Source organism: Microplitis mediator, chromosome 4 (genome assembly GCF_029852145.1).
Source record: "Microplitis mediator isolate UGA2020A chromosome 4, iyMicMedi2.1, whole genome shotgun sequence".
Taxonomy (NCBI): Eukaryota; Metazoa; Arthropoda; class Insecta; order Hymenoptera; family Braconidae; genus Microplitis; species Microplitis mediator.
The window spans coordinates 7,152,155-7,296,333 of record NC_079972.1 but is presented as its reverse complement, the minus strand read 5'-3'; the positions used below and the strand labels follow the sequence as shown (position 1 = coordinate 7,296,333).

Here is a 144,179-nt window from a genome sequence, read left to right as displayed (position 1 = left end):
GCCCAGAGTCCAGCAGAATTTCCACCGAGTTTTTTTCACATCATCTACCTCCCCTAGATAATTAAAACGTTAATGATCATGAATTCTACGAGGTTAATAATAATAAATTTTTTTTAATTAAATTTATTCGTTTCCTGGAAGCCTGGGCCAGGTCTGGCAAACAAGCATGGACCAGGTCTGGTAACCAAGCATGGGCCAGGTCAGGCAACCAGGCTTGGCCCGAGATTATCATTCCAGGCTTCTACCAAGGCTGGGCCAAGACTGGCTTACAAGCCTGGCCCAAGGTTCAACAAAGTTGGGCAAAGTCTGGGCCAAGCCTGGGCCCGTGGTACTTTCCTCTCTGGGTTCTAATATAAAAGTAATCTTTTTTCTGACAAATGCATTCTAAATTTAATATCTAGAGAATAATCTCTTCAATAAAACAAGACCCAATTCAAATTTCTGTTAAATGAATGATCTGTCAAATTAAACAAATGGATGACAAAAATGTGGAAAAATAAAATCTCAATCATGCCTAATTCCGTATTATATTTGAGTCTATCAATTGTAAGTCTCCGTAAGCCCTTTCGATTGCCACCAAAAATGTTCAAATCGGTTGATTCGTTCCAATGATATCGTCGGACAAAAATTATTTTTTTTCAGTGCAGGTATGTTTCACCGACCTAACAGACTTTTGAACTCGAAGAGCTCAAAAATTTACAAGTAATAATGTTTTTAAGCTCAGGGAGGAGTTAAGGGCTGGCCAGAGAATTATGCGATTTTTAGATTTTTTTTATGAAATCGATTTTTATGGAGATTGATGGGGCGTAAAGACTGTCAGTATTCCCGTTCTTTAGCCAATAGACCTACAGACCCTCGCAGATTTGAATCACGGTGGAAACACCGTGGAAGTGTAAACACCGTGGATCCACTGTGGTTACACGGTAGGTTTGTTCCATTTCACCACCGGGTATACACAGTGTATCCACTGTGATTACGCGGTGTATCCACTGTGATAACGCGGTGTATCCACCGTGATTCCACGGTGGCTTGACCACTGTGTATAAACGGTGTATCCACCGTGATTCCTCGGTGGCTTGACCACTGTGTATAAACGGTGTTCCCATTGTGATTACGCGGTGTATCCACCGTGATTCCACGGTGGCTTTGTGCTATTTCACCACCGTGGTTCTACGGTGTATCCACCGCGTAATCACAGTGGAAACACCGTGTATACACGGTGGTAAAGCCACCGTGGAATCACGGTGGATACACCGCGTAATCACAGTGGTAAAATGGAACAAACCCACCGTGTTTCCACCGTGATTCAAATCTGCGAGGGGACTTGAACTTTAAATGAATATTTATTTACGAAACACGGAAATCAATAAGCTAATTTTTTTCTACAGATTTCCCGAGTCGAAAAAAAATCCTAATTATGACTTAAAATTTAAGTCAAAATCCTTCAAATTTCACCTATGTTAATTTTTTTAGTCAGTGTAAAATTTCCATAACACTTGACTTAGATTTGACTTTTTCTGGCTAAGTTAGGATCGATTTAAGACAGAATAAGTCACGTTTAAGTCAAAACTGGTTCAGTTTGACTCTATTTCTTTTAGATTTAAGACAAAAAAAGTCACATTCAAGTCAGAATTGCGTCGATTTAAATACATTTTACTTAGATTTAAGTTAAAAAAAGTCACATTCAAGTCAGAATTGCGTCGATTTTAATACATTTTACTTAGATTTAAGTTAAAAAAAGTAACATTAAAGTCAGAATAAAACAAAATTAGACAGTTACAACGCAATTTTAAAAAATACTTACAATTAGTAACATATAATTAAAGATAGTAATAATTATTCGAGGTGTTTATGGCTTAGAATATTTTCGATTATTATTAAATGGTATATTGTTTATATAAAAAAATTATAAAGAAACATTAAAAAATAATTCTTCTTATGTAGCATTTAAATACTTGAATGAAAAACGTTCTGGTCTTCTGCATTCTTTTATAAAAATTATTGATAAAATATGCGATTGTCAAAAAATTAGTAATTGTAAGTGCCTTGGCCATCATTTTGCAATAATAACTCTTCTGCAAACAAAACCTTTCAAAGAGCCTGTCAGACTTCTCCAACTATCACACTTATATGAATTCATTGTAACTGAAAATGTATTTGCGATTCCTGTCGAAAATTTACTATCGGTATGTTTTTATATTAATACAGGTAATAAAACGTTTATTGCAGATTTGGTTAATCAATATGAAAATGAATGATATTGTAAACAAGAGCTTATACAAATTCTTCAGGAACAGAATAAAAAAAAATCATTGCAATAAAAATTTTTTTAATAGTAATTTTAATTTAATCAGAAATAATTTTTAAAAAATTTGCCATAATTAAAATTGAGTTTTAATTATTTTAGATTAGTTTAATTAATAAATAAGTATAAAAACCACATTCGATTTGACTTAATTTTTAAGTTAAAATTGAGTCAAAAATAGAACCAGATTTCGAATCGATAACAAGTTGTTTTTTTAAGACAAAATAAGTCAAATTTAAGTCAATGAAATAATTTAAGCCAAAAAAGTTAAATTAAGGGAAACTAAACAATTTAAGTCAAAAAAAAGTCTAATTTAAGTCAAAAAAGTTAAAATGTGGAATACAGTTGTCGGCATATCGACGACTTCAAAGAAAATTAAGTTAAATCAAGTCAAATTTAAGATTTTTTTTTGACCCGGGTTATTTTTACAGCGATTTGTGAGGGCGTCAAAAATGTAACTTTGCCTGATTTTGGGAAAAAAAGATATACACAGTCATTTAACATATCGAAAGGCTCGGCGAAACGGGCTGATAACAGCTAGTAAAAAATATTACGCTAATGAGAATCATGAGGCCGATTAATGATGTCTTTTCAGAGTTATCATGTTTACAAAGATTCATATGCGAAAGCTGACAGAACTGGTTACTTGGATTAAAATAATTTGTTTTAAATCAATAAAATAATAAATCGTTTCAAAATTAAATTCAAATTGTTTGTTAATAAATTCTTTCTTTGAAAATATGAAGTGTTAGTGAAGCACCCTAAACGTTTTCGGAATTGAGGTGGGCAATATTTTTCCCTTATAGGAAGTAACAACAGGCCCAAGCTTAGCCAAGGCTTGGCGCAAGACTTATTAACTCTGGGGTAAGCTTGAAATCCAAGATTGACCCAAGTCTGTCTAAGCATCAAAATGATAACACCGAGCCAAGCTTGAGTGACAGTGTTGTGCTAAGACTGTTGCTAAATAAGCACCTATACTTATTAAAAATAAGTAAAAAAATAATATTAGTAGACATGTGTGTGATGGTAACCTATGGGAGTAAATTTGTACACAAAAAAATCAGGTAGATCGATGAAACTAATTTTTTTTGCATTTGCTCGGTCTCGGAATCGGTCCTTCATGGCTGCTAGGCAAGTGTCTTATCCACTAGGCTGTTACGCTATTCACAGAAGCCAGAGGTTTTTAGGTACCATTTGTTATTTAGACTGGTAAACCAAGGCTTGTCACTTGAGTAATGGCTGAACCTTGTCCCAAGACTGGCAAACCAAGGCTTGTCAATTAAATGTCTGTTGAATCTTGGCCCAACAAACCAAGGTTTGTCACTTGCGTATTGGCTGAACCTTGTCCCAAGACTAGCAAGCCAAGGCTTGTCACTTGAGTAATAGCTGAACCTTGTTCCAAGACTGACAAACCAAGACTTGTCACTTGAGTATTGGCTGAATCTTGGCCCAAGACCGGAAAACCAAGGCTTATCAATTAAATGTCTGTTGAATGTTGGCCCAAGACTGGCGAACCGAGGCTCGTCACTTGAACTTTGGTCGGATCTCGGACCAACCTAGGGAGGCCGAGCCTCGGTAGCCCAGTATTGTGCCAAAACCGGCCCCGTTGTCAATATTTTTTTTTCCTACAAGGGATATATCACAATTTTAATCGTAATTAATAAAAAAAAACTATTTAAATGATTTAGATTCAATTTGAACACGATGGAACGTATTTGAATTTTTTTAAATGAATTTACTTTTCGGAACTGAAAAGCAGCGCCTCCCGGTGGGCGAATTAAGATCGTATGGATACAGTTTTTTTGTGATATAATTTTTTTACGATAGAGATGTTCCAAAGCAGAATTTTTATTTGATCGAAAAATTTTTTATGGACTCAAGTACAATACGAAATTAGGCATGATTGAGATTTTATTTTTCCACATTTTTGTTATATATTTGTTTAATTTGATGGATCATTTGTTTAACAGAAATTTAAATTGGGTCTTGTTTTATTATAGAGATTATCCTCTAGATATTAAATTTAGAATGCATTTCTCAGAAAAAAGATTACTTTTATACTAGAAGTATCTTTTATTTAAATATTTTTTATTAGAGATGTTGCGAAAGAGATGTCCTAAAATAGAAAAGTTCATCAAGCCGAGGGCAACACAATCCGGGACGAATTAATGTCGTCGATTGTAAGTAATTTTTACTCTAAACTGCAGAGTAAAATATTTCAGTAGTCTCTGTTAATCTTCGGTTAATATCGGCTTCAATTAAATGTCTTTTATTTTACTCGCGACAACTTACATGTTACGCACACAAACGTAGGCTTGGAAATAAAGACGATCTCTGTATCTCTCTATAACTTAATATTTATTTTGAAATTAAAAAAAATTTTGTATCTTTTCTTTTTCAACACAATAAGAATAATTTTTTTTTTTATTATTTTTCAAAATACTTATTTTAAGTCATATTCTAAGGCAATTAGATGGTTTTTAGATTTTTTATGAAAATTTCAGCCTATTAATTGTAATTTTTATTGTAATTCAATATAAATTTTATAAATTGAATGATCGACTTTTTATCATAACCTACGAGTAAAAATTGAATTAGAGAGAATTTATTTAGACAGCCGCTAGGTGTAATTTTTACTTGTAATTGTGAGTAAAAATTAATCTGATTGAATTTTACTCACTGAAAGAGTAAAATTTCGTAATTCGAAAGTAAAAAGTCGTAATGGCCCAAGATTACTCGATTTAGAGTAATTTTTAGAATAAATAACATGGCAATATTCATACGAAAATTCTTTCCGTGTATACAATTAGATAGAATTATGTACGATTGTATACAATTGGATCGGGCCATTTTTTCTATCCAATTTATATATAATTTTATACAATTGTATAAAATCTTTTTTCATCAGGACTGTAAAAAATTATGAATGAACACAAATTTTATTTCAATCCGAATTCTCTCCACTACTCACAGTTCCTGAGTTTAAAAGAAAATCATTCCTCATATGTAGTAAATAATGGGTTTTTATTCAGCGGAATAATTTCAGAGTAACATAGATTTTATCTCAATACGCATCCACTCCGATCGTGAGTTTCAATATTACAATAATATAAACTCTCCTGCGGAGTGTACTTCACTTTGACTGATTTAAATAAATGAAAAAATCATTCACCCTGGATTTAATCCATATTCACTTCGCAATTTTTTTACAGTGTAGGTACTTAATCGGAAGCATAATGAAATTTAATGGGTAACTTAAATTAGCATCATCAATTTTAAAAATAATATTTATATATCTTTATATTATTAATAAAGCTGCATACATTTAAAGATTAAAATATTTTTGTTCGCTTATTATGATTTGAATTTATGAATAAAATGTGTAAAAACTATCGATATGTCAGCAATATATTGTTTAACAATGAAAGCCGTAACAGTTATAGGGATACAATTAGATTTCATATGTATGATTCATATTTTTTCTTTTAAATCTAGTTATATAAGTAAATATATTATCTTACTCCATTGTATCATATTTAACTTTTTTCACCTTAAAATATCGCCATCCAGCGTAACCTGTAATAGTTAAAAGTACAGCAGCAGCAAGAGTTGACCCAACAGCTACTGGTGCAGTTTCATCTCTACCAGCACGTGCACTTAACAGTTTACATGAAAATTCAGCAGCAAACTCGTTATTTTTGAATTTAAATGGCTGCAATTTCATATCTCTGTAATTATAATATTCAAATTAATTGTTACTGATTTACTTAAATAATGATATAAAAAATAAATAGCAATCTTAATATCTTAATAAATACAAACCTTAATAAAAGAACAGCATTATTTTTACCATCACTTAAGGGAATGCTAACTTCTTCCTCACAAACATATGACTTTCCAACTGGTGTTGGGAAAAGAGTTGGACTATGTTTTTGTCCAGTGCTAAGTCTAATTGTTTTATCTAAGAAATGAAAAAAAAAAACAATAATTAAAAAAATTTATTCATTACTCTCATAAAAATTAATAAAAGAAAAAAAAATTGAATCCTTACTTGGCTGATCAATATGTTGGAAATGGCGATCACTAGAATTATAAGTCAACTCAATTTTATCAACGTACCATCTTTCACCACCGGGTGTCTGAAAAAACAAATAAAAATGGTATCAGTTATAACAAAAAAATATACATAAAATTAAACTATTATAAGTATTGTAAAATAAATTTACTTTAGCAAAACTCCAAGATAAGACAAAAGCTTTCCATTTAAGCGACATTGTAACAAAGTTTTCACTATCACAATTTCCTGTAACAGTAGCATCTTTGGGAACATATATATTAGCTTCTTGTTCTTCACCAAGTTTCGTGCGAAATTTAACAGTAATAAGTGCATCAACTTGTAAAAGAATACAAGCTTGTCCATTAGATCCATCTAATCGATAAAGTGGTTCATTACCATCAAATGTTCTGGGAGTAGTCGTAGTTCTTATTGTTGTTTTTGCTGTTGTTGTAGTAGTAGTGGTCGTTGTTTCAACACTAGTCGTTTTAATATTACCAGCTATTTGCTATAATAATTAATGAAATAAAATAATTATTGATGCTAACACTTATAAGAGTATATTATAGGTCATTAATTATACATAATTATTATAGCAATACAATTAATGTGCACGAAAAACAAAATATTAAAAATAGTAAAAAGTGTCATTTATTATCAATAACAAATATTATAATATATTTAATGCAAAGTAGTTTACTAAAATTTGTAGATTCACAATTACTACTATCAATTATTCTAAAAACTAAAAGAATGTCATTGCTTTTAGTTATAAATTTATAACTTAGTAGTAAACGCTTACAAATTCATGATATAAATCAATTAAATATATGATATTTAATAAAATGACAAATTGGTGTCCCAGATACTAACTTTTCTGCAATAAGAATTAAATTGTTTCCAATTTTTTTATTATTTATTGAAAATTAATATCAAATTTCATTTACTCATTAAAGAGAATTAATTTATAATATGCACCAATCAAATAATAAGTATTATCTATTAATTTAATACCAAATTATAAATTTTGTTTCCTCATAAGTTTTAAATTTTGATATAAACGTTTAACATTTATTGATAAATTATGCTCCTGGTTCAAAATCAGTATATAAATTAGACTGTTTCATATTTTCGAAAAATCGAAAGGGTATGTTAAAATATGTTGACAGTTAAGATATGAGCTCTTAATATTGATATTTAGAGGCGGCTGTTTATAATTTTCGGTTTTTCATTTAGTAACATGGTAAAAAATACATAACTTCCGAAAAAATCAAGATACAGAAAATTTTTTTTTCAAACATTTTGTAGCAAATTTACCGATCTACAAAAATGGTCTTTTATGATTTTTGCATAAATTCAACCATTCACAAGATAACCGACGTCAAAGTTTGATACAATTCGAAGAACTTGTTTTTGCTCGTTCTGAATTTTATACCATGTCGACTAATGAGAATTCAGGAATTCTTAGTACAGTTTTTTGTAGGAAATTGAGTGCTCTACAAAAAAAAGTCTCTTATCATTTTTTGATAAATCCATCTGTTCGGAAGTTATTGGAGCATGAATTCAAGTTAGAGTAAATTTTGAGATCTTTTTACTTTTCCGGCGAAACTATCGGACTTATTATAAAATGTCATAGGATATTTTTTGTAGACAATTTTATTTTCTAGAAATTATCATTGATAATTTCTAGTTTTTTGAAATTCTGCATTGTTTTCTAGTTATTTCCATTTTAATGCCAAGCTCTTAAAATCGATAAAATTATTTTTTTTTCGGTGCTTGGCAATAAAATGGAAATAACTAGAATATATATATATGATCAGATCTGATTATATATAAGTCTATAAGGGCCATTCCATGTCAAATCACCGAGGTTTTGACCTGACCCCCTTCGATTTCGCTGAAACTTTTTTATCATTTTTTATCCTACCAAAGACATTTTTCTGAATTTTTTCTGATTTTTTTACCCAACCCAAAAAAAGTTACGAATTTTTGAAAAAAACCGCTCTTTTTTTTTTAAATTGCTAGAACTTTCTCACAAATTAACCTTTCGGCACATTCTTTTCTTCAAAATTTGTGTTTTTAAATGTAGTTTTTAGAAAAAAATACGAAAAATTTTTCGGAAGTCACGATATATAAAATATTTCAGTTTTTTCAATAAAACCGTCATTTTTTCGAAGTCCGAAACCTTCGATTCTCAATTTTTTTGTCTCAAAAAAAACTTCAACCAAGACAGTATTTAACCCCGCTATTCCCATTTTGTGCCGACTTCCCTAGTAGAAATGTTCAATTTTTTACTCGATTAAGTCTAGTATCTGGCTAGCGTTCATATCTAGTAACTGGCCAGCAATCTTATCCAGTAACTGGCTAGTGAAACTAGGTAAAAACTGGAAGTTGCGCCACCTATAACTGAATCGTAAACATTGGTCACACTGATGTTCTACTTATACTAGTGTATGTGTATGTTTATTTTTTCACTTTAACCTGTAAGTTGAATAATATTTAGTAAACATCAAGAAACAATACAAATAATTAACAAAAAATAAAAATTGTGTCTTTCAAAATAATAATAATCGGTAATATATTTTAAAAAATGGATGAAGTTAAAAAAACCATTTAAATATAGTGGAAACCTAAACATGCAAACCTCTCAATAAGACAATTTATAGATAAATTGAGAAAAATATAGATAGCCCGAACTGGGAATCGAACCCAGACCAATTCGGTAACGCGCCGAGTGCTCTACCAGTTGAGCTATCCGGCCCTATACTATATTCCGTTCAATTTGATCTATAACTTATTGAGCGACACCGTCCTTCTTACGGTAATACACCATTTAAATATAGTGGAAACCTAAACATGCAAACCTCTCAATAAGACAATTTATAGATAAACTGAGAAAAACATCGATAGCCCGAACTGAGAATCGAACCTAGACCACGTCGGTATCGCGCCGAGTGCTCTACCAGTTGAGATATCCGATACTATACTATATTCCGTTCAATTTGATCTAAAATTGTCTATAAGGATATTTATATTTATCTGAAATTATCTATAAATTGTCTTATTGAGAAAGTTAATTGTAGGTTTAGGTTTCACTATATTTGAAAATTGGGATTTTCTTCCAAAAAAATCAATCCTTGCCCCTAATACATTTTACGGTTGTTTTTGTCCAATTTTATTCAACTTCTGAGCTTTTAAAAGCAATACAAAAAAAATTCAGCGCAAAGTCATAAAAAATAAGCCAAATTCAGAAATTTTTTTATTTTCAAGCGAAAAAAAAAAATATAAAGAAAAGTCGGCACAAAATAGGAATAGCGGGCTTATATACTGTCTTGGTTGAAGTTTTTTTTTAGACAAAAAAATTAAGAATCGACGGTTACGGACTTCGAAAAAATGACGGTTTTATTGAAAAAAATGAAATATTTCATATATCGTGACTTCCAAAAAATTTTTTGTATTTTTTTCTGAAAACTACATTTAAAAACACAAATTTAAAAAAAAAAAAGTGCCGAAAGATTAATTTTTGAGAAAGTTATAGCAATTTAAAAAATCTGGGCGTCGGTTGACCCTGCGGGCCAGCCCCAAAACTTCCCGCTGTTTTCGAGCTCAAGGAGCTTAAAAACATCACTGTGAATATATTTTCGAGCTCTTCGAGCTCGAAAATGCTATTATGGAATCATGTTTTTATGAGCTTTTCAAGCTCTAACAAGTTACGTTTGATGCTAGAGTTTCAAAAGTTAAGAATCGAAAATCATTAATGAAGAAGCGGCTTTCAAATTTTTATTCTCAATTGTGTTCTCTGAAATAAATGTACACTGTTAGAAGTATTTATTTGAGCCAAATAAGATTTATTAATAGTTAATAAATGATTTATTAAATGAGATTTATTTGAGCCAAATAAGCCATTTCTTAATAGTTAATAAATGGCTTATTTGAATAGAAAGAAATGACACATAAAGTTCAGGTTATAATTTTGAATGGAATGAGTGTGATTGTTAGTAAAAATTTATTATAAAATTTCATTTTTTTTATATCTTTTGTATAATAATTTTTATCTTCAATTAACATTAATTGTGTGTATTATTTTCTTTAAAAAAATAAAATTAAACAGTCCTATAAAATATTTGTCATAACCTTACTTAATTAACATCACGTGTCATTTCTTTCTATTCAAATAAGCCATTTATTAACTATTAAGAAATGGCTTATTTAGCCCAAATAAATCTAATTTAATAAATCATTTATTAACTATTAACAAATATTTATTTGGCTCAAATAAATACTTCTAACAGTGTATTGAGGCAGAAATCAATGTCAGCACATTATATTTTGACAATGTTAGCACATTATATTTTGATTTATCCGGAAAAAATAACATAAAATGTTATTTTTTTAACTTTTCAGCGCCGATATCTTTTGAACTAATCAACCGATTTTGACGTCTGAGGGGGCAATCGACGCGTTTTTTTTTGAATTCTAGAGCTGATTAAAATTTGAAATCGATTGGATGGGTCACTTCAAAGATAATCGAAAAAACCCGTTTTTTATCATTTCTTTCGCCAACGATATCTCTCGATCAAATTAACCGATTGAGATGGTTAAGGCGGCGATCGACGCGTTTTATCAATTTCAAGAGCTGATTAGATTTTGAAGTTGATCGTTCAAGTCGTTTCTGAGAAATCACTAAAAAACTAAAAAAAAAAATTTTTTTTTTTTCGTAATTCGCCAATATTTTCGAGTCTGCTTGATCAAATGATCTGAAATTTTCAGGAAAGTTGAGGGCCAACAAGCTCTTTCGATTGCCACCTCAACCATCCAAATCGATTCATTAGTTAAAAAGTTACAAAGAGAGTTACACACACACACACACACACACACACACACACACACACACACACACACACACACACACATACACTCGGACATCGATCTGAAAATAGTCAGAATAGCTTCCTAGGACCTCAAAACGTCGACATCTAATGAAAACTCGACTTTCGAAAATCGGGGTGAAAACAATAACTTCCCAATTTTTCGAAAATCGTCGATTTTCTTAGCGGGAAATTAAAAAAAAGAGCGGTTTGTTTAAAAAATTCGTAACTTTTTTACGGTTGGGTAAAAAAATCTGAAAAAATTCAGAAAAATGTCTTTGGTAGGATAAAAAATGATAAAAAAGTTTCAGCGAAATCGAAGGGTGTCGGGTCAAAACCTCGGTGATTTGGCATGGAATGCCCCATATATAAATAGATCTGACCAGATCTGATTATATATGAGTCTTTGTATAATTAGATATGATCATACCTGGCTGTTATAACCCCATATATAATCATACTAAAGTCTATATGTAATCAGATCTATTTATATATAAGTTTATATATAGTTAGATCTGATCATACCTGGCTATTATGACCTCATATATAATCATATATAAGTCTATACATGATTAGATCTGATCAGACATGGCTAATATAAACTTATATGTAGTTATATATGTCTGTGCATGATTAAATCTGATCAAACTTTATTGATATGAAACCTATAAATATTTAATTATGTATATAGTTCCAATAAGTATATACACTGTAAAAAAAGATTCCTGACGTCAAACCAGATTCGTTTGGCTCAAGTACTCCGTGCGTTTGGATACAGCCAAGCGCGTCGAGCGATTGAGTCTACCGCCCTCTACGTTTGACAGTATATTTTGCTTCAACTGAGAGTTTCTTGAGGGAAGGTACCAAGTCGTTTGAACTAACTCTATAGTATTTGATATAACTCAATAACTTTTTTCATTTAAAAAAAAATAGAAATTAGTTCAAGTCGTTGAAACTGTTGATACAATAATGATTTTTGTTTTATATAAAATAATTAAAAATTTCACTCAAAGTAAATTGTAAGGTGATTGAAAGTATGAATTTTCAGTTAAGTCAAAATTTTATTAAAGCAAATGAATTTTAGTGTTGAAAGTAATATTTTTGTAGATCCGTTGAAACTGTCCTTGCAATTGATTCAATAAAAAATCGAATTGTTTTAAGTTGCTGAAAAAACAGTAATCTGCATCAAGTGAATATTGCCTTTAATTATTTCATCAATAATTAATTTAAAAAAAATTTTTTTTCTTACGTTTTTTTTTATTTTTGATTTTATTTTTATTATTATTATTGTTATTACTATTATTATTATTATTTTTTTTTTTTATTAAGTATTGGGACAATTACATTATATTATTATTATTATTATTATTATTATTATTATTATATACATTACACTCAACAAATAATTCTGACATACTCAGTTTTTAGTGAAAAATTAAATAATCGTAGAATTGGTATCCGGAGGAATCGAACCCAGCACCTTACGCGCGAGAGTCAGGCGCTTTACCGCTACGCTACGGGACCAGTAGGAAAGTTTGAGTTTAGTTGTGCTTCTAGTACTTTGTTCTCGTATTGAATGGATATATACAGTTAATTGCTTATACATTGATCTAAACGTGATAAATATGTGACTCTTTTTATAAATAAATTTTTTTATTTAACCGATAATATAAAGACTTTCATTCAAATATAGTTCGATATTTTGTAACGAATACATTTATATTCTTGTCGAATATTTTTCAGTTTTAATGTGAGTGCGTCAAATTATTCCCACAACCTCGTTGGATTCTCTCTCCAAGAAACTCGTCGGTTGACACGACACGTTCGGTATTATAGGAAACTACTTTTGTTTCATTGAAACATGTGAAGTTGTCAAACTCAACGTTTCAAGAGTTTCAGTTAAATTTCTAAAAATTGAAAAGTTTGCTTCAACAATTTTTTATTTTTTAATTAAGTACATCCAAACTTTAATTAAAATATATTTTCCTATTCGTTCCTAATCAATTTCTAATAATCGAATAGAGACTTTCATTCAATAAAAATGATTTTCTTGAGACAAACTAGTTTTCGTTAGTTCAAACGAATTTGGTTTCACTGAAGAGGAAATTTGTCAAACTCTTAGGGAGTTTGATGTCAGTACCTTATTTTTTACAGTGTATATATATATTAAATAATATGACAATTCTTTAATATCAAAGTTATTAAATTTTTATTTTGTCAACTATCAATCAAACTTAAATCCCCAATGCTTAAAAAATGTTCAAAGGTTTCGGCAGCAATTTAAAAGTATAAAGTATCAATTTGATTATTTGATGTGAGTAATGCCTTAAACTTTTCTTAGCTATAAGTGTAGAACAGACTAGAAGATCAGACTACAATCCATCGATAACCAAAGTTAAGCAGCATCGGCATGGGACATTAATTGGACGGTTGACCTCGTAGTAAAATAGTAGTCAACGGATAATATTTTTTTTTTTTATTATTTAATTTTAACCGAGATTTATTTTGATAAAGACAATAAATTCTAATTAAATTACTTAATTAATAATTCACAGATATTCTAAATGAGATTCTAAAAATGACTATATTCGTTCATGCATGGTTATATATAATCATATCTGTTCATTTATAAACAGATCAAGTTATGTATGATCAGACCTGGCCAATTTTTGGATCTGATCATATATAGACAATTATGCATGATCATATATGATTAGACAAAATCTTTTTTCATCGGGTAAACCATAATTTTGAATAATATAAAAATAAAAATATTATTTATTAGACTTACCAACGATAATGGTCTGTACGTATTCAATTCAACAATCGTTTTAATTGGCCTAACAGTTGTATAAATTTCATCCATTAATTTTCTAGTAACTACTGGTGTAGACGGACCACTAAAAGCCGTAGTAAACATACACCCTGAAAAAATACAAAATTTTATGAATAATTATCACTTAAACAAAATATTAATTTTTTCAATTTATATAAAAATAAATGTAGTAGGTATTAAAAATAACTTACATAAAAGTAAAAATTCTCTGGATAAGAAAAAAAAGTAAGCCATGGTTTTTAGATTTAAATCTCTTTAAAAATATTAAATATTTGATTTAAAGAACACACTGTAATAAATTTTATTAAAAGTTAATATAATAATAATAACGTATAATAAATTTAAGTTTTAACAACTTTAATAATGTAGTTTACGAATTTAACATCTGTAAAATTGTAACTTGTACGGGTGAGCAACCCCCGTAGACGATCAATAAAGTATTCATTAGCATGCGCTAGTTTGGGCGCTTGCGTTTTACTAAAATATATAAAATCAACATCATTTTTCATTTATACTATTCTTTATTTTCTTAATATCACATTTTACAGCGTAGTTGCCAATTTTTTAAATAAATCAAGTTTATAATACTAAAAAAATTATTAAAGTTTAAAATTTTTATAAAAATGTTTTTAAGTAGGACATCAAGTTTTAACGATTTAAATTCAAACAATTTATTGGCAGTACATCTTCATCAATCAATCGATACACTTTTTTTTATATAAATAACATATAATTAAAAATATATTTATTGCTAAAATTGTATTTGAGATTGAAAAAAAATTTTTCTTTAAATAATGTCATTGAAAAATTGACAATTCTAAATGTTATTCACACTTTTTTTTACTTTACTAAAAATGGCAGACTCGGAAATTTTTTAACTTCCCGCTAAGAAAATTGTAAATTTTCACAAATTCGGGAAGTTATTGGTTTCGGTCCGATTTACGAAAATCGAATTTTCATCAGATGTCGACGTTTTGAGGTCCTAGGAAGCTATTCTGACTAATTTCACGATGATGTCCGAGTGTATGTATGTATGTATGTATGTACGTACGTATGTACGTATGTAAATACCTGTATCTATTCGACGCGGCTTGTCAATATCTTGAAGTTGTAAGAAAATTGAGCTTGATCGGTAGGGCTCGTTCAGAGATATTCCTAAAATAAAATTTTTTCAAAAGTGTTTTTTTTGTTCGAGAGAAACCGTTGTCAAAAGAATTAAAAAAAAATTTTATTTTTTTATTTTTTTTGAAATATCTCAAAAATGACTCGATAAATCGAATTCAAAATTCGATCAGCTTTAGAACTTGATAAAACATTTCGATTACCACCTCAACCGTCTCAATCAGTTTGTTCGTTTGAGAGATATCGTTGGAGAAAAAATGGTAGAAAACTATTTTTTTCGGAAAGAACGACATTCAAAAGTATTTTCGAGCTCGAAAATGTATTCACGACAAAGTTTTCGAGCTCAAGGAGCTCGAAAACAGCGGGAAGTTTTAGGGCTGGCCCGCAGTGTCAACCGATAGACAGATTTTTTTTTATGAAAAAGTTGGATATTATAAAAAAAAATGTTGGAAAATCCAAAAGTGCACACCTCAAACGCTCAATTTATTTTTAATCATTACTTTTATTATTATATAATATTAATATATTTTTTTTTATTATGAACTTTTATTCAACTTACAAATTATCAATTTAATTTTTTTATTTTTATTTCTTATTTTCAGTTTAATATTTTTTTACTAACATTTTTTTCTAAATATCCCGCCTTGTTTTGTCTTAAATGTCGCTTTTTTTTTCAAACATATTGATACGCTAGCGCTGCCACCAGTAGTTGATAGAGAGAAACAATGAAAAAAATAATAACAACAGTAAAAATAGCAGCTAAATTTTTTACGAAGAATCAGTTTTCACGTTTTTTTATTAATTACACCAAAACAAAAAGGATTCAGATAGTAATTTTTGAAAGGGTTCTTGTGATCAGAAATACACAGATAATAAAAAAAAAACTAAGTCGATAAGTCTTGTTTTTCGAAAGTTATCGTGTTTAGACGAGTCCGAACACCACAATTGACGCACTGAGAGCTTCGGACTAAATCATTTTTTTTTAATTAATCACATCATTAATCAAATAAGGATTGCATTGAAAAATGTTCCTTAATAAATTTCCTTTAAAATGGTATATATCATTAACAACTTTGGTGTACTATAAAGAAAGTAGAGAGGATTTAAAGTCCGTGAAAGGGCCGAGAGTGAGAGAGTGACAGTAAAGCACACCTAACGCTTTCGCGATTGAGGTGTGCAAAAAAGTAATAAAATCTTATGTATGTTACAACTTTTTTAATTTTATAAAAATACAAAAATTTTCAATTGTCTGTTTCTTTCACTATCATCAAATTTTTATTATTGTACTCTCTAAACATGAATTAGTGAAAATAAGTGAATATTCACTAATTACAAGTGCAAACCGAACCACTTATTTCCAAAAGTGGTTCGGTTGGCACTCAGAATTAGTGAATATTCACGTATTTCACTTATTCATGTTTAGAGAGTACTAAATTTCCTTATCAGTATAGAAATACAATTAAAGCTTTGTTACTCACTAATTTTTTTAGTTCTTGATTGTTAGGTAGATTTCTTTAGAAATCGGCCTATTGCAATGGGTCTCATGATCGAATTATCAAAGAATATTTCCACCATATATCTTATTTTACCTAGTAGAGTCAAAAAATACCATCCACTCAAAAGTTTATGTATGTATGCATGTATATATATATATACATATTAGGGTGATTCAAAAAACAAACAAATTTTTTTTTTTTCTTCCAAACAGGTTCAAAAGTTTCGTTTAGATAAAAAAAGACGCCTGTGAAAATTAGAGCTCTTAATATTAATATTAACATTGTCCGCATTGCACTTTTCGATTTCCCATAAGAATAACATGGGGAAAATTTTTTTTATGTCTTCTGATTTTTATAAGTAGCTAACGATGTGTCATAGGAATAATTGGAAGGCATATTTGTGTAGAGAATTGAATGCTCTACAAAAAAAGATTTCTATCATTGTTTGCGGAATCTATTTGTTCAAAAGTTATTTGAGGTTGAATTCGAATTCATATTAAATTTTGAGTTTTTCTTACTTTTCCAGCGAAACTATCAGACCTATTACAAAATATCATTGGACCTTTTTTGTAGACAATTTTATTCCCTAGAAGTTATACTGAATAAAGTTTTTTCGAATTCCGCATTGTTTTCTAGTTATTTTCATTTTAATGTCAAGCTCTTAAAATTTATCAGAAGACTATTTTATTTATGAGCATGACATTAAAATGAAAATAACTAGAAAACAATATATATATTGGCAGGGAGTGTAGTAATATGGTGGGGACAACTGAATCGATCGCAGCGCTCGCTGTGGGCACAATTTCGTTTAATCATGCTCTCGTTGAAAATAAAGACGTGAAAATTAAGTTTAAAAATAGTTCATAATAGTTATTGTGTCGTTAATGTTTGCCTTTGCTCATCGTTTGAGTTTAAAACAATATTTTATAATTTATTGATTCAAATCCGGTTTGGATAATGATTTTCATCATTGCCTAAAAATTATTTTTTAACCCTTCGTTACTCGCGCTATACGGCGTTTCCCCGCACAACACTACTCAACCTAATAGAGTTATGGCGTGAATACGAGTGAGACACTAGAGAAAGCGCGCGTAAGGGACTGTTCATAAATTACGTAAGCACAATTTCGAGCATTTTACAACCCCCTCCCCCCATAATAAGCATTCGTAAGATTTTGAACCGATAGCCTCCACCCCCCTCTGAAATCTTACGTAAGATATACGTGAATTTAGGGTTGTAAATAAATTAAAAAATTTTTTAAATTTAATATTTAATTACTTTTTTTACAACTCTTGTGTAATTAATAATTTATTAAAATCTTTAATGCACTAAGCATTGAAACAAAAATAAATAAAATATTTAGAACAGTTTAATAAAATTTTCAATCTTAAATTTAAATTTCGGTCCATGGTGAAGCAATCCAGTCTTCAAAATTAGCTATTACTGGTATCTCATTCATTTTTTCGTCTGTACCTGGCATTTCTTCTTCATCTATAATAACATCATCTTCAGGGAGCCATTCAATGGTGTGACTACATGATTCTAAATCATGAATACACAAAATTTCTCCTGGACGTCGCGCAGGTATTTCAAATGGCCTAATTCTAGCAGACGTTCCAGCAGACAATTTACCATGACGATTACGCTTATGCAGTCGTAAATTCTTTTCAGATGCGAAATAAAGACTACATACTGAACATGTACGTTTTTCTAAAACTTTCTGCACAGATGGACAGTAAAAATCATACGGTACCTCTCGACTTTTACAAGGTATAGATATTTTCAAAGCTAAACGTACAAAGATATTACAAAATTCAGCATTTTTTGGTAGGTCATCAGTAGCAACAGCTGCTGCTAAAGAATTTTGATTCTGTTCAATTAAAATAGGTGGAGGGAAAAATCCACTTGATAATAGAGTGCCCAACCCGCTTCGGCTTTAGTCGAATAACAAGCTACGTATGCTTGAAAAAATAAATAGTGCAAATTATTGGCCATATTATTTTTTAAGAAATAGTACTCAATGACAAATTAAACAATAAGTTTGTTCAAATTACTGGCAACGAAAACAAAAGACTCGGACACTCATGTTAACTTCGCTCTTTCTGCTTTGCTTTAAAACAACTTATAACCAAACAAAGCTGTACATGTCATTTATCGATAAAATCGAATTATTAATCTAAAATCTCCGTAGAAAAGCAATTTAAGTTACCGACTACCGAAATAATAAGAAAATTTTGCTTACCTAAGATTGTCTACTAGCGCCCTCCCCCCTACGTAAGCATGCATAGAGATTCAGCTTGACCTCCCCCCCCTAATGAGCTCTTACGTAATTTATGAACAGCCCCTAACTGAAGGTTAAAAAAACATTATAAGTTAGAGTACTTTCTTAGTTACGATTCACAAGCAAATTATCATGAATTAATATAAAATTATTTACTTCAATTTTTTTAAAATACTCACTTTACTATTCTACTATTTTTTAAACTTTTATCATTGTGGTTGTCATGTATTATTTGTTTTGATTTTATCGGTTAACCTTATTCTATTCTAAAATAATAGTATTTATTATTTATTAAAATTTTTTATACATAATTTCTTTATCGAAATATATTTAATTTAATTTTTTCTATCAAAAATACAATTGCACTTTTTTATTTATATCATTATAAATTTTTATATTTTGATTTTATGACGAATTTTTATTTTTTACACTGATTTTATATATCTTTTATAATTCTCGAGCATGATTTTTTGTAACCATCAGATGTCGTTTTCGTCGCGCTCCCTGCCAATATATATATATATATATACAATATAACGCGCCTTGTCATCACAAACCTTGATCAAGTTCGAAGATGAGCCCAATTGGTCGATTAGTTTGGAAGTTGTGGGTATTTGAAATTTTTCTGATTTTCATAAAAATGAATTTTCCGGCTTTATCCTAAAATAACTTTTGAACCGAAAATGATAACTCAATTATGTAAAAAGTATCTCAAAATTTGAACGATTAGCTTTAATTTTCACTGTAATACTTAATTTTTCAAAACATCTTTTCTAACAATTTAATGATATCGAAAATTTCACAAAAAATAAAAAAAGCTTATTTTTGTAGCTTACCCTTCTAATAACTTCGGAATGATATGACATACCTCAATTCCTTGAAATATTCATGTTGTAGCTTTAAATAAGTATCTTATTTGATATAATAATCATCGTTTTTTATTATTGCACGACTCATGATGCAAAGCATCTGAGATGTGCTTTACGATCGAAAAATTTAATTCGCCTCCCTTCGGTAACTATTTCAATTATTATACCCTTATTAGTTTACGGAATTGAGATATGTTGCATACTATTTTGAAGATAATTTAATAGAGATTAGTTCCATACTTTTCAAAAATTTATTTAGTTCAATAAAAACGGAAAAAACATCAAAATAGTCTAAAAAAAATTCCTGTCCGTCAAGTATGGAACCCGTAGACACAATAACTTACAAAAAAATGCAGTAATTGAACTAAATTTTTTTTTTTAAATTCTTTAAAAGATTTGTAGATCCCCTATTGCTAATGGCTAGGTAACTCAGTGTCGTTTAATTACAATTAATAAAAGAATAAAAAGGCTGTATAACTATATCTATATATATCGATGTAAAATTAACATGGATGCCGATATATCTATACCTATACATTATACGTACATTTATTCCACCAGGGGCGCTTGCGAATTACCATCCTAGTACAGCTGTTTTTTTTTCTGCTAATTGGTAAGCCTGAATTTTTTGGGTTCAATTTTTTTATATTTACATATATTTTTTTTTGTTTTTATTATTAATCGAAATATTTTGAGTAGGTTCTTTTATAATTATAAAAAAATACTAATATAATTAAAAAAAAAAAAAAAAAAAAAAAAAAAACAACAAATTTTAAGGAAAGAAAATTTTATATATTTTAAATTTATTCGTGCTTCCTGCCATTTTTTTATTATTATTTTATTATTTCATAATAAATGAGTATCATGAGTCGTGCACTTTTGGATTTTCCAAATTTTTATTAAATAATTTTAGGTTATGCCATACCCAGTGAACACATGACCTTATTTTGACGTCATACGAAGGTCATAGCAATGTCACGACTTCTGATGTGAATTTGATGTCAATCTGACGTTCTATATGACTTTAATATGATGTAAAGCTTGTGACATCATATTGATGTAAGCATGACTCTTGTACGATGTCACAGTTATGACTTATGTATTACGTACGTTTGACATAGAATCTACATCACATTGTTATGTAGTAATAAAGTCATTATCCGTATATCATAATGACGTAATTTTAAAATCATACATTTATGTCAGTAGCAAAGTCATGGTTATACGTAATGTGGATGTCACTCTTAAATCATATCTTTACATCAGTGACAAGTCAGTATTTTACGCAATGCTGATGTAATGTCCGAGTCATAGTTTTTTATCATCTATTTATTGAAATAAAACAATCATAGAATGAATTTTCAAATATGTGTAAATGTGTAAAAATAACAACTAAACGTCGAACATTTTTGGGGTCAAAGTAATCGATCAACTCGATAATAGATCATTCAGACGTTTTAGATTAAAACATTAGCGTGAGCATAAAAAAATTAACTTTATTTGTTTAAATGATATATCGAAAATATCATTTAGGATGACAAAGAAAATGTAACAACAGTTTGAACTCTTTTGCTATTATGATTTTAAAGTTTAGTATCACAATTTTTCAATCGATTGAATTTCATACGATTTTGTGAAATTATTTAATGTTTCGCAAAATTTTATATAAGATTTTTTAAATTTCACATCACAACAAAAAATTTAAAAATTTGATGAAACTTAATGAAATTTTATACAATTATCATCGAGGTCGACAAATATTGCTTCTATAAAATTTCATATAAGTTCATGGAGTTTTTTAAATTTTGTAAAAATCCATCACGAAAACTTATTAACTCTGTCTTTTCCGGCATTTCACTCTAAATACATCAATTAAGCTCGAGATCTGAACTCTCGTGATGTGGACCAGTGAGCAACGTTCAGGACTACCAGCCAAGAGGAGCCGTGTTCGAACCCAGCAGACGCCCAGGATTTTTTCATCTTTTAACGTTATCTAATCTTGTTTCAGAATTCACAATGCATTCGCGCAGTAATAATCAAATCAAAAATTCGGTATTTCATTTTATTTTTTTCTTTTTCAAAATATTTTTTCCGAATTGATAATTTTGACATCACCCATATGTCATATTGACGTCATAGAAGGTCACACAGACATCACATTTACATCATGCATACGTCATTAGTTTTACATCATAATCTTACGTAAAAAAGTGGGAAATAATGAGTCACACCTGACTCATTCGTGACTTATATCTTACGTAAATGATGACATAGCGTAACGTCACTCTGACGTCAAATTTACGTCAATGTGTTTACTGGGATATCATTTCGAAGTTATTAGAAATAACATATAAAATTGTTTACACTACCGTAACGTATTTTTAATTCAGTACTTTATTTGTTATGAAGTTCACCAAATTTTTGTATCTAAATGAGAAATCTACCTTTCCATTCTGGGTAAGGCCGGATGGCTCTTTTTATTTTTTTTCTACATTTATCGTGTTAATGATATTATTACTTTTCAAAATAAAATTAGTGTTTTATAGTTTCTTAATCTCAAATAGAAAAATTAAAAAAGTTATTTACTTATTCCACAATAATTTATTATTGTTTTAACTATTTTATTATTTATTGAAAAAATACAAAAATTTTCAAGGATAAATGAATCTTTCATTTGAGGAACCCCATAAGTCAAGAAGACAAAATTTTTCAGGAAACACAAAAAACATTTTTTTGGAAAAACTTGACATTAAAATAATAAATAAATAATTGAATACAATAAAGTTAGGGTCACTGAAAAAGATTCCAACAAGAAAAATTTAATTTTTTAACTGAAACTACTTAGAAAAATTATTTAAAGTTGATTGACTTATGGGGTTTCTCAACCAAACGGAAAAAAAAAGTTATAAAATTATTTTTTCTTTAAATTTTTCCACTCAAATCATTTATTACACTGATAAAATTAAGTATTAAATATGTATTTGAACTCTAAAACTCAGAAATTACAAAAAATTATAATTAATTTAAACATTTTAATTAGTCATATAACAGTCAACAATAAAACAAAATTTGAAATTAATTTCCCAAAAAAAGCGCGAATTTTAAATAAAAAAAAAAAAAAAATTATTTCTGTAAAACTAAAACTGCATATATTTATTTGAGTCATTGACTTATGGGGTTTCTCAATTAAATGAAATTACTGTCACCCCGTTAATTTTTTTTTAAACGCTGATTTGATGCCTTTTGATTGATTTCTATGGAGGGACATCCAAAGAACCCAAAAATGCAAAAAACCCAATTTCGTAAAAAACATGACATGGAGTTTCTCAAATAAACGATTCAAATAAATAAAATATTAGACGAATATTTATTTATAAATTATTTTATCATCGGGTTTATAAGAAAAAAATAAATCATACCTTATATTGTTTACTAAAGCATTCTTTAAGTTTAACATAAGATTTATTTTGTCTCTAACCCTATTATCGAAAAAATTCATAATTTAAAAAATAAACGTGACATTAACATTAGATTAGAATTTTTCTCTAATAGATTGTTTAATAGTAAAAGCCCCTATACCCGTTCAGTACCATTAGTCGCTCACTTTAACTGTTTAATGTGTTTTTTATAATTTTTATAAAGACAAATTTTAACTAAAAAAATTAATATTGATAAATAATTATTTGTGAATCTAAATGTATTAAAATATAATGTATTAAAATATAATGTATTAAATTATTTTATAATAGATTATAAATTTCAATTATAGCGAAGTCTGCAAAAGAATGAGCTTTTTTTCCCACTGCTTGGCTATGTGATGAAGTCCATGAATTTGCACTAACGCGCAGGCGCAGTAATAACTTAATTGTACAAAAATGGTGGGAAAAAAGATCATTCTTTTACGAATCGAACTATAAGTGAGTGTTTTCAAAATCGCGCTCAGCCTGACATTTTTTACTTTGACGTTCATTCGTTAGATTAAATTTAGGTTACGTCAAATTTTTTAAGAATTTTGATAACTATATCTTATTAATTATATTTTTAAAATTCATGAAATTTTATATTATGAAAGAATAAAGAAATATAATTTCAAATTATTTGTCAATCAATAAACTTATCATAGTTTAATTGATATTGTCTTTGAGCGACTATAGGGCCATGTGTTGATCGAGTAATGGTACATCACAATTCACAACTTTTAGTGAGCGACTATGGGTACAATCAAGGAACCTTGCTTAAAAAATTAATAATAATTAAATATCAACATTACTCGTCAAACTAAAATTTTATTCTAATACTTAAAACTACAAAAAATAACTATAAACAAAATATGGTTTTTCATTTTATTTAACCATTTATATTGAGTAATTCAGTCTCACTCCAATGAAAAGTGAGTGGGTACAGGGGTTTTTACCTTATAAAAAAAAAAAAAAAAAAAAAATTAAATTCTATTTGCTCTATCGATAAATATTTTATTACATGCAGATGGCGCTAACAGTATCATCTTAACGCTGTTATGTATATATATATATATATATATATATATATATATATATATATATATATATATATATATATATATAAAATCCAATAAAAAAAATTCGATAGAAAACAAAGAAACTAAAAGAGAAGGAGAAAAACAGCTGGTAAGACATGAAAAATTGATAAATAAATGTGAGTGGGAATAAATGAGTGTTCTTTCTCTTTGTTGTATCTTTATATTAAAATATAAAAAAGATATCCATATATAACAAGGCCATATTCTTTATGTGTTAAGAGAAAACAACACAATTATAATTGCTATGGAAACAGAACCACGGAATTTGGTCTGACGTTTCTTGGTTTCACCGTTCCATTCCAAGGAGTCATCAGTACACAGTTGTCAGCTGTTTAGTTCAATATGGACTAATAGCAAAACATTCCCGTCAGTAAAGTGAATAGAAAACGTTCCCTCTCAAGATAATTGACTAGAAAAATATACAAAGCAACACGCGGTTTATAGCCACCAATAATAATAATTATAATAATAATAATAATAATAATAATAATAATAATAATAATAATAATAATATCAACAGTGATAATAATAAATAATTATTATTTTTATGATAACTATAAAGAAAAATATTTTTTAAATAAGTGAGATTGAATAAATATAAAAATACGTGAGTACTTTTATGCAAAGTCTAGTGCGCAACGTTGATGTATTGACGCAAGGACTAAAATACAGTATATCTGGACTCATGAACCTCGCAAATCAAACTGCCGAATCTCAGAGTGGTGCTTTCTTTGTTAATTTTAATCAGGACTGCACGTAAGTATTTTTGTTACTTTGTATTTTTTTTTTTTTTTACCGTCAATTGTCATTTGACCTTGCTAAAAATGGATATGATCTAATTCTAATAATTCTCTGTTATTGTTTGCATTTAAAGAAACTTTTTAATTTATTTTAATTCAATAAAAAATATCACTCATGTTATTTGTTATTATTATTGTAATTAAAAATGTTTATCTTGGTTTTATTCATGACATTGCAACTATGTTATTTTTTTTTTCTCTATGTATATTACAAAAGCTTGGCGTCATCTCATGTTCTTCTTGCGCGTCTTCTCTCGCGCAACTGGTACATAATACGTCGTCTAATGTATTGTTTTTATTCTATGCGTCATTCACGACCTCTCATTTACCAAATTAATTGCGTATTAATAACTAATTATTAATATGTATTGTTATAATAAACATTTATAATTAACCATTGTCAATGTAACATGTCCTGATAAATAGATTTATTTATTTATATTTACATTTACATATGTATTTAATGTCACCTGTTACTTTTATTTTATTGACACCCTTTCTAATATTTTTTTGCCCTCCATACTCATGGCAATCAGCACATTACACTTGTATTATAACTCTTACGTTATATAGTACGCATTGCCTCACACTTGCTGGTAGTCCTTGTCCACCAAATCCGTTATTATGTATGACGTGATGTTAACTCAATACCATTCTAACGTTATCATTTTAAATGCTTGTATTTTTAATTTAGATTTTATTATTATTTAAATAGTGTAACTGAATTATAATTATTCTTATTAACTACTTTTTTTATTGTTAACTACAATTGAGTTTTAAAACAATTATAATATTTGAGGTAATTTCAAAGTTGATGGGTCATTTACTCATGACAAATGATTTGATAATAAAATCTTGTTATTGAGATTAAAGGTTAAAAAATATGTTTAAAAATTAATATGACGTAGATATATAATTTTAATAAAATATTTACTTATTTACTTTTTTTTTTACAGTTCATTATCGGTTGGATCAAAAGCTGGGTACAGAATTTTTTCAGTCAATTCAGTTGATTATTTAGAAAATATATACGAAAATGGTATTTTAAAAAAACATAAATATATTACGTATTTATAAATAAACAATATATTATTTAACTTTATAAATATTATTTATTATAAATTGTTTTTTTAGACACTGACGACATATGCATTGTCGAAAGACTATTCAGCAGTAGTCTTATTGCCGTGGTCACTTATTCTTCCCCAAGAAAACTTAAAGTCTGCCATTTTAAAAAGGGAACGGAAATATGTAACTACAGTTATTCAAACACAATTTTGGCCGTAAAACTTAATAGAGCAGTAAATTTCTTACTATTTAATTTAACAATTTATGTACATATATAAATAATTTTTTAATGTTCAAAATGTGTTTGTTATTACAGAGATTAGTGGTTTGCTTGGAGGAATCTTTGTATATTCATAATATACGTGATATGAAAGTATTGCATACGATTCGTGATACTCCGCCTAATGTTGCAGGTCTTTGTATTCTCTCAATAAACAGTGAGAACTGTTACTTGGCCTATCCTGGTTCAAATACTATCGGCGAGGTTCAAATATTCGACGCCATTAATCTTGTAAAAATAATGAACTATTGTATTGTCTATGAAATTTTTGGTTATATGTTTTTTTTTTTATAAATTTATTAAATTTTTAGCAAGCCAAAACAATGATTCCAGCTCACGATAGTCCACTAGCAGCACTAGCTTTTAGTCCTAGTGGTACTAAAGTAGCTACGGCGTCGGAAAAGGGCACTGTGATTCGAGTATTTCAGGTAGACTTAAAGAAATTAATTAATTAATTATATTTTATTTTAAGGACCCTCTAGCGATAAAAATAAAAATGCAAAAAAGCGGGAAAGTTTTGCTTAGCGAATTCTTAGAATTAAAAAATTTATAGAGAATAAAACGTACATAAAAAAAAATTTTGTTTTTACTAGCAGATAAAGTCTTCTGATCTAGAATAATCGTATGGAAAGTATTTTTGATTAATTATTAAAGATCTTAGGCATTATGACAGCCGTGAACGAGATTGAACAAAGAAAAATTGAATGTAATAATTATAAAAATCCTGTTATTTATGATACAATAATGGGTAACTGATAATAATATTATCGAAGAAATGAACGAATTCGGTCTGAATTAAAACCATTCAGTCCAAAAAAAAAAATTGAACTAATGTGAGTATTGAATAAATTTGCTATTTCTTATATTATTAGTTCTTCTAAAGAGCGGGGAATTTTGTGGCTTGGATATATACTAGAGTGCTTCATTTCAGAGCAACATTTTTTTTTTTTAAGTGCTTGTGGGAAAAATCATAGTTCAACACAAAAATTTTTGCGGAAGAAAAAACATTCTATGTCGGTTACAGACCTAGCTCATCGAAAAATTCGATTTTCCCATTTAAATAACACGGGAAAAAGTTTTTTTTTAGCTTTAAGTATTGTTAACTCATTAAACAAATCAATAGATCGAATAGACTAATACTTATTTTTGTAGGAAATTGAAGGCTCTACAAAAAAGGTATCTTATCATTTTTCGATAAACCCATCTGTTCAAAAGTTATTAGAGCTCGAAGTAAAGTTGGAGATCTTTTTACTATTCCGGCGAAACTATCAGACTTATCACAAAATGTTATATGATCTTTTGTGTTGACAATTTTATTCTCTACTAATTATTATCAGTAAAGTTTTTTGAAATCCAGCATCGTTTTCTAGTTATTTCCATTTTAATGTCGAGCTCTTGAAATCTACCTGAACCACTTTTTTAAGAGCTTGAAATTAAAATGAAAATGAATAGAAAATAATGCGGCATTTGAAAAAATTTTACTGATAGTAATTTGTAGAGAATAAAATTGTCAACAAAAAAGATTCCACAACATTTTGTGATAAGACTGATAGTTTCGCCGAAAAAGTAAAAAGATCTCCAACTTTACTTCGAGCTCTAATAACTTTTGACCAGATGGATTTATCGAAAAATGATAGGAGACCTTTTTTGTAGAGCCTTCAATTTCCTACAAAAATATGTATTAGTCTATTCGATCTATTGATTTGTTTAATAAGTTAACGATACTTAAAGCTAGAAAAAAACTTTTTCCCGTGTTATTTAAATGGGAAAATCGAATTTTTCGATGAGCTAGGTCTGTAATCGGCATAGAATTTTTTTTCTTGCGCGAAAATTTTTTTTTTGTGTTGAACTATGATTTTTTCCACAAGCACTTGAAAAAAAAATGTTGCTCTGAAATGAAGCACCCTAATACACTTATCCAAAAAATTAAAGGAACAAGAAAATTTTATAAATTTTTTGGTGATTTTTGGAAGGCTGTATTTTCGTGAAAAATGGTCGTATCGAAAAAACAAAAAAAGCAAATTGAAGCTTGAAATCTCTAGTTTCAAGATCTTTCAGCAAAATATTTTTTCGAGCCACGGTTTTTGCGGAATCATGAGAAAAAGGTCGAGACAAAATTTTTCTAAATTTTTTGGTTTTGTTTTTTAGGTCTACGGGACCGGGAAAAATTTTTTCTAAAAAACGAATTCATGACTCGTTTAGGAAATTTATTCAGCTACAATTTGCTTTTTTTTGTTTCTCTGTACGACAATTTGCCGCTGAGATATCAGCCTTCAAATGAAAAAGGATCCTTTTGTCTTTAATTATTGATATCTCAGCAAGTAATGGTCACACAGTAATTTAAAGGGCAGTTTAATAAACTTGAATAAATTCCCTACAAGCTCCATTTTCGATTTTTTCAAAAAAAAAATTTTTTTCATCATTGATATCCATTTGAAAAACCCACAAAAAATGGCCATTTTCTGGTTTTTTAGTCAACTCATCGCTACTTTGCAAATATTGATAAAAAAAATAATGTTGCCAGGTAATTTTACAGCTTAATGTACCCCAAAAAACCTTGGAAATTTTCAGATTGATCCATTGAACCGTTTGTCCGGTCCGATTGCTCAAAGTTTTACAAAACAATTAAAGGAACAAGTATTGTTCCTTAATTTAAGTAATTGTTAACAAAATGAAAAAATCAATTATTTTTGGATTTTCTTTCATTTTTGCGTTAGTTATTCAGTAAATGTAAGGTAAAGAGAAAAAAAAAAAATTTCCAACAAACGAGACCAAACAAGAATTTTTTTACATTTTTTTTTTTTTACGTTCTATTCGGGGGTTTTTTTTTTTTTGTTTTTCGGAAAAAATTTTTTTTTTTTCTCTTTACCTTACATTTACTGAATAACTAACGCAAAAATGAAAGAAAATCCAAAAATAATTGATTTTTTCATTTTGTTAACAATTACTTAAATTAAGGAACAATACTTGTTCCTTTAATTGTTTTGTAAAACTTTGAGCAATCGGACCGGACAAACGGTTCAATGGATCAATCTGAAAATTTCCAAGGTTTTTTGGGGTACATTAAGCTGTAAAATTACCTGGCAACATTATTTTTTTTTATCAATATTTGCAAAGTAGCGATGAGTTGACTAAAAAACCAGAAAATGGCCATTTTTTGTGGGTTTTTCAAATGGATATCAAGGATGAAAAAAATTTTTTTTTTGAAAAAATCGAAAATGGAGCTTGTAGGGAATTTATTCAAGTTTATTAAACTGCCCTTTAAATTACTGTGTGACCATTACTTGCTGAGATATCAATAATTAAAGACAAAAGGATCCTTTTTCATTTGAAGGCTGATATCTCAGCGGCAAATTGTCGTACAGAGAAACAAAAAAAAGCAAATTGTAGCTGAATAAATTTCCTAAACGAGTCATGAATTCGTTTTTTAGAAAAAATTTTTCCCGGTCCCGTAGACCTAAAAAACAAAACCAAAAAATTTAGAAAAATTTTGTCTCGACCTTTTTCTCATGATTCCGCAAAAACCGTGGCTCGAAAAAATATTTTGCTGAAAGATCTTGAAACTAGAGATTTCAAGCTTCAATTTGCTTTTTTTGTTTTTTCGATACGACCATTTTTCACGAAAATACAGCCTTCCAAAAATCACCAAAAAATTTATAAAATTTTCTTGTTCCTTTAATTTTTTGGATAAGTGTATATACATGTAATATAACGCGCCATGTTGCGACGATAGCGGCTACATTTTTTAACGGATCTTAATGAAATTTGGCACACTTATTCTATGAACGATTAGCTTGATTAAGTTCGAAAATGAGCAAAATCGGTTAACTAGTTTAGAAATGGTGGACATTTGAAATTCCAAAAGCAACGAAAAATCCTACATTTTTGGTTTTTTTCGTAAATAACTTTTTAACGGGTATATATATCCTTATTATGTAAAAAAAACTTGATAGCCGACAGATAAAGCTATATTTTCCTTTTTTTTTTTTTGTTTTACGATGATTGTTCGACTTTTAATAAAGGTTCGATGTCACATAATTGACTTATGTGTTATGGTGATAATGCTATTGTTAATATCTTTGAAAATTTTTGATGGGTGATTATTAAATTATATATACTTATTAAAAGTGGAACAATTATCGTAAGAAATCTACTTCCATTTCGGATGCCGAATGGCCTTTTTAACTTCCCGCTAAGAAAATCGACGATTTTCGAAAAATTGGGAAGTTATTGTTTTCACCCCAATTTGCGAAAATTGAAATTTCATCAGATGTCGACGTGTTGAGGTCCTAGGAAGCTATTCTGACTATTTTCAGAATGATGTCCGAGTGTATGTATGTATGTATGTATGTATGTATGTATGTATGTATGTATGTATGTATGTATGTATGTATGTATGTATGTATGTATGTATGTATGTATGTATGTGTGTGTGTGTGTGTGTGTGTGTGTGTGTGTGTGTGTGTGTGTGTGTGTGTGTGTGCGTGCGTGTGTAAACTCTTTGTAACTTTTCAACTAATGAATCGATTTGGATGGTTAAGGTGGCAATCGAAAGAACTTGTTGGCCCTCAACTTTCCTGAAAATTTCAGATCATTTGATCAAGTAGACTCAAAAATATTGGCGATTTACGAAAAAAAAAAATTTTTTTTTTAGTTTTTTAATGATTTCTCAGAAACGACTTGAACGATCGACTTCAAAAAATCTAATCAGCTCTAGAACTTTATAAGCCGCGTCGAATGCCACCTCATCCATCTCAATCGGTTAATTTTTTCGAGAGATATCGTTGGCGGAAGAAATGATAAAAAACGGTTTTTTTCGATTATCTTTGAAGTGACTCATTCGATCAATTTCAAAATCTAATTAGCTCTAGAACTCAATAAAACGTGCCGATCGCCACCTCAAACGTCAAAATTGGTTGATTAGTTCAAAAGATATTGGCGCTGAAAAGTTAAAAAAATAACAGTTTATGTTATTTTTTCCGGATAAATCAAAATATAATGTGCTAAAATGTGTCTGAAATCATACCAACTCTTTCTCAATATAGTCTCTTTTGATCATCAGATAATGTCATATAACCTGTTCTTTAGTTTTAAACGTATTGTCAGCAAAAAATTGAAAAAACCCAGTCTTTAATGTTTTTCTCGGATATCCCATATATTATTGCTCTGACCTAAGTCAAAACTCATTCAAATCTTGATTTTGATCACTGACATTGATTTCTGCCTCAATACAATACTTCAGAGAACATAATCGAAAATAAAAATTTAAAAGCCGATTCTTCATTAATGATTTTTGATTCTTAACTTTTCAACTCTAGCATAAAACGTTACTTGTTAGATCTTGAAAAGCTCATAAAAAAATGATTGCATGTAATAGCATTTTCGAGCTCGAAAATATATTCACAGTGTTGTTTTCAAGCTCCTTGAGCTCGAAAACAGCGGGAAGTTTTGGAGCTGGCCCGCAGGGCCAACCGACGCCCAGATTTTTTTTAATTGTTTTCTATTATATACCCGTAGTAACGGCCTTTTACACTTTTTGCCTTTAAATCGCAACTGCTTTTTCCTGCTTTTCATTGTGCGGCTGTGGCCCGATTTGTGCTTATACTGTACTGCATCATTACGGTGATGCCCTACAACCTCCCTTGTGTAATGGAGGTGTAGTGGCGTAGGAAAACCACAGAGAAAACCTAGCCAGTACAGTTTCGGTTTGGGCGAAGCTCCTGTGATCGATAAAATTCCCATTTTACCGATCACTGGATCTTCATCCCGCGCCTAACGATTAGAGACCTTCGTTCGAAAATGACGTGTGGCTAAACGGTCACCCAGCCAAGTAGTGACCATGCTCGATACTACTTAACTTAGGTGATCGCCCGAGCCACGTGCGTGCCGAACGGCTGCCTCAGCCGCTCGGAATCCGCTAGGTATTTTTTTGACTTAAAAATGTGTGCGTGCATAACGTATGAAACAAAGTAAAATGATTGTTTCTTTTTCTTTTTTCAATGACGTTCGTTTCGAAAATTCACGACGGTTATAATACAGTCGAGTCGCGTTATTAGTCCGTCGACATATTTCTGTTGAAGACATTCCCCATCCATAACTATGGAAATAATCATGTACACACTCACACGCTTGTTAATTAGGGGAAGTGCGGATAAAGTGGGGATAAAGGGATTCTTATAATTATATTCCCCTACACCCCAGTAAGCGGGTTCATAACGCGACTAGACTGTACCTCAAAAATTGATGAAAAAAAAACAGTTTAATCTCGTTGTTAGACTAAGTCGGGGTGGTAGGAAAAAAAATTTTTAGTTCGGGTTCTCCCACTATCGTGCTTGACAGCGTTTTGTGTCCGAATTTCCCTACAAGACTATCGAAGTTTTGTTCTGTAAAAGAGAGATTTGTTGTATATAATTCAAAGAAATTTTGAATAACGGTTTTATTAATGTGTGCGCCTCAAAATTTTTTCGCTACACATTACTTTTTGGTTGGATACTAATTTTTTTTAACTTCCCGCTAAGAAAATTGTAAATTTTCAAAAATTCGGGACGTTATTGGTTTCGGTCTGATTTACGAAAATTGAATTTTCATCAGATGTCGACGTTTTGAGGTCCTAGGAAGCTATTTTGACTAATTTCAAGATGATGTCCGAGTGTATGTATGTATGTATGCACGTACGTACGTATGTAAATACCTGTATCTTTTGAACGGATGAACCGATTTTGAACTTTAACGTGTCATTCGACGCGGCTTGTCAATACCTTGAAGCTTTAAAAAAATTGAGCTTGATCGGTAGGGCTCGTTCAGAGATATTCCAAAAATAAAATTTTTTCAAAAATTTTTTTTTTGGAAAACTTTTAATGTGCTCGATGGATTGATTCCAAAATGGACTGGGCTCTAGAGCTTTATAAGCCGTGTCGAATGCCACCTCAACCATCAAAATCGGTTCATTCGTTCAAGAGAATCCATTGTCGAAAGAATTAAAAAAAAAAAAATTTTTTAATTTTTCTGAAATATCTCAAAATCGACTCGATAAATCAATTTCAAAATTTTATCAGCTTTAGAACTTGATAAAACGCGTCGATTGCCACCTCAACCGTCTCAATCGGTTTATTCGTTTGAGAGATATCGTTGGAGAAAAAATGGTAAAAAACGTTTTTTTTCGAAAACAGTAGCATACAAACGTATTTTCGAGCTCGAAGAGCTCGAAAATGTATTCACAATAATGTTTTCGAGCTCAAGAACCTCGAGGCTCCAAAAAAAGCGGGAAGTTTTGGGGCTGGCCCGCAGGGTCAACTGACAGACCGATTTTTTTTTGTAGATTTCATAGAAATCTATCTTTTGCATTTGTCCTCATGGTGGAATTTTCAAAGAATTTTGCCATAATCTATCATAATTCATCGAGTAGGTTCCAAAAATACCATTGGTTTAAAAGTTTGTATATATATATATATATATATATATATATATATATATATATTAGGGTGCTTTTATTTTTGCGACTATTTTTTTTTTCGCTCCCATTCCGAAATTTTGTTGGAAATACCCCCAAAAAAAATCCCTGAGAGTTTGAGCCCTTAATATTAATATTAAGTACTCGACCACAGCGTGTGAAGATTTCCCATTTAAAATACACGTAAACTTGGGTTTTTATTTTTTAAACTTATATAACTCCGCGGCATTTTATAATATCATCTCACCCAAAATCGCAATTTTCTCAGAATTAAATGCTCTACAAAAGTGCCCATTGTTGCGAAGTCGTTACTCATATAGGTGGGGTACTACGAACCGCTAAATTGAATTTTTTCATAGAATTCTCGTTTTTTCTCTCATTATCTCATAAATAACAAGACCTACAGAAAAAATGCAAACAACAACTTAATAGGAAATTTAATTTCCTACAAAAAAGGTCCTTAGCACCGAATCACTTAGATTGATATTTTTTGAAATATTAATTATTGAAGTTTACGCAGCATTGAATTCCCATAAAATGTCGAATCAAATCTTAGAAAATATTGATTTTTTATTTGACTAATATCTCAGAAAATATCAATCTGAGTGATTTGGTGCTAAGGACCTTTTTTGTAGAGAATTGAATTTCCTATAAAATTATCATTCACATTTTTTCTGTAGGTTTTGTTGTTGAGAGAAAAAACAAGAATCCTATGAAAAAATTCAGTTTAGCGGTTCGTACTACCCCACCTGTACGAGTTACGACTTCGCGACCATGGGCACTTTTGTAGAGCATTTAATTCTGAGAAAATCGCGACTTTGGTCGAGATGATATCATAAAATGCCGCGGAGTTATAGAAGTTTAAAAAATAAAAACCCAAGTTTACGTGTATTTTAAATGGGAAATCTTCACACGCTGCGGTCGAGTACTTAATATTAATATTAAGGGCTCAAACTCTCAGGGAATTTTTTTGGGGGTATTTTCAACAAAATTTCGGGATGAGAGCGAAAAAAAAAAAAAAGTCGCAAAAATAAAAGCACCCTAATATATATATATATATATATATATATATATATATATATATATATATATATATATATATATATATATATGTAATATAACGCACCATGTTGCGACGATAGCGGCCACAATTTTCAACAGATCTTAATGAAACTTGGCACACTTATTCTATGAACGATTAGCTTGATTAAGTTCGAAAATGAGCAAAATCGGTTAACTAGTTTAGAAATGGTGGACATTTGAAATTCCAAAAGCAACGAAAAATCCTACTTTTTTGGTTTTTTTCGTAAATAACTTTTTAACGGGTATATATATCCTTATTATGTAAAAAGAACTTGATAGCCGACAGATAAAGCTATATTTTCCTTTTTTTTTTTTTGTTTTACGATGATTGTTCGACTTTTAATAAGGGTTCAATGTCACATAATTGACTTATGTGTTATGGTGATAATGCTATTGTTAATATCTTTGAAAATTTTTGATGGGTGATTATTAAATTATATATACTTATTAAAAGTGGAACAATTATCGTAAGAAATCTACTTCCATTTTGGATGCCGAATGGCCTTTTTTTTTATTTTCTACTTTTATTAAATACTTCAAGTTAATCTTATAAAGAGGACTAGGCGCAAAATGTTAATGAGGCGATTGGTCGAAGGAGCGTCCCAGAAAAATTTAAACAAATTGAAGGAAGAGTCTCATAAAAATATTGGACTGTATTTTCTGTACAAATATTTAAGTTAAGACTTTATTTGGTGGCAAAAAAAATGAATAATATTTTTTTATAAAAGCTTTGTTCTATATAAATCGATTAGTTTTAAAAATTCACTAAGCAAAATTTCCTCGCTTTATGTATTTTCTATTTATCGCTCAAGGGTTCTTAATAGTAAAATATTTATTATTATATCTAAAAGGTTCATGATGGTGCAAAACTTTTTGAATTTCGTCGTGGTGTAAAAAGATGTGTATCAATAAGTAGTTTGGCATTTAGTATGGATTCAATGTTTTTATGTTGCTCTAGTAATACTGAAACTGTACACATATTCAAACTAGAAGAATCAAAAGAACCGTTAGTAATTTTGTCATCATTTATTATTAATATTATTCAAGTTTTTTTTTTTTGTTCTCTTATTAATTATGTTAAATAATTTATTTTAGTCCGAAACAAGCCCCTGATGAAGCACAGGGGTGGATGGGTTACTTAACAAAAGCCGTCTGTGCATCAGCCAATTATTTACCATCGCAAGTAACTGATGTATTTAATCAAGGTCGTGCTTTTGCGAGTGTTCATCTTCCTTTTCAAGGATTAAAAAACGTCTGTGCCATTACAACGTATGTATCAAGTTTTCATTATAAATTTTATAAAATAAGTATACTTGATATAATGACTAACTCCCATTTTTTTTTTTAGGATAGAAAAAGTATTAAGGCTGTTGGTAGCTAATGCAGACGGATATCTTTATATTTATGACCTTGATCCCGATGAAGGTGGTGATTGTACATTGTTGAAGCAACACAGGTATATAAAATTAATGTATATATGCATCAAATAATTTAATTTAATACTTTATTTAATTCAAAACGTTAAATATGTTTTGTAGATTAGATGGAAAACAAGATGAAGTGGATTGTGCCAGTGTGTCAAACACTGGTCCAGGTACTGGTGAACCAACTCCTGCTTTTGTAACTCCTGCAGCGCCAATAGTACAAAATCCAGGTAATTTAATTAAAATATTTTAATATTAATTTAAATTATTTATTTATTATAATATTTCGCATGATTTACAAACGAGAAAACTATTTATTTAAAAACTTAAACAAATAAAATATTTGGCAACAACCAATTTACTTGAAATATGTTTAAATATCTATAACTTCTGTTTAATATTTTTTTTAATGTTGAAAAAATTATACTTAATTTTAATTTAATTATAAAATTTTTTTTAACCCTTCGTCACACACACGATGAGCGCCGCGCCGCCGTGTTAAATTTCATGCAGTGTTTGCCAAGTACCCAATAAATATTTCATACATATTATTATTAGAAAATAATTACAGTAGGACCGAGTTATAAGACTAGCTCGGGGCTGTAGGGGAAAAAATTCTTAGAATTCAGATCCCCCACTATTGTGCTTAACAGCGTTGTGTTCAAACCTCGCTATAAGACTATCGCCGTTTTGCGTTTTATTTATGTATTCGGTTCAACGCTACTCTATTATACAGTAAATTTATTTTATATATAATCATAAATAAACAGAATTTTTTCGTTCTTTTCTGTTAAGTAATTCTGTGATACCACGAAATTCAAAGTATTCTTTATGAAAATACATTATGTAATCTACAATCTTTACATATGTACATTTTATCTCGATGTTAGTCGTACCGGTCGTTAGTCTTATAGCGAGGTTTCGGCGCAAAACTTTTATTGAGTTGTTAGTGAGGTAACGTTCCGAGCGAATTTTAACAAATTGAGTGGAAGAGTCGTATAACGCGTAGTCTTATAACGAGGTCTTACTGTATATTTTTTATTTATTTTACATTAAATTAAATTAAATATTTATCAAATTTCAAAAACTTTTTAATGAAAAGAATTTTTACTTAATTAATCAGAATTAATCTTGACAAAAAATTTTCTATCAAAACACTGAGAGAAAAAAATGCTTTTTTGAACTATAAAAAACATAGTTGAATGAGTCCTCCACTATTAACTGCAGTTTCGTCAACTGCTATGATATTAGTTGACAGTTACAGAAAAGTATATTTAAGGTGACTATTTAGTAGTAAATTTAACAGTTTCTTATTCAGCACTTCCAGAAGAAAATTGTTATGACAATCATACTTCTATAGTTAGCAAGCCTAATTTGATATAATTATCATCACAATATAAATATAATAACCACTATTGAGAATTTACTAGCGTACATGTTTCGCGCGCAAGCGCGCGCGTGCCGTTTTTCATATATTTATTTTACTGTGTATTTTTGTGTCGTTTGCATATATTTTTTTGCTTTCGATCAATCACGTTACGAATAGTTTGGCTTCACATATATTTCATCTAAATTTTATTATAGGATAGTTTTAGCTACTACATTAGTTTAGCACCTTCAATTATTTCAACAATGATAAATTCAAAAAATTAATTTTTTTTTTTTTTTATTCTCAATTCAAGTGAAGTATTAGGGTAATTACTGTTATTACTGCATTAACATATTAATATCATATCTGCATGCTCGCTCTTTTCTCTGAGAATTAGATTCTCGCCACTACCCTACGGAGGATTCGAACCTAACACCTAACAAACCAAACGCGAGAGAGACCGACGACAATACCGCTACGCTAAGGAACCAGTTGAAAAATTACAGTTCGACTGTTTTAAAATATTTTACAAATATTTCCGAACGAGAATATTTTTAAAGTATGTCAATATTCGTAAAAAAAGTTTTTAAAAATGTTTCTTAGAAATATTTCTAAAAAAAAAATTTTAAATAGTTTAAAAAAAAATAAATTTTAGAATGTTTGTAACTAATTTTTTTAAATTTATTTTTTGGCAATACTTTCGAGGAAATATTTTTAATCCTTTTTGCCACCTTTTTGACATAGATATATTATATAATTATTTAAAAAATATTGACAATTATATCCTGAAAATGTTTTTAAAATAGTTTGGTGTTAATAAAATACAGTTTATTTTGTACATGATAATTTTTTTTTTATAACTTTTACAAGTGACAATATTCTAATGTAAATAATTAAGTTGGATACGACATATGCAACACGGAGAATAAAATCTAATAATATTTGTTATTTTTCAAATAAGATTACTATTTCACCCAGGCAAACTTGAAGCGGTCCAAAAATACAGAAATTTTCCTTTCAATAAGTAAAAATTTTAATCGCTGAATCCTGTATATTGCAATATAATAATTTTATCTTAGTTTTCTTAATTACGAATTTGTCCTCAAACTTTCGACAATCGTTAATATATTAGGCGAATAATTTAATAATTGTTTTATTAATTACCATTTTAATGTTAATTAAAGTAACGTATCACAGTTCAATCGATCTACCTATTAATACCAACTACTGTTGGAGAAACTATTTATGCGTAGTGAAATACGGTGACTACATCATCAGAGTAGTTGCGTTGACTATTAAAAGTAGTTACAGGAACTATTGGATGATAAAACTAAAACAGTCACTAGTACATTCTTTATTTGTAGGGGTGAACTTAAAAAGTATTGTTATTATTACTGCTGAAGTATAAGTTCTGAGAAATGATGTAAAATAGTTACCATAACAAAACAAAAAATGTTAGTAATGCTTAGTTGATACTACTACTTTCAAATAGGTCCGGACACTATGATATAGTACAAGAAACTATAAATATTGGTTAAGATTACTATTTTTTCATACTCATCCCTTTCTAGCTACCACAACCATGCACTTTTCTCTCAGTGTATTAATAATTTTTATAAGAATAGTAATGACACATAAATAATCTCGAGATTAGCCGATACTTAACAATGTGTTAATTTGCTTTATATAATCATGGTGGCCACAGATTTTTGAGATTGAAGAAAATCAAACACTGTTGAAGTATATATGGGATTACTCAGGCATTTCTTGATGTCCTTTGGCAAGTTTTTCCTCTTCTGTTCCGTGTCCTTACATTCCATAAGTATGTGTTTGATCGATAAATATTTTCCACACGTACAGTTATTTGGCGGTGATTTATAGAATATGTGAGTATGACAGAGTGATTAGCTTGCCAAGTCTGGTCGCACCTAAGTATTATGGTCGAATATTAGGGCGCCACTGGAAGATGGACTCGGCCTTCCAGAACCGGATGTTAATTGTATTTATTTTATATGCTCAGGGTCGTTCGTAAATTTTATAATTTTGTGAGAGAGGAGAGGAATGGTGAACAGGCTGAAATAAATTTATTAAATGCTTTAATTCCAATTTCTTATTAATTAAGCACCTTGCTTATTATTTATTTTTCCTTAATAACAATTAATAACCTTATGACAAACTAAATGCTTATGACAAACTAAATCTCGTCCCCTGGACGTTTTCCTTATGACAAAACTAAATATCGTCCCCTGGATGTATAACTAATCTAATCTTAACATGTCCACCGGACGTTAAACCTTGAACCTTAATACACTTTTATAAAAAACCGTCCACCGGACGTTAAACCTTATTTTCCTTAAATTCTACTAATTTTAAAAAACCGTCCACAGGACGTTAACCCGCATATTCTTATTTCCTAGTGTCCACCGGACATATCCTAAACCTAACTTAATCTTTGTCCACCGGACTTACATCACAGACACAGTTTCTTTACTCTAACTTGACTCTACAAATTAATTGACTCTAATTTTAACAATACCCAATAACTTTTCCCATTTAAATTTTTACAATTCATAATTTCCAATACTCAAAATTCTCTCATACTATAATTTACTATATTTCCAATCAATTAATTTAATTTTGTTTAATGTAATTTATAAATTAATTAATTTTTGCCACTTATAAATTTCCACTCATTATTTTGACTGATTAACTTTTTCTAATTAATTTGCCACAATTCTTATTCATTTATTACTTTCAATTCCTAAATGTTTCACTGACAATTTTCACAATTAAATTTATTTCACTTTCAAAATAATCCGTTTTCTCAATTTCACTCACAATTTAATTTATCCAAACTCTAGTATCTTTTATTTAGTTTTTAGATATTTTAATTAACTTAAAATTAATTTAATAATCACGTAATGACTAGAATTTGATTTCGGGTTGACTAGAATTTTAGGCCGGTGAATTGGCGTCACACGGTTCCCGATTTTATTGACGTTGATAGAGTAAATCGATTGAATTAACGAATCTTAGAATTAATGCGGCCGACGGAATAAATTCCAGCCTGTATTAATCTTAAGATCAATTAATAAATTAATTTATAACGGCTGGAGAGCCTGGAATAAATTAATAAATTAATAGTTTTAATGACCGGATTATTTATGCGATAATTTTATTTTATTCTGGCTGTGGAGCCTTGAATAATTATTACAGAGTTTAGACCAGATATTAACGACAAATGACGCGACGGAACTTTCGAGAACACGAGATTGACCGGCTGGAGAGCCTGAACTATCCGTTTCTTTACGCGAGATCAACGGAAAGATATTAAATAATATATTATAATTAATTTGCCAGATTAACAAAATTAATCAGAGGCCTGAATTAATTATGATTTACCTCCAAATTTTATTTCAGCAGTCCTTGGAATTTTTAGGTGATGATTTGCTTCGGGCTGCTACCAATCTCTCTGGTGTTAGTTGAGTTTTCAGGTTTTCCGTTGTCCGGCTTTATTTGTCCTCGTAATTCCTTCTGTCACAATTTTATTATTTCGTTCGTAATATGATAGATAACCTTGTATTACAATGTGTTTGATCACTTTTGTCGTTCACTAACTCTTGTCTTCACTTAGGCGTCCATCGCCTTCGGTCGTCCGACTCACTCTCTCGATTTTTGGCATTTCACTTCCTTATAACTCTTCGATTTGGGTCTCTTTGATTTACCCCCGGAAAACTCATCCCTACTAAATTAATTAGTCAAAGAGAGGGACGGGTGTTCGGGTCTCACTGATTAGCGACACCCGGTGACATGTCGAATCACTCAATTTAATAAACCGAATTATAATTAGGGCCCGTTATCGACCGTGGACAAATCCAAATTTAGATCTTAATAAATAGCCATTGGAATCTATTTTACCCTGTTACATGAGAACGAGTTGAAGATGAGTGGTCGATTCTGAGTCTTGTGAGGACACATTGCAGTTTTTGATTGCAAGCTTTAAGTGTTGTTTACCACACATTTTGCCTCACACAGTGTAGATCAGAGGTTTTTTGTTCCTATATATTGTCCCACGTGTTCCATATGTACTGAATTACTAAATTTTTATATTCACCAATTGTAATCGGTTCGGTTGAATGGTGAGAATCTTCTGATGTTGCCTTTTTCGCTGCTTTATCGACTCTCTCATTTCTTGCAAGGCCCTGATGAGAGGGGATCCAGGCTAGTACTATGTCACTGACTTGTTCCCCTATCATCTAGATTTTACGTAGTAGGTTATGGATTCTAGTATTTTTGTTCATTCTATTTTTTAATGCTTCTAACGTTGATTCGGAGTCGGTGAAGATTACAGTTTTAGCTAGATTATTTTCAATTATTATATCAATGGCTTTATCTAAGTCGAAAGCTTCACTGGAGAAAATCGTAAAAGCATCAGGTAGTTTGTATAGCAATTCACGGTCATTCCAACCAACTGCACAGCCTTTATTTCCTTCCAGCATATACCCATCAGTATATATGTGGTTATAGTATTTATACTTATCTTGTAACTCACAGAATAAGTTTTTATAGATAATAGTTGGAGTATTATCCTTACCATCAGTTTCTTCTAACATGTGAAGGTCCATAGTAAAATTAAGGTCCTCCCATGGTGGTACCGGATGTATATCTTTATTGGCTCCCCAATTTTTTGAATATAATAGGGCCTTCATCCTATTTATTTTACGTTTGCATTAACAAATAAGATTATTTATGTGTGTTTTCCATGAGAGTTTAGCATCAAAAATAAGTCCTAACATTTTTATTTCATTTTTCCTTTTAATTTCAATATTATCAAGAAAAAGTTTAGTGTCTGCATTCATGTGCTTTTTAGAGCAGATCATATATTCGCTTCTAGATGCAGGTTTTAAAGCCTACTTTTTTACCGTAATCCATTAACTTTTCCAGGCCATCTTGAATAATTTTTACAATTTTACCTATTTTTCCAGGGCATGTTAACGTTGTATCATCTGCGAAACCCCTTACTCTAATTGGTTTAGGTAGAATGTAGAGTAGCTCATTTATCGCTATGAGGAATAGCGTGAAACTTAAGACTGCTCCTTGAGGAAAACCGTTTTCTGTCAATTCAGTTACTGATAGCACTCCATTAACACGCACCTGAATTGAGCGACCAGTTAAGAAGTTGAACACAAAGAATAGAGTGTGCCCTCTGAGCTCTAACCTCCATAGCATACATATTATTCTATGTGTCCATGCCATGTCGAATGCTTTTTCCAAGTCAATTGTCAATATTTTTTGAACAGTTTTGACAGAAAAAAAAAATTATCGGATTTTTTCAATAAAAAAAAAAAAAAAATAGTGAAAATTTTTCCAGCTTTGTGACAAAATTCCCGGACATTTCTCTGACTTTTCCACACGGAAAAAAAATTCACGGATTTTTTACGATTTAACTATCGTAATTTTCATTATATAGTATTGTAACGCTGGACTATAAGTTTTCAATAATAATTTTTACAATAGACTATCGTAATTGCACACCTCGAGCGCGAAGCAGAGAGGTAGTGCTCTACTGTCGTCAAATGTCAAAGCAGGGTTGTCGTTAACTTAAATCACCTTTCTTTTTATTTTATAATTTATACTACTACCAGAAAGAAAAAATCAGATACTATAGAGTAAATTATACAAGTTGTGTTAACATAAATTCTAATACAACTATCGTAAAATGAATGAGTCGGTAATGTAGAATTTCTTTAAATATAAAATAATAATTATAAGTCAATGGAGTAAAATAGATTTTCTTAAGAAAGTAGAACTTATAATTAATAAAAAAAAAATTTATCATTTGGAATTTTTTTTTTTTTAACAGTTGAATTGAGAAGGAAAATACAATCTCGAAATAAAAATAAAATATGTTGAAGTAGTAATAATAAAACATTTATTTAATACTTTTTCAAATATATTTTTTTGGTATATATACAATTTATTATTAATTATTTTAACTTTTTTCTGAGCTTTGTCCACAATTTTATTGCAGACAGTGCTTAAATTTCCAAAAAAAAAAAAACTTTTTTTTCGAAACAAAAACTTAAAAAAAAAAATTTTTTTTTTAATTTAATGACTGAGAGATCAGTAAAATCACGAAATGCAGTGACGTAAACGTGTTGAAAATTATTGGGTGTTGGTTTTGTAAATTTCCTGAAGTTATTCCAAAAAAAAAATTTTTTGAAAAAATTTTTTTTTTGAAAATTTTTTTTCGAAAAAAAAGTTTTTTCTTTTTTCGAAATTGAAGCACTGTCTGCAATAAAATTGTGGACAAAGCTCAGAAAAAATGTTTGTTTTCATCTTGTTAAAGATTATGGGCTTTTCAGAGCAAAAAACGTGATCCTTTAATTTTTTCAAAAATTTGATCGCGTGAAACAAAAAAACGGCTAGTTGGATTAATCTGGCTCTCTGCAGGGTTTTTGTGGACACATTGAACTGTAAAATGCACAGTCAACATTATCGATTTCCACAATATTTTTGTTTCAGCGCTTAATTTTCCAAAAAACCACAAAAAGCCCTTTTTTGTGGCATTTTTAAATTCATGTGACGATAGGAAAAAATTTTTTTTTTTTCGAAAAAGCAATGGCTAATCGTTGAAGGGAATTTATTCAAGTTTTTAAAACCCACCATTAACTTTCTGTGCGATCATTGGTTTCTGAGACATCGATAATCAAAGACAAAAGGATCCTTTTCCATTTGAAGACCGATATCTCGGCGAGAAGTGGACGTATCAAGGTCCATAAAAAAAGAAATTAAAGCTGAATAATGTAGGTATCCGACCCTTATAGTGGTTAAGCAAAAATAATTTTTTCCACGCCCGGAGACCAAAAATTAAAAAAATTTGAAAATTTTTTTGTCGCTGGTTTTTCTAAGATTACTCAAAAACTGCTGACGCTAAAAAATTTTAAAGTTCTAATCCAAAAAGTCGACACTTGGAGATACAATTTCTTTTTTTATTTTATTTCTTTTACGACCATTTCTCTCAAAGTTAGGGCCTGTTGAAAATCGCTCAAAAATTTGGAATTTTTTTTTGATCCTTTAATTTTTTCCATTAGTGTATACATATATTGTGACAGAGTGATTAGCTTGCCAAGTCTGGTCGCACTTAAGTATTATGGTCGAATATTAGGGCGCCACTGGAAGATGGACTCGGCCTTCCAGAACCGGATGTTAACTGTATTTATTTTATATGCTCAGGGTCGTTCGTAAATTTTATATTTTGTGAGAGAGGAGAGGAATAGTGAACAGGCTGAAATAAATTTATTTAAACTTTACTTTTAATTTTAATAACCTTAAGCACCTTGCTTATTATTTATTTTTCCTTAATGACAATTAATAATCTTATGACAAACTATGCTTATGACAAACTAAACTTATGACAAACTAAACGCGTCCCCTGGACGTTTCCACATTCCCACACACACACGTATTTTAAGCGTCTCCCGGACGTAACATACACACACTCTCTCTTTAAAAAACCGTCCACCGGACGTTAAACCTTATTTTCCTTAAATTCTACTAAATTTAAAAAACCGTCCACAGGACGTTAACCCGCATATTCTTATTTCCTAGTGTCCACCGGACATATCCTAAACCTAACTTAATCTTTGTCCACCGGACTTACATCACAGACACAGTTTCTTTACTCTAACTTGACTCTACAAATTAATTGACTCTAATTTTAACAATACCCAATAACTTTTCCCATTTAAATTTTTACAATTCATAATTTCCAATACTCAAAATTCTCTCATACTATAATTTACTATATTTCCAATCAATTAATTTATTTTTGCCACTTATAAATTTCCACTCATTATTTTCTCTGATTAAATTTTTCTAATTAATTTGCCACAATTCTTATTCATTTATTACTTTCAATTCCTAAATGTTTCACTGATAATTTTCACAATTAAATTTATTTCACTTTCAAAATAATCCGTTTTCTCAATTTTACTCACAATTTAATTAACTCAAACTCTAGTATCTTTTATTTAGTTTTTAGATATTTTAATTAACTTAAAATCAATTTAATAATCACGTAATGACTAGAATTTGATTTCGGGTTGACTAGAATTTTAGGCCGGTGAATTGGCGTCACACGGTTCCCGATTTTATTGACGTTGATAGAGTAAATCGATTGAATTAACGAATCTTAGAATTAATGCGGCCGACGGAATAAATTCCAGCCTGTATTAATCTTAAGATCAATTAATAAATTAATTTATAACGGCTGGAGAGCCTGGAATAAATTAATAAATTAATAGTTTTAATGACCGGATTATTTATGCGATAATTTTATTTTATTCTGGCTGTGGAGCCTTGAATAATTATTACAGAGTTTAGACCAGATATTAACGACAAATGACGCGACGGAACTTTCGAGAACACGAGATTGAACGGCTGGAGAGCCTGAACTATCCGTTTCTTTACGCGAGATCAACGGAAAGATATTAAATAATATATTATAATTAATTTGCCAGATTAACAAAATTAATCAGAGGCCTGAATTAATTATGATTTACCTCCAAATTTTATTTCAGCAGTCCTTGGAATTTTTAGGTGATGATTTGCTTCGGGCTGCTACCAATCTCTCTGGTGTTAGTTGAGTTTTCAGGTTTTCCGTTGTCCGGCTTTATTTGTCCTCGTAATTCCTTCTGTCACAATTTTATTATTTCGTTCGTAATATGATAGATAACCTTGTATTACAATGTGTCTGATCACTTTAGTCGTTCACTAACTCTTGTCTTCACTTGGCGTCCATCGCCTTCGGTCGTCCGACTCACTCTCTCGATTTTTGGCATTTCACTCCCTTACAACTCTTCGATTCGGGTCTCTTTGATTTACCCCCGGAAAACTCATCCCTACTAAATTAATTAGTCAAAGAGAGGGACGGATGTTCGGGTCTCACTGATTAACGACACCCGGTGACATGTCGAATCACTTAATTTACTAAACCGGGTTATAATTAGGACCCGTTATCGACCGTGGACAAATCCAAATTTAGATCTTAATAAATAGTCATTGGAATCTATTTTACCCTGTTACAATATACACTCACACAAGCATCACATCATGGTGTTGTGACAACACTTGTTTTTCATACGTAAACGCTTCGGATGGCATATACCATTTCAGAAAATTTACAATCCAACTATCGTAATTTTTGCGGCTTGTTTTGTAAAAACATAGAGGCAGTAGAAGAATAAAAGAATAAACAGTATAATTAAATCTTATTTTTCATCCTTTTACTATTTACGATAGTAACATTGTAATATTTCTTATTGAATTGATTACAACAAACTCTTAATGAAATTACGATAGTGAATAGTAAAAAATCTTTTAAAAACTGTAAATTTTCGTATCATATATTTGAACGTTACAGATAATAAAAGTACAGTCCAGGATTACGATAGTAATATTGGAATTTATCGTCGAATTTTTTTTCCGTGCAGTATATTTATAGTTCCCTCACATTTCCAGATTTTCCAGGCATGTGGCCACCATGATAAATAACACCGGCACACAAAAAAAAATAAGTTCTCTGTACTTTTGACGGGACCGATTTATTCCCATGTATTTTGACCCGCTGAATCTGAATCCGAGGTCCGTTTAACCCGTACACCCTCAGATTTTTAGAAAACTTTAAAAAACCTCAAAAAATCACAAAAATCGAACGTTTTTTAAATTTATAAATTTTTTTAACCCTAACTAAGCATGATTTTTATGTATTTCAGTCCTCCACATACTAACCTGAAGTTTATTTAAAACATTAGCCATTTAAAGTCTGAGTAAATCCCAAAAAACCCCAAAAAATTGCAAAAAAGCAAAAAAATTCTTAGTATTGTGATGAAAAAAATTTTATAGGGCTAAATAAATAATTATTTTCATGTATGTTTATCTGTCACATATAATTCTTGAACATCCATGGCTCAGACATCTCTAAAATTTCAAATAAATGGCAAAAATTCCCAAAAAATCGAAAAAAATAAAATTTGGTATAACAAAAATCAATTTTTAAATCGAAATAAATAAAAGAAATCATATTGTTCGATCTGTGATATATATATAAAAAATATTTTGGCCTAAAACATAAAAAAATTTTAATATGCTTCAAAAAATCTTTATAGAAACGTTATTTCAATATTAATTCGTTCTCCGCTTATATCTAACCCTTTTGTCCTCAAATGTCCTACATAAAGGGTTTCTCTTTCGTTTCCTCATTTCTTCGGGTAGATCTCTCTGTAGTGTCCAACAGTGATCTGCCATCATATTGACATCCCACTTACCTTGATAACGTTTTTCCATTACACTGATGTCCTGATGGAATCTTTCACCTTGCTCTTTACTATAGTCACCAAGATTTTCAGGAAAGTGTGAAAGGTGAGAATGTAAATAGTGCAATTTGGAATTCATTAAGTAACCCAAAGTATCATAGTTGTATATCAACTCTTCAACTAAATTTACGTAATTCTCACTTTTCGTATTTCCTAAAACAGATTGAACAATATGATTTCTTTTATTTATTTTGATTTAAAAATTGATTTTTGTTATACCAAATTTTATTTTTTTCGATTTTTTGGGAATTTTTGCCATTTATTTAAAATTTTAGAGATGTCTGAGCCATGGATGTTCGAGAATTATATGTGACAGATAAGGATACATGAAAATAATTATTTATTTAGCCCTATAAAATTTTTTTCATCACAATACTACACGGAAAGAAAAAAATGGGAATTTTCCCAATTTTACTTGGGGAAAATGCCTTTGTTGGCATTGTAAATTTTACCATGTCAACATGTGAATTGTAACAATGTCACATGGTAAATTTTGCTTTGTTACATTGGAATTATTCCTATATTGACAAGGTAAATTTTCCTATGTCAACATTGGAAAAATAACTATGTAATATAGGAACAATTCCAATGTAACATGGGAATTTTTACCATGTTTAGATGGGAAAAATTCCCATATCAACATTGAAAAATTCCTATATTAACATTGTTGGAATTCCTCTAATGCCATGGGAAATTCTTCAATGTCAACATGGGAAAATTTCCCATGTTAAGATGGGAAAAATTCCCATGTTAACAAAGTAGAAATTCCCATGTATATAAAAGAGAAATATTTGTAAACTGATGTTTTTTTAACGTAATTTATGAAGTAAATCAAAATAATTCAATTGAATTGATGATTATATACTGTCGGAAACACGATGTAGGGGAGCCTGGGGCACAAAGGTCCCCCTGGGGTACGAAGGCCCCCCTCAAAAATTAGGTAAAAATTTTTTTTTTCGTTTTCCGTCAAGTTATGACCTCTACAATGTTTTTATTATATTTCAGGTCAATATGTAATATGTGGGGCAAAATGGACCACTCGAAAAAAAAAATTGTGACGAAAAAATTTTTTTTTTTCCGTCAAGTTAATTTTTTCGTTACAATTTTTTTTTTTAGTGGTCTATTTTACCCCACATATCACATATTGGCCTAAAATATGATGAAATCATTATAGAGGTCATAACTTGACGGAAAATTAAAAAAAAAATTATTTCTTATAATTTTTTTTGGGGGGAGGGGGGGGGACCTTCGTGCCCCAGAAAAAAAAAATTTCTTTACGATTTTTTACAAAATTTTAATTGATTCTTCCGAAATAGACGAAAAATACATGAATTTGATGGTTAAAAGCCACAAAAAGAAAAAACCGGCTTAAGGAGGCCTTCGTGCCCCAGGCTCCCCTAATTGATTTTTACGTACTCGTTTATATTAATCGAATTTATAAAAACATTTGTTCATTCGTAGGTGCTACAAAAAAATTTTATTTAAATTACACAAAATTTTTTCGGAAACTTTGAAATTCTATTTTCGTAAATCTAAAAACCTTCACACATCCCTATTTTATCGCTTTAAAGCCTAAATGATACAAATGACCAAAATATTTGGTATTTTAGTGATTTTAGCTTCTTGTAGATTTTTTCCATGCAACATAGCAATTTTTCCCATGCCAACATGGATATTTATACTATGTTTCCATGGGAATATTTACTATGTTAACAACGGAATTTTTTCCTTGTCAACATGGGGAAAATTCCCATGTCAATATAGAAAAAATTACTCCGGAAACATGGGAAAAATTCCTATGTTGACATAGTAAAAATACCCATGTCAATTAAGGAATTTTAGCAATGTTAACAGAGGAATTTTTCCATGTCTACATGGAAATTTTTCCAATAGCAACATGGAAGATATTCCTATAATATATTGGTAAAATTCCTATAAAATATGGTTATATTCCCATTTTTCCCTAGTAAAATTTCCCATGTTGATAAAGTAAAATTTGCCATGTCAACAAGGGAATTTCGCCTAAGTAAAATTGGAAAAATTCCCATGTTTTTCTTTCCGTGTAAGAATTTTTTTGTTTTTTTGCAATTTTTTGGGGTTTTTTGGAATTTACTCAGACTTTAAATGGCTAATGTTTTAAATAAACTTCAGGTTAGTATGTGGAGGACCGAAATACATAAAAATCATGCTTAGTTAGGGTTAAAAAAATTTATAAATTAAAAAAACGGTCGATTTTTGTGTATTTTTGAGGTTTTTTAAAGTTTTCTAAAAATCTGAGGGTGTACGGGTTAAACGGACCTCGGATTCGGATTCAGCCGGTCAAAATACATGGGAATAAATCGGTGCCGTCAAAAGTACAGAGAACTTATTTTTTTTGTGTGCCGGTGTAATTATAAAAAGGGAAATTTAGAAAAAATTTATTTATAATTTTTTTAGTTTTCGCGAGTGCAAATTTTTTTCAAACTAAATTTTGATGCTAAAAAAAATTCCAAAAATTGTTAAAAGTATCGGTTAATTTTAGGATCATACAGATAATTACATTTATGGTAATTATTTAATGGAAGAGTATTTATTTAATTATTTATTATTATTTTATGTACCATTAATTTTTTATTAATCGTACAAATTGAAAAATATTATTTATTTAACTTAAATAATTATATAACTAAAATAATATTATTATAATTTAAAAATTTAAATAAATATTTTTTAATAATAACCAGTGAGCTCAGTGAGTAACAATTATAGGTTAGGTTACCTTGTTCACAGCCGTATATTAAGAGCGGGAACACGACTTGGCAACAGCGCGATTTGAATTGCGATCTGGCGCTTACACGCACCGGACGGCGCGGCGCCGCATTCACCAGATGCTTCTCAAAAATATATTATTATTAAATTTCTAAGACAACTGTATAATTATTGTTAATATTCGTCCCTCCTAGAAGGTTCAAAAAAATCATTAAAATTTTTTGAAATGTTTTTTTTTTTTTGGTAAGAACAATAAAAAACCATGAAAATGTAAAAAGTGCGGTGTCACGCTTATAGCGCGTGTGACAAAGGGTTAAATATCAACTTCTATACCACTCATGCAACTTTATTTCAAATTTATATTGCATATTCAAGTAAACACAGATGATATATTGATTAATAATATCGTCTGTTCGTGTTTATGCCACACACGCACACAGTAGGGGTGATTTTGGATCCATTAAATTATACACTAAAAAGAAAGTGTGGTTATCATAACCTCCTGAAGCATTACTAATGGTAGATAGTTGACATAAAAAAATATATCGTTAAATTGGCAATATTAGATTGCTGCATTACCTATCTTCAACTTTGAACAAAATTATCGTTAATTTCACCACACTAATGTGGTTATATTCCCCATACTTGGTACTGCTGTTTTAACGATTATTATAAAATGCTATTATAGCTATTCATATTGTTAACATAGCAATCGAAATGGTTAATATAGTAATCCGGATTATTAACATCTCAATACGTACTGTCAATATAGTAATACGTTTTACCGTAGTGACCTCTGACTTGTATTTTTTCGAAGAGATTTCCCTTCCATTACTAAATTAATCTTGTACACACTTACACGCTCGTAAAGTAGGGGAAGTGTGTGTTCCAGCGGTCTTCTGCTGAGCAGAAGTGGGGGTACAGGCATTCTTAGAATTATATTCCCCTACATCCCTGTAAGCGGGTTAGCACATTAACAGGTCTATCATAAAAATCTCTACCTTCCGACAACTGAACCATAACCAGGCCTACCACAAGTAACTGTACCACATCAACCAGTCAACGATTCTACCACTTAAGAACTCTCTCACATTCCAACTCTACTAGATTACAACCCTCCCAGTAACGAACTCGACCATAACAATCGCTACCATAAACATCTCTACCTCAATACAGATCACCCATAAAAATGCCTACCATTAGCATCTCTACCATTTACAAGCCTACCATAAATAACAACCATATTTCAACTATACCCGAATAAATCTCTACCAACAAAATACACTAGCAAAAAACATCTCTACCATTTTTTAAGCCTACCCAATAAAAACACACACTACCACATAGGAACACTATCAAAAAAGTAACTCTGTCTTTATCACACACATAGCATATGATAAGGACAGAGTTACTTTATTGATAGTGTTCCTATGTAGTAGTGTGTGTTTTTATTGGGTACGCTTAAAAAATGGTAGAGATGTTTTTTGTTAGTGTATTTTGTTGGCAGATATTTATTCGGATATAGTTAAAATATGGTTAAGTTATTTATAGTAGGCTTGTAAATGGTAGAGATGCTAATGGTAGGCATTCTTATGGGTGATCTTTATTGTGGTAGAGATATTTATGGTAGCGATTATTATGGTCGAGTTCGTTACTGGGAGGGTTGTAATCTGGTAGAGTTGGAATGTGAGAAAGTTCTTAAGTGGTAGAATTGTTGATTGGTTGAGATTTTCGCGGGTAGTGTTTGAAACTGGTATAGTTGTTGTGTGGTACAGTTACTTGTGGTAGGCCTGGATATGGTTCAGTTGTCGTAAGGTAGAGATTTTTATGGTAGACCTATTAATGTGCCAGTGGGTTCATATAGCGACTAGACTGTATATAGATAGTTGATTTAACGAAACATTTTATATTTAATATAGCAATTTAAACTTAAGGCCATTCTCAGACAGTGCCCCCTACTTTTTAAAAATTATCAATGACTTTTAATGGCAGGTATACGACCTAGCCATAAGCGACCCTACCAAAAATTAAACCTTACCCAATTGAAGTCAGCCGCATCATACCTACCTAGAAAATTCTCGCTCCAATAAAATATTCTACTATCCCAAAATCTCCACCAATGAAAAAATCTACCATGATATAATCACTACCAGAAAAAAAACACTACCAAATTGCATTTATGAATAAACTCTACCGTTTGAAATCCCTATCATCAACTTTAGAATGTATATTTTACAGATATTAAATTTATTATTAATTAATTGGGAATCGTTTAGGAAGATTTAGGAATATGACTTTATTATTTAGGACTAATTAATAAATGAATAATTAGCATTTGGGATTTTAAAACTAAAACAATTCATAACTTTCTTCCCAAATAGTTTCCTATTAACTACCGAAAAAGTCGTGTTAATTATATTTTCTAACATGTGCACTAAACGCTCAAACAATATTGAATAATTACCCTTAAATTAATTAGTACTGAGTTATAACATTATATTACTAAATGATTCCCAATCAATTCAAAAAAATTTATTGTTTGTAAATATACGTTTTAAAGTTGATGGTAGGGATTTTCAAACGGTAGAGTTTATTCATAAATGCAACTTGGTAGAGTTTTTTCTGGTAGTAATTATATCGTGGTAGAGATTTTGAGCTGGTACACGGAAAGAATTTTTTGATAAAAATTACTCTGTAATTTCGAGTAATCCTGGGCCGTTGCAAAAAATTGGTATATTTTGTTTTAAATTTAATATTTTTTGTTTAAATATTAACGTTGCTAGACTATGTATTACTCTACTACTAAGTAATTTTTTAAAAGTCTTATATTTAATCGATTATTGTGAATATCTCATCTTAATCTATTAATTTTTACTCCATGTGATTAATTTTTACTCCCCAATATACCATTCTTTTACACCCATTAACTGTTTGATGAAAAACTGCTTATAACTCGAATAAATTTTCTTATCTATGGGAGTAATTTTTACTCTAAACTGCGGGGTAATATTTCAGTAGTCTCCGTTAATCTTCGGTTAATATCGGCTTCAATTAAATGTCTTTTATTTTGCTCGCGACAACTTACATATACGCACACAAACGTAGGCTTGGAAAAAAGACGATCTCTGTATTTCTCTATAACTTAATACTTATTTTAAAATTAAAAAAAAAATTTGTATCTTTTCTTTTTCAACACAATAAGAGTAATTTTTTGTTATTATTTTTTAAAATATTTTAAGTCATATTCTAAGGCAATTAGATGGTTATTAGATTTTTTTATGGAAATTTCAGCCTATTAATTGTAATTTTTATTGTAATTCAATATAAATGTTATAAATTGAATTATCAACTTTTTATCATAACCTACGAGTAAAAATGGAATTAGAGAGAATTTATTTAGACAGCCGCTAGGTGTAATTTTTACTCGCAATTGTGAGTAAAAATTAATCTGATAGATTTTTACTCACTGAAAGAGTAAAATTTCGTAATTCGATAGTATAAAGTCGTAATGGCCCAAGATTACTCGATTCAGAGTAATTTTTAGAATAAATAACATAGCAATATTCATACGAAAATTCTTTCCGTGTAGAATATTTTATTGGAGCGGGAATTTTCTCGGTAGGTATGCCGCTGCTGACTTCAATTGGGTAGGGTTTTCTTTTTGGTAGGGTCGCTTATGGCTAGGTCGTATACCTGCCACTTTTAATTACCATAAGTGTATCAAAATTTTATCAATTGATTAAAAAAAAGTTAAAGTATGAATTGAAAAAAGGACAACGTACACAGAAAAAAAAATTATTTGGCTCAAAGAAATTTTTCTTGAGCCAAGAAACTTTTGGGGGCATGGAATGAAAACCGAGATTTTGTTAACGGAAATAAAAAAATTCCTTGGATTTTAAATCTTGAACGAAGAAAAAAAATTTTTGACTCAATATATCTTCAAAGATTGATTCAACAGTTGAGTTACTTAATTAAATAATTAAAATTTTTTGATTTAATGAATTTTGGTCCTTATTGTAATATATTTGTTACTTTAACCAAAAAATGTAAATGTTCAGTACAAGAAAGTTACAATGTTGAATAAAGTAATGCGATGTTTTGAGTCAATAAACAGTGATAACTTGAACTAAAATACAAATCTCGAACCAAGAGTACTGCGAGCTTAAGCCAAGTAAATTTTCTCTTGATTTCACGCAGAGGTTCTCCCACTCTTTTCTCACTACTCTATCTTTGTCGCTCCTGCACAAGAAATGAAAATTTTGTCCACGTTATAAGGTTAAGTAGATAAAATTTAAAAAGCAAGATAATAATAATTATTTCATAAATGTTATAATTATTTGTAAGTTTAGCAAATATTTGGGCACATATGTATTTTATTTATTATAAATTTAGCTATTTAAGGAATTTCCGAGTGAAACTATATTTGTTTTTTTTTTTTTTAATTTGAAATAAAATATTATTACATTAAGAAAACTTGATGGTTTACAAATGAAGGCTAAATTTTTTTTATTATAAATATCGAACACTTTCAAATTTTTATTATTCAATAAAGAAATATTTTTTTAGCTTAGTCTTGAATATATATAATACTGAATAGCTTTAAGTAACAGAATACATTTTAATTTCCAAATGCGATTTTTTCGATTTATAAAGTATGTTTTTATTTGATATAGGCTCTGATACATAGTATAAGTAAAAAACATCTTAAAAATAACTTAAACAGATTGAAAATAAAATATAATATTTTTGGTTTATACTTGGTTATAGTTATAATATAAATCGCAGTATAATTTTTATCTTTAGTATATCTAATTTTGTCTATAATCATATCGTTTGTTTGTGTGTCTTTTGACGTTTTTAATAAATTTTTAAATGAAGATATGGAAAAAAGTAAAACCATAAAAACATAGATTTTAACTTACGAACTAACAGACTCTATATAAAAATAATCTATTAATATATAATACTATATGCTTAATAACTAACATTTACATATTTACATTTACACAGAAAAAAAGGATTTCTTAGTGCAAGAAATTTTTATTTGTCCTAAAAAATTTTTACTTGCCTCAAGAAATTTTTCGAATTATAAATTGAAAATTTTAAATTTCTCGGAGCGAGGATAAATTTTTTTAGAGCAAGAAAAAATTTTTTGAACCAAGAAATTTTTTCTTGTCCTAAGAAAATTTTTGTTTTCAATTTATAACACAATAAATTTCTTGCACCAAAAGATCTTTTTTTCTGTGTAGGTTTCCTAAAAGGTTTATGATAACCCGTTTTTATGTTTGCTAACTTGGGGTTGGTGAGTTTACTTATTTAGCTCGCCGTTGCCGTTGTTGTCGTTTTTGTTGCTGTTGTTGTTGTTTAAATCTAGCTCGTCTCCTGAGCTCGTCCATGTGTTTGGCGTCGTTTTGGAGCCACCAGTAGTGTTTCGATAGCCTGTCCAGGCTGGATTTATCTGCATCTGATAAGGCTGTTGAATACACCAGGTTGTTGCGGCGTACGTTTTCATCAAGCGGTATTGCCTTATTGGTGCAATGCCTTTTGATGTGATGTATGGTTGGAATGTTGTTTTCATCCTGGATGAATCCGAGTTTGTCCATGTTGGTAAATACTTCAGGTGTTGAGTATTTACTTCTGGCCATTCTATGAACCTGAAACATATCTATACATTTAAGGTTTTTCAGGTAACTATTATCAATTTGATTCAAGGTACTGAAATATTTTCTGGTGAGTCTTAATGTGAAGACATCAAACCACGGGATGCCCGATAAATTATACAATGTATGATTATCAACTTGTTTTAGGTAATTTGACTCAGCAGTTCTATAGAGTCCAAGACAGTTTCTTAGGCAGGATCTTTCCAATCTCCTATATTTTTCCATTACTGAGGCACCAGTGTTCCACCATATTGGAGCTGCGTAGGCAAGAATTGGCCTTATAAGAAGTTGGTAGCAGATGATTTTGGCTTTAGCTTCAATGTTCCTATTGTAGAAAATTCTTTCATTTGCTCTGATGGCGTTTTTGGCTTTGCCTATTTGCATTTTATGATGTTCGTTCATTCTAAGTAGATAATCAAATTTAACACCTAGATATTTAACTGTATTCTTGGATGGAATTTCAATTTCTTCTCTTGTCTCTTGATGGGTCATTGTTATTTTGAAATCTTTAATTTTCTTGACAGTTTGGAATGTAATTTCATTTAGTGTTTTCCTGAAAAGAATATCTTCACTTTTATGAGGATTTATTTTTAAATTCCAATCAAGATAATATTTATTAATTGAGTCTAGGATGTTTTTGAGCGTTTTTTGTATCTCAGGTACTTTATTACTTGCAAAATAATAGATAAGATCATCAGCATATGCAATTGAGTGCAGAAATTTTTTGGTGTTGAGTCCAAAGAGATTTAGAATTTCTCTATTTTTCTTAGTGGGAAATATCTTGGCTACTTTCCACCTTATTGGATAGTATGTATGGTTGATGGCGTTGTTGAAGATTATGGTGTAATCCTTGATTATCTGTTCCGGAAGATTTTTTAAGGCGATCATTGGGATATTGTCGGTTCCGCTGGATGTTTTATTTTTTGCTTTTTTAAGCAATACTGTAGTGGTGATGAAACTATAAAAAATCTTTAGCGAATCTTGTTCCATTAAAGGATAGTGAGCTCTCATGTCATTAGAGAAAGAAGTGATTGTGACGTTGTTCTGTCTGTTAGTTTGTATAGAATTTTTTATCTCGTTGGCGTAATTGTCTGCGTTAATCTTGATTTCAGTAAGTAAATTTGTAAATCGTGGTGAATTTATTCTTTCAAATTGTTTACCTATGATGTTGAGTTTGGAGGTTTCTTTTGTGATTATGAATTGATCATCATTTAGTTCAGTTAATTCTCCAGACTGTTTGAGCTCATCAGTAAGTAGTGGACTATTCTTGTTTAATCGTAGATTTGAAATTGTAGGTGCTTCTTTGTGTCTAAAAAACTTGTTGATTGTTGGAAAGAATGTGTTGGAATCCCTGAAGTTGACGCTTTTACCTTTGGCTTCCCTTCGTCAATTGTCAGGTTTCTATTGAAAGGAATATCTAATGTGTAATTATTTAAGATAGAATTTTGGAATTTCCTCCAGTTTGCCTTTTTATAGTTGTAGGTAGGATTTGGTGGTCCGTTGAGATTAATTCCGTCGAATACAGTGCTTGTATTAATCTCAAAGGTTAAAGCTGAATGATCACTGTCATAAGGTAGAACTTTCAATTTACCTTGTTGTTTATTGAGTATTTCAATTCTAGCATCCGCTAGGCAGTAGTCAAGATAAGAGCCCGCTGATGGGAAGGTTGGTTCAGCTGCAGGGTATAAGACAGTTCTATAACATAGAGACTTGTCTTCGTACCATCGAAACATTTGTCTTCCACGACAATTGATGATATTACTTCCCCAATCAGGATGTTTGGCATTGAAGTCTCCAACCAAAATATGATAATTGTTTGGTTTTGTGAGTTTGAAATCTGTAAAAATTTGGTTAAGCTCATTAATAAATGTTTGTTTATTACTATTTGGTGCGTAAATGCTGATGAAAGTTAATATTTTATTTGACTGTGTTGTTAATTTAGCCACAGTATATTCTATTGCTTTATTGCGGTGCGAGTTCGGGTATGTGATTGCAGTGTAGGAGATCCGATTGTGAATGACAATTGCTGTACCTCCTCCATTTTTATCATTAGGGCGATCTGTTTTGATTATGTTATAGTTTCTGAAATTAAATACATTTTTAGAATTTAATTTAGTTTCTGATATCATTGCAATATCAATATTGTTGTTTTCCAAGAAAATTTCTAAGTCTGCTCTTCTTTTTGTAGCTCTGATTGAATTCACGTTTATGGCGCAAATTTTGATGATATTTTTAGTATTATTATAGATGTTTGCCATAATTATTCAAAATTATAAAGGCTTTGAATGTTTTGGGTATTCAAATCAATTTTTTTGAAAACTTCTTCAAACTGTTTGTTAATATGGGACATGATGAAGTTTTTGAAACTGTTCAATATTTCATTAAGACCTTGGAGATTTGGTTGTGAGGTTGGACCATCTTGTGCTCGTTGATCTGGGGTTGTAGTATTTGGGTGATAGCATATGAGATGTTAGGATTTACTAACCTACTGATGCTGTAAATTTTATTGGCTTTATGTTGTCTTCTTATTGATGTAGCCAATTTCTTTTGCCCATTTGCAAATTTCATGTATAGACATCCAGCATATGAAGCAGGATGTCCATGTTCACCACAGTTGGAGCATTTGGTAAGTTCCGGTTTGCTACCTTTGGCAACTGGGCAGTCTTCGTCCTTCTCGTAATTTTGAGCACATCTTACGCAGCGAGGTTCATAATTACAGTTGCTGCTTGCGTGTCCAACTTGTTGGCATCAAGCACATTGGAAAATTTTTTTTCTCCTCAGTCTTTCCCATTTGATTGGTTGGTTCAGCAGTCTTTTTTGCATTGTTTTTTTAAACTCTAATTTACTTACTTTAGTAATTATAATATCAGGTATTTGGAGGTCATTAATTGCATCTATCACATTATCAACTTCAAAACCACCACGTATTCCTTTTAATACTAGTGTCTTTGGTTTCTCGTCTCTTGGCGTAAACGTGTAGAATTCCATTTTATTTATTTTGAGTACTTCTTTAATTTTCACGAAAGTGTCTTTGGTATTAGCGTGAACGTCCACTAATGGTTCGTTGGTAAAAGTTTCTCCTACGTGTTTAATCCAGAAGGCTTGTTTGTCAACATTATTGTCGGAAAATGTTTTCAGTAGTGTTTTTATTTGTATGCCTTTAGTGTGTATTGGAGGCGGCTTGATGTTCCGTTTGGTGCTAACAGGTGGCGTTGTCTCCTGAGAGTTATCGATCGATGATCTACGTGAGCCTCTGGGTCTGGTGAAGTTGGGCTTATCGGCAGGTCTGCGGATAACTTTATCTTGGATGGGAAATGAGTCGCCATCTATAGTCATATCCTCGGAGTTTGAAATAGAATCAAATCTATTTGAAGTGCTTGTCCCGGCATTTTCATTTGAAGCAGGTTGCTTGCTATATTTTTTTGGGTGTTTAAACTCACCATCAATGGCTTCATTGTTTGTTGTTGATCTCTCTCTCGAGAGAGAGCGAGACCGAGTTAAGTTCGGCGCAGTATTTTTCCAAAGAAAGCTTCGACGCAATAGATTTGTATTGCATATTTGATCCAGTTCTTTTAAAGATTTTCGAAAATTTTTACCGTAGAGATTTTCGTCGGAAGTATTTTGAAATTTTCTTTTAGTATGCACAATTTTTGGAGAATTGTCGGCCGACTTTGCCTCGGAGTTTGTAGCTTTTTCGGCCATGGCCGGGAAGCTAGTTTTATTTTTCACTATCCACTCTGTTTTATTAATTTTGGAATAACTTAATAACAAAAGTTTATTCACTACCACTTAAAAGCTAATTTTGAATTAAATTAGTGTTACTGGTTTTGAAAAATTATTGTTTTTAATCACATATCAATCACTAACTCGCAGGAGCAAAGAGGCAATACGTGCGCTCTCTACGAATGTCAGAGCGGAACTGAATTTCCAAATGCGTGTGGTGGCCGAGTGGTCTAAAGCACATGACTTAAACCACTCTCAATCGAAGGGTCGGCGGTTCGAGTCCCATCATACTTCAAAAAAATTAAAATTCCTTCTTTACCGGAGTTGGAAAAAATGATATTTAACCCTCCCAGAGGGATAAATAAGTCGTACAGAGTTAAATAATTTTTTTAAACAGGAAGAATTATTTCTTGAAAAACCAAAAGGAAAAATACTTGGGCTGAGAATCATATCACTTTAAACCAAGAAAAAAATACTTGGGCCGAGAATCAAATCACTTTAAACTAAGAAAAAAAATACTTGAATCAATAATTGAATTATTTTAAACCAAAAAAAAAAAATACTTGTGTCAAAAATTAAATTATATTAAGCCAAGAAAAAAATACTGGAATCAAAAATCTAAATACTTTAAACCGAGTAAAAAAATACTTGAGATAAGTCCGAAATGTTTCTAAACAAAAACAAAAGTTTTTCAAGCTAAATAATTCTATTCTTGAATCAAGATAGTTATTTATTCAATAAAGAAATTAGCTTCTAAATTCAAATTTTGTTGTTATTTGAATCAAATACAAAATGTAAGCCCGATTCAAGAAAAAATATGGGAAGAACGTAAATTCCTTAGTTCAAGTAATCCTTTTTTTCTGTGCAGTAGCAATTTCATCGAGATATAGATTTAAAAAAAATTACTTACAGTTAATCTCAATTAGGAGTTACATAAATTTCAATAAAATCTTCATGTTGATTTTATAATTCGAATTTTCAAATTTTTTAAGCTAAAATTTATTCAATAAATTTTGTTTAACTCCTATTTGATAACAATTGTAAGTCATTTTTTTTAAATTCTATATTTCGGCGAAATTACTACTACGTTGTCCTTTTTTCAATTGAGGTTTTAATTTTTTTTTAATTGATTAAATTTATTTGTATACGGTTACGACAGTTGAAAGACATTGCATATTTTTAAAAAGTGGGGGACACCATCTGAGAATACCCTTAACGCAAATATAGTATATTACACACCTAGGGAAGTAAAGTAAGAAATGTCTCAGATCACATGTAATTATTGGCCGAGGCGAAGCCGAGGTCAACAAACATGTGATCTGAGGCTTTCTTATTTACTTACCGAGGAGTGTATACTCCCGGGTCGAAAAAAAATCTTAAATATGACTTAAAATTTAAGTCAAAATCCTCCGAATTTCAACTAAGTTAATTTGTTTAGTCAGTGTAAAATTTCCATAACATTTGACTTAGATTTGACTTTTTGTGGCTTAGTTAGGATCGATTTAAGATAAAATAAGTCACATTTAGGTCAAAACTGGTTCAGTTTGACTCTATTTCCTTTAGATTTAAGACAAAAAAAGTCACATTCAAATCAGAATTGCTTCGATTTAAATACACTCTACTTAGATTTAAGTTAAAAAAGTTTCATTTAAGTCAAAATTGATTTAATTGAAATATATTTTATTCAGATTTGAGACAAAAAAAGTTACATTAAGGTCAGAATAAAACAGAATTAGACCGTTACAACGCAAATTTAAAAAATGCTTATAATTAGTAAGATATAATTAATAATAGTAATAATTATTCAAGGTGTTTATGGTTTAGAATATTTTCGATTATTATTACGTGGTATATTGTTTATATCAAAAAATTATAAAGAAACATTAAAAAATAATTCTTCTTATGTAGCATTTAAATACTTGACTGAAAAACGTTTTGGTCTTCTTCATTCTTTTATAAAAATTATTGATAAAATATGCGATTGTCAAAAAATTAGTAATTGTAAGTGCCTCGGCCATCATTTTGCAATAATAACTCCTCTGCAAACAAAACCTTTCAAAGAGCCTGTCAGACTTCTCCAACTATCACACTTATATGAATTCATTGTAACTGAAAATGTATTTGCGATTCCTGTCGAAAATTTACTATCGGTATGTTTTTATATTAATACAGGTAATAAAACGTTTATTGCAGAATTGTTTAATCAATATGAAAATGAATGATATTGTAAACAAGAGGTTATACAAATTCTTCAGGAACAGAATAAAAAAAAATCATTGCAATAAAAATATTTTTAATAGTAATTTTAATTTAATCAGAAATAATTTTTAAAAAATTTGCCATAATTAAAATTGAATATTAATTTTAGATTAGTTTAATTAATAAAAAAGTATAAAAACCACATCCGATTTGACTTAATTTTTAAGTTAAAATTAAGTCAAATATAGAACTAGATTTCGAATCGGTAACCAGTTGTTTTTTTAAGACAAAATAAGTAAAATTTAAGGCAATGAAATAATTTAAGCCAAAAAAATTTAAATTAAAGGAAACTAAACAATTTAAGTCAACAAATAATTGAAATAGTTGCCGAAGTGAGGCGAAAAAATTTTTCGATCGTAAAGCACTCTCTGATGCTTCGCATCATGAGTCGTGCAAAAAGTCTAATCTAAGGCAAAAAAGTCAAGATTAAGTCAATACTAAGTCAAAAAAAGTTTAAAAAGTAAAAATGTGAAATACAGTTGTCGGCATATCGACGACTTCAAAGGAAATTAAGTTAAATCAAGTCAAATTTAAGATTTTTTTTGACCCGGGCTATTTTACTCCTCGACGGAGGCGGAAAGCGGCAACTTCGTTTTGCACAGCGGGACGAAAGTTGCACTTTCCGCCCGGAGGTAAGAAAAAGTATTGCTATTACATAAACGTTCTACGATGTTTCAAATTTGAGATGGTTACTATAACTTAATGATATTGCTCTTACAGTAGTATTTTTTTTTCTCACCTCCGGGCGGAAAGCGTCAACTTTCGTCCCGCTGTGCAAAATGAAGTTGCCGCTTTCCGCCTCCGTCGAGGAGAAAAATAGTATACACTCCTCGGGAAGTAACTAAGAAAGTCTCAGATCACATGTTTGTTGACCTCGGCTTCGCCTCGGCCAACAATTACATGTGATCTGAAACATTTCTTACTTTACTTCCCTAGGTGTGTAATATACTATTTTTTTTTTAGTGTAAGATTACAATTTATAGAATTAATTGATTTTAAAAATTATTCTATAATTTAATCTATAATTTTTATTGGATCCATCATCACTTTTCACACAAGATCTTAAGATAAAAAAAAGGCTAGAAATTATTTTAAATGCATGAATTTATCACATCGAGGGTAAATTTAAATAAGTTTTTTTTTGTGTTCAATCATTTAATTGTAAAAAAATTATAAATGCGCGTAAACCTTGGATCAATTTATTTTGAATATTGATACGTAAAAACAAAAAAAAAATGCCCAAGAATGATAAATAATAATAAGTATTATTAGTAAAGATATTAATGTATTTGTAGCAGTGCTAGGTAGTCTATCAAGTATACTATAAATTTTTTCAACAGTTTTTCCTGTAACAGCTGGCCTAGTTGTTTGCTCCTTTATTTATTATATAAATATAAATTTTAGTTTACTGTAGTATTATTTATTACTTATTGTTTTTTTTTTTTTATTATTTTTAATTGATGCATTTTCTTATAATTATTTATTTAATCCTAATGTGGATGCGTGTGTGCGCTCTCTTAACATCGATTAAATTGTATAATATAAACTATTATTTTACACTTGCCTTTATTTTCTTTCGCTTCTTTAAACCCCGCAATGAGACTGCCGAAACAATCTCGCAGTGGGGAAAGGGGAGCCCAGATAGTTAATCTTACTTGATATATTTTTTTTCTTTTTATTATCCGCTGAAGCCTGCATAAATAGCTACGCGGGTGCGTTGCGCGGCCGCTCGCCAGACTCCATGTCAGGTACTGGTATGTCCTCTATTCAAATTCATCCCCCTCGTATTTGCTATCATCTTTCAAATTAAATCAGTAATTTACATACCATTTCATATATAGAAAGAATTCAATAATGTACTTTTTTGTTTATATATTTTAGATGCATTTAATATCATTGTTATTAATTTTTAACTTAATGACAAATCATTATATATATATATATATATATATATATATATATATATATATATATATATATATATATATATATATATATATATATATATATATATACATATATATAAGGATACTTTCTGGGGAAAATTTTTTTGCTTCGCATCAAGCACAATATTGTCCTACATGTTGAAAAAAAATTCCTGCCAAATTTGATCTTTTAATTTTAGTTTTAAGTCCTTACTATTTGATTTCAAAAATTATCATTCAAAATAATATTAAATTAAATCCTTTTTTTAAAACTTTTTAATACTCAACCGCTCTTAATGACCTCGAAGAGCTAATTGTTGGAATTTGTAGGAAATCAGGAGATTTAATGTTCTTCGAAAGTGCTCATAATCTGTTTTGATTGTGTCATCGAGTTACAGATATTCTAGTAATTTAAAAAATTAAAAATTAGTAACTTCTTTTTTTATGCAAAATATTTTTTTATCAAGATTGTTAGATGACCTGTAACCCGTAAACTATGGACTTGAGTGTTTTGGCTCATAGGAATTTTTTCGAAGAGAATAAAATTTGTAGCAAAAGTCTTTTCAACATTTTTAGCGTACTTTTATGTTTACACTCAGCAAGCAAAAAAAAATCGATTTTATAGATAAATTGACTTTCGTAACTGACACAAGCAAAACAGATTGAGTTACAGTCAAGTTACTATGGAAACTTTCGAAGAACATTGAATTCCCTAAAAATTTCAACAAACAGCTCTTCGTTATCAAGATAAGCTCTTCGATTAAAAGCGGCTGAGCATTAAAAATTAAAAAAAAAAAGTTATTTTTAATACATATATTTTAAATGAAAAATATTTTAAGTCAAACAGTAAGTACTTGGAAATACAATTAAGATCACAAACTTGGCAGGAATTTTTATTTTCAACATGTAGGACAATATTTTGCTTGAAGAGTAAAGAAAAAAGACCTTTACCAGAAACAAAGCATCCTAATATATACATATAACCATTTATATGTATATCAGGGTGATTCGATTTTAACGACTATTTTTTTTTTTCACTCCCACTTGAAAATATTGTTATAGACATTGAAAAAAAAATTCCCTGCAAGTTTCAGCCCTCAATTTAAATTTTAAGTACTTAACATTCGATTTTGAAGTTTTCCCATTTAAAATACATAGGAAAGTTGGGATTTTTTTTTTAATTCTCTATAACTCAGCCGCATTTTAAGTTATCGGGTCGTCGTTTGCGGCATTTTTTAGGCAATTTGATACTCTTCAAAAGTCTCCTCAATAGTTTTACTCGGAATCTAATTGTTATTTTTACTGTATTGGTTCTGAAAATAATTTTTTTAATAATAATTTGGGTTTTTAGTTGATATTAACTAAATAATGAAATTTACAGAAAAAGTGCAGATAACGATTTTTTAGGAAATTTTATTCGCTACAAAAAAGGTCCTCTTAGTTAAGTGGCTCAAGTTCTTCGTTTACGTGATATAGGGATTTTAGTAATTTTGTAAATAAAATATATGTCAAAAAATTCCACCAAATGCTATTTCATTTCAATTTTAAATCAGTAAATAATGTTCCTTTTATTAATTTAATCCAGTCACTAAAATCAGAAGGGGCAAATTGATGAACTTCGGAAAAATTTTTGACAAATATTTTATTTACAAAATTACTAAAATCCCTATATCACGTGAACGAAGAACTTGAGCCACTTAACTAAGAGGACCTTTTTTGTAGCGAATAAAATTTCCTAAAAAATCGTTATCTGCACTTTTTCTGTAAATTTCATTATTTAGTTAATATCAACTAAAAACCCAAATTATTATTAAAAAAATTATTTTCAGAACCAATGCAGTAAAAAAAAAAATTAGAGTCCGAGTAAAACTATTGAGGAGACTTTTGAAGAGTATCAAATTGCCTAAAAAATGCCGCAAACGGCGACCCGATAACTTAAAATGCGGCTGAGTTATAGAGAATTAAAAAAAAAATCCCAACTTTCCTATGTATTTTAAATGGGAAAACTTCAAAATCGAATGTTAAGTACTTAAAATTTAAATTGAGGGCTGAAACTTGCAGGGAATTTTTTTTTCAATGTCTATAACAATATTTTCAAGTGGGAGTGAAAAAAAAAAATAGTCGTTCAAATCGAATCACCCTAATGTATATATACATAAATATAATCAAACATTTAACGGCACACACGCACAAATAAGTACAACTAATGTAGATATCTAGCACTTAATCCTTAAATCAAGTGTATCTATTTGATACAACGTGATTCGGATATTGTATTGTATTTTTTTTTTTTTTATTTATTAATTTTAGTAGCACTTTTTTATCGTCAGATTCATATCAGTATTAATTTCATTATTTATCCATAAGGCTTACGCGCATTATTTTAATTATAGAAAATAACAATAAAATATTTAAACGTACGAGTAAATATACTTCATAAATTGTTATAGGTAGGACTATGGATCTAATTGCAATTAACAAATAAATACGTAATCACTCAAAGCTGTCAAATTTATACCACATTGCATGTACTTTTTTAATTAACTAATAATTTACTAACTTTTAGTTTCCATCAACTAACTTTATTTTTAATGCACGAAACTAATAATTAAAACTCAATGTTACTAACTTTTAATAAATAAGTTCAATAATTTTTTACTACAGGTATTTTGTTTGTATTTCTTTTTAAACAATTTTCAATATTAAGGATTAAATTATTTGATTATTAATTAAAAAAAAAAAAGTTAAACCCTTCAATTTATTCATATCTTTGAAAAAATGATGATTATCAAGTTTGTAAAATATTATGTACCTGAAAATCGAAACGTTTTTCGCGCAACGAAAATGAAAAAAATTTATGTAATTTGACTATAAAGGTGACTTAAGGGGTAGTTGGGGGTGGCCTGCAATTTTCGGCTGACGTGCGAAACTTTTTAGAAATGGAGATCCAGTAGATTTATTACTTTTCATTTCTTTTTTTTATTTCCGTTCCGGAAAAAACGTTACGATCTTCAGGTACATAAAATATTACTAGTCATGAGCTTTACATTAATTAAAAAAATTTTAATAATAATGAATTTACAATAAACAACAATTGAAACTGTTAAACCATATTGGCTTTGGTATTTGACCGCTTAAATCCTTGTTTTTTTTAATATATAACTATTTTTAAATTTTATGTCTATAAGTAAAAAAAAAAATTATGTGTATTAAATTTAGAGTCTGAAAAATATCATGAGATGATAGCAGCAACAGAAAGTCCACCAAAAGGTGGAACATTTCGACTGGATGATGACACAGAATTTCCTCCAGTTACACAAAGAACAGATTGAAGGATCAAATTAATACATATCAAGTGGCAATCATCAATTCAACAGGAGTAAATTTAAAAAAAAAGAATCTGGTGATAATGTGATATAGCAAAATGGAATTTCTGATTTCGATATAATATCGTTTATTATTCTTTATTTTAAAATGAATTCATTTTAATCCAATGTTTGATTATTTTCCGATCGGTCTTTGACCAAAAACTTGTAATGAGCGTGAAAATATATAATATTCTTTGTATAGAATAAGTTTGAAAAAATATATATATAAAAAAAAAAAAAAAAAAAAAAAAAAAAAAAAAAAAAAAAAAACAATAAGTTACATTTTGTGTATCTATTAATGTATTGTTGGATTATATTTATAATAATAAATGGACTCATAATCAGCGACAGTTATTGAGGTCCACTTAAATATTGTAGCAACAATGACGCGCTTGGAAATTAATTATATTGTAAATTTTCGTCAAATAGGGCCCAAAATTTATCAATTGTTTTGTCATTATTAATGGTTAAATTTAATGTAATTATAAAAAAAATTGTATACAGAATTGACAAAAAGAAAAAAAAAGAAAAAAATTGGCTTATATTGAATAGATTAAAAATTGTATAATTTCAACATTTTTGTACTATTATTGCGTCTTATTTAGCAAATAGATTTACTTTTATATAAATACAATAAAATTTAAAATAATTAATGTAAATATATTTACGATCGCTTGTGCATTGTAATAGTATATTTTAAAATCAATAGAATAATATATATTTTAAAAAAAATTTTAATTAAATTTTTTTTTTATTTAAATATTTCAAATATTATTTCTACTAATTACCAAAATTTTTTTTTCTGAAATATAAAACCACAGCCATATAATTTTTCATATTCAACAATTTGTATTTTTAAAATAATTGTAAAACATATTTAAAAAAAAGAAAAAAAAAGTAAATTTAATACAATAGTCTTATAATAATTATTTCTTTATTTTGTAAAATCATATCCCGAAATATTAAAAAACAATTTCAGTAACGTAGTATGTATGGGTATTTAGTGAAGTTTATTTTTTCTTATTTTGAATTTAAATCTACTAGCAAATGAACAGTGAAAATCGACAGTGATGACATATCAAAAGGGTCTATCAATTATGGATTAAATTATTGTTCTTGAAGTTTAAATTTAAATATTAAGAATATTTTTCTTACTGACTTATATGTGATAATATAAAAGAGTATGTATAAAATGTTAATTCTATTTCCATTTAAAATTGTTTTTTTATTTTTTTTTATTTCGGCAATAAATGTATTCTAATTTTTTTCAAACGTATATAATAATTTATAAAAAAATGATTTAGTTAGTAATACAAATTTTTAATAATTAGGTATAAAAAGATGATCAATTATTTTATTTATGTATTTTTTTTTTTATTCTTATTTCAATTTTTTTTTGTTATGAATATGACAATTAAAAAAAAAAATTTACGTAGATAGGCCCTTTCGTAGTGCACTCACTGTAATGAAATTTAAAGATACAAAGACTTAACTATAAAGATCATCATCACCATCATCTTGGAAAGTTTGATCCCCCTGAGACGTATCTTGAGTACCTCCCGCGGCATTTTGAGGGAATCTATAATTTTTAAGTAATAAATTAACAAAAATTAATTAATATAATAATAAAATACAGTTTTAAATTTTAATTACCTAAAGTTAGTTCCAAAACCTCGAGATTGTTGCAGTGTTTGGGCAAACATTTCATATTTTCGAATGTCATTGTCAGATACAGAACGACGTGCAAACCTCATAGCTTCTTCAAAATGAGCGCGTGTGATTTCCGGTACAGGATCATCTTCATCCATCTGTCGAAAAATAATTATTAATTTAATATCGTCAATAGTGCATTAAATTAACTTTTTTAACTTTCCGTTAAGAAAATTGGAAATTTTCAAAAATTCAAGTATTTGTCAGATGTTGACGTTTTGAGATCCTAGGAAACTATTCTGATCATTTTCAGAATGATATCCGATTATCTGTATTAGGGTGTCCGTTATTTCCCAAATTAGATTTTTTTTACTTGGCCAGGATATAAATCATTTTTTTATCATCCAAAAATAATAAAAAAAAATAAAAAAGTTTATTCTAATGCCGTTTAACTCTGCCTAAGTAATGATATATTCCTATTGCACGCCTCGGAAGCGAAGCGGAGAGGTTGTGCTTTATAACCGACCTGTCAAGGTCACACGATTTCCACTCATTAAAGTGCATATATTTTTTTTCTATTACTCTTACACATTATGAAAAGCACATCAATATAAAGCTGAAACACTAATAAATAATCCTGATACTTTTTTTAATTTGTCTAATATGTATTAATATAAAAAAAAGTTCATTAAAAAAAATTTATCGTGGACGTGCATTAGTCTGTGGTTCAAAAAAACGGCGTGGTACGGATATCTCGAGAACGACTTGACGAAACTACTTAATTTTTTTTTCAAAATTTTCAGAAATAAGCAAAGAAGGTTCCTTTCGAAAATCACTACTGTAGGCCTTCTCGTTTTTTTAAAAATAAATCATTACGGTTAAAACCGGCAATCTTACATGTAAACAAACACACACTGCCGCCATTTTTCATTAGGAATGTTCTCCTTATTTATTTTTTTTTTTTACTTTTATTACCGTGTATTTACCATGGAAATTTCTATGGGAAAAGAGCGGGATATTCAATTTTATTCGAAATTTAACTTTAAAAAAAAAACATAACATGAGCTTTCGAGGCGTGCACTTTTGGATTTTCCAAATTTTTTTTATTATACAATGAGAAAAATTTTATTACTCACTTAAAAATTAGTGTACAGCAATGACTAATACGTATTGTTATAAGAAATTTACCGCTCTCTAAAAAATGTCTCTGATGTTCTTTTCGTGAATCCAACCATTTAAGAGATATTGCAGGTCAAAGTTTGATTTGTTTAAAAAAATTGGCGTTTTTGATTGAAATTTTATTACTCTCTAACACATAAACATAAAATTAAGCGCTATGAACTTTCTTGTAGGAAACTTATCGCTTTTCAAAAAAGGTTTCTTACACTTTTTTCGTAAATCCAACCATTTGAGCGATAACGAAGCTCACAGTTGATAGATTTAAAAAATAATGATTCCGAAAAAAAACTGTTATGAGCCTAAGTATACATATATCTATTTGCTGAAGAGTTATAGAATTTTATCGAAAAATATTATTTTTTAAATCTATCGACTTTGAGCTTCAATATCACTAAAATGGTTGGATTTACGAAAAAAGTGTAAGAAACCTTTTTTGAAAAGGGATAAATTTCCTACAAGAAAGTTCATAGCGCTTAATTTTATGTTTATGTGTTAGAGAGTAATAAAATTTCAATCAAAAACGCCAATTTTTTTAAACAAATCAAACTTTGACCTGCAATATCTCTTAAATGGTTGGATTCACGAAAAGAACATCAGAGACATTTTTTAGAGAGCGGTAAATTTCTTATAACAATACGTATTAGTCATTGCTGTACACTTATTTTTAAGTGAGTAATAAAATTTTTTTAATTGTAATAAAATAAGAATGTATCATTACTTAGGCAGAGTTAAACGGCATTAGAATAAACTTTTTTATTTTTTTTTTTATTAATTTTGGATCACAAAAAAATGATTTATATCCTGGCCAAGTAAAAAAATCTAATTTGAGAAATAACGGACACCCTTATCTGTATGTATGTATGTGCGCGCTCGCGCATGTTTGGGTGTGTGTGAACTTGCTCTAACTTTTTAGTTAATTAACCGATCGGAATGGTTTTTGCGGCAATTGTAAGAGATTGTTAGCCATCAACTTCCCTAACAATTTCAGATCGATCGATAATTTAGACTATAAGAAATAGAAGAAATACGAAAAAAAAAAAAATTATTTCTTTAGTACTTTTTAAATGAAATCAGTTCAAAACCTAATCAGCTCTAGAATTCAAAAAAATGCGTCGATTGCCGCCTCAACCATCTAAATCGGTTTATACGTTCGAGAGATATCGTTGGCGAAAGAAATACTAAAAATCGGTTTTTTTCAATTATCTTTGAAGTGACGAATCTGATCAATTTCTAAATATAGTCAGCTCTAAAACTCAATAAAATGCTTCGATTGCCACATTTGACGTCGAACCCGGTTGATTAGTTCAAAAGATATCAGTGTCGGAAAGTTTAAAAATAACATTTTAAGTTATTTTTCCCGGATAAATCATAATGTAATGTACTACATTGTATTGAAAATCATACCAACTCTCCGTTTTTATGGTCTCTTTCGATCACTACATACTGTAATGTAACTCGTTCTTTGGTTTAAATAGTAATATCAACAAAAACTGAAAAAATTACCATTTTTAATATTTTTCTCGAATATTTTATATATCAACGCTCTGATCTGAGTCAAAACTTATTTGAATATATATTTCGATCACTTACATTGATTTCATCCTAAATACATTTATTTTTTATTGAACATACTCTTAAATTTTAAAACTTTAACATACGACGTAACCTATTTGAGCTTAAAAAGCTAACAAAAAACAATTGCATTCAAAAGTAATTTCGAGCTCAAAGAGCTCGAAAACAGCGGGAAGTTTTGGGGCTGGCCCGCCGGGCCAATCGTTGCCCAAATTTTTTTTTTATATTTAATTATTTTAAAAATACTTACATCCATAGATGCTGATGGATTTTTCATTCGCTCTTTTTCTCTGCGTACATCGGCTTCAATGCATTGTCTAATAGCTAGTTTGCATGCACGTTGACAAATTTCAGTCAAATCAGCACCCGAAAAACCATGTGTGACTTTAGCAATGTAGGTTAAATCAACATCCTGAAATAATAAAAATTTATTTTGTAAAAAAAAAAAAAAAAAAAAGTTATTTTTAAAGTATTATTTTATTATTATTAATTTAAAAAACTTACTTTAGCTACTGGAGATTTTCGTATATTAGCTCTAAAGATGGCTTCACGTGATTTTTCATCTGGCAATGGAATATAAATCAGTTGATCAAGCCGTCCCGGACGAAGTATAGCAGGATCAATAATATCTGGACGATTTGTAGCACCAATAATAAATACATTTTTCTTAGCGCCCATACCATCCATTTCAGTTAAAATCTGATTAATAACACGATCAGCAGAACCACCACCATCACCAACAGATCCACCACGAGATTTAGCTATTGAATCTAATTCATCGAAAAATAAAACACATGGTGCAGCTGATCTAGCTTTATCAAATACATCTCTTACATTTGCTTCAGATTCTCCAAACCACATTGTCAATAATTCTGGTCCTTTTACAGAAATAAAATTAGCTTGACATTCATTAGCAATTGCTTTAGCCAATAAAGTTTTACCACAACCAGGTGGACCATAGAATAAAACACCTCGTGATGGTTGCATACCAAACTTCAAAAATTTATCTGGATGTTCAACAGGATATTGGACAAGTTCTTGCAATTCTTTTTTAACATTTTGTAAACCTCCGACATCATCCCATGTAACAGTAGGTACTTCAACAATTGTTTCACGTAAAGCACTTGGACTACTTTTAGTCATAGCATATTTAAAGTTGTCCATAGTAACTGCAAGTGAAGCTAAAACTTCAGCATCAATTTGATCATCTTCTAAATCAATTAAATCCATTTTTTCACGAATCTGTTGTAATGCTGCTTCAGAACACAATGAAGCTAAATCAGCACCAACATGTCCATGAGTTTCTGCTGCTATTTGTTCTAATTCAACATCATCAGCAAGTCTCATATTTTTAGTATGTATACGTAAAATTTCTAAACGACCAGTAGCGTCGGGAATACCAATATCAATTTCTCTATCAAAACGACCGAATCGACGTAATGCTCCGTCAATACTATTTGGTCTGTTTGTTGCAGCCATAACAATTACATGAGAACTTTGTTTCATGCCATCCATCAACGTCAATAATTGTGATACAATTCGTCTCTCAACTTCTCCATGAGTTTTTTCACGTTTAGGTGCAATAGCATCTAATTCATCAATAAAAATAATAGCTGGTGAATTTTTTTCTGCTTCTTCAAATGCTTTACGCAAGTTACTTTCAGATTCTCCAGCAAGTTTACTCATAATTTCCGGACCTATAGACATGCAAATCAATAATTTATAAAAAAAAAAAAATTAATTAATTAATTAGAAAATAGTATAAGTGTATGACAGTACCATTAATAAGGAAAAAGAATGCTCCAGTTTCATTAGCTACTGCACGAGCAATAAGAGTTTTTCCAGTACCAGGTGGTCCATATAATAAAATACCACGCGGTGGTTTTACTCCAATAGCTTTAAATAATGAAGGATGACGCAGAGGCAACTCAACCATTTCTTTTATTTGAGCAAGTTGTTTACGTACACCACCAATGTCATCGTACCCAACGGCATTTAATGCTTCTTCTTCTTCCTTTTGAAACAATAATAATATCAAATATTTGTTGAATAAATTTGATTATTGAAAAAAAAAAAAAAAAAAATATGATATTATATGTTATTTAATTTACCGCTCGTTTAATTGGATCTCCTTCACAATGAATTACAGTATCAGGAGCAACTATGCAATAAGGACTAGGATCAGTTTCAACAACTTTAAATTCTACAGCACGCATTCCTCCTCGAACAATAAAGCTATCATCTTTGTAAACCGGACGATATGCTTCCAAAAAGTACGGTTTTAAATAAACTTCGAACAAATTTCTGTAATTAAAAATTTAAAAAAATGATAAAAATAAGTCAATGTAATTTTATTTGTTCAAAATTTTCCAATAAAAATTTTTTTAAAAATTACCCAGTGAGTCCTTCAACAGTGTCATCCATTGGTAGTACATGAATTCTCTTTCCATATTTGACACTTGGACAAGGTTGTATTGAAACAACATCGCTTAAACGTACGCGTAAATTATTGCGTACAACTCTGTTCATACGAATTTTTTCATTAGGACAATTTTCATCAGACAATACAATGCAAACTGTTTCCTTGCGTCGTTTTCCTTTTAGTAATACCGTGTCACCACGGAACAATTGAAGCTCACCCATTTTAGCTTCAGATAAAGCAACCACAGAATTATCATCGCTTACGGCTTCTTCTACTAATAATCTATTAGGCTTATCTTTTTTACGCAAAATTGCAGTAGCCAAATCATCACTAAAACAAAAAAGTGTTTTACTTGGTTTAATTTTTGGCCTATTATTTAATTAAACATAAAAGATACGCGTATAAATGTAATTATGTTTATTTATTTTAAATTAATGAAAGAAAAATAATGTATATATTTATGTAGATACATTGATACAAAATATTTCATAAGATTATGATAAGTAAAAAAATGTCTTTGTCATGTTAACATTTTCTGATTAGCAATCGAAAGTAATAAAATAAAAAATAATGATCAATAAAATAATATAGCAGAATATAAATTTATAAATATTTAATTAGTTTAGTAGCGATATTTATAAATTATTTATCATAGTTATGAGCATAAAAAAATAATATTCATTTTTTATAGAATAAAAACTCTAAAAGACGACATGATGACAACGTAGAATTGAGGGGGTAAGCTGTCGCGTTTCAATCGTTACGTGCACGAATAATATTTGCCGGAGAAAATTTTAATAGTGTAAAAAACAGCTATTATTATAAAATTAATATTACAAATATTGAGTATTATATAAAAATAAAATAAATCATACCTTTTTTGATCACCCATTGTAATTTTTCAATACTCAGTTGAATAAAATATTATGAGAAATGGCGTGAGAAAAATGTTTTTAACACAGTTTAACAACTTCTCTTGACAAAATCAAACACAAGTTTAATGACACGATTCAGTATTCAGTCCAGAACAGACTAAAGCCAACGACAACCAAAACAGCAACTAAACCAACCCACCAATCACTCGATAGAAGTTTATAGTAGCATCCAGTGTTGCTCAGTGTTGAATAAAATATCGCTGCTTTGAAACTAACCACAAGTTTTCTAAAATTTATCCATTTTGAGTATAGTCGGAAATGAAATGCGATGCGAGTGCAGATATGAGGATAGCGCGAAATTTAAATATGTTTATTTAAGTGTCAACAATTATGTACAAAAATGTTTTTAAAAAACACACGCTGATCTAATTAAATATTGGATTTAAAAACTAAGCACCAGTTTTTTAATCCAATATTTAGTTAAATTATAAATTAATTTATCATCGTATCAGTGTATAATTATAAGTAGTATAAAATAAAATTTTAATTGTTGCAATCTTAACTGTATAACTTCCGTTTTCTACAGCTTTTATTCTTTACATATTTTACATTACATAGTCTTTAAGTTACGTTGCAAGCAATTTAAAGTCCCTATTTTCTTTGGGGGTAATTGTTTAGATGTGTGGCTCCACCTATTTTTGGACATAAAAAATCGAAAAATAACGATATCAACAAATTTTTTTTTTTGAAATTGTTCTTCGCTACAGCGGATTTATGGACCTGCCATCATTTATTATAGAAACTTGATATTTTAATTACTTTTTGTAGTTTTAAAGTATAAAAAAGCACTTTTTTCTGGTTTTTAATCAAAATTTTCGTGGCAAAATTTTTACGAGTCTTCAATTATTTTTTTTCGTAAAGAGAATGAAAAATAGAACGAATTCAAAAAAAAAAACATCTCAATATCATAATTAAACAATTTTTTATGAATTTGTAAAAAAAATTTTTGCTAATTATTTTACATAAAAATAATTTGTTACAAATCAATTTTTTTAATAAAATAAAAACAATGAATTTTCACGTAAAACAAATTTTTTGATAGTGTTCTTTTTTAGTAGTTTAACACACCAAAAAGTGTGAAAAATAGCGTCTTTTTTTCACTAATTTTATGTGTGTGCAATTAAGAAAATATATCAATACACAAAAAAAGTGTGAAAAATAGCGTCCTTTTTTCACTAATTTTATGTGTGTGCAATTAAGAAAATATACCAACACACAAAAAAGTGTGAAAAATAGCGTCCTTTTTCCACTAATTTTATGTGTGTGCAATTAAAAAAATATACCAACACACAAAAAAGTGTGAAAAATAGCGTCCTTTTTCCACTAATTTTATGTGTGTGCGATTAAGAAAATTAAAAACTACAAAAAAAAATCTGGGCGGCGGTTGGTCCTGCGGGCCAGTCCCAAAACTTCCCGCTGTTTTCAAGCTCCTTGAGCTCAAGGAGCTTGAAAACATCACTGTGAATATATTTTCAAGCTCGAAAATGCTATTACGTGGAATCATTTTTTTATGAGCTTTTCAAGCTCTAACAAGTTACGTTTTATGCTAGAGTTTGAAAAGTTGAGAATCGAAAATCGTTAATGAATGAGTGGTTTTTAAATTTTTATTACTGATTGTGTTCTCTGAAATAAATGTGTTGAGACAGAAATCAATGTCAGTGATCAAAATCAAGATTTGAATGAGTTTTGACTTAGGTCAGAGCAATAATATATGGAATATCCGAGAAAAACATTAAAGACTGGGTTTTTCAATTTTTTGCTGACAATATGTTTAAAACTGAGGAACAAGTTACATGACATTATCTGATGATCGGAAGAGACTATAAAGAGAAAAAGTTAGTATGATTTCAGACACATTTCAGCACATTATATTTTGATTTATCCGGAAAAAATAACATAAAACGTTATTTTTTTAACTTTTCAGCGCCGATATCTTTTGAACTAATCAACCGATTTTGACGTTTGAGGGGGCAATCGACGCGTTTTCTTGAATTCTAGAGCTGATTAAAATTTGAAATCGATCGGATGGGTCACTTCAAAGATAATCGAAAAAAACCGTTTTTTATCATTTCTTTCGCCAACGATATCTCTCGATCAAATTAACCGATTGAGATGGTTAAGGCGGCGATCGACGCGTTTTATCAATTTCTAGAGCTGATTAGATTTTGAAGTTGATCGTTCAAGTCGTTTCTGAGAAATCACTAAAAAACTAAAAAAAAAAAATTTTTTTTTTTCGTAATTCGCCAATATTTTCGAGTCTGCTTGATCAAATGATCTGAAATTTTCAGGAGAGTTGAGGGCCAACAAGCTCTTTCGACACACACACACACACACACACACACACACACACACTTGCATACATACATACACTCGGACATCATTCTTAAAATAGTCAGAATAGCTTCCTAGGACCTCAAAACGTCGACATCTGATGAAAACTCTTCGAAGATCGGGGTGAAAACAATAACTTCCCAATTTAACAAAGACTTTCGAAAATCGGGGTGAAAACAATAACTTCCCAATTTTTTGAGAATCGTCGATTTTCTTAGCAAGAAGTTAAAAATTAAAATATTGGCAGATTCAAAAATCCGCCGCGAAGAAGAACAATTAAAAAAAAAAACAGTTACCGTTATCTCCATTTTTGTAATTTTTACAACCAATAACTTTGTATTTAAAACTTTTAAAAAAATTTTTTAAAATACTATAAAAAAAAATTCAAATTATGATATTGAGGCATTTCTTTTTTTTTGAATTTGTTCTATTTTTCATTCTCTTTACGAAAAAAAATAATTGAAGACTCGTAAAAATTTTGCCACGAAAATTTTGATTAAAAACCAGAAAAAAGTGCTTTTTTTATACTTTAAAACTACAAAAAGTAATTAAAATATTGAGATTCTATAATAAATGATGGCAGATCCATAAATCCGCCGCAGAGAAGAACTATTTCAAAAAAAAAATTTGTTGATTCTTTCATTATTGTATTTTTTATGTTGAAAAATAGGTGGAGCCACACATTTAAACAATTATCTTTGGAGGTAAATATTTTTTATATCATTCTAACAAACTACCCAGATGTACTGCCCTTATAGAAAGAAACAATAGGCCCAAGCTTGGCCGAGGCTTGGCGCAAGACTTATTAACTCTGGGGAAAGCTTGAAATCCAAGCTTGGCCCAAGTCTGTCTAAGCATCGAAATGATAACACCCAGCCAAGCTTGAGTGACAGTGTTGTGCCAAGACTGCATCTTAGTATTGGCCCAATAACCAATGCCAGTATTGTGCCAAGATTGCATCTAAGTATTGGCCCAATATCGAGAGCCAGTATTGTGCCAAGACTGTTGCTAAATAAGCACCTATGCTTATTAAAAATAAATTAAAAAAAAAAAAAATATTAGTAGACATGTGCGTGATGGTAACATATGGAAATAAATTTGTACACAGAGAAATCAGGTGGATCGATGAAACTAATTTTTTTTTTGCATTTGCTGGGTCTCGAACATGATCCTTCATAACTGCTACACAAGCGTCTTATCCACTAGGCTGTTACGCTATTCACAGAAGCCAGGGGTTTTTAGGTACCATTTGTTATTTAGACTGGTAAACCAAGGCTTGTCACTTAACCCGAGTAGAATTCTGGCTAATGAAGATGAGTTTAGAGCCAGTCACTAGCTCAGCATTACTAGCTAGCAGATTTAGCTAATAACGAGCTCACCGTTGGCTAATTTTTGTTTCAAGAATATTTTTAGCTCACCGATATCTCGTGAGTGAACAATATTTATTATTTACAGATGGCGCTGTACAAGAATGAAATCTTGACTCACTAGTGCCTCACAGCTAGCTCAAAATAATTATTTATAGATGGCGTCGTTTTCAAGTCAAAAGACGACTCACCACAAGCCGATAGCTGGCCATTATCTATGATTTACAGATGGCGCTCTATAGAAATGTAACGCTGACTAATCATTACCTCACAGCTAGCTCAAAATAATTATTTATAGATGGCGTCGTTTTCAAGTCAAAAGACGACTCACCACAAGCCAATAGCTGGCCATTATCTATGATTTACAAATGGCGCTCTATAGAAATGTAACACTGACTAATCATTACCTCACAGCTGGTTCAAAATGATTATTTATAGATAGCAAAATTTTCAATTCAAAAGATGGCTAACTGTAAACTCCTGGCTGGTCACTACTTATTATTTACGGATGGTGCTATAAAAAAAAGAATTTACTGATTTGTTATTGGTTTTTATCTAGATAATACTTATTGTTCTAGACAGAAAAAAAGGATTTCTTGACGCAGAAAATTTTCACTTGTCCTAGGAAAAATTTTACATCATGAAATGAAAATGAAAATTTTCTGGGAGCGAGAAAAACCTTTTTGGAACAAAAATTTTTTTTTAATCTCACGAAATTTTACGATCCATTATTTAGAAGGTTAAATAATATTGTAACCAATTTATACTCAGCTTAATAAGCATCAACTTAGTAAATAACAATAAATCAACCTAACCTCAAATAAGTATAGACGACGCTACATAAAAATGTAACTGGAACTCACCAGTATCTCATGGTTATCCAACGAAAATTGGTTACAGATGAAGCTGTACAAAAACTGAAATTTACCTCATCAGTATCTCATAGTTATCTTGTCGCTAATAGTTACAGGTGGCGCTGCATAAAAATATAAATGTACCTCACCAGTATCTAATGGGTGTCCAGTAATTATTAGCTATAGATGGAGCTGCTTAAAAAATAAATTTCACCTCACTAGTATCTTCTAGTTGTCTAGTCACTATTAGTTACAGATAGCACTGTATAAAACATATATGGATCATCAAATTGTAGTCGATTCCAACGAGCAGTAGCAGCCCAGTGGATAACACGCGAGACTCATCACCCTGATTAAAAAAAGTGATTTAAAACGATTCGAAATAAAAAATTTTAAATACTTTTTAATGCTTTTGAATACCTTGAATACTTTTGAATCCCTCTTCTTATGGGCATTTAGCATTGCAAATCGTTTTAAATTGCTTTTTTTAATCAGGGCAACCCAAGGATCCGGGTTCAACTCCTGTCACCGACCAACTGGATATCACGATTAATGAGTTTTAATTCTACTCGGGTTGTATAATGGCTGAACCTTGTCCCACGACTGGCAAACGAATGCTTGTCACTTGAGTATTGGCTGAACCTTGTCCCAAGACTGGCAAACCAAGGCTTGTCACTTGAGTATTGGTTGAATCTTGGCCCAAGACTGGCAAACCAAGGCTTGTCACTTGAGCATTGGCTGAACCTTGTCCAAAGACTGGCAAACCAAGGCTTGTCACTTGAGTATTGGTTGAATCTTGGCCCAAGACTGGCAAACCAAGACTCGTCACTTGAACGTTGGTCGGATCTCGGACCAACCTTGGGAGGCCGAGCCTCGGTAGCCCAGTATTGTGCCAAGACTGGCCTCGTTGTCAATATTTTTTTTCCTACAAGGGCGATAGCCACCTTGTTATGTCCTCAGTGGCCTCAGGTGCCTTCACCTGTTAATTAATTAGTGAACTTGAGATCCATAAATAGGCGCGCATTTAAATTTCATTTAAAATTATATATTAATATCTTAGAACACTTATTGCGTCTTATCAATATTCAGTCAATAATTTAAATAATAAATCGTCGTGGTACATACTTATTAAATTATATATTTTTTTTATAAGAAACTTTAAATAAATAGATAAATAAATCTTTATTTTGTATTCAGAGAAAAAATATAAATACAGTTTGAGTGGTCTTGGAACGTTCCCTGTCACCCGATACTTGGAACCTAAACAAAACATACGCATACAAATCATGAATAGGCCCTTGTGTTCTATAGTTAACAGTAAATATGATTATAAACAAACACTGTCAAAAATCACCGGGGTAAGTCCAAGCGGTGTAGGTGTTAAAATCAGCGGTGTTAAATTTCAACACCGAAAGCGGTGTGAAAATAACGCCGCCGCCGCCGGTGTAAATATTCTGTACCGGTGTTAAAAAAAAATCTCCGGTGTGAAAATAACGCCGCTACCGGTGTAAATATTCTAGACCGGTGTTAAAATATTTTACTTTGTAAATATTTTTACTTACTCGATCACTATACTTGTTAATAAATGATATTCTTTATTAATTTTCATAAAGAACTGACATTTTTTGTGTTTTATAATCTTTAAAGTTAATACTCCAAGCGGACGCAGTTTATCCTGCTTTTACACCGGTATTATTCCGTTTTCACACCGGTTACCCCGCTTTTACACCGATTTTACTCCGCTTTTACACCGGTTACCCCGATTTAACACCGGTATTTTTAACACCGGTGAATTACTCCTCTTACACCGGTGTAATTTTATTTTAACACCGGGCGGAGTTAAAATGAGTCCATTTTTAACACCGCTCTTTTTACAGTGAATGCATACTCTATAAACAAATAAGAAAAGGATATATTTAATAAATAAATGTTATTTACAAATGACAACCATATCACAAGAACTCAACCTTTATTGTTAATATATATACATATTAAATAAAGAGTGACTCGTATAATAAATAAATTAATAGAAATATAGAAATATAGCAATAGAATAATTATACCCTGATTAAAAAAGTGAATTGAAAAGTATTGAAAAAGATGAGAAATGAATCCTTTCGAATACTTTCTATACGCCAAGGTATTCATTTTGACATAAAATGAATACTTTTCAATCCCAAAATAATAAAAGAATTTCTGAACTTCCGAGGAATTGAAAAAGATTCAAATGAATTGATATTTTTAATCTTTCTGAATCCTTCTCAATACCTAAATAATATCACATTTCGGGTCATGTGTGGAATTGAAAAAGATTGAAATGAATTGAAATTTTTGAATCTTTCCGAATCCTTCTCAATACCTAAATAATCCGATATTTCGATCAAGTGTGGGATTGAAAAAGATTGAAATGAATTGAAATTTTTGAATCTTTCTGAATCCTTCTCAATACCTAAATAATCCGATATTTCGATCAAGTGTGGGATTGAAAAAGATTGAAATGAATTGAAATTTTTGAATCTTTCTGAATCCTTCTCAATACCTAAATAGTCCGATATTTCGGATCAAGTGTGGGATTGAAAAAGATTGAAATGAATTGAAATTTTTGAATCTTTCTGAATCCTTCTCAATACCTAAATAATTTCACATTTCGGGTCATGAGTGGGATTGAAAAAGATTGAAATGAATTGAAATTTTTGAATTTTTCCGAATCCTTCTCAATACCTAAATTGAAATGATGAAAGATTGAATTCTTTTCAATACTTTCGAATTCCACTTTGGAATTGGAAAGTATTCAAACGATCGAAATTTCAATTCCATTCAATACTTTCCAAACCCGCCGAGGCATTGAAAAGAATTGAGATAATTTTCAATACTTTTCAATTCACTTTTTTAATCAGGGTAATGATGTTTCATGATAAATAATAATGTCAATCGTATTAAATAATTAAATATAGAATAATTAACTAAAAGATTGTATTTAAGTACAGGAAAATGGAATATAAATAATAAATGTAATAAGTAAAGTCATAGAACGAATAAATAAAGAACGTAGATGTGTAAGCTCATATCTCGTACGTGTATTAGTAAGAATTTAAATGTATAAGTATATAATTAAAAAAAACGTTAATATGTTTAAGTACATATATTGCATAAGTATGTGTGTGAGCATAAGAATGGTGGGAGAACTCGAAGAGTGGAGAGTCAGAGATCTTTTCTGCCGTCTGATGTAACTTCACTTCTCTCCGAGAACTATTGACGAGCACAACTGTTATTATTGATCAAATCTTATCTACACTTTATAATAAAACTCAGTCTTCAGATAAAAGTTATTTTATCAATTACATCTATCCTTATCCATAATTTCATTATTTCATTAAATAATAATCATAATCATCATCATCATAGTCAACAATAAATTTATCACTGTTTTCAAATTCAAAATTGGTCCCGCGTGACAACGAACTGCCCACTGTCCAGGAGGTGGCGTCAGCTCCGATCCTAGTAACCTCCCAGGACATAACAACCTTATTTCACAAGTTAATTTCAAGCTACTGCCGTATTCTAAAGCCAACTTAAGGAAAGTGTTGGAAAGCAAACAGTTACTTTCAAGTTGACAATAAATTGTCTGTAATTTAAATTCAATTTGACTACAAGTGTTACAGTCAGACAATGACGTTAAGTTAATTGAAAATTTCACTTGAAATAGACGGCAAGTTTTTCTGTCAAATTACATTCAGATGACGGCAATTGATTTGTATCAACTTGCACGCAAGTATTATCCAGGCGAGGCTTGCCAGAAACTTGTCGTTAAGTTAGCCGTAAATGTTTCACTGCAGAACTTTCTAAGCAATTATATTTAGAGTGTGGCTATCAGGGAGCATATTTACTATAGTAAATCTTACCAAGCCCTAATAGCACAGTTCGCTTCAGCAAAAGTTTACTTACAAAAGTTTCCTTGAATTTTTCGTCAAATTGTCGTCAAAAGCGGAAAAGTCCGAAGTTGACGGACATTTGACGAAAAATTCAAGGAAACTTTTGCTAAAGCAAACTGTGCTATTAGGGCAGGACTTAGTTCGGCCAAACACGCGTCGCCATAATACTGTTGTTTTGACGAAGCGAATCGAAAGTGAATGAACAATTTAAATTACAGTACACTTTCTATGTTATACTACATAATATCTACATATAAATACATGTATATAACTTTATGCTTCATTTACATAGTTGACGATAGTATAAACATCTCTCCTTTTATCAACGAGAAATCTTTTTTTTATTTTCAAGATAGTAAAATCGCCAAACGAGGAATCTTATTTTATATTAAGAAGAAGATTTAATTGTCGATGATTTTTTTGTTTTCGCCAATTGTCAACTTTATCAGTAATGGCTGGGATTAAAGGTTATATTTGGTTCATTTTTTTATGTCAAGAGATAAAAAGTTTGTGATCACTCATGTTTAATATCCCATGATGATTAACTGATAGATTTATAACATGTCAATATAAAAATTTCAAAAAATTCAGATATTTTACCTCGAATACGTATTATAACTTCGATAAATTTCATCAAATCGATTAATGTTTATCTTTACTTTAATTATTTGATACTGTAAAATATACGTTTTTAATAGACTTGTATAAAGGATTTTGAAAAAGATTATAAACATTTTGTTTTGACAAGTCACTCCTTATATATAGTTCTATGATGAAAAGTATGATTTTTGTTTGTTTTTCTGTAAGCAATAATAAGACATGATAATACACATTCTTAATCTACATAATTATTAAAAAAACATATCGTATAATATTGATATTGTATTTTTTTTTCTTTTTCATGTTCTACTCTTTGGATCTATTTGTCAATCAACAGCGTTAGTATTGAATTTTTAATACTTTTTTTTATTTCTAAGTTTCATTAAGGCCATTCTCAGACAGTGCCCCCCCCCCCACTTTTTTAAAATATTCAATGACTTTCAATTGTAATGACTGTATTAAAATTTTGATAATTAATTAAAAAAAAGTTTAAGCATTAATTGACAAAAGGGCAACGCAGTTACAATTTCGCTGAGACATAGAGTTAAAAAAAAAAAATGATTTACAGTTTATATTAATTAGGAGTTAAACAAAATTTATTAAATAAATTTCAGTAAAAACTTCATGTCAATATTACAATTTGGAATGTCAAATTTTTTAGGCTAAAATTAAATGAATGAATTTTAGCGGTAGAAGCAGCCGTTCAGCGCGCGTGTGTCTCGAGCAATCACCAAAGTTAAGGAGCATCGAGGATGATTGCTACTTGGCTGGGTGACCGCTTAGCTACGCGTCGAGCTCGAACGGAGGTCTCTGAGTGTCAGGCGCGGGATGAAGATCTAGTGATCGGTAAAATGGGAATTTTATCGATCACGAGCTTCGCCTCAGCCGCACAATGAAGGTAGAAGGGAGAAGTAAGTAGTTTGCGAGATAAGAGGCAAAAGTGTACAAGGCCAAAAAGGCTATACACTGCAACTTCTGATTTTTTTTATTTAATTAATTTCGTTTATCTCTTTATTGATTTTAACTGTGAATAATTTTGTTAAAAATCTATGTTTTGGCAAAACTGTAACTGCGTTGTCTTTTTTTCAATTGAAGCTTCAATTTTTTTTTTAAATTAATTAATACATTTTAATACTGTTATGACAGTTCAAGGTCGTTGAATTTTTTAAAAAGTGGGAGCTCTGTCGGAGAATGCCCTTCATAATAATAATTTAAACGTTTATTTAAACAATTCTAGACTGGTTACATTGGCATTCGCCGGCTCCATAGGAATGACATTTGTTATTCTTGCATGTGCACTACCATCTTATCAGTGAGTATAATTTTTATCTGATATATTACAGCGGTATTAGATAATTATGATATGTATCAAAATTTTACAGTTTTACCATTTTTACAAACGTTCTCGAAAAAAATACTCAATTGAACAATTTTTGATGTCGCTCAAAAATTTTTATTTTTAAAATCTCGAAAATATGAAAAATACGAATTTTTATTTAACTCGATTTATTTTCTCATTGCGATAAATAAAATTATTTTTTCATTTTATTTTATTTATTAAAATAAGCAGCCCTAGAACAAGTATTCCCTAAAGGCCGTTAAGTTACATTTATACATAGCGTGTGCATGACACTTATAGTACACAGTATTAAATATGATAAAACAATAACATAGAAGAAATAAGTAAATTAATAAATTAATGAAAAGATATTGTTTCTAATAAACGTCTCTTTGGAAAAACCAATCAAAACACGCAGTTTTAAACTCTGCTAACGTACCCATGGCAACACATTATGACGGCAGCTGATTCCAAGTTTTGATTGCAGTTAACAGAAATGAATGCTCAAATGTCACTGTTTTGCATCTTGGTTGGTAAAACACATCTTTCTTACGCTCAGTACGATCTCTAGTAGATGTCAATATTCGAAAATGATTGTTTAGTAGTTTATCATGATGCAAGTGAAATATTTTATACACCTGACACACTATCATAAAATTACATGAGAAATAAATGGACTTCTTGACATTTTATTTCAAAATATGGATTTTTAAAGACCGCTTAAGAATTCCGGAACTGAGTGTAATCTTTTGAATGTTTCCTACTTTTAAATATTCATTTCGAGGCTTGATATATATTTACTATCAACTTACATTATTATCAACAAAAAATAAAAAATACGAAGCCCAAAAATAATGAGATGAATATTTTAATAAATTCTATTCTTTTGGATCACTCATAATTTTTCATTGAAATTAAGCCTCAACATTTATATCAACAGGTAGCTCAAAAACTTCTCAAGCATTGTACTCGGAAAATTTTGCAATTCTTCAGTGAGCCTAAAAATTCATATGTTGAGATGAAATTTTCAGAATACAATTTATTTTCCATGTTGTAATATTTTTCGTAACAAAAAAAAACAAAAAATCGGTCTATCGGTTGACCCTGCAGGCCAGCCCCAAAACTTCCCGCTGTTTCGAGCTCTTTAAGCTCGAAAAAATTGTTGTGAATACATTTTCAAGCTCTTCGAGTACGTAAGTACACACACACATACATACACTCGGACATCATCTTGAAATTCGTCAGAATAGCTTTCTAGAACCTCAAAACGTCAAAATCTGATAGAAATTCAATTTTCGAAAATCAGACCGAAACCAATAACTTCTCGAATTTTCGAAAATTTTCAATTTTCTTTGCGGGAAGTTGAAAATTAAGTAAAATAAAAGTTCAATAATTTAATTATAAATAAAATTTAAAAAATCTGAGAAACGCCTGACCCTGCGGGCCAGTCTCAAAACTTCCCGCTGTTTTCGAGCTCAGAGAGCTCGAAAACATTATTACTTGTAAATTTTTGAGCTCGTTGAGCTTCAAAATTTGTGAGATCAACAAAACTTACATTTCACTGAAAAAAAATAATTTTCGTTCGACGATATCTTCGGAACGAATGAACTGATTTAAGCGTTTTTGGTGGCAATTAAAAAAGCTCACCAAGACTTAGAACTTATCACATTTTGAGGCGAGTCAGGCAAGTGGTTTATGAGTTGTACGCAAAAAAACTAAAAAAAAAAAAAATTTTTTTTAATTTTTCTTTTTCGTATAACTTGTAAACTACATGACCGATCGACCCCAAAATCCAATCAGTTTCAAGTCTTGGTGAGCCCTCTCAATTGCCACCAAGAACGTTCAAACCGGTTAATTCGTTCCAAAGATATCGCCGAACAAGAAAAGTTTACATACACACACACACACACACACACACACACACACACACACACACACACACACACACACACACACACACACACACACTCACAAGGACGTCCATCCAGAAATAGTCAGAATAAACGCAGAGAATTTTACGGTATTTTTTACATAAATAATTTATAGAAAAATTACTATGTCATAGTAACATGAGGACAGTATGGAATTATTGTACAAATTACCGATAACGTAGAAATTTTTTAAATACATCGAACAGAATTTACAAGGTGCATTGTAATTTTGACAAAGCATCAGATTAAATTTTATCCAAGAAATTTAAATTTCTTAATCTGTTGTTTTGTCAAAACTACAATGCACCTTGTAAATTCTGTTCGATGTATTTTAAAAATTTCTACGTTATCGGTAATTTGTACAATAATTCCATACTGTCCTCTTGTTACTATGACATAGTAATTTTTCTGTAAATTTTTCATGTAAAAAATACTAAAAAATTCTCTGCATGTAGCTTCCTAGGACCTCAAAATGTCAAGATCTGTTAGAAATTCGATTTTTGAAAATCGGACCGAAACTAATAACTTTCCTTTTTTTGAAAATTTGAAATTTTCATAGGGGGAAGTTAAAAATGTGGGCAACGGTTGGCCCTGCAAGCCAACCCCAAAACTTCCCGCTCAAAGAGCTCGAAAACATTATTATGAATACATTTGCGAGCTCGTTGAGCTCGAAATTACTTTTGAATGCAATTGTTTTTTATTAGCTTTTTTAGCTCAAACAAGTTACGTTGTATTCTAAAGTTTGAAAATTTAAGAACCAAAAACAATTAATGAACGAGCGTAAGTGATCAAGATAAGGATTTAAATTAATTTCGACTTCAGATCAGAGCGCATATACACAGAAAAAAAGGTTGACTTGACCCAAGATAATTTTTGCCTTCATTTTTTTATTCTTGGGCTAAGTAATTGGGTTTTTTTAATCCGAGAACATTTTCTTCGACTAATATTATAAAAATATTGTGTCAAGAATAATTAAATTTTAATTCAAGTTAAATAATCTTGATTCAAGAATATTTATTTTAAATCAAATTTATTTTATTTCTAACCAAGTAAAAAAAACTATCAAAACAAGATACTTTTCTTTCTTGGTTGGTGAGTATAGTAAATTGTCACAATATATATCAACATCTCAAACCAAGAACTTTTTTTGCGTGGCAGAAGAACATTTACTCTCAGTTTGAGAAAACTACATTATCGATTCAAGACAACGGTCTATTGCAATGAGAAAATTTTAGTTTTGACTCAAATAAATTATATTCTTAATTTAATAAAATAACTTTTCTTGAATCGTGCAAATATTTTCTTAACCGAAGACATAAAATTTCCTCCATTTAATACAAATATCTTCTTACAAGGATATAATTACTTTCTTTATTGAAGAAATAATATTTTGAATTGATGATTTTTTTTTTGACTTAAGAAAACGTGGTCTCGATTCAAGAAAATAAATGACTTGACTTAAAAATATATAATGTCCTATATTTTTGAGTGAATTTAATCTAGTATAAATATTAAATGTTGTGAAGCAGGAAATTATATGTGTATATTCAGAATATCACAATTCGGAAGTAGAGGGGATAAGAAATACACGTCCTCGATTAATGGTTTATGAACAACTTGAGAAAAAATAAATGGTTTGCTCATGGTAGGAATCGAACCCAGAACGATTTGGCATCACGCGAGAGCTTTACCAGTTATGCTATCCGATCATTCCCTCAACTTCGTTTATTTTATCCATATGCAGGAAGCGTACTGTACAATGTAGAGTCTACACTACCGCCACTTTAGTATAGTACAATTAGCTTTCCCAAGAGAATTATTGCGTTGAGACGTGAGCGCAGTTGCTGTTGGTTCAAACGTCTACGCTTACTAGCCGTAACACAACAAAATACTTAAACAAAGATGTTTTTTACCATTGAGTTGAGTACTTTTAATTCTTGACTCGAATCACAGATCATCTCGATTCAAAATAAATTATTCTTAAAGAAAGAATATTTTACTCTTCGGACAATTGATTATATATCGGGACAAAATATTTATTTTTCTCACTTTAAGAAAATATTTCTTACTTCAAGAAACATATGTTATATCGGCTGAATAAAAAAAAATCTTATGCCAAGATGACTAAATTTAAGAAAATTTTGTTCTTGAACCAAGAAAATTTTCGTTTTCATTCAAAATTGCAAAAGATATTCTTGCGGCAAAAAAAAATTTCTTGCGCCAAGATATCCTTTTTTTCTTTCTATATTAAATACCCGAGCAAATAGTTTAAAACAGTATTTTTTTAATTTTTTTGTTGATTATATTATTTAAATTAAAGAAGAGTTACATTACATTATGTGGTGATCGAGAGAGACAATGAAATCAAAAAGTAGGTATGACTTTGAACACAGTTTAGTACATTGTATTGAGATTTATCTGGGAAAAACGACATTAAATTTTAGTTTTGAAACGTTTTCTCGTCGATATCTTTTGATCTAATCAATCGATTTTAATGTTCAATGTGGCAATCGACGCGATTCATTGATTTCTAGAACTGATTAAATTTTGAAAACGATTAGTTCAATCGTTTCAAAGATATTCGCGAAAAAACGGTACTTACCATTTCTTTGTCCAACACAGAAAAAAAATTATTTGGCTCAATGAAATTTTTCTTGAGCCAAGAAACTTTTGAGGGCATGGAATGAAAACCGAGATTTTCTTGACGGAAATGAAAAAATTCCTTGGATTTTAAATCTTGAACGAAGAAAAAAAATTTTTGACTCAATATATCTTCAAAGATTGATTCAACAGTTGAGTTACTCAATTAAATAATTAAAATTTTTTGATTTAATAAATATTGTTCCTTACTGTAATATAATTGTTACTTTAACCAAAAAATATAAATGTTCAGTACAAGAAAGTTACAATCTTGAATAAAGTAATGCGATGTTTTGAGTCAATAAACAGTGATAACTTGAATTAAAATACAAATTTCGAACCAAGAGTACTGCGAGCTTAAGCCAAGTAAGTTTTCTCTTGGTTTCACGCAAAGGTTCTCCCACTCTTTTCTCACTGCTCTATCTTTCTCGCTCCTGCACAAGAAATGAAAATTTTGTCCACGTTATAAGGTTAAGTAGATAAAATTTAAAAAGCAAGATAATAATAATTATTTCATAAATGTTATAATTATTTGTAAGTTTAGCAAATATTTGGGCACATATGTATTTTATTTATTATAAATTCAGCTATTTAAGGAATTTCCGAGTGAAACTATATTTTTTTTTTTTTTTAATTTGAAATAAAATATTCTTAAATTAAGAAAACTTGATGGTTTACAAATGAAGGCTAAATTTTTTTTATTATAAATATCGAACTCTTTCAAATTTTTATTGTTCGATAAAGAAATTTTTTTTTAGCTTAGTCTTGAATATATATAATACTGAATAGCTTTAAGTACACTGTAAAAAAAGATTCCTGACGTCAAACCAGATTCGTTTGGCTCAAGTACTCCGTGCGTTTGGATACAGCCAAGCGCGTCAAGCGATTGAGTCTACCGCCCTCTACGTTTGACAGTATATTTTGCTTCAACTGAGAGTTTCTTGAGGGAAGGAACCAAGTCGTTTGAACTAACTCTATAGTATTTGATATAACTCAATAACTTTTTTCATTTAAAAAAAAATAGAAATTAGTTCAAGTCATTGAAACTGTTGATACAATAATGATTTTTGTTTTACATAGAATAATTAAAAATTTCACTCAAAGTAAATTGTTAGGTGATTGAAGGTATCAATTTTCAGTTAAGTCAAAATTTTATTAAAGCAAATGAATTTTAGTGTTGAAAGTAATATTTTTGTAGGTCCGTTGAAACTGTCCTTGCCATTGATACAATAAAAAATCGAATTGTTTCAAGTTGCTGTATTGCATTGATCCAAAAAAACATTAATCTGCATCAAGTGAATACTGCCTTTAATTATTTCATCAATGATTAATTTAAAAACAAATTTTTTTTCTTACGTATTTTTTTATTTTTGATTTTATTTTTATTATTATTATTATTATTACTATTAGTATTATTATCACTTTTTTATATTAAGTATTGAGACAATTACATTATATTATTATTATTATTGTATTACATACATTACACTTTACAAATAGTTCTGACATACTCAGTTTTTAGTGAAAAATTAAATAATCGTAGAATTAGTATCCGGAGGAATCGAACCTAGCACCTTACGCGCGAGAGTCAGGCGCTTTACCGCTACGCTACGGGACCAGTAGGAAGTTTGAGTTTAGTTGTGCTTCTAGGACTTTGTTCTCATATTGAATGGATATATACAGTCAATTGCTTATACATTGATCTAAACGTGATAAATATGTGACTCTTTTTATAAATAAATTTTTTTATTTAACCGATAATATAAAGACTTTCATTCAAATATAGTTCGATATTTTGTAACGATTACATTTATATTCTTGTCGAATATTTTTCAGTTTTAATGTGAGTGCGTCAAATTATTCCTACAACCTCGTTGGATTCTCTCTCCAAGAAACTCGTCGGTTGACACGACACGTTCGGTATTATAGGAAACTACTTTTGTTTCATTGAAACATGTGAAGCTGTCAAACTCAACGTTTCAAAAGTTTCAGTTAAATTTCTAAAAATTGAAAAGTTTGCTTCAACAATTTTTTATTTTTAAATCAAGTACATCCAAACTTTAATTAAAATATATTTTACTATTCGTTCAAATGTTAATTTAATTACGGTCAAACTTAAAAACTTTAATATAAACGCTTAATCAATTTCTAATAATCGAGTAGAGATTTTCATTCAATAAAAATGATTTTCTTAAGACAAACTAGTTTTCGTTACTTCAAACGAATTTGGTTTCACTGAAGAGGAAATTTGTCAAACTCTTAGAGAGTTTGATGTCAGTACCTTATTTTTTACAGTGTAACAGAATAAATTTTTATTTCCAAATGCGTGTGGTGTAGACCAGTCATTTTACTCCTAGGCTACCTAAAACTCGATGCTATGTAAAATTAAAATTTTTCAAAAATTTCTAAAAATCGAAGGAAATAAAAAAATCAAAAATGTACAAAAATCGGTGAATTGGAAATTTTGTTATTAACAAAAAACTAAAAAAAAATAAATACCGCGTATCTTGAAATAATTTTGAAACCGATAAAATGCATCAAAATGCAATATATAAATTGCGGGTATTGTAAAACAAATATCAGAGATAATATAGAAAAAAAAAATTTACCCTAAATGTCTTTATTTATTTTATAAAAATGTTTTTTTATAAAATTTAATAAAACTAAGACGAGACATTTACCGACACAGTCTATAACGTTAAAGTGGCGCTGCTTTCGCCTAGAAGGCGTGGCTTAAATTCAAATCGCTAAAAACTCCGAGACTAAATTCATCAAAAAAAAATAAATTTTTTTAACTTTTTAATACTATTGAATAAATATTTATAAATTTAAATACGTCAGTAAATAAATACAAGTGTATATTACGTATATTAGATGATATATTTTATTTATTTGTTTACTTTAAGCAATAAAACTTAAAAAATTTTAATCTCTAATAAGTATTTATTAATATTCATTATGATATTATTATATTTATTATGATATTATTATATTTGTCATAATAAATATTAATAAATACTTATTAGAGATTAAAATTTTTTAAGTTTTATTGCTTAAATATTGCGTTATTATTGCTATAATAATATCATAATAAATATAATAATATGAAATTTCGAATTTCGAAAATCGTTGATTTTCTTAACAAGAAGTTAAAAAATTGGTCGGTTTTTCCAGGGCACCCTTATAATTATCTATTTAATAAAAATAAACTGTCATACATTAAATTTTTTTAGAGTATGGTGGCCACTTTTTGCGGTGTTATTTTATATACTAGCACCCATTCCAACTCTAATAGCACGTCGTTATACAGAAGATTCGGGTAGTAATAGTAATCCATGCTTGGAACTAGCTATTTTCATTACCATGGGCATCGTTGTATCATCATTTGCATTGCCAATCGTTTTAGCACGTTCACCGGCTGGCCGAGGAACAGTTAGTATTTTTTTATCATGATTATTTATATAGTTAAGTAACCAGTTATTTATTTATATTTTAATTCCTGAAAATCTATTACAGATCGAATGGGGCGCCTGTGGGCTTACATTAGCCGGAAACATTGTAGTTTACTTGACATTACTTGGTTTTTTTATGACATTTGATCAAGATGATGCTGATTACAGTATGTGGTGAACAAGTTTCATGTACAATGTACTTTTTATTTACGTAAAAAAAATAGGGTACTGGAAAATGAAAAATTATAAAAATTTTTATAATCAAATAACAGTAATCAGCATTACTGTATTTTATAACTTATAAATTATAAGTATTCATTTTTTTTTTTTATGTTAGAATGTAAAAGATAAAAAAAAAATTCGTGAGAACATTGACTGATGGCTACGCTTTAATTACTACGTGATTACGGCAATAGATTTTTTTTTATTACGCTTTAATTTTCAATTATGAAATTATTGTCTCATTAGAAAAAAAAAAAAAATTGCATTACTAACTTGTATCAAATAATATTAGTTCCATAGCAAAAATATTAATAATTAACTTACTTAAATATTAACTTACAATTAAGTACATTTAGCTTAATTTTTACGTTCAAAAAAAAAAAAAAACTTAATATGATCATAAAAAAATACACAAATGTCTTAAATAATTTTTTGCATTACTACATAAAATTTTATGATTAATAAATATTAAATTATTAGTATTTAACCAAGATTTTATTTTATTATACATTTTTTACACTCTCAATTTTTTTATAGTAGTCCCAACGAAAACGTCGTCCTAAAATGGATAGTGGGGGTATAGGCAATACGTGCTAAGTTATGGTAGTGGGGCGACGACTTTTTGGTAGGGACGACTATATTATAATTTTTAAAATAATAAAATCTATATTGCTACCTATAATATCGGCAAGGGAGTGTATATGATCGATCTGTTGGATCGACTGAGGGATCAAGATGATCTAAGTTCTGTATCCAAGTGAAAATGATCTGGACGGAATAATAAAGCTAACAATGCTTATAATCCAGATTTTACACGTATACATATGTACAAATATACGTGAATTATATAGAACTGCCATGCACATGCTGATAAATAACATCACTCGTAGAGTAAATGTTTCGATATTTTTTAATTAAATTAAAAATTCGATACAGATAAGAATTTTATCAATTAAATAGCATTATATTTTATCTCAGTGTAATTATATTAATATATTAGTACCTCTAATTAAGCAGTTTTTTTTTTTAAATAATGACAGACTCTGCAAGTGAAAATAATTTTTATATTCTTGAAGGTAAATTAACATACTATTATTATTTATATTATTTATTATTTATAAAATGAATATACTTAAGGACGATCAAAACGATCTTCAAGTTGGAATCAAGATGTAGAAGTTGCAAATCATGACCTTACACACCGCAGAGCATCAGAACAACGTTTTTGTTCCAAACATACTCGACATTTACCATCACGAACACTTGCATTTCTAAGTAATACCGAAAATTCGAAACTTCATTTAGTTCAACCTTATAAAACATTACGTTTAATAAAAGATGATCAATTACAAATTGACAAACATGTTGAGAATATAGCTAATCATATTGAACTTCAAGAAGAATTGATGCACGATGATCCTCTATCTGAAATGCGACGTATTGAGGCACTCAGAGATATGCCAGAATGTTTAACGGTAAAAAGATCTATAAAAGCTAAATTAAGTCAATCTATTCATTTTAAATCCAGAAAAAAGGTTTTAAGTAGATGGAAAAGATTCAAGTATACTTTCAGTATTTTTTTTATAAAGGTAATAAAGTTTTCTTTCATTTATTTTTTAAAGACAATAAATTGTATTATATTTTATTTATTATTGATTAGGTTATGATTGGTTTTAAAAATTTTTTATCTAATTTTGAAATATGGTATAATTCAATAAAATCGATTGAGGGTCATTTTGGAAGTGGTGTTGCGACATATTTTAAATTTTTGAGATGGTTATTTTTGCTTAATGTAATAAGCTGTTTTTTAAGGTGATTAAATATTTATTAATATTTATCAGATATACACATATTGAGAACCCTGTCCAAAAATCAATGCGATCAAATGATTTTTGGAGGTCGCTTTGAAAATTCAAAAAACTTAAATTTTAAAACATTCAAATTTTATTTTACTCAATTTTTTTTTTTTTTTTTTTTTTTGTCAAGAAAAATATTATAACATGGAAAATAAATTGTATTCTAAAAATTTCATCTCAACATATGAATTTTTAGGCTCACTGAAGAATTGCAAAATTTTCCGAGTACAATGCTTGAGAAGTTTTTGAGCTACCTGTTAATATAAATGTTGAGGCTTAATTTCAATGAAAGATTATGAGTGATCCAAAAGAATAGAATTTATTAAAATATTCATCTCATTATTTTTGGGCTTCGTATTTTTTATTTTTTGTTGATAATAATTTAAGTTGATAGTAAATATATTTCAAGCCTCGAAATGAATATTTAAAAGTAGGAAACATTCAAAAGATTACACTCAGTTCCGGAATTCTTGAGCGGTCTTTAAAAATCCGTATTTTGAAATAAAATGTCAAGAAGTCCATTTATTTTCCATGTAATTTTATGCATCGCGATAAGAAAAAAAATTTCAGTTGAATGAAAATTTGTTTTTTTTTTTTTTTGATATTCCTAAAATTAAAAAAAATTCTCAAGCGAAAAAAATCATCTTAATACTCATACATAATGATTAATTGACTAAGTTATTTTTTACAGCTTGTTGTTCATTATTATACCTCAGTCAATGATAGAGGCTTTTTCAGCTCCTTTGGTATTTAATTTTGATGATTTATTTATAGGACAAGTATAATTTTTTATTATTTAAGTTCAAAAATTAAAAGTTGAACAAAAACTCATAAATTATTTTTTAGGGTTTTATGAATAATACAATTTTGTATTATGGATTTTATTCTAATCATTCATTAGAAATAATATCTGGCTATAAATATAACGTACCATCAGCTTATATTATTACGATGTTATGTTGTTATTTATTAATATTCATTCTTTTATCAATAAAGTAAGTATACGAATATTTATATTTAATTTTTCGGACCAATAAGTAATTTAAGTAACAATTAATTTTTTTTTATCAGAGTTTCAAAGTCATACAGAAAATGTTTTATTGAAACATCCGGTGGAATACATAATTTATATGCAAATAAAATATTTTGTGGTTGGGATTATAATATAACATCATACAAAGCCGCAAGCTTACGTTCTTCTTCAATTTATCGAGAGCTTAAAGAGCTTTTAGCGGAAACTGATACTTGTAATGACTCTAGCTGTCTTGCTAGATTTTATAAATTTTTTATACAATTTATAGTTAACTGTTTAGTGATTATGGCAATCATAGGAACTGGTGTTTTAATATGGACATTATTAAATTCACATAAGCCTGAAAAAACAAATCTTCTTTCTCTATTAACAATACCTCTGGTTATTACAATAATTACGAGTATTTTCCCAGTTATAATTTCACAATTGGTATGTACATAAATTATAAATAATTATCTATAATAAATTATTAAATTAAATTATTATCTTCCAGGTAAAAATAGAAAATTATAAAAATAAACGAAATGCTTTATTTGTTACAATGATACGAATTTATTCAATGACTGTGATAGTAATTGGGACATTATTAGTATATTGGCTGTCATATGGGATGATTAATTGTTGGCAAACAGAATTAGCACAAGAAATATATCGACTGATCATTTTTGATTTTTTAATATTTATAATAGGAAGTTTTATTGTTGAAGCTGTATATTATTATATTTATTCTATTGTTTGGAAAAATATTGGTGCTCCGAAATTTGATATTGCTATAAATACTCTTAATTTGATATATAATCAAATTTTACTATGGGTTGCACTATATTTTAGTCCATTATTATCAATTGTTAGTGTTGTTAAAATATTTTTAACGTTTTATATTAAAAAATATGGATTAATGAGACACTGTGAGCCTCCGGTGACTCCTTGGCGAGCTGCACAAACACAAACATTATTTCTCGTTTTAACTTTTCTTGGTATGACTGGATCTTTGATGATGTTAGGATATGTTATAACTAATGTAAAATGTAATGACTGTGGACCTTTCCAAAATTATAATTACACTTGGGAAGTCATGGTTGAACATGTACTGGAGCTTCAGCGTGACAGCAAAACATGGGAAATTATTACTAGCTTAGCTAAACCAGGAGTCGGTGCAGCTATATTAATTGCTATGAGGTATATGAATTTAAATTTGATCTATAATAATAGTTATGAGAAATTTTTAGTTCTGACGTGACTGTTCGAGAAGAATTAGTCGCTCAATAAATCAATGGTTGATCTCGTATTTATTTAAAGAAATAATATAATAAAATATTAATAAATGTTGCAATCTTATGTTATATTTACATAAAAATTCATTAGAAATTAAAAAAAAAAAATTCTAAAAATAGTTTAAAAAATAGTAGTATTCGAAAAAAGGCTATTCGGTTGCCAAAATGAGAGTGTATTTCTCATTATTTATTTATTTCGATCGTTTTTTTATACATTTATTTATTTAAATTTTTTATTTATTTTTTTAAATATAAAATTACACACATTTAAATATAGTGGAAACCTAAACATGCAAACCTTCTCAATAAGACAACTTATAGATAAATTGAGAAAAATATAGATCGAATTTGATCAAGCTATTATGAAATCAAAAAACATGTGTGTCAAGTTTGATTTAGATCCATTAGGAATTGTGGGCATTATCGTGATCACAAGAATCTATATATTCAAAATGAATTATATAGTCAGTTTTGAACGCCGTAATGAATGAAAGATAAATTTTAAGATAAAGTTATAGCAGTGTAACGTGAAGGTCATTTTATTAGATATAACGTACCATTAATAAAATTGAGTTATGATGTAACCTTTAAAACATACTGAGAGTTGGATCCGCAAAAAATTTTTTAACTTCCCACTATGAAAATTGCAAATTTTCAAAAAAAGGGAAGTTATTGGTTTCAGTCCGATTTTTGAACATCGAGTTTTCATCAGATCTCGAGGTTTTGAGGTCCTAGGGAGCTATTCTGACTATTTCCGGATGGACGTACTTGTGAGTGTTGTGTGCGTGTGGATGTGTGTGTGTATATAAACTATTCTTGTTCGACGATATCTTTGAAACAAATTAACCGGTTTGAACGTTCTTGGTGGCAATCGTAAGGGCTCACCAAGACTTGAAACTGATTAGATTTTGGAATCAATCGGTCATGTGGTTTACAAGTTATAAGAAAAATAAAAATTAAAAATTTTTTTTTTTTTAGGTTTTTTGCGTATAACTCATAAACCACTTGCCCGATTTGCCTCCAAATGTAATCAGAAAGAAGTAAAACAAGTGAGAACCACTGAGGATATAAGCTCTTTTTTCTTAAGGGGCCCATTTTGCCCCCCACCCCTTTCCCTTAAATTAAAATTTTTGTGTACGATTATTTTTAAATAAATAAATGCATATACTTGGACAGAACTAAATAAAAGTAATCAAGATAAAGTGTGAAAGGAGTTTTGAATTAGATCATAACTCCGGAGTATAAAGTAACCGTATAAAATTGCGAGAGAACAGTATTTTTTAAAATGTTTTGCTTACGATATGTACTAAACTAGAAAATCGATTATAATTAATTAAAAGAAATAGTGAAGATATGAGGATCGGGTATAATTTTTGAAACATTTAGTATATTATATCATGAGTTTAGGGAAATAAAGCTAAATTTTTAATTTTGAAATTTGTCGGCATGAGTATCTCTTGAACGAATTGAACGTTTAAGTCAGTTCTCGTGGCAATTGACGCATTTTGTTGAGTTCTAGAGTTGATTAGATTTTTAAAGCGATTCATTGAGTCATTTTTGAGAAAGAGTATATCCGGATATATATGAAAAATCTGTACTCACAACATTTTCTATTCGCACTTGAAGGATCGTTTTGGTACCAAATAAAGAAGATTCAGCCAAATTTTCAGCTCTCAATCTTAAGTACGTTATTTATTTTCAATTTTACTACTGAAAAAAAAAAAATAAAACCAAAATAATAGGTTTTTTTTAATTCCTCGAAAACGGTTTACACGGAAAGAAAATTATGGAAACGGTTCCCATAATTCTACCAAATTTTTTTCCTATACCAACATAGGAATTATGACCATAAATTATGGGAGCAGTTCCTATAATTATAGGAATGTTTCCCATAATTTTAGGAACAGTTCCTATAATTATGGGAATGCTACCCATAATATTATAGGAATTATTCCCATAAATTATAGGAACCATTCCCATAATATTATAGTAACATAATTTTTAACAAAAAAAAATTTTTTTTAACAAACTTAGCGTCGAAGAAGCTTCATTTGAATATCTCCATATCATGAGGGAAATTTCTACACTATTCTGCAAAAAAACATTTTTATGATATTATGGGAATGGTTCCCATAACATTATGGGAATAGTTCCCATACCATTATGGGAATAGTTCCCATATTGGTATAGGAACTATTCCCATACTATTACACACGCACACACACTTGTATCACTTTGAAAATAGTCAAAATAGTTTTCTTGGACCTCAAAACCTCGACATCGGATAAAAACTTGATTTTCGAAAATCGCAATGAAAACAATAACTTCCCGAATTTTTCGAAAATCGTTGATTTTCATAGCGGGAAGTTAAAAATTGAAAATGTCTGTTTACAAAAAACTTTTCATACGTCGACATATTTATTGGTTTTAATAATATAACTTTTAGTAGAAGAATTTGTAAATTTAAAAAAAAAAATTTTATTTTGTAGTAAACAACCTTTTTTTTCTAAAATAATTACTACAAAATAAATTGTAATTTCGTCAGTAAAAAAATTAATTTATTTCAAATTTGAAATAAATGTAGATATTGATTAATAACCATTAAATTATCTTTAAAAATTTTTTTTACAGTGTTACCGTTTATTGTTTTCGTTCTAAAGCAGAAGCTAGCAAACAAATGGTGGGAATTTTACGTGAGATGCTTGTTCTTCAATCACGAGATAAAGACTTTTTGCTCAATGAATTTTCCAAAGTAGCCGACGAAAGTAAACGTTTAATTGTTTAAATAATTTATTGTACAAAATATGTCAGACGTTAAAATAAATTACTTTTTTCTTGTTATTTAAACTAATAGTAGAATTAAATTTATATTACAGATTGGTTACAGCGTCGAACGGCTTTTAATGAAAGCCGTATCAGTAATATTGATACACCGAAAGAATGTCCGCATACATCTTTTAAAAGTCGTAGTATATCAATGATTACTAATGATGATAGTACTCGAAAAACCGAAACTTCAGTTAACTCAACACCTAGTTGTTCGAAAAACTATGTTACATTTGATTATTCTTAAAAATTTTATTAATTTACTTAGAATACAAGAATTAAAATAAAAATAAATAAATAACAAGAATTTATTTGTCCATATTTATTTTTTTATTTTTATAGTAGTGAAATTTAATTACTAGAATTGAATTTTTTTTTTTAGTCATAATTTTAATTTTCATTCCATAAATAACTTGTTTATGTTGCCATGGTTACATGCTTTTACTTTCATGCAATTGTCAAAGTAAAAGTATACATAATCATTTTGATAATTGTTTAAAACAGAAAAATCTTAATTATATTATATATATATATATATATTTATTTATTTATTTATTTATTTAAGATAAAACAGTTTTATTTAATTTGTCATACTTAGATAAGAACTTTTAAATTAAAATAAATTACATAAAGGTATGTAAAATTAAATATAAGAAGTGCCATTTAAAATTTATATCATTTATTTATTTTTTACAATGAATTAAAAGGTCTAATGGATAAAAATATGTTCCCAAAATTATCAGAGCAACCAAAAATTTTCTGGGTGCTGAATGAAAGTCTTAATGATTCATGTCCTTCAACTTCGCAAGCTACAAATGCTATAAATTACAAGAAAAATCCTCCATTTCTACAAGATCAATCTACAACTACCGGAGTACCTTATAAGCACTGGTTTAATTACACGAAACCATCAGAACGTATTGCAAGTTCATATACTCCAAATTTATCAAAATATTGTATAAATGATTTATCAAAAAAACGGTGTATTAAAAAAAAATCAACTTTATTTAATCGTTACGATACTGATTATAAAGAATTTAATTATCCGTCAATAAAATATTTACGTGCTCACAAGCAAGAAATAATTAATAAAAATGCTAAAAAAATAAAATTACTCGAATCAGAACCAAATAATATCGTTAGTCTTGTTGATTTGGTTGACGGAACGTGGTATAAAAGAAAAATGATAAAAAATAATCGTAAAATAAAGAAAAAAAAAGTTAAATTAATTCGACAACAACTAGATGACTCGTTAAAAAAAACATTTGAAATAAGAGTATTAACAGTATGTTAATTTATAATATTTAGTTTAAAAATAACTGATAATTTTAATGAATAGATTGTTTTATTTTAGGATTTACAAAACCGACAAGCAGATATACCAAGATCTATTGAGTCACAACGATCAAAATTATTGAGTACAATTGAAAAAGAATATAATGTAAATATTAAATTTGAAACTGTTTCTAAGCTTCAATATTTAATAAATCAATCTATAAAGGATATTCATCTAGAACCTTATAATTATTTATATATAGAAAAAGCACTAGAGCGATTGTCTTATAAATTAAAAAAACTAAAAAAGTAAGTAATGCACGGTTAAAATGAAATAAAAACAATTAAATGTTTAAATTTTTATTTTCAGTTTTAATTTCATATTTAAATCATTGGAGTCAGAAATAATTAATGATTATAAACAAAGTATTCGATTTGCGATAGTTGATTATATTTTACTTGATCCTTTAGAACGTAAACGATTACTTATTACTGATATATTACCAATTCAGTTTCCAGTAATGCATATTCGTGCACCTGTACCATGGCATAATTTATTTGTTAATGCAGCTCATTACAATGAGCATAATCTTTTTATTGGAAATGAAATTTTAAGAGACATTAGAGATTTATGGTTTTCAAAGTAATTTTTTGTATTAATTAGTTTTAAATACAATTATTTAATTTTTTAAAATTAAATATTTTAATTTTATTAAGGTATCATAAAATGAGAATAATTCAGTTAAGTGATTTTGGAAAATTTCCAGTTCCCGCTCTAGAATTAGAGTCATTAGTTGAATCAGTTTGTAATAATACAAGTAAGATTTTGTTGAAAGAATGGCTTGCAGATGTTGCGGAATTATTTATTGAAAAAAAATATGCTTGGTCACATTTATTAGAAAAAAAAATAAATACTCCTACAGCTCTTATTGAAAAATACTTTCGTAGTACAAATATTTTATTATCGCAGCAATTACGTATAATAGTAATTGAAACTTTAAAAGAAATAAAAAATTTTTTAATTCAGTATAAAGATGGGAATAAATTTGAAAAGGAATATTATGATTTATTATTTATTCGGTAATTTTTTTAATTACTGGATGTAAATAGGTAAAATTGTATAATAATTTTGCTTTTTTATTTCAATTTTTTTAGAACTCCATTCATAAGAATTACAGTTGAACCTGTATTAACAAGTACAGAATTACGATTAAATCCAAATGTTATGGAAATGTATAATACTGTATCAAGATGTTTTGATAGGGTATTATTAGTTGGATCTATAGTTCCTAAAATTGAGGCAATTATTTTTCCAGAATTCCAAGGGACTGCTTATTTATTATCTGTATCACGTGATGAAACTTTGGTAAATAAATTAATATAATAAAATATTATGAATATTACATTCAATTTGTTTTTTTTTTCTTAGGTATCATTAATTATTAATGAAGCATTAGAATCAATCGTATCAAATAAAATAGGTCCAGAATTATATTTAAAATGTTATAATAATTTATTATATATTTTAAATGGTCAAGCATATGAAAGTTTAAATAATTATTTTAAAACTGAACCAATACCATCATTACAAGAATTTGGCAATAGGATTGATAGTTATGAAAATCTGAGTAAAGAAATATGTTTATTTCGAAATAAAATTCCATTGAATATGATTGAAATTGATTGCCAAATTGTAAATAATACAATGCGTAATATTCTTTATGATCTTCGTACAAAAATATGTAATTATTTTTTGAATGAATTACGATTAAATAATCATAAATTATGTCATATATTTGAAGAAATAGCTGAAAAAATATCTGGAATGCCCGAGACAACTCAAGAAGTTGTTGATTTATTTAATTTTCTTTGTGATAGTCGTGACAATACAATGTTTACTTTACGCAATAAATTAAATCGCTGTGGTGAATTAATTATTTTTTTATTAAATTATCAACCGCCAAGTGATGAAGATATTCAATTAAATACACGAACTCTTACATGGCCAAATGAAATGGAAATAATAATGGAATTAGCAACAAGACGATTAAATATGAGAAAAGAATTTGTTGAAGGTGTATTACGTAAACGTAGAGATAATTTTGAAATTAAAATTCAACGCATGCAACAAGCTATTGATATATTTAAAAAAAAAGATCCACCAGTACTTACTGTTGAAGAAATGATACAATCAACTGAAGAAATAGAAAAATTGTCAATAAATATGAAAGACATGATAAAAGAAGCTGAACAAATAAATAATGAAGAAGGCCTTTTAGATAATGAAATAAGTCCTTATTTATCATTACCTAGTATGTTATCAACAGTTGACATTTTTGATAAACTTTGGCATACAGTTTTAAATTTTCATAAAAATTATGAACGATGGTATTATGGTCCATTTTCTGGTTTAAATGCTGAACAAATACATGAAGAAACTGATGATACATGGAAAATTTTATATAAATTAGGACGTGCATTATCAGATACACCTGGTGCACGTCGGATTGCCGAAATGATACGTGGTAAAGTTGAAAAATTTAAGCAATTTATACCTGTTTTGCAAACAATATGTACACCAGGTTTACAAGAACGTCATTGGGAATTAATTTGCAGAGTTGTTAATACAAAAATTATTAAAAATGAAAAAACTAGTCTATCAGTTATGATTGAATATGGTTTATCAGTTTATATTGATAAATTGGAAGAAATATCATCAGCAGCAACTAAAGAACACTTGCTTGAAGGTAATTTAAAAAAAATGCAAACAGAATGGGAAGATATTTATTTTGATTTAATTCCATATCGTGATACAGGTGTTGAAATTTTATCAGCTGTTGATGATGTACAAATGTTATTAGATGATCATATTCTTAAAGCACAAACAATGCATGGCTCACCATTTGTTAAGGCTTTTGAAAATGAAATGGAAAATTGGGAAACAAAATTAATATCAATGCAAGATATTATTGATCAATGGTTAACTTGTCAAGCTACATGGATGTATTTAGAGCCAATATTTAGCAGTGAAGATATTATGCGACAAATGCCAGTTGAAGCTAAAAATTTTCGCCGTGTTGATAAAATTTGGCGTACAATTATGAATTTAGTTAGTGAAAATAAAAAAGTAACAATTGCTACATCTATTCCAGATATGCTTGAAGAATTTAAATTATGTAATTTATTACTTGATGAAATTCAAAAAGGTTTAAATGATTATTTAGAAAAAAAAAGATTATTTTTTCCGCGTTTCTTTTTTCTATCAAATGATGAATTACTTGAAATTTTATCTGAAACAAAAGATCCGCAACGTGTACAGCCACATTTAAAAAAATGTTTTGAAGGTATTAATAAATTACGTTTTACAAATAATGATGAAATAATAGGTATGTTATCTGCTGAAGATGAATATGTACCAATGAGTGGAAAAATTTATCCAGCTGATGCTAAAGGTATGGTTGAAAAATGGTTGTGTCAAGTTGAAGAAATAATGATAACATCATTACGCGATATTGCTCAAGATAGTATAATTTTATACTTTACTGCTATACGACATGAATGGATATTATCATGGCCAGGACAAATAGTACTTTGTAGTAGTCAAATTCATTGGACAAGTGAAGTTATTGAAAGTTTTAAAGATAATTCAACAAAAGCTTATTTAAATAAATGTAGTAATCAAATTGATAAAACTATAACATTAATACGAAGTAAACTAGATTCTGGAACACGAATAACTCTTAATGCATTGATAGTAATAGATGTTCATGCTAGAGATATTGTTAAATTACTTGTTGATAAAAAAGTTAATGATCCTATGGATTTTAATTGGATTTCTCAGCTTAGATATTATTGGTTAGAAGGTGGAATAACAGTATCAATGATTACAACTGATGTTAATTATGGTTTTGAATATTTAGGAAATACTCCACGTTTAGTAATAACACCTCTAACTGATAGATGTTATCGAACTTTAATGAGTGCTATGAAATTAAATCTTGGTGGTGCTCCAGAAGGACCAGCAGGCACTGGAAAAACTGAAACATCTAAAGATCTTGCTAAAGCTGTTGCTAAACAATGTATTGTATTTAATTGTTCAGAAGGATTAAATTACAAAGCAATGGGTAAATTTTTTAAAGGTCTAGCTCAATCTGGTGCATGGTCATGTTTTGATGAATTTAATAGAATTGAATTAGAAGTATTATCTGTTATTGCACAACAAATATTAACAATACAAATGGCAATAAGTATTAAATCAGAACGATTTATTTTTGAAGGAACAGAAATAAAATTAAATCCTACTTGTAATATTTTAATTACAATGAATCCTGGTTATGCTGGTCGACAAGAATTACCAGATAATCTTAAAGTTCTTTTTCGTACTGTTGCTATGATGATACCAGATTATAGTATGATTGGTGAAATAACATTATATTCTTATGGATTTACAGATGCTAAAAATTTAGCTGATAAAATTGTATTTACTTATAAACTTTGTTCTGAACAATTAAGTTTACAAAGTCATTATGATTATGGTATGAGAGCTGTTAAAACAGTACTTGATGCTGCTGGAAATTTAAAATTAAAATATAAAAATGAAAATGAATCAAGTTTAATATTACGTGCTATTATTGATGTTAATTTACCAAAATTTTTATCTGATGATATTCCTCTATTTAATGGTATTTATAATGATTTATTTCCTGGCGTTAAATTACCAAAACCTGATCGTCATGAATTAATTGAATTAGTAAAAATTCATTTGGATAAAAAAAATCTTCAAGGTACATCTTGGTATATAGATAAAATAATTCAAATTTATGAAATGATATTAGTAAGACATGGACTTATGATTGTTGGTGATACTCTTGGAGGTAAAACTCAAGCTTATAAAATATTAGCTGATGCCCTTGGAGATTTATCAATAAAAAAACGATCAAATATCAAAGAATTTAAAACAATGTATAGAGTTATTAATCCAAAAGCTATTTCAATAGGATCATTGTACGGTAATTTTGATCCTGTTTCTCATGAATGGAATGATGGAATTATTGCTAATACATTTCGAGAGTATGCACATTCATTAAATTTTGAACGTAGATGGATTATTTTTGATGGACCTGTTGATGCTGTATGGATTGAAAATATGAATACAGTATTGGATGATAATAAAAAACTTTGTCTTATGACTGGTGAAATAATAATTATGTCAAAAAAAATGAATATGATTTTTGAAACTGCTGATTTAAATCAAGCTTCACCTGCAACTGTCAGTAGATGTGGTATGATTTATATGGAACCCTCACAATTAGGATGGCAATCTATTTTTGAATCTTTTAAAAAAACATTAAAAGAGAAATTACTTGTAGAACAATTTGAATTAGCTGTTGAATTGATTGAATGGTTAACTAAACCAATATTTTATTTTATTCATCATAATTGTCAAACATTCGTTAATGTAACTGATATCTATATGTTTTTGGTAATAATATTTATTATTTATACACTCTTAATAAATTTTTTTTATTTTCAAGGATAATTGTCATAGAAACTTTATAAAATTTATTAACTTTATATGAATATCGATTTTTCACATAGTTAAAAAAATTAATGAATAATCTTTAATGAAAATAACATGTGACTATGTGACTTTAAAAGTATACATGTTCTATATGATTAATCGCGACATTGAGTTGGATTTTAATCTAAGAAATGCAGTACTATTTTTTTCTTTAAAAATCTTAATTAGTTTCTGATAGTTATGAGTTTATTAAAGTTTTGCTGTGATATTTCTCGTATTTAAAAATTAATTGTACATGAAAAAATAGAACTTTCAATTAAAATTATAGCTTTTCAAATAACTATCACCTATAAAATTAATAGTACTTAAAATTAATTTACTTGTGGACAGTTAAAAAATAATTACTGAAATGAAAATAAAATAAAGTACCCTGTAATTAAAATTTATATGAAATTTATGACTTGAAAATTTACAACAATGTTAAAGTCAATATTTAAAAAGTTAATTTATATTTTATATATATTAGGGGGATGGAAAAAAATAAAAAATTTTTTTTTTCACTCTTACCTGCTGGAACGTTAGTGGTTGCCGAGAAAAAAATCTTCCCAAAAGATGGGCTCTCTTTATTTTAATTTTAATTTTACATGTGAATATTTTTTTAATTTAGGCATCGATCTTCAAAGCTGATTCCTCAAGCTTTCCAAAACTCTATAATAAGTCAAAATTATCGTCAATTGAAGCTAGCAGAGAACAATAAAAATTAATAATTTCATTTTGAAAAAAATCCAAAATCGCCATTTTTCAGATATCTTCAATTGGAGTTTTAGTTATAATAATTATGACTTGTCATAGGGTTTTGGATAGTTTAAAGAATCAGCTTTAAAGATATATGCATAAATTTGAAAAATATTGAGTAGCTTACGAGTAATTAAACTGTTAATGAAAAAATAAATTTTTACATGTTAAACAGATGTGAAATTGAAATAAAAATAGCGACCTTTTCGAGTTAAACTAGAGCCCATCTTTTCGAAAGAATTTATATATATATATATATATATATATATATATATATATATATATATATATATATATATATATATATATATATATATTAGGGTGCTTCAAAAAGAAACTTTAATTTTTTTTTTCGCTCTTACCCCCTAAAACGTTAGTGGTTGCCGAGAAAAACATCCTCCTAAAAGATGGGCTCTATAGCTCAACTCTAAGAGGTCGCTATTTTAATTTTAATTTCCCATCTGATTAACATGTAAAAATTTATTTTTTTATTTAAAGTGTAATTACTCGTACGCTGATAAATATTTTTCAAATTTATACATAGACCTTTAAAGCTGAGTCCTCAAGCTTTCCAAAACCCTATGACAAGTCATAATTACCATTATTCGAATGTCAATTAAAGCGATCTGAAAAGTATCAATTTTGTATTTCAAAATGAAATTGTTAATTTTCGATTTTTTTTTTGCTAGCTTTGTAGGGTTTTGGAAAGCTTGAGAAATCAACTTTAAAGATCTATATATAAATTTAAAAAATATTGAGCAGCTTACGAGTAATTACACTTTGAATAAAAAATAAATTTTTACATGTTAATCAGATGGAAAATTAAAATTAAAATAGCGACCTCTTAGAGTTGAGCTAGAGAGTCCATCGTTTGGGAGGATTTTTTTCTCGGCAACTACTGACGTTTTATAGGGTAAGCGCGAAAAAAAAAAAATTAAAGTTTTTTATTGAAGCACCCTAATATATATATGACTTTTCAATTTATTAATAACTTTAAGTAAATTCTTTTAAATGTCATGGAAAATTTTTAACAGTGTTCTAATTATTTTATTTTTCACAATAATTTACAATTTTTCTTTCTTTTTAAGGCTTTTACAAAAATATTCAATGCAATGGTAGAAGATGAAACTCAAATTAGTACAATTCGGCTTCAGTGTATTTTACTATTTAGCATAGTATGGGGATTTGCATCAACTCTTATAAGTGAGAGTAAACATTTATTCGATACTTATTTGAGAGATTTATTACTTGGTAATATAGAAGAAAACCCAAAACCTAAGGCATTTAAATTATCTAAACAACAAATTTTTCCTGATCGAGGATCAATATATGAGTGGATATACGATAAAAGAAATAATGGAACTTGGATATCTTGGATAGATCTGAACGTTGCTGTAGTACGTATATATTTTATTCATTATCTGGGAAAAAATAGTTTAGATCTACAGCGATCAAAAGTAAAAGAAAATTGTAAATCTAAGGAGATCTACATGAATCAGAATAGATCTATATGGATATCATTGCAAATATAATATTTAGAAAAATAAGATCTATGTAGATCTTATCAGATCTCGTTAAATCTAAATTGTTTTTTCTCATGATATTAAAATTAATTATCTATGTCATTATTTATGTTCATCATGATTAGTATTATACGTCTATAACGGGAAATAATAACACTTTAAATATAGAATGTTTATTAGGCAATAAAATAATAGATTTAATACCCAGTCAAGGACTAGTACCCGATCACTCCATGTATTTGTATTTCTGTATTTATCCTTTGTATTTATAATATTTATACTGTATTTACAAAAGTGAAGTTTAAAAAATATTAATTTTTTGAAGTTAAATGTCTACGGGAAGTGAACTTAATTTTTCGTTGACATTTAAAGCTCTGTAACTTTTTTCTCATTCATTTGACGTATATATGATTGCAGATACTTTTTGTAGGAAATTAAATTTCCTACAAGAACATGCTCGTCAAAATTTGAAAAAAAATTTTTTGATGCAATGAAAATGAACAATAATAAAAAAAAATTTAACACTGAGTAAACTAAATTTTTGTTGATTTTTGAAGCCCCGTAACTTTTTCCCAATTCGTTCGACGTACATAATGCATTAGCACTTTTTTGTAGAGAATTTAATTTTCTACAAAATTAACTAGGTGGAATTAAAAAAAAAAATTTTTCATAGTCTTAATAACGAAAAACTAAAATGAAAAATTTCCGCGTGTATTTTAAATGGGAAAGGAGACCCCCCTTTGTGATAGCTCAATTTTAAAGATATCTGGCTGAAATTTTGTAAGAATTCTTTTTATAATATGAAGTAACTTTTGAGCCCATAAGACGTTAAAAAAAATGTATTTTTTTTTGGGACACCCTAATGAATATAGATTTCAAATACATGGAGTGGTCGAGTACTACACTGTAAAAAATTCGCGGAGTGAATGCGGATTAAATCCGGAGTGAATGCGGAGTGAATGAATTTTTAATTACTCACTCCCCTCGGAGTGAAATTCACTCCGCAGGGGAGTTTTCGCGGAGTAGATAATTTTTTATTAATTTAATCCCTCCGGAGTGAAATTCACTCCGAATTGGAGTTTTGAAAATATTATTAATAAAATATAACTCCACATAATAAAATCGAAGTAAAAATTCGCGTATTACATTATTGATCAGCTGATATGCACACACATACACACATACATATTTAGGCACACACGCGCACTCGCACACACACGCACTCACACATTTGCACACACGTCCACATTTGTACACACGCACAAATTTGCACACACGCACAAATTTGCACACCCGCACACATTTTCACACACGCACACATTTTCACACACGCACACATTTGCACACACGCACACATTTTCACACACACCTGCACACGCCCAAACACACACATGCACGCTAATACACACTCACACACACACACACACACACACACACACACACACACACACACACACACACATATTGTTTAGCAGTTTCATATAAATTAATATAAATTTATTTAAGTATTAAAACTCCGGACTGTAGTGAATTGGGAGTGAAATAAAATCGGCGTCACTCCGCAATCACTCCGCTAAAAAAAACTCGCAATTCACTCCGGATTTTTTACAGTGTACTTAGTCCTTGATCGGGTATTAGGTCTTTTATCTTATACACTGAGAAAAAAAAATAATTTTTTTCAAGAGTCGATATTCTTTCTCTGAGAATTAATTTTACTTTAAATTTGCAATAAAATTATTGCTTGATGCAAGCAGTACTTTTTGGATCGATGTAAAATTATTTTAACAAATAGAACACTAGTTTAAATTAAATATTTTTTGTTAGAATTAATAAATTTCCTGGTACTTTGAATTAAGCACTATTATCTTTGTATAAAAATTTATTTCTTTGAGATAAGAAGCGAATAATTTATTGACTGGAGAAAGATATAGCTTTTTCAAAGTAAATTTGATTTTTTAGTGTAAAATATCTTTATTTCTGACTATAGACATGTAATATTTAAATTAATGTAATTAAATAATTTTTTATAACGAACATAATTATATTAGGTACCTTTATCTGCTGACACTGCAGTAAATGAATTAATAATTCCAACAAATGATGTATTAATGCAAACATTTTTTATGAAAAAATTACTTGAAAGATCAATACCAATACTATTTATTGGACCAACTGGAACTGGAAAATCATCAATAGTTTTAAATTATTTAATAAATCTTCCGAAAGATAAATATATTGAAAATGTGCTAAATTTTAGTGCTTATACAAGTGCTGCTCAGACTCAAGAAATAGTTATGGCTAAATTAGACCGCCGTAGAAAAGGAGTTTATGGTCCTACAATGGGTAAAAAATGTATTTTATTTGTAGACGATTTAAATAGACCATTAAAAGAAACTTACGGCGCACAACCACCAATTGAACTTTTACGTCAGTGGATTGATCATAGTCATTGGTTTGATCCAAAAGATACATCAATAATTTATTTAGTAGATATATTAATGATTGGAGCAATGGGATCATCAGGTGGAAGATTAAATTCAATTACATCAAGATTTATAAGACACATGCATGTAATTGGAATAGATACATTTGATGATAATACAATGACTAAAATATTTACATCAATTCTTGATTGGCATTTTTCAAAAGGTTTTGAATCTAATATATCCCGACTAAGTAAAATAATTGTTGCTGCAACAATAGATATTTATAATAAATCTATTGATAATTTTTTACCAATTCCTGCTAAAAGTCATTATACTTTTAATTTACGAGATTTTAGTCGAGTAATTAATGGAATTATTTTAGTACCTGCTGCTAGAATGCGTGATCCTGATAAATTAATAAAATTATGGATTCATGAAGTCTACAGAGTATTTCACGATCGTCTTGTTGATGATGATGATCGTAATATACTTTTTAAAATGGTAAAAAATGTTGTTAATAATCAATTACATCGACCATTAGATAAAATACTTGAAAATTTATTAAAAGCTAATGAAAATAGTATAACAAGTAATCATATTTGTGATTTGTTTTTTGGAATGTATATGGAACCAGATGCAGATCCTAAAATATATGATGAAGTTATTGATTTAAATGATTTACAAGAAAAAATGAATTATCATCTTACTGAATATAATAAAATGTCAAATAATTTAATGTCATTAGTGTTATTTCGTTATGCTATTGAGCATATATCCAGAATATTAAGAATTATAATGCAATCTAAAGGTAATGGATTGTTAGTTGGTATTGGTGGATCAGGTAGAAGCTCATGTTCAAAATTAGCAGCAAGTATATGTGAATATAATATTCATCAAGTTGAAATAACGAAAGCTTATGGTATTAATGAATGGCGTGATGATTTAAAATTATTATTATATAAAGCCGGTTGTGATGGTAAATCAACAGTATTTTTATTTTCTGATAATCAAATAAAAGATGAATCATTTCTTGAAGATATAAATATAATATTAAATAGTGGTGATATACCAAATCTTTATAGTGCTGAAGAAAAAATAGAAATACTTGATAAAATAGCAAATATTGCACAACATGATAGTAATAAAAAAATAGAAACAACACCAATGGCTCTTTATAGCTTATTTATTGAAAGAGTTAAAAAATATTTACATATTATAATAACAATGTCACCAATTGGTAATACATTTAGAAATCGTATCAGAATGTTTCCGTCATTAATAAATTGTTGTACTATTGATTGGTATTTAGCTTGGCCATCAGAAGCACTTGAAGAAGTAGCAACAGTATCATTACAGACATTAGATATTGATTCTGATACTCGTAATAAATGTGTTAGTAATTGTAAAAATTTTCATCAAAGTGTACAAGAAGCAAGTTATAATTATGAAAAAATAAAAGGTAGAATAAATTATGTAACACCAACAAGCTTTCTTAAATTAATAAAATCATTAACAAAATTATACGATGAAAAAGTTGAACAAATAATATCACAACAGAATCGTTATATTGTAGGACTTGAAAAATTAGATTTTGCTGCTGGTCAAGTGTCAGTTATGCAAAATGAACTACATGAATTGCAACCAAAATTAGTTTCTCAATCACAATTGAGTGATAAATTGATGATTAAAATAGAACAAGATACTGTTAATGTTGAAGCTAAAAAAGAAATAGTTGCTGCTGACGAAGCATTGGCAAATGAAGCAGCAGCTGCTGCTCAAGCAATAAAAGATGATTGTGAAAGTGATTTAGCAGAAGCTACTCCAGCTTTAGAAGCAGCATTAGCTGCTTTAAATACACTTAAACCTGCAGATATTACAATTGTTAAATCAATGAAGAGTCCACCAGCTGGTGTTAGATTAGTAATGGAAGCAGTTTGTGTATTAAAAGGTGTTAAACCTGAACGTGTTCAAGATCCTTCAGGTTTTATGGTTGATGATTATTGGCCAGCATCAATAAAATTACTTGGTGATATTAAATTTTTAGAAAGTCTTAAAAATTTTGATAAAGATAATATTCCAGCGGGTAATATTAAAAAAATAAGAGAAAAATTTATGAATGATAGAAGTTTTCAGCCAGAAGTTATTAAAAAAGTATCGACAGCTTGTGAAGGATTGTGTAAATGGATACGAGCTATGGAAGTTTATGACCGAGTTATAAAAGTTGTCGCACCTAAAAAAGCAATGCTTGCAGAAGCTGAAGCTGAACTTGCGGCTCAAATGGAAACTTTAAATGCTAAAAGAACCTTGTTACAAGAAGTTACTGATAAATTGCAAACGTTAAATGATGAATTTGCCGAATGTATGAGAGAAAAAAAAAAATTAGAAGATCAAATTGATCATTGTATGCAAAAATTAGATAGAGCTGAAAAATTACTTGGTGGATTAGGTGGTGAAAAAACACGATGGAGTAATACTGCTGCTAATTTAGGTGATAGTTTAATAAATGTTATTGGTAATGTATTATTAGCTTCAGGGATTCTTGCTTATCTTGGAGCATTTACTGTTGATTATCGTAATAATTTAATTCAAAAATGGTATAATTCTTGTAAATCAATGGCTATTCCGTGTAGTGATGAATTTAAACTTGCTGATATTATTGGCGATCCTGTTGAAATTAGAAACTGGATGATTCAAGGTCTACCAGCTGATAATTATTCAATTGAAAATGGTATCATTGTTAAATATGGTAGTCATTGGCCGCTTATGATTGATCCACAAGGACAAGCTAATAAATGGATTAAAAATATGGAAAAGTCAAATAAATTATCGGTTATTAAACTTACTGATGTAAATTATGTTAAAATTATAGAACAAGCTATTCAAATTGGTACACCAATTTTATTAGAAAATATTCTTAATGATTTAGATGCAACACTTGAGCCAGTATTATTAAAAAACATTTACAAACAATCTGGAATTTTTTATTTAAAATTCAATGAATCAATATTAGAATACAATAATAATTTTAAATTTTATATAACAACTAGACTACGTAATCCTCATTATTTACCAGAAATAGCTATAAAAGTAAATATTATAAATTTTATGATTACACAACAAGGATTGGAAGATCAATTATTAGGTATTGTTGTAGCTAAAGATTTACCAGCACTTGAAGATAAAAAAAACCAATTAATTATTGAAGGTGCTAATAATAAACGTATACTTAAAGAAATCGAAGATAAAATATTACAAGTATTATCATCATCAGAAGGTAATATTCTTGAAGATGAAACAGCAATTAAAATTTTATCATCATCAAAACTATTATCAGAAGATATTCAATCTAAACAAAAAGTTTCTGCTAAAACAACTATTGAAATAGATCAAGCACGTAATGCTTATAAACCAGTATCACGTCATGGTGCTATATTATTTTTTTGTATTGCCGATTTAGCAAGTATTGATCCAATGTATCAATATTCATTACCTTGGTTTATTAACTTATATATTATGGCAATAAGTAATAGCAAAAAATCAGATAATTTAAGTGTACGATTGGAAAGTTTAAATTCAATGTTTACATTGAATATTTATAAAAACATTTGCCGTTCATTGTTCGATAAAGATAAGTTAATATTTTCACTTGTATTAACTGTTGGAATAATGCGAGCTGACAATAAAATAGAACAAGATTTATGGTACTTTTTTTTAACTGGTGGTGTTGCACTTGGAAATCCATCTAAAAATCCAGATTCATCATGGATAAGTAATAAATCATGGTCTGAAATAAATCTTGTTTCACAATTAACTGGTCTTCAGAAACTTAACATATCATTTGAAAAAAATTTATTAAATTGGAAAGCTTATTATGATTTATCAAATCCTGAATATCATGATTTTCCGTCACCATTTAATAAAATATTGAATGGTGAATTAGAAAAACTCGTTATACTTCGTTGTATAAGACCAGATAAACTTGTTTCAGCTGTTGAAATTTTTATTAAACAAAATATGGGACAATTATTTATTGAACCCCCACCATTTGATCTTCAATCATCTTATGATGATTCAAATAATACAACACCTTTAATATTTATATTATCACCTGGATCAGATCCAATGGCAAAATTAATTAAATTTGCTGAAACAAAAGGAATTTTACGTAAAAATCTTTCAACAATATCTTTAGGTCAAGGTCAAGGACCATTAGCTGTTGATATGATATATAAAGCTATTAAAAATGATGAATGGGTTGTTCTTCAAAATTGTCATTTAGCAGAATCATGGATGAATCAACTTGATAGTATATGTGATGAATTAATTGCACAAGATAATACCCATAATAAATTTCGTATGTGGCTTACAAGTTATCCATCAAAAGTTTTTCCAGTATCTATATTACAAAATGGAATTAAGATGATTAATGAACCGCCTAAAGGATTAAAACAAAATTTATTACACAGTTATCTTAATGATCCGTTATCTGATATGGAATTTTTTCAAGGATGTTTTAAAATATCAGAATGGAGATCATTATTATTTTCATTATGTTTTTTTCATGCTGTTGTACAAGAGAGGCGTAAGTTTGGCCCACTTGGATGGAATATTCCCTACGAATTTAATGAATCTGATTTAAGAATCAGTGTTTTACAATTACAGGTAAAATAAATTATTGATATAAACTATTTTTTCTTAGTATCACAAGTAGTACCGAGACATCTTCAAGATGTTATAAAGACGTCTTAAAAAAAAATTAAATAAATTTTATTTCATCTCCAAGTCAACTTTTTTTTTTTTTAAATAAATAAGACATAGAGATGGCTGGTTTTAGAGTGGTAAAAAATTTTTTTTCTTTTTAACTTTGTAAAAATAGTTACAATAATATGAAGACAAATTTTATCAAACTATGAAGACGATTGTCATGTTGTTGACTTATAGATAATACTTATCATTTTTTGAAAAACATCTGACGTAAATTAGATTCATTTTTCATGTCTTAAAAAAGTTATCTTAATAGACAAGTCTTACAGATAACTTGTTTGGTAATTATTTGTAATCTATTTTTAACCGGCATTTGTGTCGAGTCTTTTAATCATTTATTTATTTTTATGCCAATTGGCTTTACACATAACAATACAAACAATATATAAGAGAAAATTATATAGTAAGTAAATTAAAACATGGTAAATATTTATACATTAAAGATTGCAGTTGGATATATTTATAATTTACGGTTTTATCAATGTAACAAAAATATAGCTTTTTAATTTCTATCTTATAGACGTCTCAAATTCAAGTGTACTACTTGGGTGATAATTATTTACGATTGAGCAACTAGTTTGTTTTTAATTTCGAATTTAATTATTCGAATATTTATAAGCTTTCGAATTATTCGTAAGTTTTATGGCGTGTCAAAATTTATTGACAAATAATTCTGAGAAATATGTAAATTGGCTTCCGGGAACAAATCGGCATGCATGATCATGCATCATTCATATCTGATCATGCATAATCCATGTCTGATCATGGATGATTCATGTATGATTATGCATGAATTATGCATGAGTCATGCATGAACAGGCATGAGCATTCTTGTCCAAAGGACAAATCGTTTAGAATGATCAGACTCAATTACTTTTGATCGGGTATGATTCATACCTGATCATTAGGGTGCGTCATTTCGGAGCTACATTTTTTTTTTTAAGTGCATGTAGAAAAAATCATAGTTCAACACAAAAAATAAAAATTTTCGTGCAAGAAAAAAAATTCCATGTCGATTAAAGACCTAGCTCATTGAAAATACGATTGTCCCATTTAAATAATACGGGAAAAATTTTTTTTTTAGCTTTAAGTATTGTTAACTCTTTAACAAATCAGGAGATCGAATAGACTAATACATATTTTTGTAGAAAATTGAACGCTCTACAAAAAAGGTCTCTTATCATTTTTAGATAAATCTATCTGTTCAAAAGTTATTGGCGAAGTAAAGTTGGAGATCTTTTTACTTTTCCGGCGAAACTATCAAACTTATCACAAAATGTTGTAAGATCTTTTTTGTTGAAAATTTTATTCTCTACAAATTATTGTCAGCAAAGTTTTTTCAAATTCCGCATTGTTTTCTAGTTATTTCCATTTTAATGTCGAGCTCTTGAAATCGATCAGAACCACTTTTTTACGAGCTTGAAATTAAAATGAAAATAAATAGAAAACAATTCGGACTTTGAAAAAACTTTGCTGATAATAATTTGTAGAGGATAAAATTGTCAACAAAAAAGATCCTACAACATTTTGTGATAAGTCTGATAGTTTCGCCGGAAAAGTAAAAAGATCTCCAACTTTACTTCGAGCTCCAATAACTTTTGAACAGATGGATTTATCGAAAAATGATAAGAGACCTTATTTGTAGAGCGTTCAATTTTCTACAAAAATATGTATCAGTCTATTCGATCTCCTGATTTGTTAAAGAGTTAACAATACTTAAAGCTAAAAAAAAGTTTTTCCCGTATTATTTAAATGGGAAAATCGAATTTTTCAATGAGCTAGGTCTGTAATCAACATAGAATTCTTTTTCTTGCGCGAAATTTTTTTTTTTGTGTTGAACTATGATTTTTTCTACATGCACTTGAAAAAAAATGTAACTCCGAAATGACGCACCCTACTGATCATATATGAGTTATGAGTGACCATATACATGATTCATATCTGATCAAACACGATGCATGCATGTCCACGTCGGGTCATTTATGATTATTTCGAAAGAGTTTCCCTCCTCCTCAATCTTTCTCTCCTCGAACTTTCATATGTGGTAATGTTTGATCATGCATGATCATGAATGATTAGTTACGCTCATACATGATCATACATGAGAATTTTCAATCATAAAAATTACAGAAATATTTTTAACCCTGGTCATGTCTAATCATACTTAATCATACATAGTTACTTACAATCTATGTCTGATCGTTCATGATACTGGTACAGGTGTATCTGCATTGTTCATACACGTCCATGCATGATCGTGAATGGTAATGCATGATCATGCGTGACTTTCTGTCTCTTGTATTTAACATTAAATGATTTCTATCGTTAGTCATAAATAATAATATATATTCATACTTGATCATGTACGTTCTTGCATGGATGTATGTCGCTATTCACGTGAGTCAGTATTTATTCCATTGAGTTCTGTGAAAAACTAATGATTAAATGTTATACTAGGTATAAATTTATGTTGTTATTTTTAACAATTTCAATAGAAAAATTTCAAAATAAAAAAAATTAAAGTACAGAACAATAATATATTTATACAGAGAGGAGGTCAATCATTACATCACGGATTTTTTATTTCTTTATCAGTTATTCTTTAGTATCATAACACATATGCGATTTATAGTTACGCGATCACATACGTAGGTCAGCGCAGTGGATAGCATCAAAGACTTTGAGTCAGAAGGACGCAGGTTCAGGCCCAGCAATCACCGGGATTTTTTCATTAATCAAAATCATGTATACTTCCTCTAATTAATGCTACTAATCACATCATGCATGGCCAGGTAGGATCATGCAAACTCAGGTGAAGTCATGTATGCTCAAGGTTGATCATACATACTCATTGCTGGCCAATATTCAGGCCTGATGATGCATGAGATTAGCGAATGATCATCCATGCCGATTTTTTCCCGGGTTATTATTTGATCAGTAACTATTTAAATTATATAAATATAAATAAAATATATAGCGTCCGGAAAATTTCGTTCACTTTAACAATGTTTCGATCTTAATTTTAATATTAAATTTCTAACTTATATATATGAAATTAAAAAATTTTTTTTATAATACTGCATTAATTATTTGAATTTGTCGAAAATTCTAATCGAATTTAAAATTTAAAGTTAATACCCAATGTGACAAGAATTATTTGTAAATACGAATTGATCACAAACTTTTAGAATTATTATTTTTTATAGGTATTCCTTAATGAATATGAACAAGTTCCTCTTGATGCTTTAATATATTTAACTGGCGAATGTAATTATGGTGGTAGAATTACTGATGATAAAGATCGTCGTTTACTAAATGCTCTATTGAAAAATTTTTATAATATAGAAAATATTGAAGATCCTAAGTAAGTGGTAAAATTATAAAATATTAGTATTTTATAATAATATATTTTATAAAAAATAATATTATTTTAGAATATATATATCATCAAGTGAAGATCCGTTTATACCGAAAAATAATGATTATGAAGGTTTTTTAAGATATATAAATAGTTTACCATTAAACCAAAAACCTGAAGTCTATGGTTTACATAACAATGCTGACATTACTAAAGATAACAATGAATCAATGCAATTGTTAGCTAGTATATTGTTAACTCAGACACAAATAATTGCCAGTGGAAATGAAGACAATACTGACACGATAGTATCAACTATTGCTAATGAAATACTTTTGAAAATACCAGGAGAATTTAATATTGAGGCAGTGTCAGAGATGTATCCTGTTGTATATGAAAATAGCATGAATACTGTATTGAAGCAAGAGCTTATAAGATTTAATGATTTATTTAAGTATATTAAAGATAGTTTAATTAATTTACTAAAAGCAATCAAAGGACAAATTGTTATATCAACAGTACTTGAACAAATTTATACGAGTATAAGCATTAGTCAAGTACCTAAAATTTGGAGTACACACTCTTATCCTTCACTTAAACCACTTGGAAGTTATATTAATGATTTATTGAATAGAATCAAATTTTTTCAAGACTGGATTGATAATAATACACCTAATGTTTATTGGATATCAGGATTTTTTTTTACTCAATCATTTTTAACTGGAATATTACAAAATTATGCACGTCATCATAAAATACCTATCGATTTAATAGATTTTGAATTTGAAATTACAAAATATTCGGAAACTATTAATAAACCACCAAATTTGAGTGTTTTTATTGAAGTAATTAGCTTTTATATGATCATACTATTAAATTTCATAATAATATTTTTTATGTTTTATTTTTTAATTTTAACTTAGTTAAAAACCAAGAAAACTTTAGGTATTTTACTAAAAAAATATTAAAATCATACGATACAAGTGTGAATTTTTTATACCAATCAAAAATTTTATTGACAAAAAATAGTGATATTTTATTATTTTTATATCAATAACAGATTGATTTTTAACTCTATTTAAATCAATATATAACTACTGAAAAAAATTTACTTACAGAAATTTAGAAATGAATAATTATAAACAAAAATATTACTTATTGCTTTTATATTCATTGAAAAAAAAACCTCAACTGAAATCGTTAAAATACGATGAAAATTTAGTAGGTACTTAACTTCAAAATAGCAAAATTTTTAATTTTCGTCAAAAAAGTATAATTTTAATTTAAATAGAGTTTAATGATTGTACGAATTTCGGTATAAATAAAGTTCAATATCGTTATAAATTCCAACTTTATTCAGAAAAAAAAACAGAAAACGGCTATGTTTATCATTATTATTATTATTATTATTATTATTATTATTATTATTATTATTATTATTATTATTATTATTATTATAGATTTTTTTTAGATTTACTGAATCTGCTAGGGATGATTTAAATAAAATAATAATTTAATTTTTTATTAAAATTAAATATTTATATTTCAGGGACTTTTTCTAGAAGGCGCACGATGGAATGAAGAGACTCAAAAATTGGATGAGTCAAAACCGAAATTGATGTTTGATGTATTGCCAATAATATGGATGAAACCAGGTTTTAAAACGAGTTTCAAGCCTTCATCATCATATCATTGCCCTGTATATAAAACAACTGCGAGACGAGGTGAATTAACCACAACAGGACACTCTTCAAATTTTGTTATGTTCATTACAATACCGACCGATATTAATGAATCACATTGGATCATAAGAGGTGTTGCTAGCATAACTCAACTTGATGATTAAATTTGTAAAAAAAAATAATATTTATTATTAACACACAGTAGGATAATTATTATTATACTTAATTTATAATTATTTATTGTATTTTTATAAATATAACTTTGTATACATATCCATAAAAATTTAAAGATAAAACACTTAAGATTATTATATTTTATTTCGAGTTATTTGTAAATAAAATTTAATTTATAAATATATATTGGTAAATCGATGTTTTTAGAATATGGTTAAAAAACAAATTTAAAAAAAAAATCATTAAAATTTTTTCGAAAAAAATAAAAAAATATTTTCATAAATTATTGTTTACTAAAATTTAAATTGTTTAAAATTGAAATTAAATACACAAACGGAAGTGTTTTCTCAGATATATTTTTTTTTTTAATTATTAATGAAACAAATGAGAGATTAACTTTTTATTTATTATTCTGAAATTTGATATAATTCTTTATATTATTATTAACAACATTTATTAAGTAATCTTTTTTTTTTATTCATTGGCCAATAAAGAGTGTCAGTTGTTTTACGTTGTGTTATGTAACCTAGTGTTTACACACAACGTCCTAATAAACACAAATAATATTCACCTAATAAGTGGAAAAAAAACAAACAAATATTTAATAGCTTAATTGAATTCGAATACCATTTTGATTGAAAAAAAAATAAATAATCAATAAAGTAAAATTATTCACGTATTAACAAATCTTTAATAAATAAGTTTTAATTGATAACAATAATAATTCATAAATAATACAATTTAAATATCGCGCTGTCATTTTCAATGGCCGGTCAATGTGGCGTCTTTATAGCATCCGGTTTTATTCTATAATAAACTACAAGATATTACGTTTACTCTGATACACAAGGTAGAAAAATAAATATATAAAATAAAATAGTAAGTTTTGAGTATATATGATAATAACAAAAATTTAAAAAAATTTTGTTGTTATAATAATAAATATTATTTAAATAAATAATGGGACATTTAAAAATTTAAATAATTTTGTAGATCGCGGTAATGAAAATTAATGTCACGTGGTGACCACCCACGTTTCGTATTGTGGATAAACAAGGAGGAGAGAAATAATAGTGCGTGTTTCATCCAGTTTACAGACTTGAGTACAGATCAGCAAAAATAAAGAGAGTAAAAGAGGGAGAGAGAGAGAGAGCGAAAGAGTGAAAGAAAAAGAGAGAGAGAGAAAGATGAAAAGCACGCGGGATGTGCACACATATAAAGGATAGAAATAATCAGTACGGTAAGAGAGAAGCAGTGTACAGGAACAGAAACACGAAACTTGTGTGTCTGTTTTGTGGGTTAACATCCGCTATTGTATTGTGTATTAAGAGAGAGTACCATACCAATAGCAGTAGACGACAGGGACAGGGACAGGGTGGGCCGGCCATATTACGAAGAAATAGACACACGAGTGCTGCGTGCGTGCGTGCGTGTATATTTGTTATAAAACACGTTACGAATATTAAATAAAATAAAAGGTTGAAAAATAATCAAATTAACTACACTAGGGTGTACTGATAGTTTTTAGTGGCTTTGCCACGATGTCGTCAACATATTCACGTACTCAAGAGAGTGACGCATGGGCGCTTCTTGCTCTTAAATCAGCACCGGCTAGTCCAACGAGGATGCAATGGAATCCAGAAACAAAAGTAACACCAATTGCCCGATTAGAGGGTCGTGAATTTGAGTACATGGTACGTCAAAGAAGAATTATAATTGGGCGAAATAGTAGTCGTGGTGAGGTTGATGTTAATATGGGCCATTCAAGTTTTATTTCACGTCGGCACTTGGAAATATTTTATGATCATCCATATTTTTTCATGACGTGCAACGGTAAGAATGGAGTTTTTGTTGATGGTGTTTTTCAACGTAAAGGAGCGCCTGCTTTTCAATTACCTAAATCGTAAGTAAACATTCTGTATTCTGTAAATTAACTAACTATACCACTATTGACGTTAGTGTGTATATACGTTTATTGCTCCATCTATATGTTATTTATTTATCGTTTATGTTATTACTATGTTCTATTATTGTTACATGAGCAAACAAATAATTCAAATTTTTAGTAATCATAGTTATTATCATTATTATTATTCGTGATTTGGGGGTCTTTAATTGTCCAAATTTTAACCACGTGATTTAACGTTCATCAATTTACAGGTTTTATGATTAACTAGATCATATTTCGTAACCTTCAAGTTCAATGTATTATATCAATAAGTTTATATAGATATATAATTGATATTATTTATTTAAAATATGTAATAATTGATATATTTTTAAAAATAAATATTATTCTTATCAATTATTTTCATCTGTTGAATTTTAATTATGTCAACAATCAATGACTTTGAAATTATGTAGCAATGTACTGTGGTCTCATCATAATAAATACTTAATGAGTGAAGACCTTGAATTTAATTTACAATGCTTCAAACACATAACCAGTTATATTTATCTATTTATTCATTATTTTAATATTAATACCGTACATTAATGTTATTATTTTAATAAATGTATTAATTATTTAATTTATTTATTTACAGATGTACATTTAGATTTCCCAGTACAAATATAAGACTTGTATTTCAATCTTTAGTGGATGAACAAGAACCAGGAAATGTTCGTGATGGATCACCACCAAAACAAAGAGGAGCATTATTACCACCGTTACGAATTAATATTCCTGATACAGGATACAGTAGTCCTTTTCCATCTCCAACAGGTACAATTAGTGCTGCAAATTCTTGTCCAGCTAGTCCTCGAGCTGGTCAAAGTCGACGAAATATTTCAGCAGATTTACAAATGGTTGCTGCTTATGCCGCAGCAGTTGCTAGTGATCCTCAAAATTCTGGTAGTGATCGTCAAGATTCTGGTCAGAGTTCGAGTAGACAAATGAGTCCTGAGTCTGGTAGTGATTCACGGTATCGGAATAGTAGTACATCTGGTCCTAATGGTACTACGGGACATTACAGTTCATCTAAAGATGAGTCTAAACCGCCGTACTCATATGCTCAATTGATAGTTCAAGCAATTGCATCAGCTCAAGACAAACAGCTTACACTTTCTGGCATTTATTCTTATATTACCAAACATTATCCGTACTATAGAACTGCGGATAAAGGTTGGCAAAATTCAATTAGACATAATTTATCATTGAATCGGTATTTTATTAAAGTACCTAGAAGTCAAGAAGAACCTGGTAAAGGTTCATTTTGGAGGATAGATCCTCAATCAGAGGCTAAGCTTATTGAGCAAGCTTTTAGAAAACGAAGGCAACGTGGTGTTCCTTGTTTCCGTGCCCCTTTTGGTTTGTCTTCAAGGTTTGTAATTTGTTTCAAATTTATATGTTATATATTATTTCATTATAAATAATAAGTTTGCTTAATATTATTATTATTATTGTTATTTTTTTTTTTTTTTACTATTTATTAATAGAAGCGCGCCAGCCTCGCCATCTCACGTAGGACTTTGTGGTATTATGACACCTGAATGCCTAAGTAGAGAAGGTTCTCCAGGACCTGAATCTTACCCAGACAGTTCAGTTTCATCACCAGCTGGTCAGTTGTCGAGCCAATCTGCTCCTGGCTCACCTGGACATCCATATGTTCCACCACCAGCGCCTTCTAATAAAAATCGTCTCGTACAACAAATTACAGTTGTTACTAATGGAATTGGAGGTGATGCTTCTAGAGAAGGTAATATTAATTTTAATAATTATAACTATTATAACAATAATTTGTATTAATATATATTGGGCATTCCACGTCAAATGAGACCATTTGGAGCCTATTGAAAAAGAATTTCAAGTAAATTTCAAAATTTTTTGACGTCATTCACAAGATTTTGTTTTTAATTTTTCATCCATAGATTTTAGAAAAACGTATCAAAGAAGATCAGAAAACTTTTATTTAATTATTGAATGTGTTTAAGCTTCGATTTGTTAGCTGGAAAATAAAATTTTTTATTTTCTTTTTTAAACTATTTTTCTAATTAACTTTTGTCTTAAACAACCATTCGTTTAAAATTTTTTTAAATCAATCTGATTATGGGTTTTTAGAAATTCTGATTCATTTTTTTAATTGTTGAAAATTCCCAAGTTTTTATTTTTTCATAAAGCATAACTAAAACTAATAATTGTTGTGAAATATATATATTTTTTCAAAATTACAATAATGTATTTTATCAAAATAGTATATTAAATTGTTAAAAATGAAAGTCTGAGATGAAAATTTATTATAAAAATAAAAAAATACATTGTTTCAAAAAAATTGTTAAAATTTTCAAAATCAGAGTTAAACCCACTTTTAACAATTAAGGAATGTTTTGAACTTCCGACTATAAAAATCTACGATTTTTGAAAAAATCAGGCAGCTGTTGTTTTCATCCCGATTTTCGAAATTTGAGTGTTTATCAGACGACCTTTGAAGGTTCTAGGAAGCTATTCTGACTATTTTCAGAATGATGTCCGAGTGTATGTGTGTGTGTGTGTGTGTGTGTGTGTGTGTAAACTTTATATAACTTTTTAATGAATTAACCGATGTAGATAGTTCTTGCAGCAACCGAAAGAGCTTGTCAGCCGCCAACTTTCCTATAAATTTTAGATCATTCGATCAAATAAAGTCTAAGAAAATTAAAAAATGCAAAAAAAAAAAGTGTGTGTGTCAGCTCCGATGCACGATTGGAGTTTACTCCTTCAGATTGACTGTCTAAATAGGCACAAAAAAGGCTTACTAGTCTAAGAAAAAGATCAATACCATATCAAATGGTAAATAAACGAATCAATGAAAATACCTAAATAATGTATTTTTATTATTCTATTTTAGTCGAGTCGAGAAGTTGATTTCATGCGAAAAATAGTTACAGGTCTCCTAAAAATATGGTTGATGGCTTAAACGATCCGAAATGGCGACTAGAAAAAGCCGTTTTTTTTTATTTTTTCTGGAAAAGAAAATTGCAATTGTTATTAACAAAAAACCGTTAAAAAAATCCGCCGTCCAGCTTTTTTGCAAAATCTCAAAAAGTATAAGTGGTAGCTCAAATATTAAAAAAGTTTCCGAAAGAGCAGAAAATTTTAGTAAAAAAGTCCTCGACTCCCCGAATGGTAGCTCCAATATTTATAATTTTAATTTAACATTGAAAATCGGCTTTTGCGCGGCAGTTTCGGCATGCGCGCGCCGCCACTCTGGTGAGCGTAGTTTTAAAATAATTTTTTATGCAATTAAACATTAATTAAAAAATTTGAAAAAATTCTGGTGTCATCTAGACACTTTAGAGAATCTGATTCCGCGGTAATAAAATTTGTATCACCATTTTTAAAAAAGTTATTCAATTGTTAATCAACATTCTTTTTACAGGTTTGTGTTGTCATAAAAGGCGGTATAAAAGTTTAAATAATTAATCTATATATTTTTTGTTTCTTGAAGCCCTTTTTACAAACATACTCAACAAGATGACGGTATGAAAGTTTATAAAATGTTTTTATTTCATTAATTATTAATTTTTGAACTAAAAAAAAATTTTTAATTTAAATAATGTATCTTAAATAATTTTTTTGTTTTAATTTTAAGCTACTACTGATTGCATATTCTTGTTAGGCATTATATGATTACTTTTCAAATTTTTTCATGCCATTGGTTTATAAACAAATGGATTAATTAAATATTTTTGAAAAATTTTTTTTCACTATATTGTTAGCGTAAAGAAATGATGATTGAAAAAATAAAATCTTATTTTTTATAATCAATTTTTTCATATTTTGAATATTTAAATTAATAATGAAGGAATCGTTTTTTTTTTAAATCATAATTTGCATTTCTAAATGTAATGGCAAAAAAAAAAATTTTTTTGTCAACAATTAATTCATTTATTTATTTGTTTAACAATTTGTTATAAACATTTTTTTTTTATTTTACTTTTTTTCTAGTACATAAAAAAATTACATTTACAGCAACCTGCAACAATATGGCAAAAAATATTTTTTTCAATTTTTTAAAAAACATCTGAATTTTGGAGCACGACAACGTCCAAGCACTGACTCGATTTGTCAACAAACAAATTGCTGTAACTTTGCAACTATTTCAGATACAGTTTTCGACCTTCAGGTCGTTTTTATACAGTATGAGTTAAACTTTCTTATAAATTTTAAACCTAACGTTTATCTGTTATAGCTCTGTAACAACACGCATTTATTTATAAAAATTATAAATGCGTTTTTAAGAACATTTTTTTTTTTTTAACCATTATTTCCCTACGCTACCAATATGGTAAAAAAAAAATTTTCAAAAATATTTAATTAATCCATTTGTTTATTAAAAGTTTATGAACAAACGGCATGAAATAAGTTGAAAAGTAATCATATAATGCCTAACAAGAGTATGCAATCAGTAATAGCTTAAAATTAAAACAAAAAAATTATTTAAGATACATTGTTCAAATTAAAAATTTTTTTGTTAGTTCAAAAATTAATAATTGATGAGATAAAAATATTTTATAAACTTTCATACCGTCATCTTGTTGAGTATGTTTATAAAAAGGGCTCCAAGAAACAAAAAATATATAGATTAATTATTTAAACTTTTATACCGCCTTTGATGACAACACAAACCCGTAAAAAGAATGTTGATTAACAATTGAATAACTTTTTGAAAAATGGTGACACAAATTTTATTACCGCGGAATCATATTCTTTGAAGTGTCTAGATGCCCGCATGAAAAAACTTTATATGTGAAAACATATGATAGAATATATGAATATTATAATGTGATATATTGTACAATATATAAAATAATATTTATATTTTTGCCGTATTAAGATATGATAATATATTGAAAAAAAATATATTGCTAGAATATATTACCAATATATTTATCAATATATGACTTTTTGATGTATGTTTTACATATACATTTTAATATATCTTTTTTTTATATTGAAAGTAGTATATTCATTAATATAGTATTTTTTATATTTTTTATATATGTTTTCCAGTATATTCCAAAATATATGGTTTCCAGTATATTGTAAAATATAAGGCACTTTTTTTACTTTTCTTAGGTTATTGCGTTAGTTATTCAGAAAATGTAAGATCACTGAAAAAAAAAGAAAAAATAATAAACTTGACTTACCTTTTGTGCAATTGTGTAGAAATTGAAAAAGTATATTAAAAAATAAAATTTTCAATACATTGCGAAAAATATAAGTTTTAATATACGGGAAAAATATAATTCCAATATATCGCAAACCTTATATTTAAACATGTAAATTCTTTCATATATAATCAATTAAATAGAGACCATATACCACTAATTATATGGGTCAAAATATATGGAAATATATATCAAGTTTATTATATTATACTTATAAATTATATATTACCATCTATATATGACAAGAATATATTGAGCATTATATGAGATAATATATATATAGAAAAATACAAAACATTATATACAAGTAAATATATTATTATAAATATATAATCCAATATATGTAAAAAACATATATTTTTCAATATATATATTTTTGCCGCTATATATTTATCACATATTCACCATATATTTTTTTATATACTTTTACAATATATAGCTTTTCCATGCAGGTGACACCAGAATTTTTTCAAATTTTTTAATTAATGTTTAATTGCATAAAAAATTATTTTAAAACTACGCTCACCAGAGTGGCGGCGCGCGCATGCCGAAACTGCCGCGCAAAAGCCGATTTTCAATGTTAAATTAAAATTATAAATATAGGAGCTACCATTCAGGGAGTCGAGGACTTTTTTACTAAAATTTTCTGCTCTTTCGGAAACTTTTTTAATATTTGAGCTACCACTTATACTTTTTAAGATTTTGCAAAAAAGCTGGACGGCTGATTTTTTTAACGGTTTTTTGTTAATAACAATTGCAATTTTCTTTTCCAGAAAAAATAAAAAAAACGGCTTTTTCTAGTCGCCATTTCGGATCGTTTAAGCCATCAACCATATTTTTAGGAGACCTGTAACTATTTTTCGCAGGAAATCAACTTCTCGACTAGACTAGCATACCCTATGTACGTCTTAATACTCACGCTTGAAAAGTGAAAGGTGCGCAGAATAGGTTGCACACAAAAACGTAACGAGGTCGTTCGTTCAGTAGATTTTACTCCTCATATTTTTTCCATACCGGGGGTCTTATATAAAAATCGATTCTTAAGGTAGTACGGTTATGAAAGCAATATTTCAAGAATTTCTTAAAACTCAGAATATAAGTTATTGAAGATATAATACACATGCTCTTAAAATTTCAGGATGATTTATCGTGTCAAATATGAGATATTTGTAATTAAAAATCATATTATTAGTACACATAGCATGGGAGAAGCGTGGGAGAATTATCAATTTATTTTTATTTATATATGAACTACTTTCACCATCTTCATGAAAAACGAATGTTCGTTAGAATCCTATATTTAAATAGTACTAAAAAAAAATAGAAATTGTTTTCCGTGTAGTTTCGATAAAAAATTAAAATAAATATCAAGTTTGAGCGATTATTTTCTGTGGAGAAGGTTTAAAGACTAGTGACATAGAAACGATGTGGCAACGTTGTCACAAGGAAACTGTCGGAAACAGCGCAAAATTTAAACCAGTTTTATATTTTTAAAGAAAACACTCCTCAACTTTACTTTGATAACAATTATTGAAAATTATTAACATGAAAAAATTATTTTTATAGAGTAATTCTTTCATTTATTATAAAATATAACATTAAATATAATAAAATACGTTAAACGACACAATATAAATATATATTTAAAACTGAAGCTTTTATAGCAATAAATTCTTAGTTAATTCAATGTTTCATAATAATCACAAACATTTTTTACTTTTACCATATATAAATATACTTGTTATTAATAAATCAATTACAATATTTTTTTTCTTTGTAAAGCGTTTTTGATTTTAATTTTTTTATCAAGGACTTTTTTTTTAATAAAACTCCCATTATAACAGATATTGCCACTCATAATGATTTATTTTTTGCAATAATAATATCAACTCCCTATTAGCAAGTTGTTGACGTTTACTACGCGTATACCCTATAAGTTTGAGTAGTATAGGATAAATAAGAATCCTACCAAAAACAGATTCTCTGTATAAAATCACGCCAAGTACACGTTTAAAATTTTTTACGATTAAGAAAAGATTCTTTTTATAAAAAAAATTAATCAAATCGAAAAAATACCAAGTACCTAATATAATTCAAAATCATGAAAAACATTTTCATAGAATTGAAAAAAAAATTGAGAAAAAAAATTTCAATGTACTTGGTGTGCATTACTAAATTTATTCAACCGAAATTAATTTCTAGAATTGATTTCGCATATAAATTATTTTCTAATAAAATTGAATTTTCTTTTTTTTCCAGTTTATAGGCACACCAAGTACATTGAAATTTTTTTTCTCAATTTTTTTTCAATTCTATGAAAATGTTTTTCATGATTTTGAGTTATATTAGGTACTTGGTATTTTTTATTGCATTTTGATGCATTTTATCGGTTTCAAAATTATTTCAAGATACGCGGTATTTATTTTTTTTTAGTTTTTTGTTAATAACAAAATTTCCAATTCACCGATTTTTGTACATTTTTGATTTTTTTATTTCCTTCGATTTTTAGAAATTTAAAAAAAAATTTAATTTTACATAGCATCGAGTTTTAGGTAGCATAGGAGTGAAATGACTGGTCTAGTATTCTGAAGCCAACTTAAAAGAAAATGTTGGAGAGCAAACAGTTACGGTTAAAATGACAGTAAATTGTCTGTAACTTGAATTCAACTTGACTACAAGTTTTACCGTCAGACAATGACATTAAGTTGATTTTTCCAACTTTTGCTTTCAAATTGTCGGCGTATTTGGGCAGCGAATTTCGGTAATTTCAATTGTCAAATAACTGTCAGTTTCAAGCTAAAGTGGTTATTAGAATATATATATATATATATATATATATATATATATATATATATATATATATATATATATATATATACACTAATGGAAAAAATTAAAGGATCAAAAAAAAACTCTAAATTATTAGGCGATTTTCAACAGGCTCTAACTTTGAGAGAAATGGTTGTACAAGAAATAAAAAAAAAGAAAATTGTAGCTCCAAGTATCTACTTTTTGGATTAGAACTTTAAAATTTTTTAGCGTCAGCAGTTTTTGAGTAATGTTAGAAAAACCAACGACAAAAAAAGTTTCAAATTTAAAAAATTTTTTTTTTTTGGTCTCCGGGCGTGGAAAAAATTATTTTTGCTTAACCACTATAAGGGTCGGATACCTACATTATTCAGCTTTAATTTCTTTTTTTATGGACCTTGATACGTCCACTTCTCGCCGAGATATCGGTCTTCAAATGGAAAAGGATCCTTTTGTTTTTGATTATCGATATCTCAGAAACCAATGATCGCACAAAAAGTTGATGGTGGGTTTTGAAAACTTGAATAAATTCCCTTCAACGATTAGCCATTGCTTTTTCGAAAAAAAAATTTTTTCCTATCGTCACATGAATTTAAAAATGCAACCAAAAAAGGGCTTTTTGTGGTTTTTTGGAAAATCAAACGCTGAAACGGAAATATTGTGGAAATCAATAATGTTGACTGTGCATTTTACAGTTCAATATGTCCACAAAAACCCTGCAGAGAGCCAGATTAATCCAACCAGCTGTTTTTTTGTTTCACGCGATCAAATTTTAAAAAAAATTAAAGGATCACGTTTTTTGCTCTGAAAAGCTCATAATCTTTAACAAGATGAATACAAACATTTTTTCGGAGCTTTGTCCAAAATTTTATTGCAGACAGTGCTTAAATTTCCAAAAAAGAAAAAACTTTTATTTCGAAACAAAAATTTCAAAAAAAAAAAAAATTTTTTTTGAATTTAATGACTGAGAGATCAGTAAAATCACGGAATGCAGCGACGTAAACGTGTTAAAAATTATTGGGTGTTGGTTTTGTAAATTTCTTAAAGTTATTCCAAAAAAAAATTTTTTTGAAAAAATTTTTTTTTGAAAATTTTGTTTCAAAAAAAAAGTTTTTTCTTTTTTGGAAATTTGAGCACTGTCTGCAATAAAATTTTGGACAAAGCTCCGAAAAAATGTTTGTTTTCATCTTGTTAAAGATTATGAGCTTTTCAGAGCAAAAAACGTGATCCTTTAATTTTTTTTAAAATTTGATCGCGTGAAACAAAAAAACGGCTGGTTGGATTAATCTGGCTCTCTGCGGGGTTTTTGTGGACATATTGAACTGTAAAATGCACAGTCAACATTATTGATTTCCACAATATTTCCGTTTCAGCGTTTGATTTTCCAAAAAACCACAAAAAGCCCTTTTTTGGTTGCATTTTTAAATTCATGTGACGATAGGAAAAAATTTTTTTTTCGAAAAAGCAATGGCTAATCGTTGAAGGGAATTTATTCAAGTTTTCAACACCCACCATCAACTTTTTGTGCGATCATTGGTTTCTGAGATATCGATAATCAAAGACAAAAGGATCCTTTTCCATTTGAAGACCGATATCTCGGCGAGAAGTGGACGTATCAAGGTCCATAAAAAAAGAAATTAAAGCTGAATAATGTAGGTATCCGACCCTTATAGTGGTTAAGCAAAAATAATTTTTTCCACGCCCGGAGACCAAAAAAAAAAAAATTTTTTAAATTTGAAAATTTTTTTGTCGTTGGTTTTTCTAACATTACTCAAAAACTGCTGACGCTAAAAAATTTTAAAGTTCTAATCCAAAAAGTAGATACTTGGAGCTACAATTTTCTTTTTTTTATTTCTTGTACAACCATTTCTCTCATAGTTAGAGCCTGTTGAAATTCGCCTAAAAATTTAGAATTTTTTTTTGATCCTTTAATTTTTTCCATTAGTGTATATATATATATATATATATATATATATATATATATATATATATATATATGTATGTATGTATGTATATGTATATGTATATCCTTATGCATACCCTAATAGCCACTTTAGCTTGAAGTTACCAGTAATTTGATATTAAAATTGCCTGAAATTCGCTGCCTGAATTTGTCGACAATTTGACAGCAAAAGTTAGAAAGAAAAATTTTCGGTTAATTTTTTCTCAATTTTAAGGTAAATTTGTATTATAAAAAAAAAGTCAGTAGTGTTTATTCTTACCATTACAGAAGGTAAGCAAATTGATACATAAAATAAATTAATGTAAAAATTTGCCTGGAAATTGACGAAAAATTTTTTCTAGTCAACTTTTGAAGTGAATTTGCATTCTAATTCGGGTGGTAAATTTACGTCTAATTGTTTAGCAAGTTGTATGCAAATCGTCGTCAAAAACAGAAAAGTCCGGAGTTGACGGATATTTGAAGAAAAATTCAAGGAAATTTTTGCTAAAGCAAACTGCTATTAGGGTAGTTTGGCGAACGACAGCCAATGACAACACCCTAATAGCACAGTTTGCTTTAGCAAAAGTTTACTTACAAAAGTTTCGTTGAATTATTCGTCAAATTTCTGTCAACTTCGGACTTTTCCATATTTGACGACAATTTGTATGCAACTTGCTATTGAATTTGACGTAAATTTACAGCCCGAATTAGAATGCGAATTCACTTCAAAAGTTAACTAGAAAAAAGTCGTCAATTTTCAGGCAAATTTTATGTCAATTTATTGTTAATTTGACTTGAAAAATTGTTAAGTATTTTTTTACCCTCAAATTGTAGACAATTTTATTTATGAATATACTTATCTTCTGAAATGGTAAGAATGAACATTACCGAGTTTTTTTTTCGTAAAAAGTTACCTTTAAATTGAGCAAAAATTAACCGCAAATTTTTCTTTTCAACTTTTACTGTCAAATTGACGCTAAATTCGGGCAGAAAATTTCAGGTAATTTCAACATCAAATTACCGTCAATTTCAAGCTAAAGTGGCTATTAGGGCATCTGTATCTGTCATCGTGCTAAATATTATACGATTTTGATACCACCTAGCGGATATAACTAGATAGAACTTAAGAAAATAAAAAAAGTATACTGTTTAGCAATTCCCAAGTAGCCAAATGTTAACTTTTTCGATACGAACAAAAAAAATGTTAACATTTATATTGAGATGTAAAAAGGCAAATTTTAATCAACAAATATCTTTACCAATGTCCAGCAAAATGTTAACTTTTTTCTGTCTCAAAAAGATAACTTTTTGGTAACAAATTGTTAACTATTTATTGACATTTTCATAACTTAATGTTGACATTTTTCAACTTTTTGTTAACAAATCACAATATGTTTTTTGTTACCAAAAACATAACAAATTGTTAACTTTTTATTGGCAACAAGTTGATGGAAAAAATTTGACTTTAATTTAACAAATTAGTCTTATTTTAGTTGATTTAATGTTAACAATTTTAAGGATCATTAGAGGTTAGGGGTAGTATAAACCGCGGAAAATTTGAAAATTTACAAATAAACAAACATAAATTCTAAAAATATTCTATCATGAAATGAAATATTTATTTTTTCTTGTTTAATATACGTATATAAACAATAACAAACAAATATTTATTTCATGATCGAATATTTTTAAAATTGTGTTTATATTTATTTGTAAATTGTAATCACTCGCAGTTTATTGTGACAAATATACAATTTTTTATAATTGGAATGCTTAAATTTATTAACAATTTCTTTACAACATTCATAGGTTTTATATTAATAACAATAATAGTAATAATAATTGTGAGCTTAATATCAAGACTAGTTGTTGTGACTAGCACTGGTGACACTAACTTATAGTTTTATTTTTATCTGATAAGCTTACTTTTATGTTTTGAGATCATTAATTTAGACTTAGAGAACAGAAAACTCTTTATACTATTAAAAAAAAGTTTTTTGAAAACAACTTGTAAATATAAAGATCGTAACTAAAAATAATTTGGCAACTTTTTGCTTTTTGGCAGAACCATTTGTAGGATCGGTATTTTTATTGGCTCGGTCATTACCGCGTTGACACCAGGCTTTCATTTGATGTTCAACATTAGGTTTTGTAACGTTCAAAGTGCTTAATAAAACTTATAAAAAAGAAAAAAAACGAAGAAAAATTAATGAACATAATAATTTAAATACAGCATTTATTTATAGCTTGTTTGGTTGTAAATTATTTTACTTTGACAGTAGAAAGATCAATCAAAGGCTTCAAAAAGCAAGTTATTGCTAGAACTTGAAGAGTAGATACCCTGCTTAAAAAATCTCATAGAATCCAATAGATTCTCATGAATTTCTATAGAGATTTTATAAGAATAAATGAGTTCTATGAGAAGTGATATAGTTAAGTATAGGGCCTTATACATACAGCTATGAGAATCTATCGGATTTTTTAAGCAGGATAGTTAATCTTATAATATTATTTATCGCTCTCTTACCACTAATAATTTCTACGAAGAAACATGCTGAGATTTTAATCTCACTGTGTAATCCGGACCATGTCACTTGTTTTGCCAACACATCAGAAATGAATGATTCCAATGCAAAACGAGTGGCTTTTTGTACATTGCGACCACCAGCTTTCCGAATCATGTCTTTCTGTAATATTTTTATGATAGTTATTCAAAAATTATGAAATATCAACAGCTAATTAGTACTTAGAAATTCATTTTGCATAGAAACATTGTTCTTGAGACTATGATTGAAGTTTGCGTAAAAGTTCGTCAGTCGCTTCACGTGTGATTTTATGTTTAACATGCCACTCTTTTATGAACTCAGTAAGAATTGCATCATTATCACCACTAGCAACTTGATTGTTTACATGGAGATTAAGTAACTAATACTCTGATCGGGTTACTGGTTGATCAAAAAAGTTAAGCCCATCAATCAATGGCAAAGGCTCATTATTAGCTTGATCGACAGCTCCTGAAAAACGGCTAGGATCATCTGAAACATCTGAATCGCGGCTACTGTTATCGTCGTCATGGTCGTTGTCGTTATTGTCATTGTTGTAAATATTAATGTTAGTGTTATTATTATTATTATTATTATTATTATTATTTAAGTTAGATAACAAATATTCCGGTGCAAGTATTTGTTGCGTACGTCGTTTTAGTTGTCGTGGTCCAAGCAAATCAAGCGGTTTTCGTTTCCGCTGTCGAAAATTTTCCATACTTATAAATAAAATTTTACCTTTTATGAACCGTTGAGTATTGTTAATCAATAGCTATAAATTATATTATAAATTATTTCACAGTAATTTAAAGACAAAATAATATTAGGTTATATTGTTCGCATCACACTCGAGCGTTTATATATATATATATATATATATATCTAAAATGGCGGCTTGTACAGCGTTTACCGCCTTTTTTGTGGTTGAAAACATCTAAATGTCAACAAATTGATAACAAAATGAAATACTATAATATTAGCAAAATGTTAACCCAAAATTGTTAGTAAAATGTTAACAATAAAATGCTATCTTTTGAATAATACTAAAAAGTCAACATATATGTAACATTTTAGGGATGATAAATTATCAACATTAAATTGGTAACTTTTATTTATCTCTAAAAAGTCACCATTTATAACTATATTTTATGGTAACATTTTGCTAACTTTTTCATATTATATTTTGTTAAAATTTTTATGTTAACTTTAAGACAACTTTTAAAAGTTATCTTTTTCAAAAGTACTTTTTGTTACCATCTTGATAACATTGTGAAATAGCAAAAAGTTAACTTCGAATAGATAACTAAAAGCCAACAAAAAGCTGAGCTGGCCACTTGGGAACCCACAAATAATATTTCTGTGGTATATATATTAGAGTGGGCCGAAAATCCGCTTTTTTTGAATTTTCATTATTAATACCAAAAATATTTTTCCTCGTACAAAAAAAAAAATTTTTCGGAAATCAAAAAAAATTTTAGGTTGATATCTTAGGCTCGCCAAATCCCGCTAAAGTTAGAAGTTGTTTAAAATTTTTTTTCCACATATTTTGATCGGAAATTTAATTCTCTACATAAAAGGTCCTATAATAAAATTACGTAAAGTTGATAGTTACTCAGATAATTGCAATTTCGCTCTAAAAAATGAAATTTTTCAAGATATTATTACTTTTTTAGGGTAAAAAATAAATTTTATCATAAAAATTTCATAGGAAATTCAATTTTCTACAAAACAGACCTAATAAAAATTTATTCAAAGTTGATAGTTACAAAGATAATAGCAATTCTTGGTGAAAACCACCAAATAACGAGGAATGTGACTATCTAAACATAAAACTGCCAGTTTCTGAACAACTATAAATTTCAAGTTTTTACCAGAAGACCAATTTTTTAAGAAATTTGATTTTCCATGAAATTTATATGATAAAATTCATATTTTACACTGAAAAAGTGATAATATCTTGAAAAATTATATTTTTTAGAACAAAATTACAATTATCTCAGTAACTATCAACTTTACGTAATTTTATTATAGGAATTTTTATGTAGAGAATTAAATTTCCGATCAAAATATGTTGAAAAAAATTGTTTAAACAACTTCTAACTTTAACGGGATTTGGCGAGCCTGAGATATCGACCTTTTTTTTTTTTTGTTTTCCGAAAATTTTTTTTTTTGTACGAAGAAAAATATTTTCGGTATTCATAAAGAAAATCCAAAAAAAGCGTATTTTCGGCCCACCCTAATATATATGTATGCAAAATCAGGAAACATTTAAAAAATACAAGTAAACTTTGAATGCGAAATGAATAAAAAGAATTCATCTTAGACATTAACAAGGATTTATTTATATCATTGAAATCTAAAACGTTCTTATATTCTATTGATCGTCATCTCCTGATATGATATCGATAATTTAAGTACGGATTGTTTGAATTTTATATCAGAATTTCTATATAACTCAATGAAACTATAGTAAAAAATACAGACTGAAGCACCGCTGGTGGCGCAAAAATGAACCATTGCTATAAAAAAATTTCAATGTTTTACTGAATCATGGCATTTCTTACAACTTTTTATTCTCTGGCAGTGCCCTTTTTGCATGAAAAAATTTATAAAAGTGTCTAAATTGGGGGTGCTATAGTATATGTTAGCCTAATTTCATTATTTAAATTAGTTCTCATAACTCAAATGAATAAAGTTTTATAAATTTAAGACGAACAATCAATCATCTTTTGAATAGAGAAGGAATTTTCTGAAAATTTATTATTTTAAGAAATTTTTTAAAAATGAGAGCTAAAAAGAGCCAAAAACCACTATGTCTGCGGTATAGATACACAGTAGGCTCGCGCCATGACACTTCACACATATCCATGTGTTTGAACGTGTACTTGGCGGGAGACACTACCGTGTCTCCTGATATATAAGAATAACGCGACGTTGCCACTTTTCCATACAGAATTATATTTCATAGTATGTGTGTATATGTATAGGGGATATAGTAGTAAAAGAAGTACAGTCACGTTGAAAAAAAATACTGTACAGACATAGTACCGCTTATATGCTTAATCTTTCGTTACTCGCGTCCACTCGCCCGACGATTTTCATCGCGCGGCGAGCACTGTGCCGCCCATGCGACGTTGCCAAATTATAATGATATAATGAATGATTTCTTATAGTAACAACAGTAAGTTTGGCAACGTGGTCACAAAAATTGAATCGACGATTTAACTCGCATAATGAGCACTGTGCCGCTTTTTCACATTCTTGTAATACATAAATATACTTTTTTTTTATATTGAAAATATATATTTATCAATTATAATCATATTTAACAATAATATAGATTTCAAAAAGAGAATTGGTTAAGTTTAAAGTCACAAATACCCATACAGTAATTTTTATTGCAATTTTAGTCAAAAAGGCGGCGTCATGCTCATAGCGCGAGTAACGAAAGGTTAAGATTAGTGTTGATTCAAAACTTTTTGACTGGACTGTCGCGGTGGAATTACCTTAAAGAGTAAACTCCAAAAAAAAATGTTTTTTTTTAAATTTCTTAGAAACGACTTGATGAATCGATTTCAAAATCCAGTCAGTTCTAAAACTCAATGAAACGCATCGATTGCCGTCAGAACCATCTCAATCGATTAATTTGTTTGAGAGATATCGTTGGAGAAAGAAGTGGTAAAAAACATTTTTTTTTATATTTTCGAAAACAATGGACCAATCGATTTCAAAGTTAATCGGCTCTATACAACTTAATAAATCGCGTCGATTGTGAGAAGAACCATTTCAAGAATTTGAAAAATAAAAACTTACCTTATTTTTCCTGGATAGCACACAATTTAATTGACCAAATGTTGCAAAAATTATACTAAATGTTGTTCGTCTTTAATAGTCTCTTGTAATCACCGTATAACTCATCGGTTTGTTAGCTTAGAACATTTCGTTAACAAAACGTTAAAAAAATTACTGTCTTCTGAATATTTCTCAAATATTTTGTATTCCAATGTTTTGATCCAATTCAAAACTTATTTTATTCTTCATTTCAATTACCACTATTTATTTCTGTCGGAATCTATTCGTTTCATTAATAATAATCAATAATTAAGATAACTTTTTTCGAGATCGAAGAGCTCGAAAAACCCGATGCATTAAAAAGTATTTTCGAGCTTCTCGAACTCGAAAACAGCAAGAAGATTTTGGGCTGGTCTGTAGAGTCAACCGTTTTTCAGATTTTATTTTTATGATCTAAGTTGGTTAGTTTTTATAGAAGTTATGAACAAAAAATAAAAAAAAAACATCTCTCGAAAGGCTTGTTAGAAAATTTTTGAAATTTACTTCGAAGCCTTTTTAATAGATACAAAAAAGTATTTTAAAATCAATAAAATAAACTGAAATTAATATGATGTATGATTATATTTACAGATAAATACGTGATGCCAGGAAATATAATGGAAGAACAAATGTTATCACCTGCTGGCCAATATAGTCCAGCTCCTGTTATTGTTCAAACTTATAATTACAGGTAAATTTGTTATTTATGATTATATATATTTTCTTTTATATAATTATTATCATATTGTTTTAGTGGTACATTTGTTGGTCCTGACACAAGTGTTGGAATAAGTAAAAGAACTCATGAAGAGCCAGATAGTTCCCCGGGATCTCCTGCTCCACTTTCGATTGTCGAGAGTCCGGAGCCTTCAGATCATCAACAACAAAAACGACAACGCGTCAATGAAGTGGACGAACACTGAATCAATTCATTTAGTGTTTTATTCTAATGATGTAGAACATTGTTATGACATTAATTTTCTATTGTCAGACTAATCCTCCGCTCGTTTGTAATTATAACGAATAATTACCTCTTATATGATTGAAAATCATTACATATTTCAAACTTACTTTTTTTTCTTCTTTAGGTCTTATTATACTTATGACATAATTGTCTTTAAATGGCCGTGATATTGTAAAATTATATGTTATTATAATAGTCTTTAAAAAAATATTTTTTGTAGTTTATTTGTAGGAGACAATTTCTTTTTCAATATACTAGATCAAATTTATTAAGTTTTAATGGATAAGACAAATGTGTTTTTTTCTGAGTGGATGGTCTGTCTGACTATAATAGCCTGGAGCCTTAATCGATTCCTTGTTTAATGCAGAAAAAAAAGAAAAGAAAAATAAATAAATAAATTAAAAGCTTGTTATTTCAATTAATCATAATGACAGTTATATATATATGCAAGTATAAAACATATTTGCATCATTAAACAAAAAAATTTTATAACTCAAATTACAAACATTTATTATTGATTGAAGTTCTAAAAGTTTTATTAAAATTTATGGTAGTAGGCTTAAAGCGTCAAACAATTTAATTTATTAGGTTATTATTAAATTTTTTGAACTAATTTAATTTTAACGAATATTAATTTGACCAAAATAGAAATTTAAATAATCTAAACAACTGGATTAATTTGTTTTGTTTTAAATTATATTTTTTTATAATGCTTCGAATAGAACAAATTTTTAATATTTTACTTATATTGAAACATAATTAAAAAGAAAAAGTAACATATATTTTGACTACTTCATTTAAAAAAAAAAAAAGAAAAAAACGAAAAAAAAAAGAAAACGTAAAATTTATAAAAATAAATAAATAAATCTAAAATAAATTCAATTCTTATCGTATGAATAAACATACGTTGAAGAAATAATTTGTGATATTGATCAATTTTTCAAATGTTATCAATAACGTTTTTTATATTTTACAAATATTGACATAGTCTTGTTTGAATATAAAGAATTAAATCTTAAAAGCAATTTAAAACTATAAATATTGTCAACATCTAAAACTAAAAAAAAAAGAAAGATTGCTTAATAATTACGTTTTTAATGCTAAAATTGATCACGGAAGTTTTCATAAATTATAAAATATATTTCAGTCATCTGAATGATGATAAACAAATTATTTATCAAAGTATTTAGTAAAAGAAATAATAAATTGTATTATAAAAAAGTCACACAAGTGTATTGTTCTAAGTGAACAAAAAATAATAAACTAAAGAAAAAAAAAAAAAAAAAAAAAAAAAAAAAAAAAAATGAAAATGTAAAAAAAAAAGATTAGTAATTGAATGATCAAAGAACTTATACAATTATAGAAGAAGAAGTATATCTTGTCTCAAATAGCAGTTATTCAAATTGCAATTCTTAGTAGCAATGCTAGTTTTCACGCTGTAAATTAGAATAAATTTATTTACTTCTTATCAAATTTAAGAAAAGGTGAAACCGAATTTTGATTTTTCAATTTTTTTTTTTTTTTTTTTTGACTGATTGTGATTACAATCAAATTAAATATATATTTGTAAATATGCATAGCTATATATATATATATATATATATATATATATATATATATATATATATATATATATATATATATATATATATATATATATATATATATATATATACAATTTAGTTATTACTTTAAGAATTTTTCATTATTTCATAATTAGGCTCTTACTAAATATTATTATTTAGGTAATACTTCACTTTACCACATAGAATACATATATATATACATATATAGATTTTTTGAATTTAAATCTCGTTAATGACGGAGTACCTCAAAAAACGAATATTTTCGAAATTGTAAAACTGAAGTATTGTCATACACTTACAGTTTTTCGCAGGCAAACAGTTTATCAGGTTTTTATAGGAAAAAAAAATTCATATATATATATATATATCTTAGGGTGATTTATTTTTGACCAACATTTTTTTTTTTTCAAATCCCACTCAAAAAACTTGTAGCATATTGAAAATAAAAAATTCTCACCAAATTGAAGCTCTTAATTTCAATTTCTAGAGGTCTCTCAACAA

At 28.7% G+C, this 144,179-nt stretch overlaps 7 protein-coding genes and 2 long non-coding RNA genes across 13 annotated transcripts; 5 read left to right on the top strand and 4 right to left on the bottom strand.

The window, feature by feature from the left end:
• Positions 1-4,296: 4,296 nt before the first annotated feature.
• LOC130666550 (lysosome-associated membrane glycoprotein 5) lies at positions 4,297-14,479 on the bottom strand. Its single transcript, XM_057467664.1, has 6 exons — positions 14,255-14,479; positions 14,019-14,152; positions 6,532-6,867; positions 6,357-6,444; positions 6,128-6,266; positions 4,297-6,033 (listed from the first exon to the last, which is right to left on the bottom strand). The coding sequence occupies exons 1-6, from the start codon at positions 14,295-14,297 to the stop codon at positions 5,823-5,825; spliced, it is 951 nt and encodes a 316-aa protein (XP_057323647.1). The 5' UTR covers positions 14,298-14,479; the 3' UTR covers positions 4,297-5,822.
• Positions 14,480-24,497: 10,018 nt separating this feature from the next.
• On the top strand, positions 24,498-68,198 carry LOC130667111 (WD repeat domain phosphoinositide-interacting protein 2). 3 transcript variants are annotated; one of them, XM_057468572.1, is made up of 11 exons: positions 24,498-25,145; positions 26,146-26,228; positions 26,324-26,490; positions 26,574-26,768; positions 26,849-26,965; positions 35,922-36,076; positions 36,166-36,339; positions 36,419-36,526; positions 36,609-36,724; positions 64,321-64,383; positions 67,774-68,198. In XM_057468572.1, the coding sequence occupies exons 1-11, from the start codon at positions 25,009-25,011 to the stop codon at positions 67,884-67,886; spliced, it is 1,428 nt and encodes a 475-aa protein (XP_057324555.1). In that variant the 5' UTR covers positions 24,498-25,008; the 3' UTR covers positions 67,887-68,198. The 3 variants fall into 3 exon arrangements, with proteins under 3 accessions (XP_057324555.1, XP_057324556.1, XP_057324557.1); XM_057468573.1 differs by having other exon boundaries at positions 24,501-25,145; positions 64,321-64,377; XM_057468574.1 differs by lacking the exon at positions 64,321-64,383 and having other exon boundaries at positions 24,502-25,145.
• Positions 68,199-68,837: 639 nt separating this feature from the next.
• Positions 68,838-75,778, bottom strand: LOC130667110 (transitional endoplasmic reticulum ATPase TER94). The gene is made up of 8 exons (XM_057468571.1): positions 75,621-75,778; positions 74,719-75,075; positions 74,435-74,627; positions 74,103-74,337; positions 72,828-74,020; positions 72,574-72,735; positions 69,576-69,730; positions 68,838-69,501 (listed from the first exon to the last, which is right to left on the bottom strand). The coding sequence occupies exons 1-8, from the start codon at positions 75,635-75,637 to the stop codon at positions 69,411-69,413; spliced, it is 2,403 nt and encodes an 800-aa protein (XP_057324554.1). The 5' UTR covers positions 75,638-75,778; the 3' UTR covers positions 68,838-69,410.
• Positions 75,779-85,917: 10,139 nt separating this feature from the next.
• LOC130666272 (leptin receptor gene-related protein) lies at positions 85,918-94,645 on the top strand. The gene is made up of 3 exons (XM_057467097.1): positions 85,918-86,076; positions 93,908-94,106; positions 94,191-94,645. Exons 1-3 carry the CDS (start codon positions 86,036-86,038, stop codon positions 94,302-94,304), a joined length of 354 nt encoding a protein of 117 aa, XP_057323080.1. The 5' UTR covers positions 85,918-86,035; the 3' UTR covers positions 94,305-94,645.
• Positions 90,387-91,366, bottom strand: LOC130666273 (uncharacterized). Its single transcript, XR_008989645.1, has 3 exons — positions 90,885-91,366; positions 90,637-90,770; positions 90,387-90,570 (listed from the first exon to the last, which is right to left on the bottom strand). It is a non-coding gene; the product is annotated as an uncharacterized LOC130666273 (long non-coding RNA).
• A 483-nt stretch (positions 94,646-95,128) lies between the features above and the next one.
• On the top strand, positions 95,129-101,644 carry LOC130666271 (transmembrane channel-like protein 5). Of its 2 annotated transcripts, none has more exons than XM_057467095.1 (9): positions 95,129-95,424; positions 95,486-95,937; positions 96,009-96,160; positions 96,896-96,983; positions 97,051-97,199; positions 97,276-97,666; positions 97,731-98,416; positions 101,143-101,306; positions 101,388-101,523. In XM_057467095.1, the coding sequence occupies exons 1-8, from the start codon at positions 95,382-95,384 to the stop codon at positions 101,294-101,296; spliced, it is 2,115 nt and encodes a 704-aa protein (XP_057323078.1). In that variant the 5' UTR covers positions 95,129-95,381; the 3' UTR covers positions 101,297-101,306; positions 101,388-101,523. The 2 variants fall into 2 exon arrangements, with proteins under 2 accessions (XP_057323078.1, XP_057323077.1); XM_057467094.1 differs by having other exon boundaries at positions 95,144-95,424; positions 101,143-101,276; positions 101,388-101,644.
• A 129-nt stretch (positions 101,645-101,773) lies between these two features.
• On the top strand, positions 101,774-122,977 carry LOC130666270 (dynein axonemal heavy chain 3). The gene is made up of 12 exons (XM_057467093.1): positions 101,774-101,970; positions 102,045-102,622; positions 102,692-102,921; positions 102,983-103,255; positions 103,330-103,692; positions 103,768-103,978; positions 104,042-108,094; positions 110,017-110,325; positions 112,500-117,539; positions 120,848-121,005; positions 121,076-121,844; positions 122,549-122,977. Exons 2-12 carry the CDS (start codon positions 102,050-102,052, stop codon positions 122,843-122,845), a joined length of 12,276 nt encoding a protein of 4,091 aa, XP_057323076.1. The 5' UTR covers positions 101,774-101,970; positions 102,045-102,049; the 3' UTR covers positions 122,846-122,977.
• A 648-nt stretch (positions 122,978-123,625) lies between these two features.
• LOC130666545 (forkhead box protein K1) lies at positions 123,626-143,401 on the top strand. The gene is made up of 6 exons (XM_057467659.1): positions 123,626-123,734; positions 123,849-124,758; positions 125,402-126,178; positions 126,294-126,553; positions 141,720-141,819; positions 141,883-143,401. Exons 2-6 carry the CDS (start codon positions 124,397-124,399, stop codon positions 142,049-142,051), a joined length of 1,668 nt encoding a protein of 555 aa, XP_057323642.1. The 5' UTR covers positions 123,626-123,734; positions 123,849-124,396; the 3' UTR covers positions 142,052-143,401.
• On the bottom strand, positions 136,480-138,365 carry LOC130666546 (uncharacterized). Of its 2 annotated transcripts, XR_008989697.1 has the most exons (4): positions 138,036-138,365; positions 137,501-137,768; positions 137,282-137,441; positions 136,480-136,930 (listed from the first exon to the last, which is right to left on the bottom strand). It is a non-coding gene; the product is annotated as an uncharacterized LOC130666546 (long non-coding RNA). The 2 variants fall into 2 exon arrangements; XR_008989696.1 differs by lacking the exon at positions 137,501-137,768.
• Positions 143,402-144,179: the final 778 nt, after the last annotated feature.

What these genes read in the sequence shown, in the direction of transcription:
- LOC130666550 (XM_057467664.1), bottom strand. Translation starts at nt 14,297, where the DNA reads ATGGCTTACTTTTTTTTCTTATCCAGAGAATTTTTACTTTTAT. An exon ending in CAGAGAATTTTTACTTTTAT is followed by an intron (nt 14,153 to 14,254) that starts GTAAGTTATTTT and finishes GTATTTTTTCAG; the next exon opens with GGTGTATGTTTACTACGGCT. An exon ending in CGTACAGACCATTATCGTTG is followed by an intron (nt 6,868 to 14,018) that starts GTAAGTCTAATA and finishes TAATTATTATAG; the next exon opens with CAAATAGCTGGTAATATTAA.
- LOC130667110 (XM_057468571.1), bottom strand. An exon ending in ACTGTTGAAGGACTCACTGG is followed by an intron (nt 74,628 to 74,718) that starts GTAATTTTTAAA and finishes TTTTAATTACAG; the next exon opens with AAATTTGTTCGAAGTTTATT. An exon ending in GAAAATCTCCAGTAGCTAAA is followed by an intron (nt 72,736 to 72,827) that starts GTAAGTTTTTTA and finishes TTATTATTTCAG; the next exon opens with GATGTTGATTTAACCTACAT.
- LOC130666271 (XM_057467094.1), top strand. Translation starts at nt 95,382, where the DNA reads ATGACAGACTCTGCAAGTGAAAATAATTTTTATATTCTTGAAG. An exon ending in ATGATTTATTTATAGGACAA is followed by an intron (nt 96,984 to 97,050) that starts GTATAATTTTTT and finishes ATTATTTTTTAG; the next exon opens with GGTTTTATGAATAATACAAT. An exon ending in CAGTTATAATTTCACAATTG is followed by an intron (nt 97,667 to 97,730) that starts GTATGTACATAA and finishes ATTATCTTCCAG; the next exon opens with GTAAAAATAGAAAATTATAA.
- LOC130666270 (XM_057467093.1), top strand. Translation starts at nt 102,050, where the DNA reads ATGGATAAAAATATGTTCCCAAAATTATCAGAGCAACCAAAAATTTTC. An exon ending in AAATTAAAAAAACTAAAAAA is followed by an intron (nt 102,922 to 102,982) that starts GTAAGTAATGCA and finishes TTTTATTTTCAG; the next exon opens with TTTTAATTTCATATTTAAAT. An exon ending in ATTTGAGTGTTTTTATTGAA is followed by an intron (nt 121,845 to 122,548) that starts GTAATTAGCTTT and finishes TTTATATTTCAG; the next exon opens with GGACTTTTTCTAGAAGGCGC.
- LOC130666545 (XM_057467659.1), top strand. Translation starts at nt 124,397, where the DNA reads ATGTCGTCAACATATTCACGTACTCAAGAGAGTGACGCATGGGCGCTT. An exon ending in GCTTTTCAATTACCTAAATC is followed by an intron (nt 124,759 to 125,401) that starts GTAAGTAAACAT and finishes ATTTATTTACAG; the next exon opens with ATGTACATTTAGATTTCCCA. An exon ending in AGGTGATGCTTCTAGAGAAG is followed by an intron (nt 126,554 to 141,719) that starts GTAATATTAATT and finishes TTATATTTACAG; the next exon opens with ATAAATACGTGATGCCAGGA.
- LOC130666272 (XM_057467097.1), top strand. Translation starts at nt 86,036, where the DNA reads ATGACATTTGTTATTCTTGCATGTGCACTACCATCTTATCA. An exon ending in TGTGCACTACCATCTTATCA is followed by an intron (nt 86,077 to 93,907) that starts GTGAGTATAATT and finishes AAATTTTTTTAG; the next exon opens with AGTATGGTGGCCACTTTTTG. An exon ending in CACCGGCTGGCCGAGGAACA is followed by an intron (nt 94,107 to 94,190) that starts GTTAGTATTTTT and finishes AATCTATTACAG; the next exon opens with ATCGAATGGGGCGCCTGTGG.
- LOC130667111 (XM_057468572.1), top strand. Translation starts at nt 25,009, where the DNA reads ATGCAAAGTCTAGTGCGCAACGTTGATGTATTGACGCAAGGACTAAAA. An exon ending in ACATTGTTGAAGCAACACAG is followed by an intron (nt 36,527 to 36,608) that starts GTATATAAAATT and finishes TATGTTTTGTAG; the next exon opens with ATTAGATGGAAAACAAGATG. An exon ending in AGACTCCATGTCAGGTACTG is followed by an intron (nt 64,384 to 67,773) that starts GTATGTCCTCTA and finishes TATTAAATTTAG; the next exon opens with AGTCTGAAAAATATCATGAG.